The sequence below is a fragment of the Xenopus laevis genome, chromosome 1L (assembly GCF_017654675.1).
Source record: "Xenopus laevis strain J_2021 chromosome 1L, Xenopus_laevis_v10.1, whole genome shotgun sequence".
Lineage (NCBI taxonomy): Eukaryota > Metazoa > Chordata > Amphibia > Anura > Pipidae > Xenopus > Xenopus laevis.
Window position 1 is genome coordinate 137146664 of NC_054371.1, and position 109536 is coordinate 137256199.

At 38.8% G+C, this 109536-nt stretch overlaps 1 protein-coding gene across 2 annotated transcripts; it reads right to left on the reverse strand.

Moving 5' to 3' along the window:
* Positions 1 to 2154: 2154 nt before the first annotated feature.
* On the reverse strand, positions 2155 to 94006 carry uhrf2.L (ubiquitin-like with PHD and ring finger domains 2, E3 ubiquitin protein ligase L homeolog). Of its 2 annotated transcripts, NM_001097915.1 has the most exon segments (16): positions 2658 to 3737; positions 12993 to 13091; positions 14185 to 14345; positions 17823 to 18060; positions 18502 to 18639; positions 19291 to 19453; positions 28096 to 28202; positions 28324 to 28428; positions 28894 to 29001; positions 30854 to 30977; positions 32177 to 32363; positions 33093 to 33202; positions 46586 to 46804; positions 50792 to 51042; positions 75434 to 75661; positions 93434 to 93875. In NM_001097915.1, coding segments are annotated over 16 exon segments (2538 nt in total). In that variant the 5' UTR covers positions 93587 to 93875; the 3' UTR covers positions 2658 to 3590.
* Between the last annotated feature and the right edge of the window lie 15530 nt (positions 94007 to 109536).

Consider the following 109536-nt stretch of genomic DNA (forward strand, 5'->3'; position numbering starts at 1 on the left):
AAGTGCTCATGAGTATAATCAGGCAGAATATAATGGAACCGAATAGCTAATGCATTTAGGTGCCCTCAACCCTACATCTCAAACTGATCTACTGTTGAATACAATATTTTAAATCAACAAATAGTAAAGCTCAAACATGATAATCCTATGTATCAATACTGAAAAACAACTGAAAACATTTTAGATTTGTCCATTTATTCTCCAAAAGCACATGTAATCTTTATAGTGTTAAGTAATATGCATTCTAGTGCTTGCTTCAACCCCTCTCAAAGATCATTTAATCTGACATTATGATTTCTTTGTATGGATGGTTCCCCCTACATTGACTTCCATAGCATCTTCCATTTGGGATCATCCGTATTCAAGAGTAAGAGTACAGGGCACGCTGTTTAGTAGAGGTGAGGGCATGGGATCAGGTGAGCAAGTTGTAGGCGGTGAAGACAGCAGAAGCTTTGAGACTTCAGACTTGGTTACAAGATCAAAAGAGTTCAATAGGGAAAGAGGAGATTTAGGAAGGTTGAGAATATTGGTATCTGAAGGGTAGGAAAATTGTGGATGGAATCTACTTCAGCAAAGTCCTGGGGCGTATGCTCCTCTGTCAGCTATTCCTTTCATTCTCCTGCAGGGAATGGGTCATAACTGAGTGACAAGCCTGCAATTGCAGCACCCCAAGTCCCTTACCTGTCTCTCTGTTTCCTTCAGCTGCAAGTTTCTGCCAGACTGTAAAGTTTTATTGTGTCCTAATGTCAGCTATTGGATAACATTCCCAGGACTTCTATTTGTACACCTTCTACTGTGTATAAGCCATTGAAGTAGTAGCTCTTGGATGCTATTTGTGGTCCACTTGCTGCCACCAACAACTCTCTTCAATCTTAGATTAAGCAAAATGTGATTTAATAGCAACTTGAGACAAGGGGAAGGGACGGACTTGTGTTGCTATTGCAGTTTCCTGCTCGTCACTCTCTGACATCTCCAAGTTATGCTAATGAGGAAGTGCCATCAGTTCTCCTGACTCTGCCAGACATTCAACAGATGAAAGGACGGGTATGTGCTGAGATGATTTGTATTTTTTATGGAGAAACTAGGTCCGGAAGGAAATGTATGCTAAAAACTGTACTGTCAATTTTCTAACATGTAAAATCATATTAATAATAAGTGAAAAATCATTGTATACTGCATGTCACCTTTAAGCTGACCAAACTGCCCAATCAAGTATATTTAATCAAAAAGAATAGTTATCATTGTCAAAATATTTGGGAAATTACCTCAACTCCAAAATGAGTCGTTCAAAGATGCTGAATCCCAGAGAAAGCCATGGAATAATGTCTCATTTAAATTTTGTCTAGTTCATTCTTTCTATTAATAAATAATCCCACAATAATGAACTGATCAATAGTAAATCTGCCCTCCTGCCTTTAAAGGGGTGGCTCGCCATTTAGTTAACTTCTAGTAAACTATAGAATTGTTAATTCTAAGCAGCTTTTCAATTGGCCTTTATTTTTTCTTTTTAGTATTTTCTGCATTATTTTCCTTCTTCTTCATCTGACTCTTCCCAGTTTTCAAATGGGGGTCACTGACCCCATCTAAAAACAAATGCTCTATAAGGCTACACATTTCCTGTTATTATAACACCTCTTATATTGCAATGTGTAGCAACTTATCTCCCACATCCTTACACACAACGGTAAAACACCTTATATGTGAATGTATAGGCTATGTATGTACAGTATTACAAAATGAGGTAAAAAAATACAAATATTGCAAAAGATTTTTGTTATGTTAGTACACCACACACAGAATTCTTAAACAAAATGTGTGATGTTCTGGTAAATGGAGTGACAATATAAGATATCAATCTGAAACATTAAAACACATTAGAGCCAACTTCTTTGTTGCACATGCTTTTGACATACTTTATATATAAATATTCTCACATTGTTAGAAACTAATAGGGCCAGTGGAGGTTGCAAGGATGGCCCTTGAAGTCACAGCCACAGTGGGCCCCCAATGCCCATTCTGAAACAATCACTTTCAGTTCTTATTACATACAGCACACTGTTCTGAACCCAGTTGTTTAAAGTAACTCGAAAGTAGGAAATTATGCTTGGACTGTTAAAAACAAGCATTTTTGCAAAGATTAAAACAAATAAATGATCCAGCAGCATAGTGGTTTATTTGCATTAAAAAGGGGAAAAAGGGGAAAAAACATTTCCATGACCACAATGAAAAGTCATATATGGTTATAAATAATATTAGGCAATTTGTGGCTATTATATAGTGGTAACAATCTTCGGATCCGACAAAAAAAAAAACCCCGATGGCTTTGAACATGCTTTTTCATCCCTACTAACCAAATGATTATACAACCAAGAATACAGAAGTCACTTCATACCAGTATCCAAACACAATCTCATGTAACAAAGCTCAAGCTCAGAAAGGGGCATTTTCTTAGAAATTCGGAGAAAATATGTATATATGCGAGTGCCGTCACCTTGGGAATTATTTCATTGTTTATAAATGGACCGGCACCCAGGCAACTACTGAACTCATGGTGTGCGTTCCACATGGTTTGTGTATATAAAACATTGCCCAAAAAAAAAGGTTAATTTACTACGTCTACTGTAATTAGCATAGAGCAGGAAAAATCATAAGCTTCATTTCAAGAGTTATAAAATATTTAATAAGGTATATTTCTGGGATTATATGTTGTATAAAATTTGAGATCACAATAGGAAAATTTTTTAGACCCTCAGATCTATGACTAGCACCCACCAGCAATGCTCAGTATTGCCATTTATACAAGTCCTAGTGAAACATACAATTTTTAACTAATACAAGTGATCTTTCTTATAGAAAATATTATTTACTTAGCTAGACTGGCTTGATTATTTCTAAGTGCAGAAAACATTAGCAAAGAAGTAAAACAGTAAAAAAAATCCCAACAACACAGATCACTTTACATTAATGTAGCGACAATGCATATGTATTGTTATTAGTAGTCAACTTGCAGAAAAGCTCAACATAAGAAACTACAAATAGGCTTTACAAAAAGGAAATGCAAAAACAGTAAAGGATGAATCCAGGAAAGAAGAGGGAGAAATGCACGTTTTTATTTTAAAGCTAACATTTTCCTAAGTGCTGTCAGTGAACTTTGAGCCCTTAAGCCCTAGAAGAGTCAACAAGCTGTTGTCCTGCAATGCACTGTGAACTCTCTTGGTACCAGAGCTGATAAACCTCATAGACCAGACACAACTAAACATCCAAGAGGCAGTGGTTTGCTGAACACCAGCTGTCCTGATTTCCTCTCCACACACTCATTCTCCTGGTGGTCAGGGGCAGCAAAATTAAACAAGTAGGACTTTAAATGTGGGGCTTCGAAAGCCAGTCTGTCATTATGGTTATTCAAAATGGGAACAACACAGCTATTGTCCAAAAACGAACTTTTGAGAATAAGCTGTGTAATTTTTTCATAAATGAATTCCCCTGATCCACTGCCAATTTCTTTTACTTCGAAATGTCTTATATGTCTGTTAAAATGTTATAAAAAGTCGAAAATAGAACAAGCCACAAAAGCCTAAAAAAAAAAAAAATCACCGGCCTTTGCTATATCCAGGGAAAAACTGATCAAGAAGCGTTTGTAAAATTTTGTTGGCGACCATGTTGTATGACTTGCCTAGATCATAACGACAAGCAGGACAAGTGTAAACCTCTGCTCGGAAAGAACGTTGCAGGCAGCTCTGAAATGAAAACAAAACCGCAATTAAATAATTTGCAAACATGACAAAAATGCTAAAGGTAAAACAGTTTACACTTAAATAAACCCAAGCGCATGACTTTTTTAAAATGTTTAGTAGAAGTAAATCTAGAGCAGCTGGACTTGCTGAGTAAACACTCAAGAAGTTTCACTACTGATCCTAGCATCTTGGCATATAAATTCTTCCAATAATCCGATCACTGTGACGTTACTGTGATAGAATTACCAAGGTGTCATGCAACTCAGAGAGACAGATGTTGTGTTGTGAAACCACAGTGGTAAAGATATTAGAACAGCACTGTATGTGGCAGACAAAATATATTGGAAGCCAAAACAACACATACTTCAAGACAGAAACATAGCTGTGCAATGTGTTCTCCAGTATCTTCAATTGTGCCCAACTTGTACATAGAGGAAGTGGAAAGAAGGGCCTTACACAAATTCATCAAATCACTGGTTTAAATAGGTAGATGACACTTGGGAGAAAATCAGAACTCATAAGGTGGCAGCACACATTAACATGGTGCATAGTAACATTAAAGAGCACCAATCATAACTTAAATCATTTACTAAGTAAGGACACTATGTGAAAGTTCAAGAAATACAATTTTTGTTAGAATTGTTTGTATAATGTAAATCATCAGCTCACTATACCTTCTGCAAGATCTCCGCTATCTCCACTGCATTTCTAGCTGAGGCAGGCATCTTGGATTTCACTGTCTCCTCCTACCTATATCTCCACAGCTCTGAAATCTCGCACATGCTCCGTTGAAATTCCTTGGTTGCTTAGCAACTCTTCTAAGCTATTTTCAAATCAGCCAAACTTCTGTGTTAGCTGCTGTTCAGTAATACTGCCACCTATCTGGAAGTTAATGTGTGCCCTTAATTTTCATAATGACATCACCAGCAGGGGACAAGATAATGAAATCTCGTGATACTTCTAGTGGAGGAGTTTACTAAAATTAGGCATTCTGGGTAGAATACTCAGGGCAGTGCTACAATCTGAGCATGCTCCTGCTCCTTTGCATGTTATAGTCACTGTATGGACTCCCCATTTGACAAAGTAATGGATTTTTTAAAACCTGCAGTTTTTTGTTCAACATTTTTAGGTTGTACTAGTCAGATTGTTAATATATGTTTGATTTTGGCTGTGATAGGTGCCTTTAAGTTCACAAGGGAGGATGTCCATGAGAACACACTTGCCTTTTTGGACGGTTTGATATCCATACATGAGGGGAGGAATCATGAAAACAGAAGTATATAGGGAACCTACTCATACAGATTAATATTTGTTGTTCCACTGATTTTCATTCAAAGGGCCAAACAAGTGTATAAATACTGGTCAGTCACATTATGCTCTTTACTTGCCTAGATTGAGGGACACAGGCACCATGGGGATGAAGATCCTGTTGCTTGGAGAAAGGACACTAAAGGTGGCCATAGACGCAAAGATCCGCTCGTTTGGCAACATTGCCAAACAAGCGGATCTTTCCCCGATATGCCATTAACGAGCATGGCTATATTGGGGGTAATCTGATTGTTCGGCCGTATGGCCGAACGATCCGATTACGATGCGCAATGGGCTCCATCGGGATCAGTCGGGTCAAAATCAACCCTGACCGATCGACCAAACGACCGATCGACCAAACGACCGATCTCCGCCAGACGAAATATGTCGGCACACACAATCTGAAAATCGTACGAATCCTCGACTAGTACGATAGGATCTGTGTGTCTATGGCCACCTTAAAAGGTTAAAGTGGCTCCTGCTCCTGGCTTCATCCCCTGCCTACTTCCTAAATCCTCAGTTTTCTTTTAGTGTCCTCAGAAGGAGGACGGACACTTTGTGGCTGGGAGAGTGGTACAGACTACAGGTCAGGGCCATGCCATGATAGGGGTCAGTGTATTTCTGCCCGGAACCCCTCCAGCCCAGGAGTTTTTTCCTCACAATATAGTGCCCATCAGCCTTTCAGCTCTACGAAGGTCTGCAGGCAGGGGGATTGCCTTTCCCAATACCCTGGGTAACTAGTTTCCGCTCCCTGGAGGCTGCACTGGTGACCACATCAGGGTTACAGATAAAATGGGCAAAACACACGGCTGGCTGAGGAGGTAATTTTAACTTCCCGCTACACACTCCCCACATTCTCTCTTTCCATCACTATCTCCATTTACCCACAGAGGGTGATTACTTCCACAGGGGGAACCGGCGTTAGTGTGAAGGGGGGGATCCCTGCTTTACCCCCTCCACAGCATTTTCCAAGGCAGGGGTTAGTGCTATCTGGGCGCTTCTGTGACGCACACTTTTAGGTAGTGGTTAAGTACAGCTCACTGAGTTCACGCCCGACACAAGCATGCCATTTTGGAGCGGCTTCCTCTTTCCACGTGCATCTTTTCTCTTCTTCCCAAGACCCAGGCAACTGCACGGTCTAATTCCGTGTCATATTTTGCACGCTCCATATGCAAATCAAAATTTCATTACGCTTCGCTAGACAGGTGTGTGACTCCTGTAGGCCTGACCATACACCACCCCCTGCATTATACCAATAAATACAGCCCTACGTGCCAGCTCTGCAACAGCTACAGCTAGTTAAATGAGCCCAGATTCTGAATGGGTGTGTACACTATCTTTGTCGTGAGTGGGTCTTCAAAAACTAGCCAGAATACCGGAGACAATGGACAAGGTGCTAGAACACCTATCCACACAGCCTTACAGAACGGGCACCCAACTATCTGCCCTCCTTCCCCACCTTGGTCCCTCGAGGAGAAGGAGGAAACTTCAGGGGAAGAAGGAGAGATTCTGTCAGGAGAGGAATCTGATCAGGATCAGGATGCCCCCAGATCACAGAGTGAGGTGAAAAGCCTTATTCAGGCGGTCTTACAGGCTTTATGTCTAGAGGACTCCCCTACTTCTGCGGAACCAAACAAGAACATTTTTAAGAGACAAAAGAAGTCCTCTTGTGCCTTTCCAGCGTATGAACAGCTGGACAACATTGTTAAGGCCCAATGGAAAACACCTGACCACAGAGTACAGTTTTCAAAATGCTTTACTCAAAGTTATCCATTTTCCCAGGAATGTACTGATCTTTGGTCTTCGCCCCCAGCAGTAGATCCACCAGTCTCAAGATTAGCAAAAACCACAACGCTTCCGGTTGCAGATGCAAAACACCTGACCACAGAGTACAGTTTTCAAAATGCTTTACTCAAAGTTATCCATTTCCCCAGGAATGTACTGATCTTTGGTCTTCGCCCCCAGCAGTAGATCCACCAGTCTCAAGATTAGCAAAAACCACCATGCTTCCGGGTTGCAGATGCAGCATCCTTCAAGGATCCCATAGATAAATGACTTGAGGGATTCTGCAAGGCTATTTTCACAGTGGCAGGGGGGGGCACTGCGCCCCACCTTTGCAACAGTGTGGGTATCAAGGCCAATGGAAGTTTGGGTGGAGCAGGTGGCCCAACTCATCGACTCTGAGGACCCCTCCACGGAATTGCTCCTAGCACAAATCGCGGACAAAAATGCATATATATGCTTATCGGAAGGGCCTCTGCACAATCCATAGCAGCCAGACGTTTTATGTCCGCAGAACTTACTTCTAAGAGATCCCTGGTCAGTCTCCCATTTGTGGGAAAACAATTATTCGGGGGGCAACAGCACTTATTTAAGACAAAACAAGCCCAAAAGGACCACCTTCAAGAGAAGACAATTTTTTTCATCCATTTCGCCAAACACAGTCAGAGGCAAAGGACAAATAGAGAAAAACACCAAACATCCAGCCGTCCTAGGTTCCAGTCAAGACAGAACTCTTCCTGGTCAGGAAACAGAAACACAACAAAACCTACCCAGGACAAGACATCTTCCGCATGAGGTGCCCACCCCGAAAGTACCCCATTAGTCGGACGCTTAAAGGAAAACTATACCCCCCAAACAATGTAGGTCTCTATTAAAAGATACTGAGTAAAACAGCTCATGTGTAAAACCCTGCTTCATGTAAATGCACCATTATCATAATAGTATACTTTTTTAGTAGTATGTGCCATTGGGTAATCATAAATAGAAAATTGCCATTTTAAAAAATAAGGGCCGCCCCCTGAGATCGTAAGATTCACTGTGTACACATACAAACCACATGTAAGGTCACATGAGCCAATTAACAGAGAGAGTTCTGCCTTTTGCTTCCTCACTTCTTCCTGTTACAGTTAGTGTTGTAGTATTTCTGGTCAGGTGATCTCTGAGGCAGCCCAGATAGAGTCACGAAATGGTGGTTCAAGGCAAGAGATGTAAAAGGGCAATATTTATGTAAATATATATTCCAGTTTGGTAAGATTCTTTAATATGTCATTCAATTTGATATAAACTAACTGTTGCTTAAGTATTCATTTTGGGGGTATAGTTTTCCTTTAAGAAGCTTTCGGCAGGCCTGGAGGCAAACGGTCCAGGACTCTTGGGTCATACAAAATATTTCCCACAGCTATCTCATAGAATTCACACATTTTTCCCCAGGTTCTTCATATCAAGGCTTCCAGTAGGGGAACCTAATCGCTCAGCGTGTCAGGGAGTTCTATGCACCCAGTTCGATATGGGGGTAGTGGAACCCATCCCCTCCAGAGAAAGGTTTCTACTCAAATCTATTCATTGTGCCCAAGAAGGACGGCTCTTTTCGCCCTGTACACAACAAAACCCACCCAAGACAAGACATCTTCCGCATGAGGTGCCCACAACAAATGTGTCAAAAAGCAACATTTCAAGATGAAATCTATTCAATCAGTCCTAATGTCACTGCCTAATGTCACATGGCAGTGATCGACATCAAAGATGCCTACCTGCACGTACCAATACACCCCAATCACTTCCTCCACTTCTATTTGGCAGGAGAACATTGGCAATTTGTGGTGCTTCCCTTCGGCCAATCTTCCGCACGCAGAGATCATGGCAGCGGCCCTAGGGAAGCTCTGATTACAGAGGGTCGGGGTTATTCCATATCTGGACAACCTCCTGATCAAGGCACTATCCAACTCTCTGGGCCAAATACATCTCTAGACAGTGATGAATACATTGACGCCAGAGTCGGGCCACACCGTGCAAGCGCCCTAGACAACCTGGCCACGCTCGGTGCCGGCTGAGCGCACGCGAGTGAGTCGACGCTGGCGCGCAAGCGCCAATCTGTGTGCGCGCATGCACGAAAGTGAAGGAAGACGGGGAGTGAAAGGTCCGGAATTGGGTAGGCGACAGAGCAGGTAAGTGCCTGGCGCCCCCCCCAGTTTTGCACCCTAGGCAAGTGCCTACTCTGCCTACCCCTAGTTCCAGCCCTGATTGACGCACATGGGTTGGTGTATCAGTTTTCAGAAATCAAAACTTATTCCGTCCCGGAGTACAGAATACTTAGGACTAGTGCTAGACACTTCGGCGAGGAGGGCCTTCTTGCCACAAGACAAGATTTTTTCTCTTTAAAACTGACTAACAACACTGCAGAAAACAGAACAAGTACCATTACGCTCTGCAATGAGAGCTCTGGGGACAATGGCGTCTTCCTTTGCACAACTACACACCAGACCATTGCAAGCACTGATCTTGCAACACCAGAGGAAGAACCAGACAAATCTGGAACATAGGCTACAGTTATCAGACACAGTCCAAGCATCACTCTCCTGGTGGCTCCAACCAACAATAATCCACACAGGAAAACCATGCCTCAACCATAGGTGGATGGCCATCACAACCCAGCAAGTCCTAGGGGATCGGACAGTGCAAGGAAGGAGACGAACAGTCGCTCCCCATCAACATCCTGGAACTCAGAGCAGCCTACCTCTCATTGCTACATTGGTCACACAGTCTAAGAGGCCTGCCAATACGAATACAATCCGACAACGGTGTCTTATATCAACCACCATGGCGGCACAAGGAGTCAAGTGGCCCTTGCAGACGCACAGAGGATTTTAAGCTGGGCGGAAAAGGCAGTGCCAGCCATCTCCGTGGTTCACATGCCAGGAGTGGACAATTGGATAGCAGATTTTCTCAGCCACAAAACAATAGATCACGGCGAATGGAGCCTACACCCAGAGGTTTTTCAGCAGATCGTGTCAAGGTGGGGTATGCCCGAAGTCGACATGTTGGCTTCTAGGTACAACAACAAACTAACGCGAATCATCGCAAGAAGCAGAGACCCACTAGCATTGGCAGTAGACGCAATAGTGGTACCTTGGCCATTTCGCCTAGTCTGCATCTTCCCTCCACTGGCACTGCTACCAAGGGTGACAAAAATATAAAGGCAGAAGGGGTAGAGGCGACATTGCCTACGCTGAGCATGGTTTGCCAAGCTCATAAGTCTGGCAGCAGACACGCCATTCCATCTGCCAGACAGGACCTATGATGGCAGGGACCTATGATGGCAGGGACCTATGGTACACCCAAATTCACCACAAATGGGTTTAACGCATGGCACTTGAGGCCTCAGTACTAACTAGAAGATTGGAGAAATACACCGGCACACAAGGATACTGCTGGCAGGCCAAGCCCTTGCTATTGCGTGATGCAACGTTTCAGGGAGAACCCCTTTGTCAAGCCCTGCCAGCAGTATCCTTGTGTGCTGGTGTATTTCGCCAATCTACACGTTGATTTAGAGGTAACTAATCCCTCTTTCACTTTGCACCAGGGAATTCCCGGTCCGGAAGGCCAGGGTGTGCGAGACTGTTTTGTTCCTTAGTACTAACTAGATCAGAAGTTCGTCAGGAAGCTATACCCACAATGTTGAGGGCCAGAAAACCTGTTTTGGCTCGTATATATCACAGAGTATGGAAGACCTTCATATCCTGGTGTCCCAGGCAAGGATTTGTGGCGAGGCCACAAACGCCCCTGGCGAGTCTATATGATAGAGACCCACAGGTTTGGTACGATTGTAACCTCTTGCATTTCCTTCAGGAGGGTATGAACAAAGGGAGGGCACTTAGTTCACTGAAAATTCAAGTGTCAGCCTTGTCTATTCTTTTTCAACAACAGCTGGCCCTATTGCCAAACATCAAGACCTTCATCCAGGGCGCTCTAAGATTGGCACCCCCGTACAGCCATCCCATACCTTCTTGGTACTCTCAGTGTTGCCGGACCATCCATTCGAACCTCTAGAATCGCTTCCACTGGCTACACTCACAATCAAGGCAGTATTTCTACTTGCAATCACCTCCGCTAGACGAGTCTCGGAACTAGCAGCTGTGTCCTATCGACCACCATATTCAATCTTCCACAGGGACAAGGTGGTACTGAGAACAATCCCGGAATTTCTACCAAAGGTAGTATTGGAATTTCACCGTAACCAGGATTTGGTAGTACCATCCTTCTGTCCTGAGCCAAAGACACAACCGGAACGAAAGCTACACACACTAGATGTAGTTCAAGCTCTGCAGACATACACTAAGGCGACTAAAGGCATCAGAAAAGTGGACAGCCTGTTTGTCTTAGCAGAGGGACCAAGAAAAGGTTTTTGAGTATCTAAGGCCACTATATCTAAGTGGATTAAGTCAGTTATACTGAAGGCTTATGCAGTGAGAGAACTCATTCCACTCGCTCATTCAGTACTTCTTGGGCGATTCAACATCAGGCTTCAGGAAGACAGGTTTGTAGGGCTTCAGTTTGGTCCTCCATTTACACCTTTTACAAGGTGCATACACTCGCCTCAGCCGAAGTGAGCTTTGGGAAGAAGGTGTTACGAACAGTCATTAACTGAACACTAGCGGTCAAGTCCCACCCTCATGGGTAGCTTTGGGACATCCCCATGGTGCCTGTGTCCCCCAATCTAGGCAAGAGAAAAATTGATTTTTGTACTTACCGTTAAAACATTTTCTCTTGACCTACATTGGGGGGGGGACTGGCCTTCCAACCCGATTAATCCACTCAATTCTCATTCAAGTTATAAGTTAAATTTTAAATTAATTATGTTAAGTTCAGCTGGTATTACCAGCAGAGAAGATTTATACTTGGCAACATGCTGTGCATAGCTTGCCTTGGGGAGGGTCTTCTCTTCTATAGCATTGGGCTACAAGGTAGGGCTAATCATCCTTCTTCAGCCAGAAAAGAGAATGTGTGGAGTGAGGAGCGGGAAGTTAAATTTACCTCCTCAGCCAGCCGTGTGTTTTGCCCATTTTGTCTGTAACCCTGATGTGGTCACCGTTGCAGCTTCTGGGGAGCAGAAACAAGTTACCCAGGGATTGGGAGAGGCGATCCCACTGCCTGCAGACCTCCGTAGAGCAGAAAGGCTGATGAGCACTATATTGTGAGGAAAAAACGCCTAGGCTGGAAGGGTTCCAAACAAAAATACACTGACCAGTATCGTGGCAAGGCCAGGACCTTTAGTCTGTAGCACTCTCCCAGCCACAAAGTGTCCGTCCTCTTTCTGAGGATTCAGGAAGTAGGCAGGGGATGAAGCCTAGAATAGGAGGAGGAGCCACCTTAACCTTTTAGTGTCCTTTCTCCAAGCAACAGGATCTTCATCCCCATGTTGCCTGTGCCCCCCCAATGTAGGTCAAGAGAAAAGGATTTAACGGAAAGGATAATAATCTATTTTTCATTGGCATCCCAAGGTTTCTCACATTTTCATGTGTATGTTAATATCATGTGACTGCCATTTACTGCATTCAGCCCTTACAACTTTTAGTAGACTTGAAAACAAAAAAGGCCCCGTGCTTGGACTGAATGACATTATAGTTTGTCTGTGGAAGCTAATGTGATCATGCACTAGATCCAAATCTTTTTGTGAGCAACAAATACACATTATTGGAAATCTTCCAGAAAACATAAGAATTAATTGATGACATCCTTGGCAACAGGTGTGATTCTCACCCCCCCCCCGAGACGGCTCCCGTGCCCCCCCCCTTCCCTGTGCTCACCTCTCCGATGGGGTCCACAGGAAATCTAGCTCTAAAAGTTACTAGGAGTTGCTTTTTGCCACCTCTTTTAATGTATATTGGAATATTGGAAAGTTGCGTAAAGTTAAATTTCCTTTCCATAAAAAAAGTTTGAGTGGGCTTCCTTAAACTACAAAAAATGGCAGCATCACTGGAGGGGACCTCTGGGTAAATTGTACATGTAGAGTACAGTAAATTAACAGTAAATGATTACGATACAACATTATAACATCTAGCTCTCATTGATTCATTAGCTGGTTCAGAATGATATTAAATCCTACTCAGAATAGCTGGAAGGCCCAAGGGTCTAGGGATTACATCTGTAAGACACAGGGAACGCACTTACTTTGCACACATTATGGAGGCAAGCAGTTGTTACAGGTTGGTATACAAGCTCCTGGCAGCAGACACACATGAAAGACTGTTCGACTTTCTTGAGAAATTTCTACAGCAAAAAATGGAAACAAATTATTTGTGTGTCCTTATGGAATTCCCAAAAGCGTATGACTTAGCAGTCCAGATAGTAAAATTGCTTGTGGAAAAACATATGCGTTGCTTCGATCTTCTGAAGTCACTTGAAGTTGCCTTGCAAAGAAACTTTGGGCAGCTTCACAACGCAAAGGTTTTACCACCAGCGATTTAAATTATTGCCGGAGAAGCACAACTGTTGCCTGCAGTTGTGCATTTTTATTGTGGGCGACAAACCTCCTCGTAGGGCCCTAACAGAAATGTTTTACTGAGCCTTGTATGCCAGATTTTTGGCTTTAAACAAACAACACCATAAATCTGACACACAAGGCTAAGCAAACAGCTTCCTGCTTCTGCAAGCACACTGTAGGCATTGTTTGCCCTTCAACAGAAATGCTCAGCTTGCATAATTTTCCAGCAAGAAGTTTTAGGCTGAGGTCACATGGTGCGCTTTTACGTTGTGTTTTTAAAAATATGCCAATGAAACCACATGCACACTATAAAATGTGTTTTTCAGCCTGTAGTTTTCTTCCCAACATGCATTTCTGGTTTTACTTGTTCCCCACAATTCCACTGTTACACATGTTCGAATGACACAATTCGCTGTGCGCCATCATTTCCAGTGACACTTCCCTTTTCCTTGTAGTGTCACATGCTCTGCACTAAGCCAATGTTAACACTTCTTAACTTCTTCATCATCTATTAGACTGATCATTAGTTCTGTATCAAAAAAGCCCTGGGAGAAGATATCTTCGAAGAATTTTTTTAAACTTTTGTGAAAAAAAAGCCAAGCGGATAAGCAATTTACATGTAACATGTAGCTGCTCCAATTTGCGGTTCTAAAATCGTAAAACTGCCCAGTGTGACCTCGCTCTTTCTGCATATGCTGTGAACTGGTAAATTTACACATTTTTTTTTTCTGACAAGCAGATGGGAAAAATTGTCTGTGCAAAGGAAACATTATTTGCATTATGCATATTTGCTTCTACTGACAACTGTTATTAAATATCCCAACATGTATACAATAAGAGTAAGAAAGTTGAACAAAAAATATGTAAGTTTATACATACAGGTCCTTCCTTGATGGACACAAGCACTTCGTCCCATAGTTTCTGATTCAGTGTGTCCTCTCCTATTAACCACTGCTGTTGTTGAGTGAGCTGGAATGCCTCTCCTTTTGAATCTTCTGACAGTTTCATAGACTTGATAGGGGGCTTAATCTCTTTGTCCTCTGAAAGATTCCATGCAATAGTGATGAATAAAAGTGAAGCTATAGCTTAAAGATATAAACATTTTTTTCTTTAGAACGCATCAGTTAATAGTGCTGTTCCAGTAGAATTTTGCACTGAAATCCATTTTGCAAAAGAGAAAACAGATGTTTTAATATTTAAATTTGAAATTTGGCATTGGGCTAGCCATATTGTCAATGCCCTCAGGTAATGTGACTTGTGCTCTGGAAAACTTCAGTCACTCTTTAATGGTACACTGCTAGTTGTAGTGGTATCACCCCAGGAGCCCATCAGCAGTTTATCAACAGAACAGCTAACTAGATAGCAATTACCGGACACCTCTGCTGAAGGATTTGTTTGCATTGCTAAAAGCGGGCACAATGGCTGCATCTCTAAGCGAAAGAGGAAGTACAAGTTTGGCGCCCCACTTTGTTGTGCCTCTTCTGCCTACCCCTAGTTCTAGCCCTGCTGTAATTGAGTAGGCATAAGCTTTTACCTGAGCTCATATTTCCAAGATTCATCTTACAGTATCTGTCGGTGCTTACAAGCCCTAAAACTGTGCCGTCTCCAGTTCTGTATGCGCTTCAGATATTTCACCAATGTAGGCTAGCCTCATAATTGGCAAATAGTGTAATGCTGGGCAGCTAACATTTGTAACCTAGGGCTTAAAGAGCATGACTGCAATCTCTTACGTTTGAGAGGTTTCTTATGTGGCTTTCTTACTGTCACTTATGCTACAGGGCCACTCTGTCTTGCAAAGTTCAATTGCAAAATGAAGTCATATATATTTTTGAAGTGTGAGATTTGAACAGATATAGTGGTTTGAAATTAGTTGGCTGTAGATTTTTTTTTATCTTTTTTTATACATTGAATATAATTTAATATTTTAAAAAGTTATGAAGATAATTTCTTGAACCCAAATATTCCAAGGTAACTAAAATACACCACAGAATGTTTTTGCTCTTAGGAAAAAAAGTCTTCTGTGTAAACCATGAAAGAGAATTGTTACAAAAAGAAAAAAAATGTGATTAGATAAACTTTATGAGTGTAATATAGTATTGCTTCATGTCACTCTTGTAACTTACTCTTATGTTAAAGAATTAAAGAACAAGGCAACCCCAACAAAGGTAATGTTTTATAAGAGAAGCCTACTTTTACCGAAGCCAAAAGTGCTTAAAGGAGAAGGAAAGCTACGGAGGCATTTTATTGCCAATAGATTAGCTGCAATAGTGCAAGCTAGAATGCTATATTTATTCTGTAGAATGTTTTACCATACCTGAGTAAAAAGCTCTTGAACGTCTCTGTTTGTTTAGGATAGGAGCTGCAGTATTAATGTGGGGTGACATCACTTCCTGCCTGAGTCTCTCCCTGCTCTGGGCTCAGATTACAGTAGAGAAGGGAGGGGGAAGAGGAGCAAACTGAGCATGCTCTTGCCCAGGGCAATGAGGTTTAAGCTGAAGGCAGGAAGTCTGATACAGAAGCCCATGTGTACACAATAGAAGGAAAGAAATGCTGTGTTTCTTTTGACAGGGGACTACTTTGGGGGTTTACTGGTATATTTAGATGGACCTTTCTGATAAGACTTACTTAGTTTTAACCTTTCCTTCTCCTTTAAGGTTTTCTTAATAAGGCCCCATTCTCCAGTAGCAGAGCCATCCTCTTGCAAAAAATCAGCAAGCTGTACGATGTAACTTTCCCACAGTTCAACACTCTCCAGAAAGACCATGAGCATGCACATTAATTACCGATTCAAGAATTGCGCGGGGGGGGGCTCTTCACCTCCCTTCATCAGGTTTAGACCCCCCCGAAAAGATGTTCTGCCTTTTTGTGGTAAATGGCTCAATAAAGGATTCATTGCACAGCAAAGAAATGTTAGCTACCACCGTGAAAACCAGCACCGGAGAAGTGTAAGTAGTGCTCCCTTCCTAACTATATTTCTGAAAAATTTGCGTGACATCATCAAATATAGAATATGGCAGCCACAACCAAGGAAGCACCTGCAAATTTTCAATCTCGAATTTACAATAAACAAAGATCTCATGTGCAAAAAACCTTAGCATTTCAGGTGGGCAAAAGGGGAACAATGAATTGGTTGTCATGTTTTAGGCATCTGCCTTGTCTTTTAATAACAGGTTTGCATACAATGGGATACTGGATTACAGAGAACACAAAATCATTGGTGGCAGGAATTTAGTGTAGCTGTAGTATTTTGAGGGAAATAAGTTTGAATACCTGATCTAATTAATGAGCATAGAAAATAAAAGCATTCCTATACGGGCTGCATGGTTTTATGAAGAAACTGAAGTTAACACAACAGATCATCTTACTTTCTATGCTGTTAATTCTACTACTACACTAACTACACAATATTGTTTTCAGAACAACAGGGCATGATACTGTACAAGCATTGGCATATTTAAACTGGATAAAAACATGGTTTATAAAAAGGCGAATAATATCAAAAGTAAATTGGTTCCGAGTTACCTGAGGAGTAGCAGACAAGAGGGAATGTGACGTTCACCTACTGTAGGAACTATGTTGCAAACTAATTGCACAAAAAAGCAGGGAAAGAGGTTAAGGGCAACTACCGATGGCAATACATATATGGTACAACAACCTCTTGCAAGCCCCTTGTGCAAAATAATATGTAGGGAGGAGAACTATGAGAAAGCGAAAAGAGAGACTGGGGGAGCATATAAGGAGTATTAAAAAGGGGTATATGAAACATAATTTATCCAAACATTTTGCTATGGTACAAAATAAAGATCCCAGTGGGCTTATGTTTATGGGAATCAGCCATACAAAACCCAACTGGAGAGCAGGATACACTCCGAAGAATAAACAAAATGGATATACCAGCTGGGGACACTGGTACCTCAGGGCTTAAACAATGATTTTGACTTAACGTGTTTTTTTTTTTCATTTTTATATATCTTTAACTGCAGTTTTAATAACTTATATGGTTTTAAATAACTGTGTGCAAAAATGTTTTATCTATTTATCTATATTTATATTGGACAGTCTAGTACACCCTTATAACCTTTAACCTATAAATACTAGGGGAGGGTGCTAGTGGTACACAAGCCAGGAATCTTACATGTATGTTTGGATTTTTAATTTTGTGTTGAACTGATTAAAACCAGTGCATTCTGATTCTTGTGCTGTCTGGAGTGGCTGCTTGGGAGTGCTGTGAGTGGAGAGACTAAAAGAGAGAGCACTATGACCCTGCAGACACCAGGATGTGCATGAAGGAGAGTGAAACCATACCTCCCATGTTTTGGAATTAAAAAGAGGACTAGCACTGTGGAAACTTTTAACTCTTGTATATGTATGGAGCACTGAACGGTTTTGGAAGGAGTGCTATTGAACTCTCTCTTTTTGCTTACTTTAAGATACTGTACATGCCTACATTATAAACTACCCTTTATCATACAATTTCAATGTCTTGCAAACTACAAGTAAACATCAAAAACCAGTACCATCTTCCACTGCTCTTTTCTGGTTCCCATTGCTTTGGCTGCTGCTGAACTTCTGACTCGCTCTTCTGACTGGACTAGTGGCTTGCTCTGGGCTGCTTGGCGGCTGCTGGTTTGGTGTGTTGCTGGTGTTGTGAAGATTCTGATTGACTGGGCTGCTGGTTTCTGATCTTACAGGCTGCCTTTTCACCTTATCCTTCTTCTCTTTGCTAGCCATAGCTTCCAAATACCCTTCAGGGAACTAAATTAGCAAGCAAATAAAGAATATACACATATCACATGTATAATTGCATCCACAAATAATCACAAACAAAACTAATTATCCAGGAGAAGAGCTAAAACAGTACATAAATGCTTGTTTTTTAAATATGAATCCATTTAAAAACTTTCATTCAAAGTTTTGGTCTGATACTGAAAACAAAACAAGAAGTTTCCATTTTCTGATGATCACTGACGCCTTTCACTGTGCAGTATGAGATGCGAGAATCAAATGTTTACAGTACAGGGCCAAATCTAATTTATAATCAAAGAATAAGATTATTTTGTTTATTACACACACATAAGCTACATGAATGAATTAATCAGACCATGTACACATATGAAACCAACAGAAGCTGCAATATAGACAGACTACAATCACATCTTTCTGAACAGAGTGTTCACTCATACTTCATGTACACACCTGTAATGTAAGGCCTAGGTTTTTTGATCTATCCATGCCCTCTGGAGTCCAGGGAGCAGGCTCAGCATCATCACGCCTTAGAAGGTAGCGCCAGACCAGAAACCCACACTTGCCTATTTCCGGCCAGTACTTAACAACCTAAATTCCAAGAAAATTAAAGCAGTATACATAGTGTTGTCTTACATCACTGGGACAGTTAGCAGATTGCACATTTAACTGGGAAGTGTGTGTCACATTTTGCAAAGCTTGAATAATAAATTCTTATAGACAAGGCAATGACAACCTTTCCTACATTCAGATCTACAGAAAACACAAAGGACACATTCATATGAGTCAATAAAAACAACAATAACCAGAACAGTAGAACATGGAAAAATAAATGTAGAAACTAATTCTAAAAACATATTTCAACTTTCTGCATCATTGAACAGATGCCTAAAGATTGTGGGAGTAGTTGCTTGCCAGCAGCTGCAGGACCAGGGATAGGGGGGTCATTGCCTTATTAATGGATTCACACATTATTCAAATAACTGGTTAAACGACCTAGCAATGATTAGAATGCATGCAACAAGAAGTTCTACCAGACAAATTGGCTGTAATGCAATTTGTTTTTTTTACTAACTATCTTTGTAAACTGATAACATTTGAGAAAAAAAATAAATTAAAACCATTTCTAAGAATAATGAACGTGACAAATATTTTGTAAGAAGTGACCACCTGAAAAAAAACAAAATGCAATTAAACCATTTAATAGTGAAAGGGGTTTATTTATCCCTGGTGATGTTAGACCTTGTAAATGCCATCATATCTATTGCCATCTTCAGGGGCATATTTGCTTATTCGGCGCCCCTTAGAACTACGAACCACACGGACTGGCTTCCCAGCTCTCCAGTTCTTAGATTCTGCACCATCTTTATCGTTCAGAGCCGCATCACAGTTTAGGGCCAGGGCCCTGAAACGATATACAAACATAAAAGTATGTGAAACAGCTACATCATATTCCTCTTGCTATCATTTTTATCATTTCCTGGCTGGAGTGTTTTTATACATATTATGCTAAGGGAACACTGTGTGATTGCCACAGTAATCAGAAGCCACACTTACCTTAACATTCTGCAGCAATTCAGCTGCTTAAAGGAGACATGGCAGTGACAAATGGCCCTCCATTTAGTAGGCCGCAACAGGGAAGTACAGCTTATTTTGTGAGGTTTAGGGCCTGAAGGAGGGGGGTTGCAGCTAGGGTGGGGGGCCTCAGGGGAGGGATGCAGCTGGGGCCCAAAGGCTGTAGGGGCCCCTGAAGCAGGAGCCCCAGGCGCTGCTTAAAGCAGATATCATTACAGCTGAATATATATATATCAACAAAGACTCGGAAGGCAGACGGCACTTCTGAAGATGGGGTTTATTGAAGTTCCTGCTGGAAAAAACCTGACGCGTTTCGGGAGTTATCCCTTAGTCATAGGTTAGCAGTTCACTTGTTACAGCTGGATTTTTTATACACTAGGTAATAGTGCCCTCTAGTGGGCTCATAGTAAAATTGTATCTTTATTTAAATCGCTTAAAACCTGAAACAACGTGAACCATTTACAATTAAAACAGTTACACGTGACAGGGATTATTTGGTTCGGCGTACCCCAACCATCCCCATTTTTCACCATCTCCCAAAGATACATAAGTCCATCCACAAACCAGAAGGTAGGCCTATAGTTGCCAGCATTGGCTCGGCAAATGAGGGGCTTTCAGACTGGCTTGATCTGAACTTAAAACCTTTAGTTCCACTTTTGGGTTCATACATAAGGGACACAGGACATCTCATTGAAAAACTATCTACACTCACATGGTTGGACACTTACCATTTGATTTCCATGGATGTAAAATCTTTATATTCCATGATCCCACATAATATGGGTATACAAGCGATTTCAGACACCTTGACGGAATCACACACTTTCACACCTGACTTTATTCACTTTAATTTACTGGTTCTCGAGTTTTTATTAACACATAACTTTTTTCACTTCGATGGGGGTTACTACCTCCAGAGACGTGGCACTGCTATGGGGGCGTCCTTTGCCCCCTCCTATGCGAACCTATATATGGGCCGCTGGGAGCAGTGCCACATCTATGGATGCGCTAACCCCTTTCGCGATCACATAATTTGGTATGGCAGGTATATCGATGACCTGCTATTTATATGGGATGGCCCGCTTCATTCAATTGAGGAGTTCCATCAATACCTTAATATAAATCAACACAATCTCCAATTATCACTGGAACATCACAAGGAGACTATCACTTTTTTAGATTTAACCCTAATAGGAAACACGAGTACTAACTCTATAGACACTGAAATTTTTAGGAAACCCACAGCAGGAAACACAATTTTAAAGTATAACAGCTGTCATCCTAAGCACACTTTGAATAGTATCCCTTACAGCCAGTTTGTTGGATTCCGGAGAAACTGCAGTCAAGAGGCCATATTCGATCGTCAATCACAACATTTAGGACATAGACTACAAGAGAGAGGGTACCCTAAACATCTCATTAGAAATGCACATGAGAGAGCCAAAACAGCACCTGCACTGGGGAAAGAGAAAAAAGAACCAAGAAGTTTAACCCAGGATTGTGTAGACCAATCTGGGCTTGACAAACAAAAAGTGTTTTTTGTCACTGAATACAGCGAAGAGTACGGCCAGATCTGCAGGATTATCAAAAAGTATTTACCCATACTAAACAGTGATGCAAAAATGTCGGATATCTTGGCCCAAATTGAGGTCAAATGTGTCCCAAAAAAAGCCCCTACTTTAGGGAGTATGTTGGCACCGAGTCTAGTTTCATCGGTTCCATCGAATGTGGCAGACAACTGGTTAAAAGTAAAGGGCACATACAAATGTGGGGCGAATACCTGCAAGACATGCCAGGTGATTTCCACTGGGCCGGAGTTTAAATCTAATGTATCAGGGCAAGCCTTTAAAAATACTGGCTTTTATAATTGCAACACTAGGAATGTTATATATCTACTCGAGTGCAGCCACTGCAACAAGCAGTATGTGGGCCGTACATCCCGCATGCTGAAGGAAAGGACAAGGGAACACATTAGAAGTATTACCAATAGAGAGGAGAACACCCCGGTTGGCAGGCATTTCAGAACATGCTCACCCAACGGTCTAAAAGACCTAAAGGTGAAAGTTATTGAAAAGGTACTGGTTCCTATTAGAGGAGGTGATATTATTCATAGATTAAACCTCAGAGAGGCTTTTTGGATCCTCAAATTGGACACAAGAATCCCGTACGGTCTGAATTACAGACACGACATTAGTTATTTGTACTAAAGGTATGTGTACAGGTACCCCCATTGAACTAAAGATTTTACTGGGGATGGATGTATCTAATAGATTGTAACTTAAATTGATCTTGTCTCCAGCTCCCTCGATGTCAATATATAATATATAATATCCCGAGAAGTAGTATATCTATATCTCATTCTCCACAAGAGCTGTACCAACAGTTTGTTTGGTTCTTAAATAATTAATGAACATTGTTTCTTAGTAATTTTTTAACTGTTTTAATTGTAAATGGTTCACGTTGTTTCAGGTTTTAAGCGATTTAAATAAAGATACAATTTTACTATGAGCCCACTAGAGGGCACTATTACCTAGTGTATAAAAAATCCAGCTGTAACAAGTGAACTGCTAACCTATGACTAAGGGATAACTCCCGAAACGCGTCAGGTTTTTTCCAGCAGGAACTTCAATAAACCCCATCTTCAGAAGTGCCGTCTGCCTTCCGAGTCTTTGTTGTATCTACAGTGGGGACACTGTTTTTGACTGTGCACCTGAATTGAGGGGAGAGCGGTGAGCTAGTGCGGTCCTTATTTGCCTTTCTATCTATATATATATATATATATATATATATATATATATATATATATATATATATATATATATATATATATATAGTCAAACACAAGAGTCCTCTGCACTCAACCTTTGACGTAGTTGGCCAGCTTAAATATATTGCAATATATGGACAAACAATCCCTGTTTTGTTTAAAGGGTAAGGCATTTTTTAGTAGCAGTATGCACAAAATGTCGCTGTCTTAAATATATTGATAATGGGTTGAGTGCAGAGGACTCTTGTGTTTGACTATATGTATTTTGTGGTCACAGCCTCATTGCACCCCCGCCTAATGGTTTTAAAAAATAGTGGTGAGCACAACTTTCCCTTGTTTGTTATAATATATATATATATATATACACACACCAATTATTCACAGACCAGCACTCCCTATTATAAAAGTTCAATTATTTATTGTTACATAGTATCTATGCCTGACGTTTCGGCCCCTGTTGGGACCTTTTTCCAAGTCCTTGTGAATCCAAGTCCCCTCCCTTCGAAGAAGCTATTGGCTTTGGAGTGCGGATACTCACTTGCAAGTATATATATATATATATATATATATATATATATATATATATATATATATATTATATATATATAATCTTCCAAAGCAGAAACCGCACTCTCAGGGCTTACAAAAGTATAAAGAATTTTATTACAAAAAACTAACGTTTCGGCTGCATCACAGCCTTTGTCAAAGTCACAAATACAATAACTTACCACCTCTATATACACAGTAATAAGGCGCGAAAATCCTAATCACCGTCGCAGAGTGACGTAACCCGCTTCAATTGATCCCTGCACCATCCTTAATTTGCATTAATTTTTTATTCCATTGCTATCTAAAACTGTTTATTTTTTAAAAACGTCTCAAGTAAAGTATTTTGTTTTTATATAGGTACCGTCTCATCCCTTCACTGAAACCAGGGTCTCCCCACATTATACCCAAGCATAAAGAGTTGGAGAGTTATGCTTTTTTATGTAATAAAATTCTTTATACTTTTGTAAGCCCTGAGAGTGCGGTTTCTGCTTTGGAAGATTGTGCGCACCCAGGCCCACAAGAAAATTCTAAACGTGAGTGCCGAGAAGGAGGAGAATATATATATATATATATATATATATATATATATATAATACACAAAAGCCATGAATATCCTGTAAATTATATCCTTATAAACGGTGAGTTCTGATGTCATCAGTTATAAACGGTGAGTTCTGATGTCATTTCTGACACATGACTCATTGAAATTTGTGTATTATAATTAATAAAGTACCCCCAGTTGCAAAATATGAGGATATTATAAGTTACCTCGAAGTTCCATGACCTGTATAAAAACCACTCGGCCTCGTGTTTTTATATGGTCATGAAACTCCTCGGTAACTTATAATATCCTTATATTTTACAAGAGGGGGTACTTTATTCACTATATATATATATATATATATATATATATATATATATATATATATATATATATATATATATATATATATATAGATAGATATACACACACACACACACACATATACAGGTATGGGATCCGTTATTCGGAAACCCATTATCCAGAAAGTTCTGAATTACGGAAAGGCCATCTTACATAGACTCCGTATAGAATCAAATAATGATTTCCTTTTTTTTTCCTTTTTCTCTGTAATAATAACACAGTACCTAGTACTTGATCAAAACTTCGATATAATTAATCATTATTGGAAGCAAAATCATCTTATTAGGTTTATTTGATGTTTACATCAAGATCTAAATTACGGAAAGATCCGTTATCCAGAAAACTCCAGGTCCAGAGCATTCTGGATAACAGGTCCCATACCTGTATCATAAATATTATGATACAAGTTGAAATCTCATTATAAAATTACATATTTTCTATAGTTATATATAAATTAGATAGATTAGATTCAGGGGCCCCCACACCCTCTGTGAATTTGGCCTAAATAAACCCTCAAAAGCTCCTGTAACATGTTTCTTACTAGAGGGAATGACCTATCATATGTGTCATTTAAGGCCTCACACAGACTAACTAGAAATCAAAATGCAATGCCCTATTTAAAAATAAAATTGATGTATAGCTGAAACTAAATTAGTAAATACGAGCAAAGATATTGTAGTAATTGAAATTGAAAATTATATGATTTAGAAAGCACTAAAATCGGATTTGATCTTACTTTCGAGACCTGTTGAACGAGGGCCCCATTAAAAAACTGATGCGAGCCTCACCCAGTGGGATCTGCAAGACTGTTTGATATCTGGCTAAAAACAGGCCAGATACCAGTTGAGCAGGCCCCTCGGTGCATGCTATGCAGGAAAATATATTCTGAAAATAAAGCTAAGATCTGTGTTTGCGCATCTGTGTGCATCTTGTTTAAGCACATTAATCTGTTGCACACAGAATGCATGCATTTCTATATCTGTTATTGCAAATTTACACTTTCGAGCTTCAAAGTTAAAAAACAATAATAAAAAAAAGAATCATATTTAAGTCACCAAAACGTGTGTGCACCAAAGAAAAAGAGAGACACAGTGTCTTCCAGTGAAAGGAAGAATAGCCACAAAATAAGCCTTTGCAAAACAGAGACTAACACCACCCATGTGTTTGGCAAATTGCACAAAGTTAGAGTACCTTTCAGCACTGTAAAATATTTTTGTCATGGTATATCTACCATTAAAAAGGAGAATTCAACCATAAAGTTAAAAAAAACCCTACCCCCATAGACCCCCCTCCCCCCCCCGGCCTAGCTGCTACCCCGGGCAAATGCCCCTAACTCTTTACTTACCCCTCGGTGCAGATTCTGTCCAGCGGAGTTCAGAGCAGCCATCTTCTTCTTCTCTTCGGTAATCTTCGGGAAGTAAGTGCCGTATCGGCACATGTGCAGTTGGAGCAATTTTCTGTTTTGCAACAACTGCGCGTGCGCCGAAAGTCACGGACATTGCCAAAGCGCTGCTCTCATTCCACAGATTACTGAAGAGCCGGAAGATGGCTGCCGTGAACTCCACTGCACAGAATCTGCACCGAGGGGTAAGTAAAGAGTTTGGGGCATTTGCCCGGGGTAGCAGCTAGGCTGGGGGGGGGAGGGGGTCTATGTAGGGTAGGGTTTTTTTACTTTATGTTTGAATTCTCCTTTAAGGTTTTATCTGTTTGTCCTTTGTGTGAAAATCAGTATAGTCTTATTTGTATCCTATTCATTTATAAAGAACAATGATTGCCAATGAAACCAAGTTTACCTGTATCTACATTAAGGTTCATGATAAGAAAACATCAGAGCAATTTTAGGCCAAGAGCAGTGATAAGTGGTTCTCTTTAAAGTCAGTGGGAGGCATTAGAGGATTTCAGATGCTTCTCTGGTGCCCTGTACACCATACCCCTGAAGTGCTAAATCCATTTGATTTATTTTATCTGATATGTTAAATGTGGGCCCAGCTGCCTTGCTGGAGATGTACTGCAACATCCACGCAAACTCAAATTTTTAACTGTATATAATTAATGCATAAAATAGCCTTTATTTTGGTGATACTGGACCTTGGATACTATTTCCAGTATGCCAGGGTTTCCTAAAATTAGCTTCCTCCAACCAAAGCTCCAACCATGACATATAAAGAATTAGATATAGGTTTGGTTAAATATATCTGTAGCTGAGAATTTCTTTAAAAAGGTATGATAACCATGGGCCCACATGTGTGAGAGTAACAAAATATAACTCACTCTTCCGGAGGAAGTTCCAGGATTACAGGCTTATAATACTAAACTCTACCAAGTAATTGGTCAGGCAATTACATGCTGAAAAACACAAGGATGCTATATTTTGTTTCACATATAATTTACGGTCAATTTACAAATTTTCATTAAACATACATTTAAATGATCATTTGTCTCTCATACATTTATTACTTTAGGACTAATCAAGAGAGACACCACAGCAGACATATGGAAGTCATAAAATGTGTGTATTAAAGTGATACCGACATGTTAAAGGTGTTGTTCACCTTGAAGTTAACGTTCAGTATGTTATAGAATGACAAATTTTAAGCAGCTTTGCAATGGGCCTTTATTTTTTATTTTTTTTATTTGCCTTCTCCTTTTGACACTTTCCAGCTGTTAAATAGGGGTCAGTGATACATCTAAAATCAAGTGCTTTGTAATGCTACAAATGTATTATTATTGCTACTTTTAAATACTCATCTTTCCATTCAGGCCCTCTCCTATTCATATTCCGATCTCTTAGTCAAATACAATTAGGTCCATAAATCTTTGGACAGAGACAACTTTTTTCTAATTTTGGTTCTGTACATTACCACAATGGGGCTCATTTATCAACACTGGGCAAATTTGCCCGTGGGCAGTTACCTATAGCAACCAATCAGTGCTTAGCTTTTTGAAGCCAGCTGCTGTAAGTAGAACAATGAATTCAGCAATCTGATTGGTTGCCATGGGTTACTGCCCATGGGCAAATTTGCCCAGTGTTGATAAATGACCCCAAATGAAACAACTCAGATGCAGTTGAACTGCAGATGTTCAGCTTCAATAAAGTGGGTTGAACAAAAAGATTGCATAAAAATGTGAGTAACTAAAGCCTTTTTTTAACACAATCACTTCATTTCAGGGGCTCAAAAGTAATTGTACAAATTAAAAAACTGAAAATAAAATGTTAATTTCTAATACTTGGTTGAAACCCCCTTGCTGGCAATGACAGCCTGAAGTCTTGAACTCATGGACATCATCAGATTCTGGGTTTCTTCCTTTTTAATGCTCTGCCAGGACTTTACTGCTTTGCTGAGTTCACCAGTGCTTGCTTGCTTTCTTTCTTTCTTTCTTTCTCAGGATGTACTAAACTGTAGATTTTGCCACAATATTGTAGCAATTTCTCGGATGGATTTTTCTGTTTTTGCAGCTTAAGGATGGCTTGTTTCACCTGCATGGAGAGCTCCTTTGACCGCATGTTGTCTGTTCACAGCAAAATCTTCCACATACAAGCACCCTCCCCCCTCAGATCAACTCCAGGGCTTTTATCTGCTTCATTGATAATGACATAACAAAGGAATTGCCCACACCTGCCCATGAAATAGCCTTTGAGTCAATTGTCCAATTACTTTTGAGCCCCTGAAATGAAGTGATTGTGTTAAAAAAAGGCTTTAGTTCCTCACATTTTTATGCATATTATATGCATGGTTGCAAGGGTAATTTGGACCCTAGCAACCAGGTTGCTGACATTGCAAACCAGAGAGCTGCTGAAAAAAAAAGCTAAATAGGAAAAGCTGTTCCTGCAAACCAGAAGTGATATCATCAAAGGTGGGTGGGGGAAGAAAAACAATTTTAAAAATGTGTTAAGGAGCAAAACTTGCTATATTTAGGACCCGAAACACAACCCACAAACCTGCAACTATAACCCCATCTGAAAGCCCTACCCACAACCTGCAGGAAGTGAGGTAAATACATTTGACTGGTTTAATTTGCAGAAAGGTCATCTTCTTTATTTACTCTTTGGTGCCCAAACACAATAAGTCACAGGGATATGTTTAATATGTCAGTACCACCTTAAAGAATATCTATGGGTAACAAATATTCCCAAGTTTAAAACAGCTATTTGGTTTTGCAAAAGTATGCTAAAAATGATGACATGAAAAATGTACCGTAATATAAAGCAAGAAATTCACAATCTGTAATCTATCCCAAATGTGCAACTTACCTGTTCATGTGAGTTAACGTCTGATCAAAAGAATGTTCACCAATTCTTTTGTTTCCAGAAAGATCACGGCCACCACTACCTGTATAGGTGAATTCATCACCCCGATCCTGACAAAAATATATATTTGACATTTTGTCATTTTCTTTATACTACCTGCATATAAGTGTCCATTTATTTCCCCTCAAATTCACGTCAGATTCCAGACAGAAAATATCATGAAATACATACCACTTCATCTTCAAAACCTCCGGCTAATACAAGAGAATAGGCTCCATCATTGCTGCGCCCATGGATGCCGCCCACATGAGGTCTGTGGACACCTGCTTCACTAACCTGGGGGGGTTAAAAAATAAAGTTAATTATCTTAATGTTCCCACTGCACAAATAAAAAATAATAAGAATATCTTGTACAAAAAGATTTTTTACACACAATAAAAATCATTTTTCTTTTAACATGTGCCTAGCACACAAGACCACATACACTAGACATAGAGCAGGCTACCGACAAGCTTGGCAGACTCTCTCTTCAAACACTGATTTTCATTTCCTTCAATTCTGGCCAGAAACTGGCAGAGGCACATAAACTGAATTATTTATACAGCATTATAATAGGAGGTTAATACTGAAAAGAAAGGTTTATAAGTGATAAGACCGTCAACGGAAGACAATAAAATAGCTACCTCGTGGAAAGACAGCATTGCAACAAATAATATAAATTAAAGCCCTGCGACTAAAGCAATACATTTCTAGGAAATATTTCTAATATGATTTTCTTAAGTATATTCTGTTACATAATACCTGCACTCTGAACTTCCACGTAGCACCAACAGGGACCCCTGGGATAGGGCCATAGTGATTGGATGGAACAATAGTGCATTCCTTTGTGCGGCCAACACAAGCCATTCCCTAATATAAGCAAATACAAAGGCCCACAGTCAATTAAAACTAAAAATAATTTGATTAAAAAAAAAGAAACAAACTCAAGCACAGATGAGACAAATCTGGGACTAAGTTTGGGTTTCTCATATAATGGTAACCCTTGCAGTTTGGATTTCATTTTCCAGAATGCTTACCAGCCCTCCACCCCCTCCTCATATGTAACAGAAACACTAAGTTTGTCCAGGTAAAGTAACCCATAAAAACCAATAAGATGGTTGTTTTTAAACAGATGAACAGTAAATTATATTGGCTGATTGGTTGCTACAGGTGTGTCAAGATACAGGCCAGTAAGAGTTAATAAAGCAGGCCATGGAATTCAAAAACCATTCTGCCAACACCAGAAACAGATATTTAACAGGCCTCTGTTCACTGAGGTCTGGAGTCAGTGGTGTAAAGGAGTCACAACATGTGATGCCCTGCTCTAAGCTCTGGCTGATAGGAGCCATGCCACGTGGGGGAGTGAAAGCCCACGTAGGGGTGGACCTATTCACATTAAGCTCCCTCATAGATGACATGTAGGTCAGACCAAAATACAAACACCTCAAACTCCATACCCATTATACCAACGCTATAATAAACTGGTAATTTTTGGATTTACTTTGGTGGGAGTTCATCTCGGTTGTTTCTCCTTGCCTCCAGGACCAGTAAATTCAATAATAGAGTTAAGTATAGGTTTTCTGTGTTTTTCCCTTTTATATATTAAATATTCTATGTAATATTTGAATGTTTGTCCTTTTTATGCAACATCTTCTTGTTCATTTGAATTATTATACATGTTATAATATTAAATATAAAATGTAATTAAATTTGTCTTTGATGCTCCAAAAAGAACCTTAGCCTGAAATGAAATGTGTGCCTTAGCCGTCTGCATGCTGTATGCTGTTTAATCATTTAACTGCTGGTAGGAAGAGTGTGTGGTTCACTTACATTAACCCTTTTTCTGATATGAATCTGCAGCCTCTCTCATTGCCTAAAGTTGAGAGTGGTGGTAGAAGGTTGTGTGGATTTTGTGGGCGTTTTTTGGTGTTTGGGGTGCTGTTGCGCTAGTCTAACCTGTGTGCAAGGTGAGTGAGAGACTAAGCTAGTGAACCCATGGCCAAACCTAATGTCATGTGCAGCTTGAAGTGGCGTAATTGTGACAAGATGATTAGATCATTAGTAAAATTTATAGCATCCATACAGCCATACATTTATTGGAGTATTTATTAAGAGGTCCGCAAAATCTTAGCGTGGTGTTGGTGGAGCTCAACCAAATTCATTTCCCCTAATGGTCGCTGCTATCCCGAGATCCCGGTCACTTCTCTATAGGCTTGTGCAATACATCAATAACCTCGCTTCTGAGCGCTGATCCAAAGTAGGGGAGACGCATGTAATATCAAAATCAGCTTCTTTATTTAAGCACACATAATCAGATTACAGCAGTGGGGTGCAAACTAGCCTGTATCTTGGCACTTCCTCAGAATTGAGGAAATAAAAAAGTGGATTTTGATATTACATACGTAATGCATAATAATGGAAGAATATAGTAAGTATATATAAAAGACTAGGATAATAAAGAGGTTGAGTGAGGAGGAATAATAGTTTGGAAAGTGGGCACACAGTCTAAGGTTTTCTGGTGGGCCCCTGGCATCCCAGTCCGACACTGTGCAAGTTCATGTTCCAGACAGATGTTCCTGTCAGAATCAGAGGCTAAGACTTTTTTCAAATAGTAAGGGCAGCCATACCATATATGGTCCATCCAACACTATACATCCATTTGGTCTATCTTAACTTTGAAATGAAGTGCAATGCAAATGGAAAGAAAATTCACACACTGTACCTTTCCCCAGTCCCTCTGGCTTTCAGTGCTAGCGGAGGGCATCTTTGCTTTCTTTTTACTCTGCTTCAGTTTTTCACCTGCTTTAACCACTTCTGTGGCATCATTTTTACAGGAAGGGCAATACCTACACCAGGACATATTGAAGTTAATTTAAAAAATGTTTCCGTTAACTCAATTGCTTTTTAAATCACAAGTTTGGGAGGACTTTAATTAACTTGCACTTGTTAAAAATATGTTTTATCAAACCTAGCATTTATGGAACCAAGGAACACATTTCTATGAATTATTTACATATAATGATTTAAAAGAAGGCATATATCAATCGTTTCAGTTAACCAACTCCCACCAGCAGTGAACATATGTATACAATTAAGACATTTCTTGACTGCTCTACAAAAATTGTACTATAAAGGATTTACTGCCCTTTTAACAGTGACAGTGAATGTTACTAAGCATCTGCTGGCTCATTATTGTTTGCAAAATAGAAGACAATGATTTAATTTACGGTTAGTTCAGAGTTCTCTTCATGAGTAAAACACATACCGTTCATCAAAGCTACAGGGAATGTCTTTGCAAGTGCCTACTTTTTTTGGAATTTATGTAAAATTTATGCAACCTGATTGTATTCTTCTGTAAGAAAGCCTTGATGTAGAGATAAAAATTAAAACTTGCAGAGCTGTTGGTTACTGGTGTAGAAATAAGACAAAAATGACCCCTATTTAAAAAAAACACAGGTCTAAAAATTATTTATGAATATAATTGCAACTGACAGCAGTATCAGTCCAATTTGTTGACTCTTAAAACAGTGTTGCAGAATCCAGCAATCCCTTGGTTGAAACTGCATTTCCAACAATGACATACAGTACATACTTCTTAACAGGTCTGCTAATCCACAGTGCAGAGAACAGATTGGGACAGATACTGCTTTCAATTTCAGACTTATTTACAAATAACGTTAAACTTAAAACCACTGAAAATCAGTAATGAATGGATTATAAAAAGTTGCTTAGAATTACATTTTCCTTCATCAGACAAACGTTTGCAAGTCACTTGGGATTGTTGAAACTGGGCATGATGTGATTTCTTATGAAAAATAAAACGACCAGTTTAAAAAAAATTAGATGATCATTTTAACTTCCTGCCCGGATACTTAAAGCACAGTGCAAACAAAAAACTATAGAGCGACAGAAGATAGCTTTCCAGTAATCGCAACAAAATAAGCTGGTGCAACAATCAATGAAAAGGGATCAAAACATCATATACACCACATCCCTAAAACATTTAATACTACCTTACATTTTATGTCACTAATCATATAATTACCAGTCTTCATCTTCTGGTATCTTTTCCAAAGGCGGATTCAGGCAGTAAATATGGTAGGCCATGTTGCATTCATCACATAGAAGTTGCATGTGAGCATCCTGCTTTCCACCGCACACATAGCATGAACAGAACCTGCATTCGGTTTCTGGATCTGCTTTGCAGTGCTTACACTCAGGCCCACTTTTTCCTGAAATGGAATGTGTATTAAGCACTCAATATAAATATACATATTGGTTTAGAACTGCACAGAAGTCGCTGATCCTGGTTTCATTCTTAGGGTAACTGCTGTTCCAGCTCCAAGTGCAATGAGCAAAGTTTTCCTGCTCTCTGTTTTGGTTCACTCCTTCAAGGTTTCTATTATGAAGTATACAGTATGTCACAAATGTAGAAGATTTTGTTAATTTTTAATTCCAAGAAAACAGATTTTAGATAAATGAATAAAAAAAAGTATCAATATATGAATGCATTCACCTTTTTAGGATCAAAGGCAATTCTACCAATACTAAACTAAAGGGCAACTATAACTGCACTCAGAATTACTTAAGGCTTCCCTAGACATGGAGAACTGTAGCCTCCAAGCTTTTCTCTAGTACTCTATATTGCATACCTCGCAACATTTGGAAATGAGAAACAAAAAGTTTTGCCTGGCATAGAGTGGTGTAATTTTTTGACCACACCCATTTTGTGGACACCCCCCCTAAATACCACGTCCATTTTACTACATTTGGCAGGTTATGGTAGAAACTTTGATCTCCTGCATTGAAGCCAATTTATCATCTTTTATTGCAGCCACCATTAACTAGATATATTTCATATTCACTTTTAATTTAATTTTTCTGCAATGTATTTCAGTATTAACTGTTAAATCTTTAGCAAACTGAGCTAGCATGATATATAAAAAAAAACAACAACTCACTTTTGAATTCTCCATCGCCAGATGATAGCGGGTAAGCTCCAGGCTTTTCTATTTTGTATATTTCATCTGCAAAATGTATCTTGCAGTCATCTATTACATCCACAGGGCCACTATAATAAAAATGGTATATTCTAAAATGTCTATTTTCTAACCTATACATTTTTGATCATTTTCAAATTAAAAAAATAAATCTCTATTATAAATCACATTAACCATAAAAAAATGTATGAACATTCCAAGTGACTTCCTATAGCCAACTAGTGCAATTAATTAATTTATAATACAGGTCTTAAACATTTTTTTCTTATCTTAGTCTCATATATTTATCACAGTTTACAGACCTGTTTATAAATAAATACATAAAATACATTATATTATTGTTAAATATGTGCATCCAGTAAATGTCAAATAGCCAAAACTATACCCCAACTGCCATTTAAACCAAAACTATACCCCGACTGCCATTTAACCTGAGCCCCTGCTTTGGGGACCAATTAGCAATTCTGGAACCAAGGGCTCAGAACTAAATTGCTAAAATATCAGTAGCAAAAAAGCCAGTTCACAGGTCCGCAAATTGATGTTATTTGCAATTTTACACAATCAAAATTAAAAACATATAACCAGAACTGCAATTCAACATGTAATCCTAGGAACACAATTTATGTAAGAGTTTGTACATTTTCCCAGTGTTTGGGGGATTAACGTTAGATCCTCCCACTAGCAGCAGAGGTACAATGAGAGTGCACCGGGGACACCCGCTAAAAAAACCTCTAAGGGTTCTGGTGCGAATAGCTGCCCCTGCCTGACTTTTAATTCTATAGAGAAAGCTGACCCTGCGGTCTGGCCCTCAAAGTGGCGTCTGCTTCCTCTATAGTTATACCACTGAGTGGTAGGTTACTTGGCATCTGAAGAAACTTACCCAATGGTGTGTTAATGTTATGGGGACTTAAAATGTAAATTCCAAACCGATTATGTTGCAAGAGTTAAATTGTAATTTAGATGTTCCCCATATGATTCCCCATAATTTTTCATCCAATTTCCAAAGTGTATGAAAAACTGCCTTACAAAAAGCTAACAGGAGGCATTTCCCTTTACGTTTATCACATGTTGCTCTAGATAAGGCCTTGTTATTAAAGCTGGCAGAATAGAGGTGCACTAATATGTGACTTGTATCAGGAAACAGTGATAGGAGTCCAGAAAAACAGTTTAATGAGCAATAATACGAGTGAGTGCTCATAAGACATGCATTAACTTTCCCTCCACACATTAAGATACTTGTTTGGTTTCTGCCCTAGCCTTTTTGGTCTTCCATCTATTTAAAGGAAAACTATACCCCCAAAATGAACACTTAAGCAACAGATAGTTCATATCATATTAAGTGGCATATTAAAGAATCTTACCAAACTGGAATATATATTTAAGTAAATCTTGCCCTTTTACATCTCTCACCTTGAGCCACCATTTCGTGATGGTTTCTGTGCTGTCTCAGAGATCACCTGACCAGAAATACTTCAACTCTAACTGTAACAGGAAGAAGTGTGGAAGCAAAAGACACAACTCTGTCTGTTAATTGGCTCATGTGACCTAACATGTATGGTTTGTTGGTATGTTTGTGAGTACAGTGAATCCTATGATCCCAGGGGGCGGCCCTTATTTTTTAAAATGGCAATTTTCTATTTATGATTACCCAATGGCACATACTACTAGAAAAGTATATTATTATGAAAATGGTTTATTTACATGAAGCAGTATTTTACATATGAGCTGTTTTATGCAATATCTTTTTATAGAGACCTACATTGTTTGGGGGGTATAGTTTTCCTTTAATCTAACAGGGCTCTCAGACTTCTTTTCCTTCCACACTACTTGACAGACAATTTTTGATCGGAGCTCTCTCCTGACCCTACAAAAACTGGCTTATGATGACCAAGAGTAAAGGGTCAGATAACACACCTACACCATGCAGTTGACCCCTGCATGGAGTGCAACAAGAAATCACAGCTGCTGCATTCATAATTCCACCAGCAGGATAGATATTGCTATTCTACACATACAGAGTTGGCCTATTTCTTTTATTCAGGATTATCATTGTTTATAAAAAAAATATTTGATTTACAAACTGATATACTCAGGCCTATTAGCCTTTTCAATAAAGTATACAGGCCATTCATAAAAATCTAGATGTCAATTTAAACAATATGTGTAATATCAACAGTGCCCAGCAGATGTCAGTTAAGTTACAATTATTTCACAGCCAATAAAAAATCCCTAGTGTCATTATTTGAGGTGAAAGGAGCACCCTCCACTCATGACAGTCTAAAAGCAAAATTACTCAAGGTAAAGTGATGAATCTGGCACTAAAGGAAAGGTGTATTGCTAAGAGAAGACCAAAGCAAATAAGGCTAAACAAAGTTTTAAGCCTTTTGTCTCTGAAGGGTTGTTCATTGGTTGCTATGGTTTAAATTAGCTTAGCAACCAGGGTGTAGTTTGAATGATGTAACAATGACAAAATTGAAACCTCACAGAGCAATAGTTATTTGGCTGCAGGCGTCAGTGACTATTTAAAAAGCTGGAAAGAGTCAGAAGAAAAAGGCAAATAATTAAAAAACTATAAAATGAAGATCAATAGAAAAGTTGCTTAGAATTGATCATTCTATAACATGTTAAAAACTAACTCAAGGGTGTAACATGCCTTTAGACACCAGTGCAGTATTGGGGGAATAAAGGACTTTTCATATTAAAGCCTTAATATGGCAGTGTTCTGGCACCTCTGTTGTTTGAAATAGAGCAGGCAGTGAAAAAAAGCCTTACATTGCAGGAACACATTTATATTGCACACCATTTTTCTTGCAGGGGTTTACAATATGCAGACACTGCAGCTTCAGAGGGTCTGAATGATGCCTAAATTAAATTTAGTTTGCGAAACAGGTCATGTTTGTGAAGGCTTGGGGAGCCCAAAATCTATTTTGCTATGGGGGCATAGGTCTAAGTACATCACTGAATACATCAACAATTTCCAGGTTCAGCTTCATTATTAAATTGACATACATCAAAATCTTTACTTCTATAAAGATCATTACAACGAAGACATGCAAGCATTTGTACATATTGTATATTTATTTACAGGAAGCTATTGGCATAGGTTATTCAGGAAGCTTTAACTCGATGTTTATGATTATCCATAAGAGCCAGTGCTACCAGTTACATTTAAAGGAAAATTCCAATCCAAGGGGGGTGCCAAAGGCTAGGGCTCCCCCAAGGATTTTAATGACTTACCTGATACCCCAGGCCGGTGCTCCCGTTAGCAGAAAACTCCCACCAGCGTAGGGCACTAGTCAGCAAGCAATCCTCTTTCTCCCTTCTTTCTTCAGAATCCAGTGGCCAACAAATGCAAAGTATAATGAAAAAGACAGCTTTTTTGTTTAAGTCCGGCTTTTAACTCTACGCTAACTCTAGGAAGAGGATCGCTCGCTGGCTGGTACAGTTTTCTACTAACCGGCACTGGCCCAGAGTATCAGGTAAGTCATTCCAATCCTTGGGGGTGCCCGAAAACATTTTTTTAAACAGTGTTTAACTATAAATGATGGTTCTCTGCATTAAAATACCAGGATATAAGATGACTCCCCCTTTGGGTTCCATGACCCCTATAAAAGCCTGTGACCTTTTGCCTTTATGTGGTCATAAAAGTCCTAGATGACTTAATACCCTTACATTTTTACAGTGGATACATTATTCCCTGTGTATGCCTAATTCATTCAGATCTCCAAAGTCATTTTATGCGCTCATAAATTCAAATGTCCCTCTAAATCGTTCTTTTGCTAAACTGTAGGGCTGGCACCCCATATAGGCTCAAAGCAGTGGAGGGGAGCCCACTATGAAGGCCAGGACTGTCTATCTGTCTTAAAAACATTTGTAAACTTTTAATAAGGATACATGACATTGAGCAAATGGTGATCCATAACATATGGCCTTTTATCTACTATCTTCACACAGGGCAATAGTGGTATTTTCCATGAGCAGAGAAAACACTAGGTAAGCCTACATGGCTTGAAACAAGACAGTCTGACATACAAAAACTGTATGGTTTGCTGTGGTTTTTTAAACATATTATATGAAAAGACACTGAAAAACAATCCACAGTAAAAGCTAGGCTGCCACTGACCAAACTCTCTCAAAGATTCGATTTGTTTTTTATTTTGCACAGTTTATTTTTGAGTTGAACAATCACAGACAAAATCACGACTCTCTCCATCATCTGTTTAAGAAATGAAAATGAAATGGAAATGAAATGTTTCATCAGATGTGTGTATTAAAGGGCACCTATCACACCCAAAATCAAACACATATTAACAATCTGACCAGTACAACATAAACACGTTTAATCAAACTATATATATATATTCATGCTCCTGAAATTTGCATATTAGTGTCTCTGTTATAGTCTCAGTATGGCCTCCCTCAGTGAAAGAACCCATTTGACAAAGTAAGGGATCTTTTAAAACCTGCAGTTTTTTTTCAAAAAAAATAATTTATATATATATATATATATATATAGATTTGTTCGTAAGGATCCGCACACCACTATTTTTCATCAAATTAAGTGTTTTATTCGGTACATAGATCTATGTACCGAATAAAACACTTATTTTGATGAAAAATAGTGGTGTGCGGATCCTTACGAACAAATCTCTATATGAATTTTTGGACCCTGCACCCACAAAGATCATACCAAGTCCGGTCTTCAGAGTGCGGTCGTTTGACACAGACTATATATATATATATATATATATATATATATATATATATATATATATATATATATATATATATATATATATATATATATATATATATTATATATATATATATATATATATATATATATATATATATAGTTTTTTGAAAAAAAACAGCAGGTTTTAAAAAATCCCTTACTTTGTCAAATGGGTTCTTTCACTGAGGGAGGCCATACTGAGACTATAACAGAGACTCTAATATGCAAATTTCAGGAGCATGCTCAGATTGTAACACTGCTTTGAGTATTCCACCCAGAATGTCTTGTTTAAGTAAACTCCTCCACTAGAAGTATCACAAGATTTCCCTATCTTGTCCCCTGCTGGTGATGTTATTATGCAAATGAAGGGCACACACTTACTGTGCGAGATGTCAGAGCTGCAGTTGGCTGGGAAGATATAGGTAGGAGGAGACCGTGAAATCCAAGATGCCTGCCTCAGCTAGAACTGCAGAGGAGATAGGGGAGATCTTGCAGAAGGGATAGTGAGCTGATCATTTACATTATACAAACAATTCCTAACTGTTTTAAAAATCAGATTTCTTGAACTTTCACATAGTGTATATACTTAGGAAATGATTTTAGTTATGATTTGTGCACTTTAAGAAAGAAAACTCTTTACTGGGGTTCATAACACTACTTTTACACAAAAGTACAAGTGTTTCCTGAGGCTACTGATAAGTAAAAAATCCAAATTTCAAAACATTTCGAAAATTGTTTGTAGAAATTGTCAAAATAAAACATGTATAAATGTACTGTTTCTTGTATCGAACATCTGACAGTTTCTCAAATGCTCTGAACAAGAGCCAGTAAGAGAAAAAACATGACCTCAGCAACCACAGAATCCAAATTTCCACGTAGCATGAAGAAATTTAATTCTCAAAGAGGAAAACGCCACATATCTGAACTTCAAGGCTTTGCTGTTTCATACAAATACTTTATTAAAACAAGTAAATCATTGCCTGAGGACTAAATATGTATAAAGTACATTTATAAATCTGTTAAGGTTTTCTAAACAACCAGTATATGAGAACATGCCTATTTCCACACATACTGTAGTGTATTTCTTTTTAATTTTAGCATATTTTAGCATATGTAGCTGTTGCCTTACACATTATAGCTGCAATAAGTGGTAGGAAAGACATTTTCATCAATTTAACATGTGTGTGCCTCTTAGTCCAGTGGTGTTTGGTCTAAAAGACTAATGGAAGCTTTGCAAGCACCTTTTAATTCCATAAATACACTTCCAAAATGGTGAGATGACACCACCTTCATACACCCCAGCTAATAAATGTATGTGATCTATTCTCTGGATAAGAATATGGCAATATTTCTATAATTTGGAGTACAACAATTTACAGCTACTAAAACATTTTAACAGCGGAATGCATGGTGACAAAAGGGGTTGTTCATCTTTAAACTGTCTTTAGTATAAGAGAGTGATATTCTGAGACACTTTGCAATTGTTTTCATTTTTGTTTCACTTTGAGTTATTTAGCTTTTTTTATATAGCAGCTCTCCAGTTTGCAATTTCAGCTGCTAAGGTCCAAATTACCCTAGCATACATTGATTTGAACAAGAGACAAATATGAATAGGAAAGGGCCCGAATAGAAAGATGGGTAATAAAAAGAAGCAATAACAATAACTTTAAGTATACCCCCTGAGCTATATAAGTATATGACAACTCAAGCAGTAAATCTTGTCTCAATAAAATGTTTTTGTAGCAAACTACAATAGAGTCTATGGACTTTTTTGTGGCACATTGTTTCTGCTTTGGGGCTAGGCAAAATCACAAGGATTTTTCGCTCAATTTACTGTTACACACATTGCCCTGCATTGTTAGAGAAACTTTATCACATATATCAGAAACATCATTTATTTTATGTACGAGAACACAGCCGATTTGGAAAGGTCTATGTCTCCTGAACGCGGCAATACCAAATATATATAGTTTTATGGAGATTTCTCACTTGTATAGATCAAAATCTACAAGCAGTACACTACCAAATTTCCAAAGCACCGCTCCCCAAATGGCATACTTCTGATTTCAAGGCCAAACATTCCGCTAACAGTAGGTTTACCCTAGAAAAATACCCATTATTAGAAAGAACAGATTCTGGTGACTCAAAAATGGGTAAATATATCGTTGTACTCCAAACTACCAAGCTGCAATTGTTTCCTAAAGTTATAATGTTTTATAGAAATTGGAGAATTTTTTGAAAAATGACCTCAAAGCTTCCAATCTACAGAATCATATCTCCCACACATCATTAGGTATCAATGTAAAACACCCCAAATATGAAAGCCTGGGGTCCACTGAACAGTTTGATGCCAATATGTATACGTGTACCCAAGCATGTGGTATATAGGGGCCCTAAAATGTAGACACCTCATTTGAGCTATCAGTTCTGTAATTCCAGATACTGCAAAATCAGCAGATTTACATCGTTTTGGGGGGGGGTCAAAAGTATAAAAAAGTAGGTTCACCCCAGAAAACCATATATTTTCGGAAAGTACACATTCCCACAAATCTAAATTGAGTATGCATGTCTTTGTACTCCAAAGTACCAAGCCCCAAACCATTCCTAGATTTGGTGATTTTGGCGACATTTCCAAAAATCACCTCAAAATTTCAACCCTACAGCATCGTATTACCCACATACTTTTAGGTATCAAGAGAAATCACCCCAAATATGAAAGCCTATGGTCCTCTGAACAGTTTGATGCCCAATATGTATAGGTGTATCCAAGCACGTGGCATACAGGGGCCCCAAAAGAAAGACCCCCATATGCTCTGTCATTTCAGGTACCGCAAAAGCAACACATTTACATCATTTTAATTTCAATAAGTTTTTATTGGGGTTTTTTCAAGTTAAATTACAGCTTTTGGTAAAAGCCTAATATATACTTTAAGTAAAAGTTTTTACATTAACACATAATGACATTAATAATCACATTAATTATTAACATTTGTATAGAATTGGTCACAAACAATATGTTTATACAGTGTTCTAGTAATAAACATATTTCAAAACATTGTTATAACAAACCTTATTGTTTGACTAAATACCTCTATTAATAGTAAGTCAAGGAAATTTTTTTAGAAAAGCTATAATTTTTTAAGGTGATAAAGTATTATAAGTATATATCTGTATTACACCCCAATGGTGGGGGAAATATACTTTTATTATAACAAAACAACTACAACTACAAATAACAGTGTCCTTTTTGAATCAGTTGCTGAGAATTAAGAATAATTCACTCTTTTCACTCTTTAAATTATGCAGAGTCAATCCACAAAACAGTATCTCTGTGAGAGGATATATGGCCTAAGATCAAAGTTCATATAACTAAGTGTCTGGATAAACCGAAGACCATAGACATGCCCTTACCAGAAAGGATTGAAGGTTTCCTGATTTTATTGCCCAAGTCTTTTCAGCTTGGAGGTTAAGTTCTACTCTCTTTAGGATATCATCAAGTTTAGGAACAATTTTTGACTTCCAGTTTTCTGCGATATAGGATCTAGTCACTACAAATATATGATTAAATATCAATCTTTCCTTGGGAGGCATGTCCATAGTCTTAAGATGTAAAAGGGCCATGTGAGGGGGAATATGGATGAGATTTACTGGGAGCTTTTTAAGAAAAACTTCCACTTCTTTCCATAACCCTTGGATTTTAGGACATTCCCAAAAGATGTGTTCTAGAGATCCTGTTTGGTTACAGTCTCTCCAACAAAGTGGTGCAACCTTGGCATCAAACTTGGCGATTTTTTCTGGAGTTAAGTACCATCTCCATATCATTTTGAGTAGATTTTCGTGATGAGACACACAGTGGGAGGATTTTTTCAGTGAGTTTACTGCCAATTCCCAGTCTTCTTGGTCTAAATCTAATTGAAAGTACTCTTGCCACCATTTACATCATTTTGAGGGGGGCAAAGTTTGTACTCCAAAGTACCATACTGCAAAGCTGCGCTAAAGGCTGTGGTTTTTATGACATTTCTAAAAAATCACCTAAAAATATTGCAATTGGCTGCATTTTTCTCACCCAATTTCTTACATACAATTGTAAAACACCCTAAATATTGATGCCAAGGGTCTACTGAACAGTTTGATGCCCAATATGCATAGATATACCAAAGCAGCTGACCCCAAATACAAATAGTGCATATGAATTTTCTCGGCTGCCGATTCACCTTCTGTGAACAAAGACCTTTGACTGCGCATTGTGTGCCACAAGACCCTCCTAACGGCACAAAGACCCCCAAACCATATATTTTTGGAAAGTACACATTCTGACGACGGACCCAAAATTGCTAAAAATTTGTTTGTACTCCAAATGATCAAAGAGTAAATGATGCTAAAAAATTGTAAGGAACAACAATGAAAGCATAAAAATCACGAAAATCAAATACAATTAGGCAAATCAATAAAATAACAAAATAACTGATCCAACAGCGTGGTTAGTGGTCAGAATGCTTGATCCACTAGTCACACTGGTAAAGCAACCGTTTTTCTCGGGAATAACAAGAGGGAAATGATAAGAAGAACTAAAAAAAAATGAAGTTAAAAAGATCCTATAAGTGTGTGTTTGTGTATACATGTGTGTGTTTGTATATACATGTGTGTGTTTGTGTATACATGTGTTTACAGCTCTGACAAGTGTATAAGTGTGTGTATATCTGTATGTGACTCTGTAAAATACAAAAAAAAGCCAGAAAATTTTAAAAAAAAACTACCTTTAGTTATATGTGTGCTGTGTATGTGTAAATGCATGTATGTATGTGTGATTGCATGTATGTGTGTGTGTGTAACTCTGTAAATAGAAGGGCACTTACAGTTTTTTTGGAGAGGAAGGGATCAGAAGCAGATCTGCAGACTCCAGGATCGCAGAGATCAACAACAGGAAATGCTTGGGCGGAGCTTCCCACGAGGTCGGGTCCAGGAAGAAGCAGCACAGGGGGAGCAGCAGACAGCAGCCAGGATCAGGTAAGAAGTCGGGTCCTGCGACAATCGCAGAGCAGGACCCGACTGGCAGCCCCCTAGGCTAGTTGTTTAGGGGGTGGATGGGCCAGGAGAACCTCTCTGCACTTCGATTTTTGCAGAAGTGCAGAGAGGCAGCTGTTTAAAGAAAGAACGTAGCTCCTACGTTCTTGGCACATGCAGCCTTTTTTTAAAATAACGTAGGAGCTACGTTCTTGGCAGGGAAAGGGTTAAGCATAAAGTACCAAAGTACCATGTATAGTTTATTTTACTACTTGCGTACAAACACAGGCACAAATAATAATAAATCTGACTACCAACAGATAATATCTGGGTGCTTTGTATCCCACATAAAAATTAATAAACTATAAACTTATGTGTATGTCCTTATATAGACAGTGGGAGGGCTCAGATCCCTTTGGTTGATGTGGAAGGAGAGGGGAAGGATAAAATGACGTATGCGTTTGTCGCGGCACCTTTTTTCCCGGTTGTGCGTCTTTTTTTTTTGTTTTTGAGCAAATCGAAACCAGGTGTGTGGCAAATTTTTGACACAGTTTCGTGAAAATGTTCGGCACCAGCAAAACGCAGAATTTTGCACCAAATCTGTACATGGCAACATATTTTGCTAATCACTAATATAGAGGCTTTTAAACAGAATGCATTATGGTTAGTGGAGACCAAACCACAGTTAAAATAAAAGAAGTTTCATGTATTCCAAAAAAATCAATCCACCTATCGCTTAGCCTAGTTAGTAAAAAAAAAAAGTACATAAAAAAAGGCATTTTTACCACACTAATCATTGGACTACTCTCAAAGCTCTTTGGACAATTGCCAGAAAAATATACATACGCTACATGCAAAGTAGAGAGGATGCTGAATTTTAAATGGTGATTGAAGAGGTCACAAGTGCTGATGTTGCAGTGGGATGTCCCACTAAATAAAGGAACTTTGAAGCAAACATTACAGTTGTCACTTAAAAAAATAAATAGCTACACTGAGAATACAGTAAAAGCTGATAATGTTTTTGTATAAGTCAATGGAAATTGTCTCAAGTAAATTTATTCCCCAACCATTTGAGATTTTTAGCCTCCTTAAAATAAATGTAACACTGATTTCTGCTTGCATGCAACTTTTGTTTTGCATCCACCACTATTCTTGAGTTTTTACTTTTAAATAAGATAGTGTTCAAGAATAAAGATTGCATAAGAAAAGTCACATATGTTGTGCTGTGGTTTTTGTTTCTATACAATTAAGTTTTTCTTTTTTTCTCCTCAATCTCAAAATTCTTAAAATAGGTCTTCCCATCTACACTAGGGGAGAGTGCGAAATGCAGATACAATGGCCATGCACAGCAAAGGAGATAATGCTTAGAATAAGGTTTTCTTTCATCATGCAATTGGAAGCATTATTGACTTCCCCTGTTTTGTCATATACTCACTAAACTGCTTAGGGCAGTGCTGTCCAACTTCTGTGGTACCGAGGGCCAGAATTTTTCTTGCCTACATGGTGAAGGGCTGATAATGGAAGCCTGTGCTGACCACTCACCGATATTAAACCACACGCACTTTAAACCACACCCATGTTACCACAAGACCATGTCCATATTAATGGTGGTAACACACCAAAAAACCAAATGGTTGGTGCTCACTACAGAGATATTACTCATCACTCATATGTGAAAAAAGTTAAGTCATATTAAGACATACCCTTAAATCCATATGAGGCCTCCTCCTCCGCTGTGGATAACAAAGCACCCCCCTCCCAGCACATGATTAAACACCATAGGGGCCCCTAGCAATAATAGGCTATGCAGAACGTTCCCTACAGGGCACTGGTGGATATACCTAATAGTGATGTGCAGGTCGAGGAAAACTCGACCCACACCCTACCCTAACCCGCATGCTCCTCCACCCGCACCTGACCCTTACCCGGCACATTCCCTCTAGATGTCATGAAAGGAGGCTGGGCCTGCACAAGTATATAAATTGAGGAGCGCAGAGGTGGAAGTGGGACAGAAGAAGGCACAGGTGGAGAGAACGGAAGCTAAATCAACAATACCTAGGGACCTGGCAGAAATAACTAACACAGGGCCTGGACTAACACAGGGCCTGGACTGCAGTCCTCCACAAGACAGGGGCAGACCCCCACCCACCACTCCTTTCCCGCAAACCTCCCACTTTGGAGGAGTTCTAACCTATCCATCTCATTGATCTCGCCAAGGGGACATTAAAAAATTGGCGGCTGCTCTAATTAATGACGCTTTTAATAGCTGTCAGGGGCAACTTGAGGTTACACACCTACTTCCAGCTATAGGAGGCTTTTTTAGAACAATTCCGGACCCCATCAGTGTTCGTGAAGCACCCAATAGTAAGGCTTTTATGCTCTGAAATTGGTATCCCAAATGTACTGGCTACTAGTCAGAGCCCCAACAGCTGCTTTTCACCACACTTATTATAAATGGAAAAACATACTTGTAGACCGGGGAGAAGAACAATGGGAAGAAGCAACAGATAAATGTGTAACAATTAATAATACCCTTCCAAGACAGATACAATACAAAATCCTACAGCAAGTTACCGGACACCGGTGAAACTACATGCAACTGGCAGAAGAAACAACAACAACAGCTGCCACAGTTGCCAAGCTGGCTACAGCCCCCAAATTAAGATTTCCTGGACAACTGTTACATTATACCTTTCCACACACCTGGCCCTCCCTCCTCTGTTGCCCCTCCCCCCAAGGCTGCCTACTTTGTTGTTGAGCTGTTACAGGCAAGTTTCAGAGCCTCCTCAATATAGAGGTACATAGAATGTACTGTGAAAAAAAGTGTATTACTTTGAGATGGATGGGCCCTAAAATACCCACACAAACAAGCAAAAGCTGGTAATTGCTACTCTCCCAACAATTAAACTGGGGTGCACAAAAATGTGGCATTTTTCTATTCAGGAGCAATTGCTCTTTTTTTATGTTTGTCCAGTTTGAAATTGTGCTTTTTTTTTGAACCCTAAAAATATTTTTCATTCCTTTTATTACAGGTATTTATATTTCATCCACAATGTTTGTCACAGCTTAAGAAAAAATAAAAATAGTGTTTATGTTAATTCTGAATTTGTTCTTGAAAAAACAATTATATTATTTCCATTCATACAAAAATAATTGTAAAAAAAATGAATGTAAAATGCTTAAAAAACGGCATGGCAACTAGTTTGTGAATCTGAAAAAAACAACTGGCAATGAAAGTTATGAACACAGTGTTATTTGCACACTAAATCTTTACTGGTTGCTATACACCCTCATATGCTATCCCATGTTATCAGTGGCATAACTATAGGGGCAGAAGCCACCCCCCATGGGGATAGAGGAAGTTTGGGAACAGGGGGGCCTGGACCACAGGATCTACTACCTCAAAAGCTGTACAGAAATCCCCTCTCCCCAGCTGCTCTACCACCTAAGACCTGGTCGGGAACAAGGAACTTAAGCAGGTGAGCGAAAATTTAGTTATAGTAAATTATACTAAAATGCTACAAGCGGATTTCAAAACAAAGTGATAACGCACTTAAGATAGGAAGGAGGGCAACATTTACATTTTAAATCTCACTGAATGGCAAACATCTTACTCAATAGGAAACAAATATGACTGCTCACATCTCTTGAAAGAACTGTATTTAAAAATTACACAGTGACAAAACTGTAAACTAGAAAAATTATAGTGGCTTACCCCAAAAATATCTTGGCGAAAACGTCTTTATTAGTTCTTGACATTTCCTTCAGGTTGGTTATTTCAGCATCAAACCAGAATCCCCGCTCCTCTGGAGTTTCGACATTGTAATTCACCATGACTTTGTCACCAATTTTGAGATCACTCCACTTTAGTAAAGTTCTTGCTCTTGGCCGCAGGTTGGACAAATCCATTTCAACTAGACCATTTTCTGGATAACTGGGAATATGAACACAAAACAAAAACTAAGTAGGAAAAAAAATGTCTAGATTACTCAAACTCTACATTTGCTTTCACCACACATTCCATGGTAGATTTTGAAAAGACGTGCTGTTATGGCATTCAAGATAGCTGGAACAGTTACCTTTATCAGGTATAAGGAGGTCAATAAATCATGTAAAAAAAAGCTAAAATAAGTATGGAAAAGGGTATTGCAGCAATGAGCAAAATGAATCCGAAATTATATTTTAAATATGTAAATATTAAAAGGGGGGCACTTAAAAGAGAAGGAAAGGCTAAAATTAAGTAAGCTTTATCAGAAAGGTCTATATAAATACACCAGTAAATCCTCAATGTAATGCTGCTCTGAGCCCTCTGTCAAAAGAAACAGAGCATTCATTTCTTTCTATTGTGTACACATGGGCTTCTGTATCAGACTTCCTGTTTTCAGCTTAAACCTCCAGGGCAGGGCTTGAGCATGCTCAGTTTGCTCCTCTCCCACTACCTCCTCCCCTCTCTGCTGTAATCTGAGCCCAGAGCTATGAGTGAGCAGGGAAACTCAGGCAGGAAGTGATGTCACACCAAGTGAATATGGCAGCAGCTAACCTAAACAAACAGAGAGAGAGTCTAGATCCGTTTACTCAGGTATGGTAAAGCATTCCGCTGGATAACTAGTGTTATAGCTTGCACTATTGTGGCTAATCTATTGGCAATAAACTGCTTTGGTACCTTTCCTTCTCCTTTAATATCAGAGGGGGGTCAGTTGGTAGATGAAAACAGGGAAAATGCTAGGATTCTGAACTTATTTTTCATCTGTCACAATTAAGGAACCAGCTAATAAACGTTTTCTTCTTAATAGTTCCAATTCTAGTAATTCAACTACTGATCCATGGGTCATGCAATAGGAAATTTAACAGAGACTACAACATGTAAAGGTAAACAAAGGTCTGGGACCAGATGGTGTTCACCCCAAGAAACTAACAAAGCTTAGCTCTGTGATTGCCAAACCTCTTCACTTAATTTTTCAGAAGTCATTGAAATCTGGATGTAGCCAGGAGGCTAATATGGTGCTGCTGCTCGCTATTCATAAAGGGATTTTGTTCTTAGCCTCAAAATTATTGGATGGTTAGTCTGATGTTAGCGGTGGGCAAGCTTTTAAAGGGGATATTAACATATAGGATACTTAACTCAGGCCCTAATTTGTGGGCAGGCCATAAAGGCCTGGGTCTAGGGCAGAAATGAGCTAGGGGTGGCATTGCACCCGTTTACTGCATCTAAACATGCCTGCCCAGTCTCAGCAATCGGGAGAATTGAGAAGTAGGGGCTGTGCAACCCCGGGGGGGGGGACGTGCAAGCGGGCAGGAGTGTGCTATGAGTTTGGGCCAGCATGGTTTTATGCAAAACAGATCTTGCCAGATTAATTCAATTGGACTCTAGAATGGCAGCGAATGTAAACTACTTTGATTATGATAAAGCATTTGATATAGTACCACACACAAGGTTACAGATTAAATTAAGGAATATTGGCCTGTAACATAGTATTTGTACTTGGATAGATAACTGGCTGAATGATAGATTATGAAAGAGTGGTGGTAAATGGAACATTTTCTAATTGGACTAGTGTTAGGGGAGTGTACAGCAGGGGTCTGTCCATGGTGCTTTGCTTTTTAATTTGTTTATTAATGATCTGGAGGTGGGCATTGAAAGTACCCTTTCTATATTTGCAAATAAATTAAACTAAATTTCAAATCAATCAAACTAAATTGTGCAGAACTAGAAGTTCCATACAAGATCCTGCCGCTTTGCATTGAGTGATTTGACTAAATTGGAAAACTGGCCAGCAAACTGGAAAATGAGGTTAAATGTTGGTAAAAATAATATAAATGTGAGATATACATTAAATGATAGTGTGTAGTGGGTTTCCTTAACTGCGAAGGATCAAGAGGGTTTTTGTAGATAAAAAATTCTCTAATTCCAGATACTATCATTCTATGGCTACTAAAGCAAATAAACTCAAGGGAAAACATTTTTTTTTGCCTTTTTATGGGTCCCTGGTAAGGCCTTGCCTTGAATATGCAGTGCAGTTTTGGGCTCCAGTCCTTAAGAAGAATATTAATGAGCTGGAGAGAGTGCAACTAAACTAGTTAAAGGGATGGAAAATCTAAATGATGAGGGTAGATTGTCAAAGTTGAGGTTGCTTTCTCTGGACGCTTGTAAGGGGACATGATTACTCTTTAGTACATTAGAGGGCATTTTAGACAGATAGCCAGTATCTTTTTTCCCCCATAAAAACGGATCAATGCACCAGAGGCCTAGACTAGAGGAAAATAACTTTCATTTGAAGCACTGTAGGTGGTCCTTCACAGTGAGGGCAGTGAGGTTGTGGAATGCCCTGCGGGATGTTGTTGTTATGGCTGATTCTGTTAATGCCTTTAAGAGGGGCTTGGATGATTTCTTGGACAAACATAATATCATAGGCTATTATAATACTAAAATCTACAATAAGTATAGATATTGGTATATATAGTTTATATGAGTGTATGGAGGGGCTGATGTGTGTATTTATATGTGCTGGGTTTCATTAAGAGGGGTTTCAACCCAACTTAAATATGTAACTATGATTTACTGGAATGATTACAGTCATTGTCATGATGCAAAACCCACTTACAACTGAGCTTCAACCTTATGATAAATGGTCTTGCGTTACAACACATTTCTAAAAGGTAAATGCTTCATGTTATTTGTTATATTATCTATCAATATTGCTGAAATGGAGATCAAATATCTATATTAAAAAAAATCAATTAACTGTTCACAAGACAAAGCAGTCAAGGGTTTGAATACTTCTGTAAGATATTATCATTAAAATTCTGTATCTAAAGCACTTTGCAAAACTATAATGAAGATCGTGTTATGTCCAAACCAAACTTTGCATTTTAGTCCTAGTATTAAATAAAAAATATCAAATATCAAACATACCAGCTTATTTATACATGTATAGTTTTGGGAGTGTAGGTTTATCACAATCCATTATTTTTACCATATCCTAATATGTATATTCATATTTTAGTTATAACCATAAAAACAATGCATCTGAAAAAAAAAGGCACCAGTTGTCTTGTCATATGGCTGAAGGTTCAGCTTTGGTTGGCAAAGCACAAAGGAGTCAAATTTGAATTTTATAATAATGTTGAAATTACTACAAATACAGATCAGATTCTTGGATTCACTGCATCCCTGTATACATACACCCCTATAGGAAATGATGCAGTGCAAGCTGGAGTCGTTCAGTCTACGTAGGAGGAAAAAAAGAGGGAGAGGCATGCGCAGCAGAAGTAGTGATCAAGGAAAGGCGTGTAGAGAAAGAAGAGGCATGTCTGGGGTGAGGCTAAGGCAGGGTAAGGAATTTAAGGGGAGGTGCACAGAATAGAGAAAGATGGTGGTATCGGTGTGAGCAGTGGGTAGAAGGCATAGGAAAGATCGGCTTGTGGGCAAGCCATAAGTCTTGAGTGGTGAGAAGTAGACAGGGGAGTCAGTATGGAAATAAAGGAGATATGTGGCCAAGGAAAGCAGAAAAATAGCCTTTGAACAAGGGCAGATCCAAGGTGGATTCCAGAGGAAGTAGAAAGGATGGAGACCAGTATAGTGAAGGCAACAGAGTCAAACTGAGGGTACAGGACAGAGATGAGTAAAGATTTAGCTGGAGACAAAAGGAAAATTAATTAGGAGCACCTTATTACTTCTTAACATATAGTTTAGATCTAATGTGAGACCATCATTACAGCCAGTATACATCAGTATTTTTGTATGTTTGATCTAAGTGTTACAGAATATGTTAGTACCTTTTAAATATGTAATGATGATAATAAATAGGTTGATGTAATTCTGCAACTTTAATAATATTGTGTGTCAATGTACAAAGTTTTTTTGTGGTAGAGCTGGATGTTTGCATTTGGGAATCATGTCTCTAAATAAGACAAGACTTACTCATCATACTTGATATGATAAATAACATTTTCATTGTCATCCAAAATGTCATTGTAAGAAGTTGAAGGGTTGGTATCCACAACATTTTCTCTTGAATGCTCCAAGTTTCCATTAGCCACTCTGTAACAATGGCCACCTTTCAAGTAAGCCTTGCCATTCTTCTGTGCTTTTTTATTCTGGGTGACATTCTCCACATGCGCTTCAAACCAGGATCCTATACTGACATCACGGGCATCGACCAACTCGTTAATCTAAAAACAATTCAAACTTAGATTAAACAATTAACACTGTAATTATTAATCATCTCACTCAACTGAGATGTACAACAATCTACAAAAATTTAACATGTGAAAGCATTAAAGGACACCATCTCCTGATAAAAGAAGATGTCGGTTTTCATAGGCACATTTTAACAGCATCGTAGAATATGAGGTCACTAAAAATATATCAGTGGATCGGATTCAGATATCTGAATATTTTGCTTCAAATAACCAACTGCATCAAAGTGTTTTGTTAAATGAAAACTAAAAAAAAAAAATATTGCTAGAAATGCTGCATTTTTTTATAATGGACTTACTGCACTAGCATAAGGGTTGCCAGCCCTGTAACAATAATCCATGCCTTCAAAGTTATGCACTGTAAAGCCTATCATTCCCTCATGCCAAATCAACTTTTGGAATATTAGTGACACTGAATATTTTCAGTGAACTGCTACTGAGAAGCTACGCTTAGTAGTCACTTGAGCAAGGTAGCAGACAGTAGCCCCTGGCCTGCTACTGAGAAGCTAAGCTTAGGGGTCACTTGAGCCAGGTAGCGGACAGCAGCCCAAAGCATGTAGTGCGAATTGGCAAACAAATATCGGGGACATTTTAGCAGCCAAAAGGCCATGGCGGTATTGGGCTGGTAGAACAGCACAAAAGAAAAGGTATTTCCAGTTACATTTTTTTTGCTAAGTTTAGTTCTCCATTAAGGCTTTTAAGTGATAATTATGTGAACAGTTGGAACTTTCCTTAGTTTTAAAACCATTGCCACCAATTAAACGCAAACTTTTACTCATCTTGTGTAATTGTACAATTAAGAAGAAAGAAATCTGACCAGTTTGGCCCCAAAAACCTCTTTAAAAACCTGTAGTCTAAGCTACAAAGCATGTCAGGACTGTTTTTGGATTCAATGAATCATTTGAACTTTTTATGCTTACACTAAGAATTGAAGGTACATGGGAAGTTTTGTTATTGTAATCACTGTTAGCATGTCCATAAAAACTACATAATCATACAAAACTGCCCACTTTTGCATTCTACATAGTTTCACTAACATGCATGTAGCTATTGCAAAGCTTTCTGTCCATGTTTTAACATGTTAACATGATTGACAAAACACCAAAAACGGTGTGCCACTTTGCTAAAGAATACTGTAATCATACAATTACCACTTTTATTAGAATACTATTTATAATTTAAATTATGCTGTTTACACAACTTCCCTTAAAGGAGAAGTAAAGGTTAAATCACTGGGAGGGTGCCAAATGATAATATACCGTATATACTCGAGTATAAGCCGACCTGAGTATAAGCCGAGGTACCTAATTTTACCTACGATAACTGGGAAAACTTATTGACTCTAGTATAAGCCTAGACACAACTACAGCCCTGTCTCCCAGCAGCGCACATTCTGCCAAAGCGACCCCCCAGCGATCAACCGGACTTCTTTGCAAAGTTGATGGTGACAGAGAATTGCCAAACGGATTACTGTGTGCATTGTCCCACTGTCCCACTACCATGTGCAGAGGGTGCTGTTTGATATTGCCATCACTGTTAATCTTTCGTATAACCAACAGAGGGCGCTGTGTGATAATGCAGTCACTGTTATTCTTTCATATAACCAACAGAGGGCGCTGTGTGATATTGCAGTCACTGTTAATCTTTCATATAACCAACAGAGGGCACTGTGTGATATTGCAGTCACTGTTATTCTTCCATATAACCAACAGATGGCGCTGTGTGATATTGCAGTCCCTGTTATTCTTTCATATAACCAACAGAGGGCGCTGTGTGATAATGCAGTCACTGTTATTCTTTCATATAACCAACAGAGGGCGCTGTGTGATATTGCAGTCACTGTTAATCTTTCATATAACCAACAGAGGGCACTGTGTGATATTGCAGTCACTGTTATTCTTCCATATAACCAACAGATGGCGCTGTGTGATATTGCAGTCACTGTTATTCTTTCATATAACCAACAGAGGGCGCACTGTTATTCTTTCATATAACCAACAGAGGGCATTGTGGGATATTGCAGTCTCTCCCCAAGTGTACTGTTGGTATAGGAATGATTAAAAGTGACTGCAATCTCAGCTACTCGGGTCCGGTACCGCTGACCCGAGTATAAGCCGAGGTAGACTTTTTCAGCACATTTTGGATGCTGAAAAACTCGGCTTATACTCAGGTATATATGGTAATAAAATCTTGGGGTGTCAGGAGGGGGGGTGCCTAACATTCAGTAACGGAACGAAATATCGTGTGGCCTGGGCTCCCAACCCCTCCAGACACTATCTTTGTGGGATTCCCATGCACGCGAACTGCCAGCGGGCACCGAGGGACATTTTTGCACCGGCGTGATTTAACCTTTTGTTTTTCTTTGTTAATTAGCCATAGCATACAGATACGTGAACAAAATATTAGGGCAAAGACACACGTGGCGATAAGTTGCAACGGCTTGGCGCAACTTTTTTAAAACCAGATCACAGTGACTTAGTGGCTGTAGGCAAACATGCAAGTCGCCAGCTGCTCCCATGCTAAATGTGGATCGTTTACAGCCTGGTGATTAGTTCCATGACTCGTTTCAAAAGTCGCATAGAGGAATCACTGCCTTGCCTACCTCCAGTAACTCATAGCAACAGATAAAATGTGTGTATTGTTTGCTATGGGTTACTAGACAAGTAGAAACTTTAAAGCATTTATTACATAACCCAAAAAGTCTTGTAGAACACCAGCTCCAATACAAAGTATATCTCGAAGACAGGGCTTGTGTGGTTATCCAAAAAGTAAATAGAATAGTCACTTGAGTACTGGGAAATGGATTCCTCCATGCAAGCATCCAAAAGTAAAAAAAATACTTTTTTTCCACCCCAAAACCACCTCACTTGACACACTATTACAAGATGTTCTTGGGTAAAAGTAAACAATTGCTAATAAATGTTAAATTGTGCCAGAATATTTTCCACAAACCTCACAGGAACTGCAAACTGGAATCACTAACATCTGTATCGAGTCTCTTATGTAATAAAATACAAGCACACTTTTAAATAATATCTTTTCAAAAGTTGCAAAAGGAAAGGACACAATTATTCTGCTTTTCTACATTTACCAATTAGAATATGAAGAAAAACGAACACGTGTCAATTTCAACAGCCCTTATCACACTAGCATCTAATTTTAGTCAGACTAGGAGTTCCTGAGAATCTGGTTGTACCTATGAATCAAATGGAAAAAGTATTTTTTTTAATACTGAGCCATACCTCCCAACTTTCCCGTTTTTAGAGGGACAGTCCCTCTTTTGACACCTCAACCCGCAGTCCCTTGTTTGTACTAGAAAGTCCCATTTTTCTCAGTACTGCACAGCCAGAAACTAAGTTTCTAACTTGATTGGCTTTTGGCAACGATCCCAGAACAACCACAGCAGCAGATAAGATACTTTTGTAACAATTTTGAGATAACAAATATGTTATTCTAACAATATAAGATAACAGGTCCCTTGGGAAAAGCATAAAGGGCAATTCACCTTCATTAGCAAAACTGTAATAACTGAAAAAAACACAGAAATATGTTCAAACTTTCATAACCTGCCAAATTTTGTAAAATGAACATGGTAATTAGGGGGTGTAAATTTTCATGCTTTATACATTTTTATTTAATTTTTTTTGTATTTCAAGAAAACTTTATTCATAAAGAATAAACAGGTTTACAATAGATATGCATTTAAGTGTCGTATCAGACTATTACATATGTTTGTAAACTATAGAAATTGCAAGATCACTTTTCTCAAAATAAACACATGAAAGTTGAAGTAGATATTGCAAAAGTAAGGATGATAAGAAAAGGATGGGAAGAAAGTGGGAAAAAGGAAGGGGAGCTTGGAGGCAAATTACTTGCAAATTAGTAATACATTACAGACTCTTATGTGCATGTAGGTAAGAGATCCAGGGCTGCCAGGTCATTATAAAGTTATCTTTCTTTACTGCTAGGTATGAGGTCAATTCCTCCATAAGGTAAATATTCTTGATGTTGGTGATCCATTCCTCAAAGGTCGGGGAAGCGACCTCTCTCCAGTGTCTCGGTATTAGTATTTTTGCCGCTAGCAATAATTGACTAAGCAAACTATGTTTGAATGAATGTTCAGGGGTGTCAGTATGGGACAACAATAGTAGTTGGGGTGTAAGATCTAACTGGTAACCAAGAATTTCCCGACATGCCATTTGTACATCATTCCAGAATACCCTTAACTTATCACAGAAAAACCAGAGATGAGATACCGTTCCCACTTCCTCATGACACCTCCAGCATGTATTGTCCGGTATCAAGTGCATTTGAAATAATATGACAGGCGTTCTATACCATTGCGACACTATCTTATACAAATTTTCTTGAAACCTGTTATTTATGCTAGCACTTTGCTAGCAACCTGAAAATTTTTTCCCATTCACTCTCTGATATATTCAACTGTAGTTCTTGTTCCCAGGCTCTAGTAAAATGCGGTAACGTAGGATATTTCTTTTGTATTATCAATTTATAAAGCGTTGATATTAAATGGTGTGGGACAGTTTTCTTATCACAAAGGGTTTCAAACTCCGTCAGTAAACGTTTGGCTCGTTGGAGCATTGGGTTCAATTGTAGAAAATGTTGGAGTTGACAATACCTCCAGTGGTCCCTGTCATCCCATGTACTTTCAGATTCCTTGATTACAGACTCAGAAGTTTCTGGTTTGAGGACATGTTTTAACTGTAAGTTTTGTACTCCAAAAGCTGAAGCCATTCCCTTGTCCAGAATTCCCGGCATGAAATCCAGATTTCGACTCATAGCAGCTAATGGAGAAGGATAGGGGATGAGCCTATACTTTTGGTTAAAATAAAACCAGAACGAATCCAAGGCTAATGTTTGAGGATTACCTTTAAGGTTACATGTTTCCCTTTATTCCAGAGAATATTATTGACGGGGAATTTGGCTCCCTTATCTTGCAGACATTTTCATTGTTTTGCAGAGCGAGGATTAGAATGTTCAACCAGTTTCGCTAACAGACAAGCTTGGTAGTACGAGTAAAAATCTGGAAGGCTTAGACCACCTCTTCCTTTAGGTTGATACAAGATAGACCTACTAATCCGAGAATGTTTATTGGCCCATTGAAATTTAAAGTTAGCCCTTAATTGGTGAATCAAAGATTGCTGCATATATATGGGGAGGGCTTCCGATTTGGTCATGTTAATCTTATAATTTGAGAGCTCACCATATAATGCAAGCTCCTTTAAAGCATTGGGCATTGAAATATGTGGATTCGTTATAACTAAAAGCAGATCATCTGCAAATGCGGCAAGTTTATATACCTGTGTGTCTATGAGCATACCTGAGATATCTGGATTATTTCGTAATGCTATCAATAAATGTTCCATGCATAGGACGTAGAGCAACGGGGATAATGGGCAGCCCTGGCGAGTTCCATTTCTTATGTCAAACGTATCCTAAAGGATGCCATTTAGCCTTATTTTTGCTGCCGGTGATGTGTAGACCGCCATAATTTTATCCCTGAAAGGTTTCTGAATTCCAGTGCCTTCTAAAACTAATTGAGAAATGTCCAGTTAACTCTATCGAACGCCTTCTCCGCATCAGTGGAAAGGAGCAGAGAAGGCGTTCGATGAACCTTCGCCCAGTTAATCAAATTAAGGATTTTCATGGTGTTCTCTTTGCCCTCTCTACCCTTAACAAAACCTACTTGATCGTCATGTATCCAACTAGGGAGAAGTGGGTTAAGTCTCTGCGCTATAATTTTAGTATATAGTTTTAGATCAATATTCAGTAAGGATATAGGTCTATAATTGCCACAACGAGTAATATCTTTACCTATCTTAGGGATGACCGTGATATAAGCTAGCAAGGCTTCTTTATTTAAGGGGTGGTTCTCATCAATCTCGTTTATAAAATTGAGGAAAAGGGGGGCCAATTGAGCGAAGAAAACCTTATAGAACTTCCCGGTATAACCATCTGGCCATGGGGATTTGTGCATTTTTAAATTTCTGATAGCATTTAGTACTTCATGTTGTTGGAATGGGGTACTCAGTTCCCGAAGAAGGGTTTCTTCAATGCCAGGCAAGGGATATTTTGCGATATAAGTTTTAGTTCTAGCTTCTAGTGTTTCTTGAGTCATAGTTTGAGGGATGTTGTATAAATCTTGATAGTATTGTTTAAAAGTTTCGGCTATTTTTGTCGGTAGGATCTGTAGATTACCTTTATGATCGTTGATTTTGTGTATGTGAGATAGATTTTGTCTATGTTTTAGGGCAGTAGCTAACAGTCTCCCTGATTTGTTGCCAAACTCGTAATATTTTTGTTTAAGTTTAATCATTGCATGTTTGCTATAGACATTTAATAACTGCCTTAATGCTGTTCTTTTCGCCGTCAAAGTTTTAAGGTTTTCTAGAGATGGGTTTTCAATGTGTTGGGCTTCTGACTGCTGTATTTGATGAAGTATACTATCAAGTGCGCTCTGTCTTTGTCTTTTAAGGCACGCACCATGCTTAATCAATATACCTCTGACCAAACATTTCAACGCTTGCCATTTAGTTTGCTGTGAGGTGGCATCTTCCCTGACTCTGGGGATATATTCCCTAATAGCTTCCACAATTTCGTCCCTGCATTCAGCATTATCTAATAGATTGTCATTAAGCCTCCAATTCCAAGCCGGCTTAGGTTTGGTAGGTATGTTAAGGACAATATGAACTGCCGCGTGGTCCGACCAAGTTATGCTATCCATATCCGCTTTCACAAGCCAATGCAAGTAGTGTTGAGAGATAAAAACATAATCTAGACGGGAATAACTCTTTTGGGGGAATGAAAAATGGGTAAATTGTTTAGCACTAGGATTGAGATATCTCCACGAGTCTATGACCCTAATTCTTTGAAGAGATTTGGCAGCTTGAGAAATATTTTTAGGAGTTAGCAGGGATTGCCCTTTGGACGTGTCTAGTTTGGGATTCAGTGCCATATTGAGATCTCCTCCTAAGATCAGTATCCCTTCCGAAAAAATAGAAATCTTTGTACTTAGTTTGGTAGTATTGCGCTTGACCATGGTTAGGAAGATAGACACTACCGATCATACAAGGTGTATGGTGTAATAGGCCTTTTATCAGAACGTACCTCCCATTGGGATCTACAAGGCTATCCGTGACCTTAAAATCTATGGATTTTTTAATGGCTATGGCTACTCCCTTCGTTTTTTGTATGGGGTTGTTGCTGAAAAACCACTGGGAGTAGTGGCCTAATTTATGCATCTGCGGGGCCTCTTTCTTAAAATGTGTTTCCTGAAGTAAAAGTATGTCCCCCTTATCTTTCCTCATCAGACTTATCATTTGTTTCCTTTTTTCCGGAACATTTAGGCCATTCACATTTAGGGAAATTATTTTCAAATTACTCTCCACTATAGACAAAATATAATTACAATAATACACAATATAAACAGCTTACCAACTGCATTGCCTCCAAGCTCAGGATGGGGTAGGGTAAGAGGATATTTCTTTTGTATTATCAATTTATAAAGCGTTGATATTAAATGGTGTGGGACAGTTTTCTTATCACAAAGGGTTTCAAACTCCGTCAGTAAACGTTTGGCTCGTTGGAGCATTGGGTTCAATTGTAGAAAATGTTGGAGTTGACAATACCTCCAGTGGTCCCTGTCATCCCATGTACTTTCAGATTCCTTGATTACAGACTCAGAAGTTTCTGGTTTGAGGACATGTTTTAACTGTAAGTTTTGTACTCCAAAAGCTGAAGCCATTCCCTTGTCCAGAATTCCCGGCATGAAATCCAGATTTCGACTCATAGCAGCTAATGGAGAAGGATAGGGGATGAGCCTATACTTTTGGTTAAAATAAAACCAGAACGAATCCAAGGCTAATGTTTGAGGATTACCTTTAAGGTTACATGTTTCCCTTTATTCCAGAGAATATTATTGACGGGGAATTTGGCTCCCTTATCTTGCAGACATTTTCATTGTTTTGCAGAGCGAGGATTAGAATGTTCAACCAGTTTCGCTAACAGACAAGCTTGGTAGTACGAGTAAAAATCTGGAAGGCTTAGACCACCTCTTCCTTTAGGTTGATACAAGATAGACCTACTAATCCGAGAATGTTTATTGGCCCATTGAAATTTAAAGTTAGCCCTTAATTGGTGAATCAAAGATTGCTGCATATATATGGGGAGGGCTTCCGATTTGGTCATGTTAATCTTATAATTTGAGAGCTCACCATATAATGCAAGCTCCTTTAAAGCATTGGGCATTGAAATATGTGGATTCGTTATAACTAAAAGCAGATCATCTGCAAATGCGGCAAGTTTATATACCTGTGTGTCTATGAGCATACCTGAGATATCTGGATTATTTCGTAATGCTATCAATAAATGTTCCATGCATAGGACGTAGAGCAACGGGGATAATGGGCAGCCCTGGCGAGTTCCATTTCTTATGTCAAACGTATCCTAAAGGATGCCATTTAGCCTTATTTTTGCTGCCGGTGATGTGTAGACCGCCATAATTTTATCCCTGAAAGGTTTCTGAATTCCAGTGCCTTCTAAAACTAATTTGAGAAATGTCCAGTTAACTCTATCGAACGCCTTCTCCGCATCAGTGGAAAGGAGCAGAGAAGGCGTTCGATGAACCTTCGCCCAGTTAATCAAATTAAGGATTTTCATGGTGTTCTCTTTGCCCTCTCTACCCTTAACAAAACCTACTTGATCGTCATGTATCCAACTAGGGAGAAGTAGGTTAAGTCTCTGCGCTATAATTTTAGTATATAGTTTTAGATCAATATTCAGTAAGGATATAGGTCTATAATTGCCACAACGAGTAATATCTTTACCTATCTTAGGGATGACCGTGATATAAGCTAGCAAGGCTTCTTTATTTAAGGGGTGGTTCTCATCAATCTCGTTTATAAAATTGAGGAAAAGGGGGGCCAATTGAGCGAAGAAAACCTTATAGAACTTCCCGGTATAACCATCTGGCCATGGGGATTTGTGCATTTTTAAATTTCTGATAGCATTTAGTACTTCATGTTGTTGGAATGGGGTACTCAGTTCCCGAAGAAGGGTTTCTTCAATGCCAGGCAAGGGATATTTTGCGATATAAGTTTTAGTTCTAGCTTCTAGTGTTTCTTGAGTCATAGTTTGAGGGATGTTGTATAAATCTTGATAGTATTGTTTAAAAGTTTCGGCTATTTTTGTCGGTAGGATCTGTAGATTACCTTTATGATCGTTGATTTTGTGTATGTGAGATAGATTTTGTCTATGTTTTAGGGCAGTAGCTAACAGTCTCCCTGATTTGTTGCCAAACTCGTAATATTTTTGTTTAAGTTTAATCATTGCATGTTTGCTATAGACATTTAATAACTGCCTTAATGCTGTTCTTTTCGCCGTCAAAGTTTTAAGGTTTTCTAGAGATGGGTTTTCAATGTGTTGGGCTTTCTGACTGCTGTATTTGATGAAGTATACTATCAAGTGCGCTCTGTCTTTGTCTTTTAAGGCACGCACCATGCTTAATCAATATACCTCTGACCAAACATTTCAACGCTTGCCATTTAGTTTGCTGTGAGTGGCATCTTCCCTGACTCTGGGGATATATTCCCTAATAGCTTCCACAATTTCGTCCCTGCATTCAGCATTATCTAATAGATTGTCATTAAGCCTCCAATTCCAAGCCGGCTTAGGTTTGGTAGGTATGTTAAGGACAATATGAACTGCCGCGTGGTCCGACCAAGTTATGCTATCCATATCCGCTTTCACAAGCCAATGCAAGTAGTGTTGAGAGATAAAAACATAATCTAGACGGGAATAACTCTTTTGGGGGAATGAAAAATGGGTAAATTGTTTAGCACTAGGATTGAGATATCTCCACGAGTCTATGACCCTAATTCTTTGAAGAGATTTGGCAGCTTGAGAAATATTTTTAGGAGTTAGCAGGGATTGCCCTTTGGACGTGTCTAGTTTGGGATTCAGTGCCATATTGAGATCTCCTCCTAAGATCAGTATCCCTTCCGAAAAAATAGAAATCTTTGTACTTAGTTTGGTAGTATTGCGCTTGACCATGGTTAGGAAGATAGACACTACCGATCATACAAGGTGTATGGTGTAATAGGCCTTTTATCAGAACGTACCTCCCATTGGGATCTACAAGGCTATCCGTGACCTTAAAATCTATGGATTTTTTAATGGCTATGGCTACTCCCTTCGTTTTTTGTATGGGGTTGTTGCTGAAAAACCACTGGGAGTAGTGGCCTAATTTATGCATCTGCGGGGCCTCTTTCTTAAAATGTGTTTCCTGAAGTAAAAGTATGTCCCCCTTATCTTTCCTCATCAGACTTATCATTTGTTTCCTTTTTTCCGGAACATTTAGGCCATTCACATTTAGGGAAATTATTTTCAAATTACTCTCCACTATAGACAAAATATAATTACAATAATACACAATATAAACAGCTTACCAACTGCATTGCCTCCAAGCTCAGGATGGGGTAGGGTAAGAGGGTAGAATTCGTAGAAAAAAGTGATAGAAACCCAACCCAGACATGTTTCGCATTTGTACACCGTGCGATAGCCAAAACAACCTATTTCTAGTAAATGCATGAACATAGAAAAAGCAGAAAAAAGAAACACAGACATATCAAATGGGCTTCTCTCCTGTAAACGCCAATCAGTCAGACATTTTGTCTGGCCCATTACTGGGGGGGGGGTGTTGAGCAACATGTGATTCGTAGTTGCTTCGTTAGCTTGCTTTTACCTGCTTCTCTTTGCTTTAGGCGATTCAACCTCTGTCCACGGTTCTTGGTGCGGCATCGGAGTCGGTATCGGCAGTTGCACAAATTTAATCCATTCTGAAAGATCAAGTTTCGGTGCGTTGCAAACTTGAAGAAAGGGGCGCAGATCTTCCGGAGTAGATAGTGTGTGTAGCTTCCCTGCAATAGTGGCCTGTATGTTGAACGGATATCCCCACCTGAATAAAATTTTCTTTTCCTTCAAGTTTGTCAAAGGCTTGAGGAGTCTCCTTTGTTGTAAAGTGTACCATGAAAGGTCTTGCATGATGGAGACTTCGGTGCCATCCATTTTGATCAGCTTCTGTTGCCTGGCTTTAGAGAGTATTTCATCTTTCACTGTGAAATGTAACAAACAGCAGATTACGTCCCTCGGTTTGTCGGTCTGAGAGCTTTATGAACCCTTTCAATGTGTATCTCATTGGTGTCCGGCATATTGAGCACCGAATTGAACAATGAGGTTACCGTCCATTTGAGGGAGGATGTTTCCACTGTTTCGGGTAGACCTCTTATGCGTAGATTGCACCGTCTCCCTCTGTTATCAAGGTCCTCAACTCTACGAGTCAAGGATTGTATGGCTTTATTTTTTATTAACGATATATTGAGTAGTGAGTCAACTGATAGCTCAATTTGCTCCGTTCGGCCTTCGATTGCCTCAGTTCTGGTATGAAAGGATGCGATTTCTGTTTTGAGATCTGCAACCTCTTCCCGCAGCGCCGTTTTAATCTGGGTCACTAAATCTTTCAAGTCTCTTTTTGTGGGTAAAGTTTTTAAAAGGGCATATGCATTGCTTTCAGAAATTGTAGAGTCATCATCAGAGGCCTGATCATCTCCTTCCGCCTGGTCCAACCTCTCCGTTTCCACCCGTGCCCGTTCCTGTTCTGCTGGGGCTAGAAACTTCTTTAAGAATTTCTAGGATTCGGTCATTTTATGCTGTTTCGGAGTGTCTTTGGTGCCCTCTTTCGTTTTGCCGTATTTACCCATATTAGTATGGTTATTTTCCACTTAGCAAGATGATCTCTAGCATAAGGTAGGTATTATATATCCATGGAGGGGTGCAGTCAGACCCAAGCCTCAGTGACAGGCGATGTATGGGAGCCTCGTGAGGCTAACAGGACCTCCCTGCTTGGGGTAGAGTACGTGCTGCACCCTAGTTAAGCTGCTGTGTGTTATCAGCCCAATGTACCAGAGGTAGTCTTGGCAGCAAGATAGTTATAGGTGCTTGGGTAATATCAGTCCTGCAAACCCCAAGCTGCAAGGGTGGAGCGTTGCCTTGCTGCAGTATACTAGGTGAGGCCCTGATGACGCACCTCTCATTCCCAGGGCCTGTGGCAGGCCTGCAGGTGCGTCAGTCCATTGTGGGCAAGGTGTGTAAAGGTCCCTCTGTGGCAGAGGTACTCACCCCTTCGAGGTGTTCCTGAGAGACCCCCTGTAGCTCTTAAGGTCCGGGCGCGTCACAGCCCCCCTGGCGTTCCTTCCGCTCCGCCGTGCGGCTCCTCGAATTTAGGCTGCGGCTACGGTGAGAAGCTAGGCCGGAATCCCCGCTCGGCTTGTACTGGCCGTAGCGCCTCAGGGAAGGGCTCCTCTTGTAGCCCGGTCAGCCACGCCCCTTCGCATTATACATTTTTAATATGACTACACATGCTACTAAAAAAGGGGCACACACACATCAGGCAAATACAATCAATTTCTTCACAGGCACTTCATGAACAATGTACCCTATGAACTAGTTCAGGGGATCTTAAATCAGTGGCCCAAAAACCTAAATACTTAGGGCGAGGCAGAATGATCATTTTAGATGATTAAAATCCCCACCTATTTTGAAAAATGTGGAAAAAGAAATGAAAGAAGATGGAAAGTAATAAACTAGAAAACAAATCTTGAGTCTCACAGCTGATTTACTGTATATGGGTTACATTTAAACGTGTAAAATCATTCAGCACCATCATTTGCAAATTCCTTTGTTTGTGATGTGCCAACTTTATATTATGCACAAACCATCACTTGCTGTATATAGAAATAACAAACAGCAAACGTTTTGGAAATACAACTCCTTTTTCCAGAGCACTTAAGTTACTGCTTGGAGAATATACTGAGATCATTGCAACCCTATATTAAGCACACATGGTAGGAATTGTGGTAATATTTCAGAGGTTCTTTATTTCAGAGATTAAGTTCATATTAAATATTCATTTTCGCCTCATCTGAAAACAGACGGGTTACACCATCTATTTCTGATGGGTTTTTCAAATGGTTAACCACAAAAATTTGACTATACTCCGTAAAGAAAGTAAATATTTAAGACTAAACAAGACTGCCGAAATATCTGAAAAAAAATTACATAAGAAATGAATTACACAGAAGTGCAAGATTCATGTTTTTGGCATGCCATTTCTACTGGTTATTCAACATTTTGTAAAACAAATTGTATGAAAGGGATTCTGTCATGATTTTTATGATATAGTTTTATTACTAAATTACACTGTGTACATTGCACATAATTCATTCTATGATTTAAAATTTTAACAAATGTATTTTGTATTGGTGTGTAGGCAGCTATCTCTGGTCATTTTGCCCTGGCTGTGATTTCAGACAGAGCTTCACAAATGTGAACAATGCAGGGGGATCACAGGTGTCAACAATACAGGGGATTAGTCTGAATTTGAGGTTTAAACAATGCAGGGGCCAGTTAATCTCTGTAGTTATACTATTTAAATCTTACACATGGTAAGCAAACACAGCAGGTAGGAGGGGGCCACATAGGGGGGGTCGCCAGTTGGACAGGCCTGAGGTAGGCTATTGTTTCTACTCAACGTAACTCAAGGAGTTGTGACTTGGGTTAGCCGGACTTGGATTTTTACTTGAGTGTTGTTCACATGTATCTACCACTAGGTGGAGCATGGCAGCATATTTAGCAATGTAGGTGGCAGGGAGCTGTTATTTGTTTACCTTCCCATTGTTCCTGCGAAGGGCTGCTGGGGGGGAGGGGGGTAATATCATTCCAATTTGCAGTGCAGCATTAAAAGGTGACTGAAGTTTATCAGAGCACAAGTCACATGACTGGGGAACCTGGGAAACTGACATGTCTAGTGCCATGCCAGATTTCAAAATAAAATATTTTAAAAATTTGTTTGCACTTTTGAAAAATTTCAATGCAGCATTTTGCTGGAGGAACACTATTAACTTAAGCATTTTGTAAAAAAAAATGTTTTCCCATGACAGAATCCCTACTCACATGCATTTATTCTAGTATTTTCAATACATTTTAAGCACATGTATGACATGTATAGTTTTCTAGTGTTTTGCACATGTTCTGATAATATGGGGACTGTGAAACATTATGAAATGCACAAAAGCCCTAATATAAGTGCATTGTGTGACATTTTCAATAGAACATTTTCCATTTTTTCCTTTGAAGCTAAAAATGAATATCTAGCACAATAGTCATTTTGTATCTGTAACAGTTTCTACCTAATTTGTAGCAATCCTATTCGATACACATTATCTTTATTTATTACTTCTTTCAAAACACTAGTATGCTTGAAAATCAGACCGATATGGGGAGGATCACTGGAAAAAAAAAACCAAGCCTTTAGACTCTGCAAATATTTTTAACAGATTTTCTTTATTGCATTTTAAACATCCAGTTACATAGAAAAAGAAAGAGAAAGAGTCAAGAAAGATAGAACAGACTCTGCAAATATTTGTCAGAAAATTCAGAGTCATCTGCTTGTTCACAGAACATTCAAAATTAATTTTTAAAGTTCTTAAAATCATCAATTTACATACTTCTTGAAAAGTTACATTACAATTTTGTAAACAAAATAAACAAAAGGAATCCTGGGAATTAATTCCAAGAAGCTCCAAGAAAATCCCATTTACATTGGTTTATCCTATAGGCTAAAGCTCACCCACTGGGTTTTTAAAGCAGAAGCCAGGATAACAGCTGATCAGATTTACTACAATTTTTTAAAACTGAATGAGAATAGACAGCTATTTTAAATGTTCAGTAGGAAAGTCAAAGGTATAATCCATTGATCTAATTTCAACAGCCCAGCTCCTTCATATTTGATGGGTTTGTGGCGTTGACAAGTAACACAATTTATCATATTCCAGATTGAAGTGGATAGTGGTGTAACTAGGGGATCATGGGCCTCAAGTGCAAAAACTGCACTCAGTGCCCACCGTCTGGACACAAGTTGCATGCGCGCACTTACCTTTTTATTTTCTGTTAGCACATGCAGCGACAGGGTTTGCAGACCTGGGTGCAGTCACACCCGCTGCTCCCCCAGTAGTTACACCACTGGAACTGGGGAATCCAGAAGCAACCCAGGAAAAATCCAAGAATAAAGACAAACACATTTATCAAAGCCTATAACTGTGCAATTCGACAGAATGTGTTCAACTGCTTTCAGTAGTTTAAAACCATCCTACCCTATAAAAAGATAATGCCCAAATCCTTGCTCCGTGATAAAAATCACAATTTTTTTTCTCTGCTGGAAGAAGTCATTCTAGGGCACAAAATAAATGATTACATTTCCCCAGTAATTTTGTCCCTTTTTTAAGATGGAAATAATTCATCTCTGTGCTGTGAACAAAGATGTGGGAGAAACAATAATTGGGTGCAGTTATGTGAACCTAAAGACCCAAGTCAGTTACTAAATCCATCAATAGAGGCTTTCCTAAGCATTGTATAAGGTGGCTAGAGATTTTTTGAAACAGAGACCAAAATAAGTTGTTTTTTGAACCACTAATATCAATGGATTTCCATTCTAATCTGGCTAAAATTACACAGAAACCCTGTCGTACCATCAGACCTATAATTAGGTAGCAAAATTGTTAGCTGAAACAACTCTAAAGAAATATATATATATATATATATATATATATATATATATATATATATATATATATATATATATATATATACTATAACAAACAAGGGAAAGTTGTGCTCACCACTATTTTTTAAAACCATTAGGCGGGGGTGCAATGAGGGTGTGACCACAAAATACATATAGTCAAATACAAGAGTCCTCTGCACTCAACCCATTATCAATATATTTAAGACAGCGACATTTTGTGCATACTGCTACTAAAAAATGCCTTACCCTTTAAACAAAACAGGGATTGTTTGTCCATATATTGCAATATATTTAAGCTGGCCAACTACGTCAAAGTCATCCCATATCTGGCCAGTCCTATGCTCAATTTTATCTGATTCATTAAGAATTCTATTGCTTCATTATACATTTTACAAAGGGACTTGGTGTGGTCACACCCTCATTGCACCCCCGCCTAATGGTTTTAAAAAATAGTGGTGAGCACAACTTTCCCTTGTTTGTTATAGTTTATACAGGAGCAGTGACCAGCTCCATGTTGTAGCTCCCACCCTTCCCAACTATAGTCAGGTGATCCCACTGGTGTCTAATAAAAGGGCAGCCAAGTATGGAGGTTTACTTTGAAAGCAGCAAGTTAAGTTGCAGGTAAAACCAAGTCCCTTTGTAAAATGTATAATGAAGCAATAGAATTCTTAATGAATCAGATAAAATTGAGCATAGGACTGGCCAGATATGGGATGACTTTGACATAGTTGGCCAGCTTAAATATATTGCAATATATGGACAAACAATCCCTGTTTTGTTTAAAGGGTAAGGCATTTTTTAGTAGCAGTATGCACAAAATGTCGCTGTCTTAAATATATTGATAATGGGTTGAGTGCAGAGGACTCTTATATATATATATATATATGCTGCAAGTATACAGAGGAGCAGGTTGCACAAGGACAAATATCTTGGGAGTCTAATGATTTAAAAAAAAAAAAAAACTAAATTAGATCAACTACAGGATGATGTTAGCCAACATGATATCTACTAGTGAGCAATTCCAAAAGAATATGTTTCACAGGAGCAGGATTCTGCTGAAGCTGAGCAGTGTCTCAGTATTGTCATTTTCAGTTAAGTGGGTTAACTATGCACATACATTTTACTTTGAAAGAGAAATGCGCTGCACCAAAATTACCCATTAGCATGAAATCATTACAGATTCCTTTCTTCAGCATTTCCCAGTTTCTGCTTGAGCTAAGGATTCCTATAGCATATCCATGCCAAAAAACCTTCAGTTTCCGCAACAAGTTCATAACAAATGCAAGCTCGGTATCACAAAATCCCCATGGTAACCGAATGTTAAATTAGACACGTGAAAAGAATACCAGATGAGAGCTATAACCGTAGCTACACTGAAGTCTACACATTCCTTAATATTCAGTGGGAATCATTAACACTTTTACTGCTTGTACAACTGGTTAGGTCTGCTAGTTATCTTTAGCACCTGCAAGAACAGAGCAGGAAAATCATTTTCAAAGTATTCTGAACATACAATCAACTCAGCAAGCACTTGAGAATTGCTACTTAGACCTTGCAAATTTTCATGATCAAATTTACACCAACAGAATTCTATTGCCGCAGGCCATCAGTTTGTAAACTGTAGAAGCTCAGAAAACTGTTCCTACTATAACAACTCTGAATGTTCTATTATAACACTAACTAGTCTAAAGGTTTTTTTTTTACACTGCTGTACACTAATGATACAGCAGACCTACTACACTAAATCTAAATGCTATAATTTAGCATTTTAAAGGAATTCATTAGGTAAAGTAAGATGTGACAAAAGTACCTTGCAATAATTTTGATTGCAGGCCATTTGTTGTGTAAGTGGAAAACTTGCCTAGAAGTATCTTTCAGAGGCTTCATCTTGCAATTGCTGCTTTTTTACACTACTAACAGAAGAGTAAATATTGCTTCAAAAATGATTGTAGCAATGGTTCGTAAGTGTCAGGAGCTACTAATCTCTTTGATTTGTTAGTAGAAAGTTGCAATCTTGGCAGGATATTATAACAGCATGATAAGTGTTTCAGCAGCTGCTTAAAGGAGAACTAAACCCAAAAAAAAGGCCCAAAAAGCCCTCACCAGCCCACTAAATACTGACTTTCTATGGCACCTTATAGCAGCCCCTCAGAACTCACAGATTGCCAGTCCGGGCCTGCGTCTGGTAATCATCTTCATACAAAATGTAAAAGCCAAAACAAAGTCAAACAAATATAAGAGGTGTCCAAAATGCACTGTGTACCAGAAAAACAAATACAAGAAGACACAGAGACTTTACAAACCTACACACTATGTTGAAGTGGTGACAATGTATGGTTTGCATAAGGTATTGGTTATCAATTCAATAATTAGTATCCAGTTTTATCTGATACAAAGTGATTGTAGAATTTGGAAAAGCAGAGAATGTAATCAATATTAAATACAAGGGATACATCTAAAATCATCCAATTAGAGAAATGAGCTATGACCTTGGCAAACTGGAGATGCACCTTTCCGTAATTTGTATTTTCATGCCTTAAATCTACTAGAAAATCATGTAAACATTAAATAAACCCAATAGGCTGGCTTTGCCTCCAATAAAGATGAACAATATCTTAGTTTGGATATGGGATATGGCCTTTTCATAATTCAGAGCTTTCTGAATAACAGGTTTCCAAATACCAGATCCCATAACTGTATGTGCAGGTCGAAAATTAGATTACATGGATTCATAGATTATGTGTGTAAAGAAATGCAGTAATTGAGAAAAGACGGCACATCTAAGAATTTGGAGGCTAGCAAAAGGGTGAAAGAAGGCTCAAGAATGGATTTTAGGCTTAGTGAATATATGAATAAATGCTGAAGGAAGCGGCACAGTTTTTAAAGGTGAACTAGAATTAATTTAATTTGTCTGATATATTATGCAATTTGAGATATTTTGTGATTCTAATCAATTAGAAAATGAGCAGGCTGAAATCTTATGGGTGAAGCTCTTCACCGATTGTAAAGAGTCCAGCAAATTAATTGTAGGATTATGCTATACACATTCTAATGTAAGTGAGGAGGAGGATGCTAAGCTCCTGATGCAAACAGAAAAGGCTGCTAGTTTGGGTAAAGTAATGATAATGGGGCATTTTAATTACCCAGATATTGACTGGAGCAACAGTACTGCCAGGACAGTTAATGGGAGCCAACCAGAAAAAATGCTATACTGGATCTAGTGATCTTTAATAACCCAGAATGTATAGCAAATGTGCAAGTAATTAAACCCCAAGGTAATAGTGACCATAATGTTATATCATTTCATGGCTGGTGCAAAAAAACAAATATACACTGGGACAACAAAAAACAAGTACTTCAGAAAAGCTAAGTTTTAGTGCCTTGAGGACTTCCCTTCAGAGCATAAATTGGGGCATTATGTTTTCATCTAAAAACACAGAACAGAAATGGTTGTCATTTAAAATTATATTAAATTGTTACTCTTCTCAATTTATTCCCATAAGGAGTAAATGTAGAAGCATTAAGAATCACCGTATATATGTAAACAAGGCGACAGGGCCAGATGGCATACACTGGCCCCTATTTCTGATTTTTTCAGATTCATTTTCATTTGGTATGGTACCTATGAATTAGAGAAAAGCTGATGTCATTCCAATATTTAAAAATTTTAAATTTCATTCTCATTTGAAGGCTTGTTAAGGGATCACATTCAAAATTTCGTCCTAGTAAATGGCATTACAAGCAGTAATCAGCATGGCTACAGGAAGGATAGGTCATGTCAGACAAATTTGATTGCTTTTTATGATGAGGTAAGTAACATGCTGGACAGAGGGGGAGCAGCAGATGTGATCTATTTGGATTTTGCCAAAGCATTTGATACCGTGCCCCACAAACTACTGCTCTCTAAACTAAGGTCCGTTGGGTTAATGAAGTCGTTTGCACATGGATTGGAAACTGGCTACAGGATTGGGTACAGAGGGTGGGTGTTAATGGTACATTCTCTACTTGGAGTAAGATTCATAGTGGGGTCCAATTTTATTTAACTTGTTCATAAATGATTTAGGGGATAGTATTGTAAGTAATGTATCAGTGTTTACAGATGACACTAAACTATGCAGCCCAAATAATTCCATCAAGGATGTGGCATCCTTGTAACAGGATCTTGACAAACTGGTAATCTGGACAGCTAACTAGCAAATGGGGTTCAATGTTGATACACGCAAGGTAATGCACCCGGGATGTAAAAATATTCAAGCCACTTATACCCTTAATGGGACTGAACTAGGTAAATCCTTAGTGAAAGGAACCTTGAAGTCCTTGTATATAATAAATTTGGCTGTAGCAAGCAATGCCAGTCAGCAGCTTCAAGGGCAAATAAGGTCTTGAGCTGTATTAAAAGGGGAATTGATTCAGGTCAGGAAGGGGTCATTCTTCCACTGTACAGAGCACTGGTAAGGGCCCCATCTAGAATATGCCGTACAGTTTTGGTCTCCGGTGCTCAAACAGGATATTATTTAATTAGAGAGGGTCCAGAGAAGGGCAACTAAGTTGATAAAAGGTATAGAAAATCTTAGCTACGAGTAAAGACTGGCCAGGTTGGGGTTGATCACACTGGAGATGAGGCACTTAAGGGGTGATATGATAAATATGTATAAATATACAAGGAGATCATATAATAATCTCTCTAATGCTTTATTTACCAGAAGGTCTTTCCAGCTGACACAAGGTCACCCATTCCGATCAGAAGAAAGGAGGATCCGATTAAATTTTTTTTCAACTAAACTTACTATGTTACTATGTAATGTTTTGAAATTATTTGTAACTTTAATCACTATTAAATGCAGCATGTTTCCAGTTTCTTAAATTATGGAAACATGAAAGACCCCTTTACAATGCAAATAATTCACTCTACCATTTAAAATTTTATTTTTGAACTACCAAATGTATTTTTCTCATCTGTAATATTGTACAGGCAGCCATCTTGGTGCATTGTGCGTGATTATGAACTTTAAGGAGTCAGCACTTCAGGATGGAATTGCTTTGAAACAGCTATTGTTTCTCCCCTTCTCATTGTACTTCAACACAGCCCAAGTTGTGCTCCCTAGTCCCACCAAGTGGTAGAATAGCTCCCAAGCACAAAAAGCAGGCCCCTAGTGAGCACTAAGGAGCACTTTTAGTAATGCAAATGATTTTCTGACCGTTTTTTTTTAAATTTTTTGGAAGGCTTAGGGGTGTCATAAATCATTGACTCTCATTGTATATAATGTATTTTGGACTAAAGTTCACAATGCCTCTCACTGTATTTACTGTATATTCACTAAAATTCAGGACAGTGGCAGCAGTGCTATAAGCCCATGGAGACACTATGGGCTCTGGCAGCCAAATCCTTCAGCAGAGGTAGCTGCTATCTGGTTAGCTGCCCACTGTTCTGTTGATAGCCTGCTGGGGGAGGGGGGGATATCACTCCAACTTGCAGTGTAGCATTAAAGAGTGAATGAAGTTTATCTGAGCATACGTCACATGACTGGGGGACACCTGGGAAATTGAAATCAAGGCTATTCCCACGCGAAATTTCAAAATTAAATATAAAAAAAATTGTTTGCTCTTTTAAAAAATGGATTTCAGTGCAGAATTATGCTGGAGCAGCACGTTAACTGATGTGTTTTGAAAAAATATACTGGTGGAGGTGGAATCAATTTTCTTTCAAATCAGTCGGCCTCTAGTAGCTTTGAGATACAAGTACTCCGCTTAATGTGTACCCAATCAAGCCTGAAATCTGCTGACCAGATCAGCAAAGCAGGACACTTGTCTCCTTAATCTACCACACTGAAGAAAGAGCATCATTCTTTTGCAGAATCCAAGAGAGTTCTGGAGGAAACTCTTATTTAATCGAGTACCCTGATGTTGGGCTGTATTGGATTTCTTCAAAAGCAGAGAGCATGGGCTATGGTGCTAAAACCATAATAGAGTAAACACAAGAGTTAGTACCAACTGTTTTGAAAGAAATCGGACAGCCCCAGTAGAGGCATGTTTAGGGCTAGTCCATACGAGGAGATTCGGGAGAGATTTTGTCGCCTGGTGACTAATCACCTCGTCTTTTAAGCGACTATCTCCCCGAACTGCCTCAGCGTTTTTCCCCATAGGCTACAATGAAAAGTTGCCTGAAGCAACTTCGGGCGACTATAGAAAACGCATCGCCGCCTGTGCATTAGCACAGGCGACTTTTCATTGTAGCCTATGGGGAAAAACGCTGAGGCAGTTCGGGGAGATAGTTGATCAAAAGACGAGGCGATTAGTCGCCAGGCGACAAAATGTACCCGAATCTCCTCGTGTCGCCTTATCCTTAAGGGTAATGGCATGCTGTGTTTTGTTGAGCCAACAATTTATCTCAAATGGAGAAGTTGAAATTTTTGTAAAGAATATAGTCCATAATATAGTCCATAATTGCTCTGTAGGAGTGTAAAAATGAGGTCTGTAAGCTCAGGCAGGGCTAATCCTATCAAATGTTTGGCCCAATTGGGACCATGTTGGCGGGGCCCCTAGACAAATTGTTGCTGGCTACTGACACACCAAGTATTTAGGAAAATAAGGGCATACAGGCACAAAATAGAAAGGAAAGGGGCAGACAAGGTAAGAGAGTGAGAGGGATGAAATAGGGGCACATAATAGGGGCACACAGGGTAAGAGAGAGAGGGAGGAAATAGGAGAGTGGACTGGGCCAATTAGTTTGGGGCAGGCTGGGCCGATTCAGCATGGGAGCAGGCTTGGTTGGATTGGGGGCAGGCAGGGCCTATCAAGGTTGGAGGAAAGCTGGGCCTATGAGAGTTGGGGGCAGGCTAGACCTATGGAGTTGGGGGATAGGCTGGCTTATCAGAGTTGGGGGTGGGCTGGACCTATGGATTTGGGGATGGGCTGAACTCTCAAATTTGGGGGCAGGCCAGGCAGCATCATGTGCTGAGGGAAATATTATCTGTGCTGCCCTGTAGTGCGGGCCCCCCAGAGGTGCGGGGCCCTATTGGGCCCAATTGGTCCAATAGGCCTAAGGCCGGCGCTAAGCTCAGGCAAAGGTGTTTTTTAAGCAAGACTGCACTAGGTTGTAAAGAGGCACACAAGTCAATAGTACAGGGCAGAATAGAGTTATAGGTATCAACAAAATTTATCAGGACGCTAAAGGGAATTAGAATCAAGAAATACAGCTAGTAGGTAGGTAGAGTTGGTAGGTCAACAGTAAGAGGCAGATTTATCAAAATGTGAGTTTAGAGATTAATAAATAAAAACTTACCCGCATTCTATTCATTCCTATGGTATTTTTATAATTGTATTATCAATGGGTGAAAGTTAGAACTCACCATTTAGTATGGTTCGAAAAATCCCATAAGAATGAATAGAACATGGGTGAGTTTTTATTTAGTAAGCACTTAACTCACATTTTGAGAAATCTGCCCCTAAGCATACTGAACCAAGACAGTGGGGGTGGATAAAATAAAGGAGGGAATGAAGAGACAGTAACAATCTAATGCTCAAGGTAGTAGAACTACAAATCCATACATGCTGACAAAGAGTAGAAAAACAAAATTCAGGGGAGTAATAATAATATTTGCAACAAAATTTTGTAAACCATCCCCACACAATCTGTAGATTGCATGGTGAGTGGACCTGCATAAATAAAATTCTGGCACAGCTAATGGGGTTTTTTCAGTGTAAAATTAAAAAAAAGGTAAAAGGCTGTGCAAAATAAAAAAATGTTTCTAATATAGTTAGTTAGCCAAAAATGTAATGTATAAAAGGCTGGAGTGACTGGATGTGTAACATAATAGCCAGAACACTACTTCCTGCTTTTCAGCTCTCTTGGTTTTCACTGATTGGTTACCAGACAGTAACCAATCAGTGACTTGAGGGAAGGGAACATGGGTCATAACTGTTGCTTTAGAATCTGAGCTGAATGCTGAGGATCAATTACAAACTCACTGAACAGTTATGTTCCATGTGGCCCCCCTTCAAGTCCTGACTAATTAGAACTGAAAAGCAGGAAGTTGTGTTCTGTTCTGTTATGTTAGATATCCAGTCACTCCAGCCTTTATACGTTACATTTTTACCTAACTAACTATATTGGAAACATTTTTTATTTTGCAACGGTTATTTACCCAGTTTTTATTTTCAAACTGAACTGTTCCTTTAAAACCCATCAGCTATGTCAGAGTTCAAAGGGCAAATATCTTGCTTTGAAAGGGTAAAGAGTCAGAAGCTTTTTTTAAGCATTTGATAGACAGTACAGTGTTTCTTATCTTTTTACAGAGGACCCAAAGCGTCTGCATTAACTATAATGAATAATTATGAATAATCAGTTTTCATAAAATGTGTTTACTTTTTAAGATATAAATCTGCTTTTTTGGAGGTGGAAGATTGTTGTGAACAGTTCGTCAAAAATCTGCTTACCCTTTACCCACTATGCAAGATATTTTTACAGCGTGCTATATATTTGCCAGACAAAATAATTTTTCACACAATAATACACTAAGCAATTATTTTCATTGTGGAGTAAACTTGAAAAAAGCATGCAAATATGCACAATATCATGTAACCATATTGAATAATACTTCGAAGTCATACAATATTTAGTATTATAATACCCACAGCATATAATCACATACAATTTATAACTGAAGTAATTAATGTAGTAACTAATTTATTAATTAATGTACCAACCTTGTAAATTCCAATGCCTGGATCAATGAGGAATGCTCTAGCTGATGTTGATGGCAGAGTGGAAGTTGCACTGACTCTGGACTTGTTCGCAGCATTACTGTGAGCCCTCCCATCCCCATCTTTTTTCTTTAGGGAAGAAGAAGAATCATCTGACTGTGAGCGAATTAATAGCTGGACAATGTCATTCAAGCCAACATTGTAGTCAAAAAGGGTATGGCCATCTTCTAGCTGGAAAAAAGATAAAAGTTAAATTTATTCAAATGACTCGTTTAGTATACAGTATAGTGCCTAAAATCCTACGTTTAGCTCCTTTAAATAATATTTTTGCTGTGATCTCACATCTGCACAATAAAAGCAACATTAAAGCTAGCCATACACACAGATATTGCCATTAGATATGAGATTTTATTACATTTTCGGGGCATGCATGTTCACAGCTCATGAGTCCCTACACAAACTAAAACAGGTTGCAAGTCAGGCAAGAATCCCAAATTTGTCCTCTATTAATACAAAGACACACATTTCTACTTTATTAATTCTTGCAGCATATAACTTAAAAAACAAACTATACTGAATAATTAACTATTCATTTGGATGTTGCATTATACAAATACATCTATCCATCAAAATGATTACTAATTCAGCATGTGTCATACCTTCGAACATTTGAGTATCAGAAAGAGGGACAACAGAATTTGTCAGGTTGTGAAAAGTCTAAACACATTTCTGGGAGTTTACATCAGTGTTGACTGGCAAAACAAAGTAGAACAGTGTCAACAAATTAGGTTTATCCATGAATCTATGGGGGTAACATAATGATCCACTAAATGCATTGCAACGCATCTCCACATAACAATGCAACCCAACTGTATTTTGGGATTGTCTTCCCTGTGCAAATCATGGCATGTTGAGGCTGCAAGCCCACACCTTAAAGGAATAGTTCAGTGTGAAAATAAAAACTGGGTAAATAGATAGGCTGTGCAAAATAAAAAATGTTTCTAATATAGTTAGTTAGCCAAAAATTTAATATACAAAGGCTGGAGTGAACAGATGTCTAATAAAACAGCCAGAATCCAACTTCCTGCTTTTCAGCTCTATAAATCTGAGTTAGTCAGCAACTTGAAGGGGGGCCACATGGTACATTTCTGTTCAGTGAGTTTGTAATTGATCCTCAGCATTCAGCTCAGATTCAAAACCAACACATATGACCCATGTGGCCCCCCTTCAAGTCTCTGATTGGTTAATGCCTGGTAACCAGGGTAACCAGTCAGTGTAAACCAAGATAGCTGAAAAGCAGGAAGTAGTGTCCTGACTGACTTGTTATACATCAAATCACTCCAGCCTTTATACTTTACATTTTTGGCTAACTAACTATATTAGAAACATGTTTTATTTTGCACAGCCTATCTATTTACCCAGTTTTTATTTTTACACTGAACAATTCCTTTAAGTATTGGGAAAATATTTTTTATTCAGAAATGAAGGCCATAAAAAGCATTTATTTCATCTACCACTTAAAAATACCCATTGCCATTTACTGCATATGGCAAGCTTGTAAAGGAAAGCACAGTTGTAATAATTTTAGAATCCACAAATACAGTTTTAAGTCCTCATGTTATATTAAAAAATTTACCCTTGGCTATAACAGACCCCTCCATACAAAATAAGCTCTATTATTTACTGCTTATGTACAAAACATAAATTGCCTGGCAAGTTGTACATAGCGGGGGGGGGGGGTGCAGGGCAGCTTTGAGTAATAACAGAGTGATTCAATTCTCATGGCTGGTATGGATACAAACCCATAGTACTGCCATCTGCCAGTTTTATGCTTAAGAATTTTTAACAAAAATATGAAAATTTGGGGTGGGGCACACACTTTGAGTGGCCTTACAAATAAACTAAAGTTTCTCCATAAACTTTCCTTTTATTTAAAAAACACCATTTTGACAAAATGGTATTCCCCATAGCTTAAAAAATACAGATCCCAAAAGCTCTACGCATACGTTTTTTTTACTGATATGAACTGTAGCATAATTCAAAGTGCTACCAACACGTTCCTATAAAAATCATAGGAACGTGTCAGTTTCAAATATGTGCAGCACCAGGAATAGTACCCCTCAAAGCACCCCCAGCCCCGCAACTATCTCGCTGACACTACTAACGGATCTTCTGTGTTACTTCAGTAATGCTGGGCTGGGGGCGGAGCGATCCTTCATAGGCTGAAGTCCTGTTTTCATTCGTAATTAGCCTATGGAAGGATCGCACCGCCACCCCAGCCCAGCGTAACTGAAACAGATCTTTTAGCAGTGTTGAAGGGTCATTTTAATGCAGGTCCATGGGCTGGGGGCAGCTTTGATGAGAACTATTCCGGGAGCAGCACATACTTGATACTGAGACGTTCCTATGATTTTTAACATGTCAGTATTGCTTTAATGACCGAGAAGAGCCGTTTTCAAAATTTTACAGCAATATCAACAAAGAAGCCCAAAGGATTGTGTTGCCAAGTGCTACTACAGAGAAGAACAAGCAGTAATTGGACTTACAGCGCAGCACTGCGTGTTAATTTTCCAAACAATAATCATTTTGACCAGCAAGTGCACCACCAGGGTCCAGGCAATTACATTCAAGTTAACAGAGGGGCAGTTCCAAGCATTTTAGCATCCCAGTTGGAAATTGTGCAAGGCTAAAATGCTGGGAACCACGCCATTTGCCACTGCCCTAAAAAAAAAAAAAAGATTGTGGAATGTGAAAACCACATCTATAGTTTCCCTAACTTTGACTCCTTCCGACGCTACTCTATGAAATCTTGGGGTACATAACATTGATGGGATCCAGAGGCCTTCTGGTGTCTTTTCTCTGCCAACCTGCACCTATGCAAGTCTCACACATACACTTATTCTCACACACACATATTTTTGGGGGGCTGCACACTCACAGCATGTGTGTACACACAGTATTTGAACTAATCACACGGAGTAATAACTTAATTTTGGTGATAATATTGCATTTTTAGCATTGCTGCTGCTAGTGCGGTGCACTAAAAATTAATTATTTTTCTGAGGGTTTTTAGATCTATACTGATCAGCAATCTCCACTGTATGTGTATATACACATGTATACATATATAGGTGACCTCCAGGAAATACACCCAGAAATTCAAAAAGTATAAAATGTACAATATTTGTTTGTCAGTCAATAGAAATCAAGAAAAAAATCATCTGACATGAATATTAAACATCTTTACTAAATTTCACTTTCAAAGAATTTAAATAGTACTCCTTTCTACAAATACATGAAATATTAACATTCATATAAACAAATGTTCCAAAATATTCTGGAACAACATTTACTATACCTACTTTAGCTCAGTGGTCCAAATTCTGTCCTCAGCATTCAGCAATGAATACTCAGTATATATGCTAACAGAAGCAAAAAATAATACAAATCCATTCATCTACCAACACCAACAAATGGTTAAAATAATAATACAGTAAAAACAATCAAGGTGGGCAAAGGTGTGGGACCAATTACTGTCTCTGGTTAACTACAAAGTAGATATAATGCTAATACTTTTCAATTTAGTAAAACATTTTCTTTCATGAAAAAAAGTAACCTTTTAAACGTATAGCTTTCAAGCTGAAATATTTCAGAAAGTCACTCTTGATATAATTATGGTGAGCTGCCCTAGAGAGTGGAACAAAAAAAAACAAAACAAATGAATTTCTTTCACTGTGATAGGATAAAGGTTATTACTAGGACAGACATGTATTTTATAGTTCTGGGTCAGTCATGGTTCAGGATAAATGTCTGTTAAGTCAAGGGCATGATTTAGGATCATTTAAAGTGGTATTTCAAAGGATCTCAAAGTCCAGGAAGGACTTCAGTATAATTTATAGGTGAACTATGAGTGTACAGGAAGCTTTACCGCCTTGATAAACAATTACATACCATTCACACAGGGGGAAGGGAAAGTTCGAAGGCTCCTATACAGTCATTAACCACTAAACATGTTGGCGGCTAAGGCGCATAAAAATCATACAGAAATACAAAGACATTACATTTCGCAATAGTTCCCCTTTAAAAAAATGAAGGCAAAAGAATGTGAACAGGATCATGTGTGGGAGGTCATCAAACAACCAGGTTTGCTTTTTTTTCTTTGCTGACCCCAGCCATTGTAAGTGAATGAACTTCCTCAGCATAAATGCCTCTGATCATATGGGCATGTCCATGAAGTTCCAAATCCTGTCTCTTGGCAATCTGAAACCCTACCCCCAACAAATACCCAGCAACAACATATTTCAGACCTGTTTCTGCATACAAAAACTTTTTTAAACCACAGAGTGGGAAAAATGACCATTTACAGACTAAAGCTCTGTCCAAATGTAAAAGTATTCTACATTTAATGCAAAGTAAGAATATGATCTGTTCAACAAGAAAAAAAGTAATCAGACCTACTAAGCTTTTTATAGCAATAACTTAAATGCAAACACACAAGCTGTGTGAAACCCTCTGTGAATGGCATTATGAACTCTGCTGTACAAATCACTATTTTTGCCTAGAAATGCACTAAAATAATTTAATAACATTGAGGGTTTTTCTTCTGTTTATCACATACTTTTTGTTACTGGCTGACTGCTGGTAGGGAAATGTACAAAACAGCATGGGCAGAGTTCTACAAGAAAGTAACGTTTCTTGGGTAGCAAACATTACAATAGAACCCAGATTGTACATTTTCCGAGCCGCTTTGTGAACATAGAATTTGGGTGGTACTATATTTTATTATTCATGGTTTTGTCGGTCCTCGAGGGACATGCGTTTCCAGAAAAAGTTTTAAAGGAACTACAGCTTGTACAGGGGTTGTTCACATTTAAATGAACTTTTAGCATGAGAACAGTGTAAAAGTCTTGGGCAATTTGCAATTGTTTTTATTTTAGGCTTTTAAACTAACTTTTTTTTCAGCAGCTATGCAATTTTGACAATCTGGTTGCTAGGGTCCAAATGATCCTAGCAACCAGAATAAAATACTGGAATTTCTATCAAGGGAAAGCCTTGATAGAAATAAAAGTAATAAAAAATAGCAATACAATTACATTCGTAGCCTTGTATTTATTTAAGATGAAGTCAGTGACCCCCATTTGAAATCTGGAAAGAGCCAGAAGTAGAAGCAAATAATTCAAAAATTATAAAAAAGAAAAAAGGAAAGCCAACTAAAAAGTTGCTTAGAATTAGCCATTTTATAACATACTAAAGGTTAACAATATTTTGTTGGGAATTATTTTTTTTTCTATATAAGCAACCAAGGGCCAACCCCCTAAACCTCCCCCTAAGGCTCTGCCCTAGGCCAACGCATGTGTTTATATGGTAGATATGGCCCTGGCTGTAATCATACTACCACTTTCAAAATGCATATGAATAACATTTGCAGGATCTGAAGTTCAGTGGCCGGTAATCCACCTCCCCCCCCCCTAAAAATTTTAAAACTACAGAGTACCCAGTTCACTAAATACCACAAGATGTCAGGGTGCGGTTTCCTTTCCATTATGAAAGTGTACATTTACCTGTCTTCCTAAGCACTTCTTACTGAAACAGGCCAGGAATCAATAATTGCCCATACTATGATGTATTTAAGATGGGTGGGCCAGCTCCATTTGTAACTGTTGATGGCCTTAAATGTCCTGATTTCTCAACAATGAATTGATCCTTTCACTTTTTAAATGAACACAACTGCCAATTAGCATGAATAGCTAACTACACCAACATATCATTATCCTTTAATGAGTTACAATTTATAAGTGATTATCCACACCTATAAATAGGCTATATGTCATGTAGTCTTAATCTACCTTCCATTATAGTTTTATTACTGGACATGCACAGCATCAGAGCATGACCAGAAAGAATTCAGAATACCCAAAAGAGCAGTATATTTAATTTTATGAAAGATAGGAAGCTACAATGGACAAATTGAGAGGCACAGGTCTTCAATGTCAGCTCCTGGGTTGAGAATAAAAACCCAAGCAAGTCCAAGATAGTCCAAGACCATTTCAGACTGAACAAAACAACCAACCAAGCCAACAAATTATACTGCATAAGAAATAAATATGTCCTACAACTCCATGCAACATTATAAAATGAAAAACACAAAATGAACACATTACAGAAACAATTTAAGCATCATAAACATGCATATTATGCATGACTCATCACATTTTCTGGTCATTCTGCTAAGTGAGTAGTAGACAACTGCTGTTTTCCAGTCATGCCATTTTACCATACCAGCAGCCTATTTATAATGTACTGAACATCCAATATCGATGTCAAGTTAGGGCAAAACATGGTGCATACCTCCCAAATGTCCCATTTTTAGTGGGACAGTCCGGCTTTTGACAGCTCAACCCGCAAACCGGTGTTTGTACTGGAAAGTCATGATTATCTCTGCACTGAACAGCTAAAAAAAAGAAACAATGTTTCTAACTTAATTGGCTTTTGCCAGAGAGCCCAAAACAGCTGAGATACTTTTGTAACAATTTTGAGATAAGCAAATAAGTAATTGTAACAATTTAGATAACAGGTCCCTTGGGAGAAGTTAGACTCGCAGCTTAAAGGGCAATTCAACATTATTAGCAAAACTGTAATAACAGGGGGGGAAAACAGACATATGTTCAAACTTTCATAACCTGCCAAATTTTGTAAAATGAACATGGTAATTAGGGGGTGTGGCCACAAAAATGAGCATGGTCACAAAATGTCACTGTGCTGCGTGCAGCAATTTTTTTGTCCCTCTTTTTATTTCCAAAATGTTGGGAGGTATGATCATGGCTTCCAGTGCACCCAAAAGCTGAGGCTACAGTGTTGATTATTAAATACTTATGCAAATTAAACTGGTTTCTGACCCGTCAGGTAATAAGAATCTGAATTAATTACCAATTAATTAATGACTTTAATTTTCTATATATACAGTATATTGTAAGTTGTCCCTAAGAACCCCCAAATAAAATAAGCACATATTTTTGTAGGTGACTACATCATTTATTTCTGTGTTTAAACCAGAAGAGAGTTTTTAAGAAAGAAAACTTCATATATGTAAGCTATATCAGCCAAAATAAAATCACCTTTCAGTATGAGAATGAGTGTACTGTGCCCATTCAAAAAGGAAATATTTTATTATAAGACAAAATATTTATCACCTACAATAGATATCTGTTAGACCTTGTACAGATATTTAAAATATGGAGTATGTGTATTTGTAAGAGATACTTTAGTCAAAACTTGTTGTAGGTAAAAAGTCCTTTAGCTAAAAAGTTATTTTTACCCCTACACATGACAGCATGGTCACTGAATTAGAAATGCTTCATTCTAATTGAAAATTTTTTTTAGTTAAGTCACTCAACAGCAAAGTACAGGATAACTTCAGTACTACTGGATAAGCAGCCATCACATGTGGAGCTTTTGTTATCTTTAAATTGAGTTATGACTATTATTTTTACTCTCACTCACGAATTGAATGCAAAAAAAATTAGATAAATTCAGAGGTCACTGCAGTTGGTATTCATTTTTTCTTGAACCTCCCAAAGCTAGGACTGGAGGTCCACACTCTGGTCATTTAAAATCTGTTCAAGTCTTTCTGTGCCTCAGTCTTAAAGTTCATGCCCAAAGTACTGATTAATATTAATGAAGAAAGATAGACTTTCAGACCATGTCCCTAATCTGGTATCAGAGGAATACTCTAGATATTTAAGATCATAAAATACATCTACATAAAATTCTGAGAAAATAGAATACACTGCTGGTCATATGGTGAGCTCCAGAAGACCAATGCAAAGTCTGTAGCAATGGTCGAATCTGACACGTTTTTCTTTCAGGAAAATTCACGAAACAGCAAAAATTCACGAAATCCATTGAAGTCTAGGGGCGACAATTTTTTTTTTTTTTTCTTAACGCGTGACATTTGCCAACAAATATTTTTTTTTTTACCCCTTGTGAGTCTATGGGCGTCATTTTCATGACAAAACTTTTCGCTCATCCTTAGCTGTCTGCTGTTTTAATATATTTTGTTAAAGGAACCGTAAAACCAAAAAATGAAAGTGTTTTAAAGTAATAAAAATATAATGTACTGTTGCTCTACACTGGTACAACTGGTGTGTTTGCTTCAGAGTCTCCACAATAGTTTATATAAACAAGCTGCTATGCAGTCATGGGGCAGCCATTCACAGCCAAAAATGGTAAAAAGGCACAGGTTAAAATAGCAAATAACAGATAAGCTCTATTATACAATGGGATTCTTCAGAATTTATCTGCTATCTATGAATGGCTGTCCCCATGGCTATACTTGATTGTGTAAACTATAGTAAACACACCAGTTTTACCAGCGGTGACCTCACCAAGCAAGCAAATCATTAAACATATGGCCAGCTTTAGTTAAACTAGATATATTGAGATCTGTATAAACAACCCCATTTCTTCATTCTTTGTTGTTGTTTTGTTTTGCCATATTGAAAAATTTTCTACATGGTTGAAATACAGTTGAATTGACCATGCTGGCGACAATCTAAACCAAATTCGGATGTAGCAGGTTTTGCAAAACATGTGTAATGTTTGTCCTAGACCAGTAAGCAGTAGCAAGTAAGTTTGCTTTCACTATTATTGAGCAGTGCTTTCCAACCAGTTGCTCATGAGCAACATGTTGCTCACCAACCCCTTGGATGCTGCTCCCAGTGACCACAAACCAGGTGCGTATATTTCTTTTGTACTGTCAAACAGAGCCTTCTGTAGGCTGCCAGTCCACATAGGACCAAATAGTCAATCACGTCCCTTAATTGGCACCCAAATGATTTTTATGCTTGTGCTACGCCCCAACTATTTGAATGTGGCTCATGGATAATGAAAAAGATCCCCCGTCCTAGAGAATAACACCAATAAAAGCAATTTCTTTGTTGCTATGTACAAGCCCCCCCACCCATGTTAATCAATTCATTAGTCCTAATCTACCTTCACTCTCTGTAAAACCATGCTTTTTCCTAAACGCCAGACTTTTTTTTTTTTTTTGAACTGGCAAAATAATAGACAAAATTTATTTATGGGGCAAGTACAAGTCAACATTTGTGCACATATGTCTGAAGATACATATTTATTTATCCCTGTCGAATAGTGTTAGATATAACTGATTATCTTGCATAAACAATAAAATACAAAACAATGGCCCAGTGCCCAGCATGGCTGCCTACACATTCAATTAAGCCAGAGACCACATCATAAGAAGCCTGGATTAGTGAAATAATGTTTACTAGCAGAGTTATTAAGAATAGGTGCAATTACATAGGAACTTCTTAAATTTAAACCCTAGTTTAAAATGTGTTTAAAGCATGCATGTTGTATTTCGTCTGTCAGCACATAAGTGTTTCCAACGCTAAAAAATAATACTGCAAGAACAGTACTATAACTACAAGACCAAAACATGCTGTAATGTTAGGGGGGCGGTTTGCTATCCAATGCCATATGCCTTTCATTAAATGTGCAGACTGAAAGTATTAAAAAAATCAAAATAGACTACTGAACGGCAAGGCAAAAATGTATAACCTCACTGGCAAATACGATTAGGTGTTTGCCGTACATTTCATAGGTGATAATTTAATCTGGAATGCTAAATATGAATATATGATTGATGATTATAGACTAACTGGCATAAAAGTGTATAACCGGATATTGGCGTACACTACACACAACCACTAAAAACAGCATGTAACCAACAAGTGACTGGTGAAAGAGTGGCTGTTGCTGCAAATATCTTTTTTTTTATGCAAAAAAAGAAACTTCAGGAATGAATTATGCGACCGTTTGTAAAACAGCAGAAAAAAGTATTACATAAAGTACACAACAGTATATATGTATATTTATTACTGATGGAAATCTTAATTAAACTTCAAACAACATTACACTGTGGTCCCGGGGAATATTATCCTGCTATTGGTGACTCTCTTCATGGCTACATTTAAGTAATGGCATATGCTTCCTTAACGACAGGCCTTTGAACCAGAAAAGCCTGAGAATGTACAATGGTAAATTATACTACTCAGGCCCTAGAAGACATTTTCAGCAAGCATTGTTCATAAAGACGAGTCACATGGCGGACACAGCCACGGCTTAGTGGTTTCTTGGTGGGCAGTAAAGTAATCTGCCCACTTCCTTAAAAAAAAAGCAGGGTAGAGATGGAAATTAAAGGCACTATTGATGTAAAGTCAAGTGCAATTGATTAAAACAAATTAATTAGCCCACTATGTTACAATGACACAAAAAGCTCCTTTAACTGCAATTCCATAACTGGAATGATCGTACACTGCTATTGCCCAATGATTAAATACATTTCCGTGACATTCTAGGAAGAAAGCAAATCTATCGAAAGCATAAAGTGAATAAACTGCATAGCATCAGAGGTTTATTATTCTGGCAGACACAGATTAGAAACCTGAATATTAACTCACCATTGCACTTGCACGTCGAAAGAGAGGGAAAACAAGCCATGGGGAAGATTGTAAATTTACAGAATAAATATCAGGATGGTATTAAATGAAAAGTGAGGCACTGTGACACTGTTGCTAAGAATACACTGCTGGTCATATGGTGAGCTCCAGAAGACCAATGCAAAGTCTGTAGCAATGGTCGAATCTGACACGTTTTTCTTTCAGGAAAATTCACGAAACAGCAAAAATTCACGAAATCCATTGAAGTCTAGGGGCGACAATTTTTTTTTTTTTTTCTTAACGCGTGACATTTGCCAACAAATATTTTTTTTTTACCCCTTGTGAGTCTATGGGCGTCATTTTCATGACAAAACTTTTCGCTCATCCTTAGCTGTCTGCTGTTTTAATATATTTTGTTAAAGGAACCGTAAAACCAAAAAATGAAAGTGTTTTAAAGTAATAAAAATATAATGTACTGTTGCTCTACACTGGTACAACTGGTGTGTTTGCTTCAGAGTCTCCACAATAGTTTATATAAACAAGCTGCTATGCAGTCATGGGGCAGCCATTCACAGCCAAAAATGGTAAAAAGGCACAGGTTAAAATAGCAAATAACAGATAAGCTCTATTATACAATGGGATTCTTCAGAATTTATCTGCTATCTATGAATGGCTGTCCCCATGGCTATACTTGATTGTGTAAACTATAGTAAACACACCAGTTTTACCAGCGGTGACCTCACCAAGCAAGCAAATCATTAAACATATGGCCAGCTTTAGTTAAACTAGATATATTGAGATCTGTATAAACAACCCCATTTCTTCATTCTTTGTTGTTGTTTTGTTTTGCCATATTGAAAAATTTTCTACATGGTTGAAATACAGTTGAATTGACCATGCTGGCGACAATCTAAACCAAATTCGGATGTAGCAGGTTTTGCAAAACATGTGTAATGTTTGTCCTAGACCAGTAAGCAGTAGCAAGTAAGTTTGCTTTCACTATTATTGAGCAGTGCTTTCCAACCAGTTGCTCATGAGCAACATGTTGCTCACCAACCCCTTGGATGCTGCTCCCAGTGACCACAAACCAGGTGCGTATATTTCTTTTGTACTGTCAAACAGAGCCTTCTGTAGGCTGCCAGTCCACATAGGACCAAATAGTCAATCACGTCCCTTAATTGGCACCCAAATGATTTTTATGCTTGTGCTACGCCCCAACTATTTGAATGTGGCTCATGGATAATGAAAAAGATCCCCCGTCCTAGAGAATAACACCAATAAAAGCAATTTCTTTGTTGCTATGTACAAGCCCCCCCACCCATGTTAATCAATTCATTAGTCCTAATCTACCTTCACTCTCTGTAAAACCATGCTTTTTCCTAAACGCCAGACTTTTTTTTTTTTTTTTGAACTGGCAAAATAATAGACAAAATTTATTTATGGGGCAAGTACAAGTCAACATTTGTGCACATATGTCTGAAGATACATATTTATTTATCCCTGTCGAATAGTGTTAGATATAACTGATTATCTTGCATAAACAATAAAATACAAAACAATGGCCCAGTGCCCAGCATGGCTGCCTACACATTCAATTAAGCCAGAGACCACATCATAAGAAGCCTGGATTAGTGAAATAATGTTTACTAGCAGAGTTATTAAGAATAGGTGCAATTACATAGGAACTTCTTAAATTTAAACCCTAGTTTAAAATGTGTTTAAAGCATGCATGTTGTATTTCGTCTGTCAGCACATAAGTGTTTCCAACGCTAAAAAATAATACTGCAAGAACAGTACTATAACTACAAGACCAAAACATGCTGTAATGTTAGGGGGGCGGTTTGCTATCCAATGCCATATGCCTTTCATTAAATGTGCAGACTGAAAGTATTAAAAAAAATCAAAATAGACTACTGAACGGCAAGGCAAAAATGTATAACCTCACTGGCAAATACGATTAGGTGTTTGCCGTACATTTCATAGGTGATAATTTAATCTGGAATGCTAAATATGAATATATGATTGATGATTATAGACTAACTGGCATAAAAGTGTATAACCGGATATTGGCGTACACTACACACAACCACTAAAAACAGCATGTAACCAACAAGTGACTGGTGAAAGAGTGGCTGTTGCTGCAAATATCTTTTTTTTTATGCAAAAAAAAGAAACTTCAGGAATGAATTATGCGACCGTTTGTAAAACAGCAGAAAAAAGTATTACATAAAGTACACAACAGTATATATGTATATTTATTACTGATGGAAATCTTAATTAAACTTCAAACAACATTACACTGTGGTCCCGGGGAATATTATCCTGCTATTGGTGACTCTCTTCATGGCTACATTTAAGTAATGGCATATGCTTCCTTAACGACAGGCCTTTGAACCAGAAAAGCCTGAGAATGTACAATGGTAAATTATACTACTCAGGCCCTAGAAGACATTTTCAGCAAGCATTGTTCATAAAGACGAGTCACATGGCGGACACAGCCACGGCTTAGTGGTTTCTTGGTGGGCAGTAAAGTAATCTGCCCACTTCCTTAAAAAAAAAGCAGGGTAGAGATGGAAATTAAAGGCACTATTGATGTAAAGTCAAGTGCAATTGATTAAAACAAATTAATTAGCCCACTATGTTACAATGACACAAAAAGCTCCTTTAACTGCAATTCCATAACTGGAATGATCGTACACTGCTATTGCCCAATGATTAAATACATTTCCGTGACATTCTAGGAAGAAAGCAAATCTATCGAAAGCATAAAGTGAATAAACTGCATAGCATCAGAGGTTTATTATTCTGGCAGACACAGATTAGAAACCTGAATATTAACTCACCATTGCACTTGCACGTCGAAAGAGAGGGAAAACAAGCCATGGGGAAGATTGTAAATTTACAGAATAAATATCAGGATGGTATTAAATGAAAAGTGAGGCACTGTGACACTGTTGCTAAGAATACACTGCTGGTCATATGGTGAGCTCCAGAAGACCAATGCAAAGTCTGTAGCAATGGTCGAATCTGACACGTTTTTCTTTCAGGAAAATTCACGAAACAGCAAAAATTCACGAAATCCATTGAAGTCTAGGGGCGACAATTTTTTTTTTTTTTTCTTAACGCGTGACATTTGCCAACAAATATTTTTTTTTTTACCCCTTGTGAGTCTATGGGCGTCATTTTCATGACAAAACTTTTCGCTCATCCTTAGCTGTCTGCTGTTTTAATATATTTTGTTAAAGGAACCGTAAAACCAAAAAATGAAAGTGTTTTAAAGTAATAAAAATATAATGTACTGTTGCTCTACACTGGTACAACTGGTGTGTTTGCTTCAGAGTCTCCACAATAGTTTATATAAACAAGCTGCTATGCAGTCATGGGGCAGCCATTCACAGCCAAAAATGGTAAAAAGGCACAGGTTAAAATAGCAAATAACAGATAAGCTCTATTATACAATGGGATTCTTCAGAATTTATCTGCTATCTATGAATGGCTGTCCCCATGGCTATACTTGATTGTGTAAACTATAGTAAACACACCAGTTTTACCAGCGGTGACCTCACCAAGCAAGCAAATCATTAAACATATGGCCAGCTTTAGTTAAACTAGATATATTGAGATCTGTATAAACAACCCCATTTCTTCATTCTTTGTTGTTGTTTTGTTTTGCCATATTGAAAAATTTTCTACATGGTTGAAATACAGTTGAATTGACCATGCTGGCGACAATCTAAACCAAATTCGGATGTAGCAGGTTTTGCAAAACATGTGTAATGTTTGTCCTAGACCAGTAAGCAGTAGCAAGTAAGTTTGCTTTCACTATTATTGAGCAGTGCTTTCCAACCAGTTGCTCATGAGCAACATGTTGCTCACCAACCCCTTGGATGCTGCTCCCAGTGACCACAAACCAGGTGCGTATATTTCTTTTGTACTGTCAAACAGAGCCTTCTGTAGGCTGCCAGTCCACATAGGACCAAATAGTCAATCACGTCCCTTAATTGGCACCCAAATGATTTTTATGCTTGTGCTACGCCCCAACTATTTGAATGTGGCTCATGGATAATGAAAAAGATCCCCCGTCCTAGAGAATAACACCAATAAAAGCAATTTCTTTGTTGCTATGTACAAGCCCCCCCACCCATGTTAATCAATTCATTAGTCCTAATCTACCTTCACTCTCTGTAAAACCATGCTTTTTCCTAAACGCCAGACTTTTTTTTTTTTTTTTGAACTGGCAAAATAATAGACAAAATTTATTTATGGGGCAAGTACAAGTCAACATTTGTGCACATATGTCTGAAGATACATATTTATTTATCCCTGTCGAATAGTGTTAGATATAACTGATTATCTTGCATAAACAATAAAATACAAAACAATGGCCCAGTGCCCAGCATGGCTGCCTACACATTCAATTAAGCCAGAGACCACATCATAAGAAGCCTGGATTAGTGAAATAATGTTTACTAGCAGAGTTATTAAGAATAGGTGCAATTACATAGGAACTTCTTAAATTTAAACCCTAGTTTAAAATGTGTTTAAAGCATGCATGTTGTATTTCGTCTGTCAGCACATAAGTGTTTCCAACGCTAAAAAATAATACTGCAAGAACAGTACTATAACTACAAGACCAAAACATGCTGTAATGTTAGGGGGGCGGTTTGCTATCCAATGCCATATGCCTTTCATTAAATGTGCAGACTGAAAGTATTAAAAAAAATCAAAATAGACTACTGAACGGCAAGGCAAAAATGTATAACCTCACTGGCAAATACGATTAGGTGTTTGCCGTACATTTCATAGGTGATAATTTAATCTGGAATGCTAAATATGAATATATGATTGATGATTATAGACTAACTGGCATAAAAGTGTATAACCGGATATTGGCGTACACTACACACAACCACTAAAAACAGCATGTAACCAACAAGTGACTGGTGAAAGAGTGGCTGTTGCTGCAAATATCTTTTTTTTTATGCAAAAAAAAGAAACTTCAGGAATGAATTATGCGACCGTTTGTAAAACAGCAGAAAAAAGTATTACATAAAGTACACAACAGTATATATGTATATTTATTACTGATGGAAATCTTAATTAAACTTCAAACAACATTACACTGTGGTCCCGGGGAATATTATCCTGCTATTGGTGACTCTCTTCATGGCTACATTTAAGTAATGGCATATGCTTCCTTAACGACAGGCCTTTGAACCAGAAAAGCCTGAGAATGTACAATGGTAAATTATACTACTCAGGCCCTAGAAGACATTTTCAGCAAGCATTGTTCATAAAGACGAGTCACATGGCGGACACAGCCACGGCTTAGTGGTTTCTTGGTGGGCAGTAAAGTAATCTGCCCACTTCCTTAAAAAAAAAGCAGGGTAGAGATGGAAATTAAAGGCACTATTGATGTAAAGTCAAGTGCAATTGATTAAAACAAATTAATTAGCCCACTATGTTACAATGACACAAAAAGCTCCTTTAACTGCAATTCCATAACTGGAATGATCGTACACTGCTATTGCCCAATGATTAAATACATTTACGTGACATTCTAGGAAGAAAGCAAATCTATCGAAAGCATAAAGTGAATAAACTGCATAGCATCAGAGGTTTATTATTCTGGCAGACACAGATTAGAAACCTGAATATTAACTCACCATTGCACTTGCACGTCGAAAGAGAGGGAAAACAAGCCATGGGGAAGATTGTAAATTTACAGAATAAATATCAGGATGGTATTAAATGAAAAGTGAGGCACTGTGACACTGTTGCTAAGGATTTTTTTTTTAGACACTTAAAATGTATTCTATACAAAGCTCCAGTATAGCGAAGCAAACAACGATGCTTCTGTATTGACGATGCATTAACATTAACCATTGAAAGAGAGAAAAAAAGAATATTCACCACATTTATTTTGCTGAAAAGCTTTATTTACCATGTGTGCTATTCCTCCATGGTGAATATTGGCTTTAGTGCAGAAAGTAAAGGAAGACACAGCCTATTTTGCAGGCCTCTGAACCAGGAACAAAGTAGGATGCCTAAACGCTAGGGTGTTGTAGGCCTTATCCAGAAAAACTGCAGTAGACACGAACAATAAAACAAAGTAACCAAGCGATGTTGTGACATAGATTCATACTGGTCGAGTCAGGTTTTCCTGCTTGAATACTTTTATTGCAGATGCCCTATGTACTGCATGCAAGCAATAGAAGAAAATGACTTCACAAGAATATACAACTATTTTGAAGGGTTAAAGGTAAAGCTCGGTTGCGCAACTATTTCCTGACGAACAAACACTGAGCACAATTGTGCATTTCACATGAACAGAACAAAATCTTTTTTAAAAAAATTACCATAAAGGTGAAATATGAATAACCTTAAGATTTTCAATTTACTAGTTGGAGAGGAAATAAATTTCAACTCTGAGCACTGCTATCAACAGAAAATAATCAAGCAGATAAGCTAGCAGCGCTCATACTTAACCCTCAAGCTTTGTTTTTTTTAAAAAAATACGAATTTTTAAATTGTTTTACGGCTAACGTGGTTTGAGTAGGGTTCAATAAAGAAGGGAGATGAGAAAAAGAAAGAATCTGACCCATGGGCTACATTTGGGTGCTCAGGGCTTACTGAACTGTGTGTGTTTAAGGGTCTACAAATGCCAGATTAAAGGGGGTGGAGGAAGTAAAACTAGTTTCAAGGGGGTGGGTGGATAAGGCAAAGTGCTGTTTTTCTTGTGGATCCTTCAAGGCTAAGTTCAGCAAAGCCATGTGAGTTTGTTCCAGTTCCCTAACAAATGAAAATGAGCACAGATACACAATATGAACCTAAACAGTCCTATTGACAGCCCACCCCCATGTTCAAATCCCCCAGCTTCAGCTTGTTATTCAGTGAAGGAATGCAACCTTACAGCTAGGGTTGCCACCTGGCTGGTAAAATTGATGCTCGATGCCAATGTTATTAATAGGGAAAAATGACAACAATATAGGAAGGCCGGTATTATTTTGCAGAAAAGGTGGCAAACCTACTTACAGCCCTTTGCAGCTTGGGGACTACAACTCCCATCATCTTCCTATATTCATTGAAGGGAGATAAGGATACTGGCAACTTCAGTATAAGGGTCTGCAAATGCCACATTAAAGGGGGGGAGTAAAACTAGTTTCAAGGGGGTGGGTGGATAAGGCAAAGTGCTGTTTTTTCTGTGGATACTTCAAAGCTAAGTTCAGCAAAGCCATGTGCATTTGTCTCAGGACCCTAAAGACTGAATATGAGTACAGATACTCAATACAAACCTAAACAGTCCTATTGACAGTCCACCCCCCTGTTCAAATCCCCCAGCTTTAGCCTGTCACTCAGCTTCAGGAATGTAACCTTCCAGCCTCCTGCTGCTTGGGGACTACAGCTCCCATCATCCTCCTATATTCCATGAAGGGAGAGAAGGATAGTGGCAATAATAGTAGCAAAGTGTTGTTGAAGGGGAGCTCGGCAAAGCCCAGCATAAGTGGGCAAGGATTCGATGCACACATGCCTGGGGCTTTACCTGTTTGCCCCGGTAGAAGAGCCTTTGCCGGTCTGGTGTGACGTTGAAGGTCTCCTGAATCTTCAGCCTCAGGCTCTCGATCTTGGTCAGACGCGACAAGTCGTCTATGGTGTGGGTCTCGGTGCCATCTATGGTTCGGACCTGGATCCACATTGTGGTGCTGCCCACTTATCACTAGTGAGAGGGAATATAGAAGCACCGGCTTTATCCGTGCAATCTTCCTATTGCCCTTATTAATATGGTTTGCGACAACAAAAATATAGGGGTTAAGACAATGGCAGATAAACCAACAAAAGAGATTAAAAAAAACGCAGGTAAGGTGAGGCGCCTGGCGGGGATGAGGATGAACGAGTCCAAGGCTAATGTGTCGCGGAGGTGCTTCTTGGTGATGTTTTGGATCTATTTTTACAAGGAATGGGAATCCATGGGACCATGGCTAAGCTGCAAAGGGAGTGTTTACTAGGAAACTGCTTCTCACATGGGGGGTCACGGCGCCAAGCTAAAATCTCGCGAAATAAAGCGGAAAGGCGGCTGGGTTGGCTCTGGTTAAAGAGACAGGGAAAGAGAATGGAAACTTGAAAACATCTCGCCCCCTGCTGGACACACTGCCCATAACACCCGCTCAGTTATCCACTCATGCATGCCGGATAATCATACTAAATGCTCACACTTGTCCAACACGCGGCCACTTTCACTTTGGGAAGGCTGCGACGCACAGTTCCAAAACGGTCCTAAGAGGATACAATGTTTAGGTGTTATTAATAACTATAGAATGTGATTATTGTAACGCGTAGCCTGTCCCTAGTCCTGCCTGCACACGAGATTGGCGTATTGGGAAAGAGCTCACTTCCCTCAGACATGATCCCTCGTGTCACCGCTCTCACTCACTGAATGGAATCCCACCTCTTTCTACTATATAGAACTTCCTACTATATAGAAAGCGCGAGTGTGCAGCAGGTTCCTTTGGAAAACATTGCCTTTGGATCCTGTTTGTTCTCTTGTTCATGCACACTTCACAGGGGTGCTTCGCCAATGAGGCAAGTTGAGGCTGTCGCCTCAGGCAGCAGCGCCCCACTAGGTACCAGGGGCAGCAAAAATGCTGCTCCTGGTACTTTAAGAGCAAATTTCAGGCGGAGGGGAGGCAGGAGCAACTGAGAGAACGTGGACAGGTAGCATTGGAATACTCAGAGGAGTTGTCTGGGTGTAGTGGGGTGTGACAAACTTAGGGTTGCTACCTTTTCTGGAAAAAAATACCGGCCTTCCTATATATTTATGTTTTTTTTCCTATTAATAACATTGGGATCAGCCATCTTTTTTACCGGCCAGGCCAGTAAAATACCGGCTGAGTGACAACCAGTGGCGGAACTACCGAGGGAGCAGGGGGTGCGAGCGGGCCAGGGCCCGCATCCCCTCAGGCCCCCCCCAGCAGTCCGTTCGCCGCTGAACATGCCGGCAAATGCGGCCGTACGGAGGGGGGCGGGGCCCGGCTGTGCGTCACGCACCAGGGCCCGTCCCCCTCTAGGATCGCCACTGGTGACCACCCTAGACACACTCGGTTGGCATCCCTGTTTATAGATGGGAAAGGATAAGAAAGGCCAATATTTTTCTCAGAAAAACTGCTGAACTCTACGGACGATACTCGTCGGATCCGTCACATGCGACAAGTTGCAGGCGCCAAATATTGTGGGAGTGATAGAAAAATCAAAGGTGCAAACTACATGAATCCGACACCACTGTCGGATGTGAACACCGCACACTGCGTCTTCACCCGACAGTCGTGTTATGTATAGTTTGCACCTGCAATTTTTCTATCACTCCCATAATATTTGGCGCCTTGCGGCATGCGTTTTGTCACATGTGACGGATCCGACGAGAATCGTCCATGCAGTTTAGCCTTAAGAGAAGTGGAAAATAAAATATAATAAAATGTCTGTACAGGTGTTTGCTTTTCATTTTACACTAAATAGGTCCTACAGAAAACAGGCAAATTTGCACATGGGCATTAGCCCATCTCAACCAGTGATTACCTTTGTTCACCCAGTTGCAAGTAAAACAATGAAAGAAAACATTTGATTTGGCCAGTATAAATCCATGAACCATAGCAGTGGAAGAGGTGTACAGAGATGAAAGGTCAAGATTTTAATTTGTGCACTGAGAGTTATATATACATTGTTTTATTATATATAGTGAATAAAGTACCCCCTCCTGTAAAATATAAGGATATTATAAGTTACCGAGGCGTTTCATGACCATATAAAAACACGAGGCCGAAGGCCAAGTGTTTTTATACAGGTCATGGAACTCCGAGGTAACTTCTAATATCCTCATATTTTGCAACTAGGGTACTTTATTTATTATAATACACAAGTTTCAGTGAGTCATGTGACAGAAATGACATCAGAACTCACCGTTTATAACTGATGACATCAGAACTCACCGTTTATAAGGATATCATTTACAAGATATTCATGGTTTTATATATATATATATATATATATATACACACACACACATAAACATTTCTGTTATTGGGAATCACAAAACACATTTACCTTTAATAAGTTAACTACCTTTGATAATTTATCTGACAGGGCAACCCTTTTGAAATAAAAAATAACAAAGGTGATACCTTTAGGGCTCTTACTCACGAGCGTTTTTACCTGCGCTCCCCTGCGTTCCGTTTTTCGGCGTTCAGCCGCAGGGGAGCGCAGGAATAGACGCATTTCATTATTTCAAATGGGGCTGTACTCACACAGGCGCATGTAGGCGCCGAACGCAGGTTGAGACGCAACATGCTGCATTTTTCCTGCGTTCGGCGCCTACATGCGCCTGTGTGAGTACAGCCCCATTTGAAAAAATGAAATGCGTCTATTCCTTCGCAGGGGAGCGCAGGTAAAAACGCTTGTGAGTAAGAGCCCTTATTGGCTAACTAAGATAATCAGAGCAAGCTTTCAGGACAATTTAGTTCCCTTTTCAAGCTCATTACCTGCTTGCTATGATTATATCAGTTATTTTTTATTTCATTTATACTGGATAACACGGTACAACAACTTTACCTGCAATTATCATGTATGTGATGACAGTATGCCTTAAATTGACATAGGTGTGTTTAGAGATTAAAAAAGAAAGAATTATCCTGGAGCTTTAATGATATCTTCCCAAGGTACATTCTGCTATGGTTCATTCCTATTGCATTAAAGGGCTGGTTCACCTTTAAGTTAACTTTTACTATGTTGAAGAATGGCTAATTCTAAGCAACCTTTCAAGTGGCCTTCATTTTTTCTCTTTTCATAGTTTTTTTGCATTCTTCTTCTGACTCTTTCCAGGTTTCAAATGGAGGTCCACTGACCCCATCTAACAAATGCTCTGTAAGGCTACACATTTATTGTTATTGCTATTTTTTATTACTCAGCTTTCTATTCAGGCCCTCTCCTATTCATAATAAAGTCTCTTATTCAAGGTTGCTAGGGTAATTTGGAACCTAGCAACCAGATAGCTGAAACTGCAAACCGGAGAGCTGCTGAATAAAAAGCTAAATAACTAATAAGCTAAACCACAGGTAAAAATGAAAACCAATTGCACATTGTCTCAGACTATCGCTCTCTACATAATACTAAAAGTTAATTTAAAGGCGAACAACCCCTTTAAATATATTAAAAGCTAAAGCAATAATCCTTAACATAAAAAGTCTTATCGTTATTTAGTTCAGCATATGTTCTAACGGACACTTTTTTCTATTCCATTAAGATTCTCTTTAGAGTTTAAAGTAAAAGAATCATTCATTTATAATAAACCTAAGAAATTGTTTTTGAAGTTTGATATTTACACATAGTAACATAACAGATAAGGTTGAAGAAAGACTCACATTCATCAAGATCCTCCTTTGCTAGATGATTTTTAAATTTTAAATGCATAACGTTACATTTCTCAACACTCTGTATTCATGGAGTATGGGAAACGTTGCATGGACTATGGGAAATCACTTTCATTATTTATTTCAATGAAGCATGATTGAATTAAAATTTTTACATTCCAAAATATCACACTTGCTTTAGAGGAAGTGGCATGATGCCACAAAGTGTGTACAGCATATGGTGTGATATTAATCTCCAAATTTGGTTGTAATCATGCTTAAATCATGATTAGTAAGGCAGATGAGGATCAAGATTATTGAGGACAGTAGCAGAGACAAAAATTTATTTTAAAGATTTAAGTGGTTATGTAATAAAAAGCACTAAATTTACCCAGGAGCAGTAACCGATAGCAACCAATAAGATGTTTGCTTTTAAATAGGTGACCAGCAAATGCTAAATGCTGATTGGTTGCTAAGGGTTAATGCTCCTGAGCAAACTTAGTGCCTTTTATTACATAACCCCATGAAAGTCTACCAAAGCTTGTGGAGACAAAGGGGCAGATTTATCAAGGGTCGAATTTCAAATAAGAAAAACTTCGAAATCCGAATTCAAAACGACCAACCAAAATTGAGTTGAATTTTTTTTTGGCTGAATAGGTCCATTTTCGATCGAATAGGTTTTTATTCAGACGAGTTCAAATTGTACGAATCGAAGCAATAACACATTAGATCGAATTCGAATGATTTTTCAAAGTCCACTAATTGACTCCAAATAGGTTCTAGGAGGTCCCCCATAGGCTAAAACAGCAATTCGCAGGTTTTAGATGGCAAATGGTCGATGTAGAATTTTTAAAGGGACAGTACATGATACATTTCGATATTTGAATTTTTGACTTTTTTTCAAATTCAAATCAAATTTGGACTATTCCCTAGTCGAAGCACACAAAAAAATAGCTCTTAATTCGAATTTTTTTAACTCGAAAATTTACCTCGACCTTTGATAAATTTGCCCCAAAATGTTGGATTTCCCTCCCTTAAAGGAATTGTTCAGTGTATAAATAAAAACTGGGTAGTTAGTTAAACTGTTTAAATAAATAAGCAGTGCAAAATAAAAAATGTTTCTAATATAGTTAGCCAAAAATGTTATGTATAAAGGCTGGAGTGACTGGATGTGTAGCCAGAACACAACTTCCTGCTTTTCAGCTCTCTTGGTTTACACTGGTTATTCTGGCTGTTATGTTACACATCCAGTCACTCCAGCCTTTATACATTACATTTTTGGCTAACTATATTAGAAACATTTTTTATTTTGCACTGCTTATCTATTTAAACAGTTTTTATTTTCACACTGAATTGTTCCTTTAAAGGGGTTGTTCACTTTCAAACAACTAGATGTTTTCAGATAGATCACCAGAAATGACAACTTTTTCCAATTACAGTACCTTCTATTTTCTATGTGTGCCCGTTTTTCTAATATTGAAGTGTAAAGTGTAAATTTTCACCTTCTAAAGCAGCTCTTGGAGGGGAGGTCGCCAACCCTGTAACCTGTTCTAAATGGATACATTTAGTTGATACATTTCTTATCTTTGTCCCTGCTGAGCAGAATCCCTGAGTTTCATTAAAGGGAGCTGTTGATACAATAGTTGCTAATACTCCAGAGATGCTTCTGAGAAATGTATCAACTAAATGTTGCAAAACTGTAGCTGTTTAGAGTCTGCACCTGAATTACTGTGCTGCCCAACTGTAACAGCAGAGACACAAACATTATACTTTAAACTTAGATTTTGAAAAACAGTAAAGAATAAATAATGGAAAGTTATTGAAAAAAGTCTTTATTTCTGGAGTATAATCTAAGAACAACTGAACTGAAAAAAGTTTTTGAACGGTGTACAACCCCTTTAAAGAGAAGAGCTAAGAGATTATATAGCCAATACATAGAATTTTTGAGACTTACCCCATGGTGCAGATTTAGGGATTGGAGTTCACGGCAGCCATCTCATGGGTCTTCGGTAATCTGAGAATGAGACCAGCGTGGTGGCGCATGCGCAGTTGGAGCAATTTCCTGGTTTGCACAACTGCGCATGCTCCAAAATTGACGGAAATTTCCAAAGCGCTGGAAGACACAAAGACCCGGAAGATGGCTGCCGTGAACTCAGATCCCTGAATCTGCACTGAGGGGTAAGTAAACAGTCAGGGGCATTTGCTGGGGTAGCAGCTAGGCTGTGGGGGAGGAGGGTCTTTGTGGGGTAGAGTTTTTTTTATAAGGGGTTTGTTTCTCCTTTAAAGGCTGTCTTCCATTCATCATCCTCATGGATTAGATTATAAACTCAGAGGGCAATTTTAGAAAAGATTCTTGCTCCTTTTAGGTTATGGATAAGGGGCAAATTCTCTTTATTCACAGATTTTTGTTTCAGAATTAGACAGCAGGTAGGTTCAGCCACAAGGAGGCATAGAAGAATATCAGTGAGGTAATCATAAGGGTGATGAGCTGGCAGAGTTACAGCAGACTTTTTTTTATTGAAGATGTCAGCATAGTCCTTATCAGGCATCTGAAGATCAACCAAGACAACAGACAGACCACAAGTTAAAATAACAGGCAGACAGTTGAGTAATACTTGAAGCAATATGAGCTCCAGCAGGAGATCTGGTTTGAAGACCCGTATATATGAGGGTTATGTAAGAGGAGTCAATGTAAATCCAGAACCACTGCAGCTAAAGGGAAATGAATAATGAGGAAAGACATGTTTTCAGTGCTACGCAATATGTTGGCGCTATATAAATACATGTTAATAATAATAATAATAATATGTAGAGCCAACACAGTCAAAGATAACTCCCCAGTTGTGCCTGAAACACTCAAGTCACTCTTTACTGCTACACTGCAAATTTGAGTAATATCACACCCTCCCTTCCCTCCCCAGCAGCCTATCAACAGAACAATGGTTAGCTAATCAGATAGCAGCTACCCGAGGTCAGGGGTCTGTCATCTGCTGGCTATACACAGATATATGCTTTTGATCTTTCTTTTTTTGCATTGCAGTGCAGTTTTGGGCAGTTTTTAAGGATATTAAGTAGTTCTATTTTTTTTAGACCAGTGCCCAACCCGTACCCATTTACCCTTAGCTTGACCTGCACCTGTTTACTTGTTCCTATACAACTCCACCTGACCCCCATAGTAAGCATTGTAGACTGGAAGTACCTTACCTGGCCAAAGGTGATCAGTGGAAGCCATTAGTCAGGCTATTTAATTTTTACATGATTTTCTAGTAGACTTAAGGTATGAAGATCCAAATTACAGAAAGATCCATTATCCGGAAAATCCCAGGTCCCGAGCATTCTGAATATCAGGTCCCATACCTGTACTATCAACTAAGGCTGACTTTGACAAGTGTAATATTGTGCAGGGTCTATTTCAAGCCAAGTAGGTAAAGTTACCTTTAAACTTCTAAAAATTAACTGAAAAAGGTCATTTTATTTATAATTTTATTGAAAAATAAACATGCAGCAGGATCAGACAACAAATCTTTGACACAGCAGCATGGTATAATATAGTATAGTAAGTTAGGCTGAAAAGAGACACACGTCCATCAAGTTCAACCTTTTAAGTCTATATATAACCTGCCTAACTGCCAGTTGATCCAGAGGAAGGCAAAAAACCCTTTTGATCGAAGCCTTTCAATTTGCTCAGAGGGGAAAAAAATTCCTTCCTGACTCCAAAATGGCAAATCGGACTAGTCCCTGGATCCACTTGTGCTATGAGCTATCTTCCATAACCCTGTATTTACTCACTTGCTAAAAAGCCATTCAACCCCTTCTTAAAGTTATCTAATCTATCAGCCTGTACAGCTGATTCAGGGAGAGAATTCCACATCTTCACAGCTCTCACTGTAAAAAAACCCTTCCGAATATTTACCCGGAACCTCTTTCTTCTGTCAGCTGGAAAGACCTACTTGTAAATAAAGCATTACAGAGACTATTATATGATCCCCTTATATATTTATACAGTACATAGTATCATATCACCCCTTAAAGGGATACTGACAAGTTCCTATAAAAATCATAGGTATGTGTCAGTATCAAGTAGTTGCTGCACCCGGAATAGTTCCCCTCAAAGCAGATGACCCTCTGACACTACTAATGGATCTTCTGCCTTGCTTCCGTGATGCTGTGCTGGGGGCGGAGTAATCCTTCCATAGGCTGAAGTTCTGTTTTCATTTGTAATTAGCCTATGGAAGGATTGTGCCGCCCCCAAACCAGTGTCACTGAAACAGCACAGAAGATCTTTTAGCAGTGTCAAAGGGTCAGGACAACGCAGGTTCGCGGGGCTGGTGGTGGCTTTGAGGGGAACTATTGCGGGTGCAGAGCCTGATACTGACACGTTCCTATGATTTTTAATGGATTGTGTCAGTATCGATTTTAGCGCCTCTTCTCCAGTGTGAACATCCCCAACTTGGCCAGTCTTTCCTCATAGCTAAGATTTTCTATATCTTTTACCAGCTTAGTTGCCCTTCTCTGTACCCTCTCTAATTCAATAATGTCCTGTTTGAGTGATGGAGACCAAATATGTATGGCATATTCTAGATGGGGCCTTACCAGTGCTCTATAAAGTGGAAGAATGACCCCCTCCTCCAGTGAACCTATGCCCCTTTTAATAAAGCTTTTAATAAAGCTCAAGACCTTATTTGCCCTTGATGCAGTTTATTACATAAAAAGATGCCAAGGTCCATCTCCATTATGGATTTGCCTAGTGCGGTCCCATTAAGGATATTTCTAAATCAAATAAAAAACAAAATGGAAATTTGGAGGTACATAAATTATACAAAGAGAAAAGATTCCATTGTCAATACAAGCTTAGCGATTTATCTGAAAACCTGTCAAATTGTGAGTTAATGTAGATAGCTTGAATATGGGATTAATTAAAACAACAATATTTCCATACATCATAGTTTGAAAAGAATTAACAATTTGAATTTAACATCCGGTTTATCTGGCGACTCCTGGGGGGTGATCCCGTGAATGAGAAGGTTCTGGATGTATAGATCTGTTTCCTGTACGGTGGGATTATTATATAGTAATTCTGTGTCAAACCAGGTAGTGTGTCTAAATGAGTAAATAGTAAGGTGTTTAATGTGTGTGGGAAGGAAGGGTATGTAACTCATCCAAGTTAAGAAACATTTTTCTGTATGCTGTTCTTTATTTGTCATAGATTCCAGCCAATCCATATGAAATATGTGATGTAGTTTTTGTTTGACTAATGAGAGCGGGGGGGGGGCAGATGAAGAAAGCCAGTGATGTAAAATAGTTTTCCAGCAGTTAATCTTTCTGCTAAGAGTCTCTCAGAACGTGTAAGTTTTAATTGTGGGGGCGAGGGGGGTGTATTCCAAAAATTGCCCATGTTAATGTAAAGGGTGCAGTTTGTTGTGTTAGAGATTTCCAATATCCCTGAACTTCTCCCCATAATTTTTGGATACTAGGACAAAGCCATAGACAGTGTACGAGGTCAGCTCTAGGTTGTTGGCATCTCAGGCATTTGTCTGTATTTGATGTCTCCGAAGTGGTGTCAGATACGATTGATGTAGTATCTGTAGAGACATTTCCTGATATTTCCTAGTAGAAAGCGTTTGCAAAGTCTTTGTGTGAAATTGGAGTATCTTAGTAGCTTCTGTCTGCGGAATTACTGAGGTCCATTTGCTTATAAAATTATTTGGAGTTTCAATTAATAATGTGGTCCTAATTGTACTATAGATTTGAGATGTAGTAATGTATTTATTGGGTTATTTTTATCAATCTGAGAAAGATGTTGTAGAGCTTTTGAAGCAAAATGTAGAATTTGAATAGAGAGCAGGTAGTCCTCAGATAGAAATGGGAATTTCTGAGCTAAATTTCCTTTGGTAATCATGGTGAATTTGTCAGTAGCAACATATTTGATCAATCTCAAGTTTTGATTTTGCCAGTTCAGTAATGTTCTATTATTTTTCCCCATTGGAAATGTTGGGTTACCCATCCATGTGAGATAGATGGATTTGCCTGATGTGAGTTTAAATCTGTGCTTAACTGTATTCCAAGTTTTGTATGTGTCTATGAATAGGGGATGTTCATGCATATCTTGAGGAATGTCTTTTAGCTGAGAGTGGAGTAAGAAATTAAGAGACAGGCCTCCTGTCAGTACTTGATCAAGTTCTGTTGAGGTATATACATTTCTATTGTAGATCCAATCACCTGCGAAGAGTGATGCCTCATTGTATTCACGTCTGTTTGGGAAATTTACCCCACCCATCTCTTTAGTTTGTTGCAACTTAAACAGGCTTATCCTAGGTCTTTTTTGTTTCCATATAAAGGTGTGAAGTGCTTTGAGTAATCTTTTATAATCTGAGGGTTTTATGCTGTACGGTAACATCTGCAGTTGATATAGTATTTTGGGTAATACAATCATTTTTATTAAATGAATTCTACCTAGAAATGTTAAGTTCAACGTCTCCCATTTTTTGAGTTCTTTTTTGGTAGTTTAATACCCAAATATGTTATATGTGATCTTGCTAACGTAAATGTATAAAAGTTATTCCTGTTATTTGTTCCTTCGACTCCAATATCCAGTGCTTCTGATTTAGTCAGATTTATTCGGAAGCCTGCGAATATACTAAAGAGTTGGATGGTATCTAAAATTGCGGGCAATTCTGTTTGGGGATGTTGAATAAATAATAAGATATCATCTGCGAAAGCTGTTATTTTTTGTTTTAAGTGTCCCAGAGGGATTCCTTGAAAGGTTTTATTAACAAGGAGATGTATTAAAGGGTCTAACGCTATGTTAAATAATAGAGGGGAGAGGGGGCAACCCTGCCTGGTTCCTTGTTGAATTCTACATTTTTCTGAGTTATACCCATTAACTGTCAGGAAAGTTTGAGGTGAGTCATATAAGGCTTTGAAAAGATTAAGCATGTGTATCCCAAAGTGTTGGAATTTCAGAAGTCGTCGTATATATGTGTGTGCGAGATCCTATCAAATGCTTTATCTGCATCTAAGTTGATTAATAAACCTTGTCTTCTTTTTTCCAGGTTACATTGATAGATTGTGGCTATAGCTTTCCTGATCGCTTGTACAGGGTGCCTGTTTTGGAGAAAACCCATTTGATTAGAGGTGAGTATAGAGGGGAGAATTCTTTGTTAAGTGGATATTTTTATATCCCAGGTGCATGACTTTACATTTATTAACATTGAGGGGCAGATTTACATAGGGTCGAATATCGAGGGTTAATTAAGCCTCGATATTCGACTGCAGAATGTAAATCCTTCGAATATCGAAGTCAAAGGATTTACCGCAAATAGTTCTATCGAACGAAAAATCGTTAGGATTCGAAGGATTTTAATCCATCGATCGAACGATTTTTCTTCTACCTAAAAATTGTTAGAAAGCCTATGGGGACCTTCCCCATAGGCTAACATTGCACCTCAATGGTTGCAAACTCGATGGTTGAAGTAGCCAAAAAAAACATTCGAAATTCAAAGTTTTTTTAATTCTATTCCTTCACTCAAGCTAAGTAAATGGGCCCCTGAGTCTTATTTGCCACTTAGCTTCCCAGATTGCCAGTTTGTCAAGATCCTGTTGCAAGTGCCACATCCTAGATGGAATTAATTGGGCTGGATAGTTTTGTGCAAACATTGATACATTACTTACAATACCCTCCCCTAAGTCATTAATGAACAAGTTAAATAAAAGTGGACCCAATACCGAGCCCTCATGGACCCCACTAAGAACCTTACTCCAAGTAGAGAATGTACCATTAACAATCACCCTCTGTACCCTATCCTGTAGCCAGTTTCCTATCCATGTGGAAACTACTTCATTAAGCCCAACAGACCTTAGTTTAGAAAGCAGTAGTTTGTGGGGCACGGTATCAAATGCTTTGGCAAAATCCAAATAGTTGACATCTACTGCCCCCCACTGTCCCGCATCTTACTTACCTCATCATAAAAAGCAATTAAATTCCTTCATAAAGGAATAATGCCATTCACTAGGACATTATGAACATGATCCCTTAACAAGCCTTCAAATAACCTAAACTATTAATATACTTAAAAACCTTTTGGGGTTAGTCTTAGCCTCAGCCACAATGCTCTCTTCATTTCCTTTCTTTGCCTTCTGGATTGCTGTTTTATAACATTTATTATAGTGTTTATATTCTTTTTGTCCCAACAGACTTGTAGTTTTTAACCCTGCCAGCCGATTTGTCCTTAATGCAAACATCTACTGCCAAGCAGTTTTTAGATAATTTGTACTCTTTCACTTTAAGGGCCTTTCCTGTGGGGGTCTTTTAGTTTACCCAGGGAAACAATACATTGGGGGTTTTTCAGGACAACCTGAGCTTTCAAAATATGCTAGAATTTTGGTTTAATTCCACTTCTGTAAAACAATATAGTCTTCTAAGTGTCTAATAAAATGAAAAATCATGTTTCACATAGTACAATCACATATATCAGAAACATAATTTATTTTATGTATGAGAACACAGCAGATTTGTAAAGTTCTGTGTCTCCTGAACACGCAAATACCAAATAAGGAGATTTTGTGGACTCACCATTAAATCTCTTTTTCTTCAGTCGCTTGGGGGACACAGGAAACAGTGGGGTATAGCTCGTATCACTAGGAGGCAGGACACAACCAAAAGAATAAGTAGCTCCTCCACCACTGGCTATACCCCTCCAGTGGGCGGAGCCCTAATCAGTTTGTACCAAAGAAAGTCGAAAATCATGACCCAAGTAAAAATGAATGAACAAACCTGTTGGCTAATTCCGAACCATGTCTAATGAAAACCGTGGGCCTCCAACCAGGGAGGGAAGTCCTGTGTCCTCCAAGCGACTGAAGAGAAAGAGATTCAACAGTAAGTCCACAAAATCTCCTTTTCTCCATTCTCTGTTTCAGTGACACAGGAAACAGTGTGGAATACCAAAGCTGTCCCCAACGTAGGGTGGACAAGAGGTCCTATGTGGAAGAGATCAATATGGCTCATAAAACCTTCCTGCCAAAGCATGTGTCAAGTGCCGAAAGGTGTCAAAGTGGTAAAATTTTGCCTTGCACAGTTATTCTGCCGAGGCTTGGTTACTGAACACCCACGATGTACAGAAATTCATAGGCACAGTGATCCCCCCTCACCCCACAGAAATTTAGAGGCACAGTGACTCCCCCTTTACCCCACAGAAATTCATAGGCACAGTGATCCCACCCCTCACCCCACAGAAATTCAGAGGCACACTGATCCCCCTCACCCTACAGAAATTCAGAGGCACAGTGATCCCCCTCACCCTACAGAAATTCAGAGGTACAATAATCCCCTTTACCCATTATCGCTTTCCCATGTTTGAATTTGCAGTGGAGCAGTCACATGGTAGGATCACATGACCGTGACGTCAGGTCCTTTCCGAGGATAGGAACTAGCCGCTACAGAAGAAGGCGGCGATTAAGATGGTGGCCTATGATGCGCAGGGACCCTCACCCACTGTCAGACTACTGTGAGGAAGGATCCCCAAGTCCATAGCAGGACCTCGCCTCTTCCGTACATTATCTGCATCTAACAGCCCGGGACACTTTGAGGAGTGGTTTCCTCTTTCCCCCCCCAAGCTGTCTCAGTGCTTCTCTCCACTGCCTCAGCCCCGTTCCGCCCAGCAGCATCATGGGGGTGCAGGGCTTCCAGGAGTTCCTGGAGAAGTGTTGCCCAGGGGCTGTGGTGCCTGTGGACTTGTTGAAGTTGGCCAGTACCATAGCCAGACAACAGCCCAGGGGTTCCCTAGCACTGGATTTAGTGGGCGGGCGGTCCTGGTGCCTGGCCATGCAGTCCTAGCGTCCACATACCCCCCTCCGGTGCGAGTGCACATGCGAGCCCCCTGGAGCACTTGGGAGCTGTGCTCCCTGGTAAACGGCTGGGTGCCATGCCGCCCCTAACATTCTGCTGCCCTAGGCCCGGGCCTTTGTGGCCTCGCCACTCACACAGGGCCCCAAACCTGCCCTCACACAGGACACCAAACCTGCCCTCACACAGGGCCCCAAACCCACCCTCACACAGGGCCCTCACTCTCTAGTACCCACCACCAGTCTCCCCATAGGTCCCTTTACTGGTAACCATGAGCCCCGGATGTTACCGGAACAATTCATTAGGCCTTCATTATAGAGTGAGGCCGTGCTGGGTAACATGTAGGGGCTCATGGGAAATAAATAGCTCCATAGGGGAATGGGACAAATACCTAGATCTGCCCCCTGTCATGAGACTGACTGATGCCAGGCCCTGACTGTCCTATTGTATTGACAAATCTCACATGATCATCTGTAAGGAGCAAGCAAGTTCTGCACAGTGGTGTCTACCAGGGGGTGGTTCACCTTTAAACTAACTTTTAGTATATTATAGAATAGCTAATTCTAAGCAACTTTTCATTTGGCTTTCATTTATTCTTTTATATAGTTTTTGATTTATTTGCCTCTATCTGTTTTTTTTCAATCAAAATTAAAAAATCAAAATAACTAAAAAAAAAAACATAAAATCATCAAAAATGAAAACCAAATGCAAATTGTCTCAGAATATCTCACTTCATCATACTAAGAATTAATTTAAAGGTGAACAACACCTTTAAATGCTGGGGCCAGAAATGGGCTGTCAGATAGTTACATAGTTAAATTGGGTTGAAAAAAGACAAAGTCCATCAAGTTCAACCCCTCCAAATGAAAACCCAGCATCGATACACACACCCCTCCCTACTTTTAATTAAATTCTATATACCCATACCTATACTAACTATAGAGCTTAGTATCACAATAGCCTTTGATATTATGGGGCAGATTCATTAAGGGTCGAATTTCGAAGTTAAAAATACTTCGAAATTCGACCCTCGAATTGAAATCCTTTGACTTCGAATATCGAAGTCGAAGGATTTAGCGCTAATCCTGCGATCGATCGATTGAAGGATTTTTCGTTCGATCGAACGATTAAATCCTTTGAATCGAACGATTCGAAGGATTTTAATCCAACGATCGAAGGAAAATCCTTCGATCAAAAAATCACAGGCAAGCCTATGGGGACCTTCCCCATAGGCTAACATTGACTTCGGTAGGTTTTACCTGCCGAAGTAGGGGGTCGAAGTTTTTTTTAAAGGGAAAGTACTTCGACTATCGAATGGTCGAATAGTCGAATGATTTTTACTTCGATTCGTTCGATTTCGTTCGAATTCGAACGAATTTAACCAACTCGATGGTCGAAGTACCAAAAAAATACTTCGAAATTCGATTTTTTTTCATTCGAATCCTTCACTCGAGCTTAGTGAATCGGCCCCTATGTCTGTCCAAAAAATCATCCAAGCCATTCTTAAAGGCATTAACTGAATCAGCCATCACAACATCACCCGGCAGTGCATTCCACAACCTCACTGTCCTGACTGTGAAGAACCCCCTACGTTGCTTCAAATGAAAGTTCTTTTCTTCTAGTCTAAAGGGGTGGCCTCTGGTACGGTGATCCACTTTATGGGTAAAAAGGTCCCCTGCTATTTGTCTATAATGTCCTCTAATATACTTGTAAAGTGTAATCATGTCCCCTCGCAAGCGCCTTTTTTCCAGAGAAAACAACCCCAACCTTGACAGTCTACCCTCATAATTTAAGTCTTCAGTCCCTCTAACCAATTTAGTTGCACGTCTCTGCACTCTCTCCAGCTCATTTATATCCCTCTTAAAGTGGACCTGTCACAAATACATAAAAATCTGTATAATAAAAGTTCTTTTCAAATTAAACATGAAATCCAAATTATTTTTGTATTAAAGTGTTCATAGGTGTTGTAAATTCATTTAAAAATCTCAGCTGCCAATCAAATATTGGCTGCCCCTCCTCTATGCCTTAGGCATAGAGGCGGGGCAAACAGTTACTTTCAATTATTCGTTCAGCACTTCCTAGATGTCACTGCTCTCCCCACATTCCCCAGTTCTCTTAACCATTTTTTTTTTTTTTAAAGGTTTTTATTTTTGTTTTCACAACACAACAAGACAGTACACAACAAAACATGTACAGCTTGGCTACGACAATTCAAGAGCAGTTATATATCAAAACATGTCGACAATTAGTATAGGCAAATCGCAGGGATCGTGGGACAGGAGGGGGGAAGACACTCCAGACAGAAGATTATTAAGAGCGTACAAGCCTAGGGGGCTGAGTCTGGGTTGGCATCTAGCCAAGGGTCCCAAACCTTCTCAAACTTTTGGGGACATCTCCTGGCCATACAGT

Coding starts and splice junctions, on each gene's coding strand:
- uhrf2.L (XM_041567060.1), bottom strand. CDS start 93,586: ATGTGGATCCAGGTCCGAACCATAGATGGCACCGAGACCCACACCATA. Junction 32,364..33,092: donor TGGCGATGGAGAATTCAAAA/GTGAGTTGTTGT, acceptor ATTCCATTTCAG/GAAAAAGTGGGCCTGAGTGT. Junction 14,346..17,822: donor GAAAAGAGCAGTGGAAGATG/GTACTGGTTTTT, acceptor GGAATCTTTCAG/AGGACAAAGAGATTAAGCCC.